The sequence below is a fragment of the Juglans regia genome, chromosome 5 (genome assembly GCF_001411555.2).
Source record: "Juglans regia cultivar Chandler chromosome 5, Walnut 2.0, whole genome shotgun sequence".
Lineage (NCBI taxonomy): Eukaryota > Viridiplantae > Streptophyta > Magnoliopsida > Fagales > Juglandaceae > Juglans > Juglans regia.
The window spans coordinates 12,717,946-12,862,124 of NC_049905.1; the positions used below are offsets into that span (position 1 = coordinate 12,717,946).

Genomic DNA, 144,179 nt, shown 5'->3' on the forward strand with positions numbered 1-144,179 from the left:
AATAGAGTGTAACGCCCTATCCCCGAGGGTCCGGAGAGTTAACTCATGTCACTTAAAAATCATTTTCCTTCCACATAGTACATACTCTAATTTTTCTCTATCGCACAAAATACTCATATATTTACATCAATTACTCCAGAATAACTATTCTAAGACAAGACAAAGTCTTAATATAAACATCAATCTCCCAACAAATCACATCATCAGAGCACAACAAGCTTACTGAATGAAAATCCTCAATACCCATATAAACCTTCTATGCTTAAACCATCATTCTTAACTCTTCTCACCCATGCTCCATATCGTTGATCCTCAACTGAAACATTCAAATCATCTCAAAAATATTGTGGAGATAAGGGTTGAGTTATCAACAACTCAGTAGGCAGAGAACATATACTAGTATGTAAACATGAGTTTTTTCAGAAAGTTCAGTATGCAAAAACAAAAACATTTTTTTTTTTTATGCAGATCTCAGAAAAACTTGTTATCAGAAAATCAGAGCGACTTTTCAATATTTCATACTCAAAATCAATAATTCATATTTAAGGATCCATTTCATATTCAAAAACGCTTTGGCATAACATAACTGAACATCTTCATCTTATCATATCATATCATATACCATGTTTAACCCCCGTGGTAGGGTTGTGCTATCCCCGGTGGCCAAACCAGACAGTATCATGTGGTGAACTTCCTCTTTTTCAATCTCGGAACCCGAGTGTGCACACAAGAAAGAACACGTAAAAAGACCACTTTGTTTCCAAAGTGGGTGCACTCATATCATATCATATCATGGTGGTACCAACCATATCACGTGAACTAGTATCATCATCTCAGAACCATATTTAGAAAAGATAAGTATGCCAAAGTTTTATCATGTCCATATCATATCAAAACACGTGCGAAACATATTCATATCATTTCCATTTGATAAAAAACAGATCCAAATCATTTCATATCACATGCATAAAAATCTCAATGATATCATATTCGCTCTTTTGCATATTTCAGAAACATGTCAAATATTGCTCATGTCTGCACATTTCATATTAAAAATATTTCTTTTCTCTTTCATACGTATTTCATGAGGGAATGCGAAACATATACTGAGGTTGTTTTTCAGTTTTTCTTTTTAAAACAACATGCACATTTTTAAAACCAACCTCAGTTCATTTCTTTTTTTTTTATTTTTTATTTTATTTTATTTTATTTTATTTTATGCAAATCTAGCATAGGAACCCCACTTACCTGGACAACTTAGCTTTTCAGAATTTTTCTCAAAATGTCGAGTCGACTATAAATCGTCACATATAAAAATAATCACATAATTTCCGTAAGTTTTCAATCAATCAAGAATTTTGATATTTAAGCCTAACCTTCTAAAATAACCTATTTTAATTCCTCTAAACTTAAAACCCTCATAATTCCAAAATATATCATCACTTCCTAAAATCACCAATATCCACCATAACAACGTCAAACTCAAAGCACTGATATTTAACCCCAAAACAGCCAACAAATCTCATAGCATAAACCAATAACACAAAAACTCCATCATCCAATCTAACCGACCCCCTTACTCCTCGGACTCAGTTCGGCACAACCAACCAATTAACAATAAATATGAGTTAGCGTAGAAATATATTTAAATCTCAAAAGTTCTTTGGAAAAATACTTACAATGCTATAATATAATTTTTGAAAGATCACGGAGGTGCTAGAAGCGGCAATGCAACAACAAAACAGTGCCAAATGCACTGTGGCCGTGGGTCTCAAAAACCCACTTTTGAACGGGTGCAAACGAAGACCCAAGATTAATAGGGTAGGGCTTAGGGATGTTGGTGAAGCTAGTGGTAGTGGTGGTTGGCAGTGGGTGGCGGCGCAAATGGTGGTTGAAGTAAAAAAAATATCCAAAATGGAAATGGAGTTGAATGTGCTTCACCGGTGACGGATCGGAGTTGGGGTTGGGTCCATTGGGTTTCTAGGGGGTCGAGGATGAAGTGGTGAAGAGATGGTGGCCGGAGGAGGCACGACGGCGGCACTGGAGTGAAGATGACGCCGCGGCTTGGTGTGGTGCGTAGGGGCTAACGGCGGCGCGAGGAGGGCTGAGGTTGGTGGGGTGAAGTCGCCGGTGGCTGGGGGAGCTAGTGGGCTGGGTGGTGTTGATCACCGCCGGCGCACGGCGGTGGGTTGGGTGGATGAAGGAATTGCATGGGGGAGAGGGGGGGTAGCGCGCGGGAGAGGAAAGAGAGAGAGGAGAAAAAGAAATGGAGGGAAAAAGAAAAAGAGGAAGAAAAGAAAAAGAGGAAAAAGAAAAATGAAGGGAAAGAAATGAGGTCTAAACCTCACATCTTGGGTCACAAAAATTATCCAACGGAAACGATTTCGAAACAGCAAGTTAAATAAAATAATTCAAACGTAGTGATTAAATAAAAATAAAATAATTAAATCCAATAATAAACTAATTTAAAATAAAGAGCAATTTAAATAATGAACAATATTTAATAACAAGAAAACACATTGAATTAACAATTAAAAATCTTAAAATAATATAACGTAAATCATCTGAAATTTAAAATAAGAAAGTTCATAATCTTAATAAATGCAATAATTTACTTAGTCAAAATACATGTGAATACGGGGTATCACACAGAGCATCACCACAAATCTGGTTGGTCACCATCGTGCGACGGGAAAATTATTTGGCTAGCCACAGAATCCACCGGTTGTTACCTTTCCGTCAGCCTCGAGCCGCCCCAGTTCCACCTTGTCCCTCGCGGTGTGCTTTAGCCGAACACTTGCACTGCTTCTCCGTCTTTGTTTTTTTCCTCTTTCGCTGTGTGCACTTATTGTTTTACATCTTTCTCTCTCTCGCTCGTCCAGTGCATAGTCGCCAAGTTCACCACCTTCCATCGCACCCTGCGCCGTCGCACGCAGCTCCTCCCTTCTCGATGAGTACCTCGCACCCCTATCCTCGCCGACTGTTGCACCGAAATCGCATGAAGCATTTTCTTTAAAGTCTGCGCAAACTTAGTTTTTGCAAAGTATTTGGATATGGATTTACAGTTTTGCCCTTATTATTGGATGGTTTCAATTTGAAATTTTTGTTTATATTAAATCTGTTTTTACATGGTTTATGCGGGAAGTATAAGAAATTTTGTAGAAAATAAATAGGATTTCCAAATTGTACTAATGGTAGCATATTATTTTTACAGTAAGTGTGAAATTTTATTTTGAACATTTCAATTATGATTACAGAAAATCACTTAAGTATTTTAACATGTTATTAAGTAAAGTTTTATTTTAAGAGTAAACAATATTGGAGTAATGTCGTTTTTACACTTTAGATATGATTTAGTCTATTTAAAGATAGTTATGGTTTATTTTAAAATATTTTTGGGATAATTATATTATCTAGTATTAAACTTTATAGTTTGTTTTCAATAATAAATAAGTCTGACTTTTAAACGTTTTGGTCAAAGTTATTAAATCAATGTTGATGATTTTAGAAAGTGATGATTTGCAATTTTAGGTTTTGAGGAATTAAATAGGTTATTTTAGAAGCTTAGGATTAAATATCGAAATACGTGATTAATTAAAAATTTACGAGAATTACGTGATTATTTTATAGGTGATGAATAATTATTATTCGACAGTTTTTAGGAAAATTCTGAAAAAAGCTAAGAAGTTCAAGTAAGCGGGGTTCATATGCTAGACTTTGCATTAAAATAAAATGAGCTGAGATTGATTTTGAAAATATACATATTTGGTGGAAAATAAATTTGAACTACCTCAGTTATTTATTCTGCATTAGTCATGAGACTTTTGTTTTAGAAGAAAGTATTTTCTGTCATGATTGGTGTAGACATGAGCTTATTTTTGACATTCTGTTTCTGAACTTTGAAAAAGAGAGTGAATATGAAATTTTGTGCATAAATAATGTTTTGATATGATTTTGTTCTGTTCTGAAAATTTTCTGTACTCTAATATGATCTGATGTGATTTTTGAAAATCTCTGGCATAACATTTTGTTTCTGTTCCGTTCTGACCTCACCACGGGTGTAAAACTGTGGCCTCTATTTGGGTTTGTACCAACTTTTCTATTTCTGGTGCACCCACTTTGGAAACAAAGTGGTTTTCTACGTGTTCTTTCCTATGTGCACATCCGGGGCTCCGAGAATGAATAAGGGGAAGATTCACATTCTGTTTCTGCTCTGTTAGCTTCCGGGATTTGCACAACCCTACCATGGGGGTTAAACATGGTATTTGTTCTGATATGATAAGATAATATGTGATGTTTCAATTTATGCTATGCCAAAGGGATTTTGATTATGAATATTTTTGAACTTTCACTTTGATATTTTTGATAACATGTTTTTACGCTACATTTTGAAAACATTATTCTGATTCTGCATTCTGAAAGAAAATATTTTTGTTCTGCATTCCAAACTCTGTAAATGCTCATGTTTACACACTAGTACATGTCCTCTACTTACTGAGTTGTTGATAACTCACCCCTTATCTCCATATATTTTTCAGATGATTTTGAATAGTCCAGCTAAGGATCAGGATTATGGAGCATCGATGAGATGATTATTTAAGCATAGTGGATTACTCATAGAAGATTTTTGAGAATTGGTAGATTGTATTAAGAGATTTTGTAGTATTTTGATGACTTTATATTTTGAAGTCTATAAATACATTGATGAATTGTGAGTTTTAAGTTATAGGAAGTAACTCTTCGATCCTTGTAGGATCAGGGCGTTAGAGTTGGTATCAGAGCCAAGTTTGAATTATGCATACTATAAATCTTGGAGGTTTAGATATCTGTGGGATTAGGAAGAAATTTCAGATTTGAGGTTTAGAATTTTTAAAGAATAAAAGATGGTTTTGTGGATAGTTAAGGTTTTAGATTTTGCAGACTTTATGATTGAGTTTTGGGATTTTGAGGTTTAGGGTTTTTAGATCCAGCACGCTACTTTGGGGGACTATAGGAGATAATCTTTATAAGATTAATTTAAGGATTATAATTTTTTTTTTTTTTTGAGGTTTAGATTCTAAAGACGTACGGGAGTTTAGAGCGATGTCGGGTTTACAATTATAGATGGTAGGAAGAACTATATGAGTTGGTTAAAGATATGACTAAGAAGGGTTAAAACAAGTTCAAGATTTTATCAATTCATTTATTTATTTCTAACTTGTTTTTAAATATTTTAGCTGGTAATTATAGTTTGTTTATACATATTTTGTTTTCTTTCTCTAGAACGTTTAACTGAGTTTAAGATCTGAGGATGGTTGCTCGTCGTCGAGTTCGAAACTTTGGAGAGTTGAGGTTTAGATGTTGTACATACTTTAAAAGTGATTTTGATGAGATTTAAGGTCGTAGAATTCTGCGGGCTCCAGGATATGATTTTTGATGATATGTATGGTTTTAGCACTAGCGAACCTATGGAATGAGTTCTACAAAATCTGAGGTTTTGGATTTTGCATATTTTTTTTAAGGAAATGATTTTATATGACATTTGATATTTTAATTCCAGTAGGCGTACTCGATGGATTGTTGGAAATAATTTTAATAGGTTTTAAGGTTTAGATTTTTGGTTGACTTCGTGGAACGAATTTTGATTAGGAAATGGAGGTTTAGATTTGTGATATTGATGTTTTAGAGGCTACACTCATATTGGTATAATTTCTGAATTTGACTCTGGTGATGTAACACCCCGTATTTTAGTGTAATTTTTACTGAAGGATTTTTATTATTTATTCAAAAATTTATTCTCTTATTTTAAAATTGGTTGGATTTTTAGTGAGTTATTTCTATGATTTTAATTTGGTGAAAATTATTTTTATGTGCTTTCTTAATATTTATTTATTGTTATGTATTTAAATTGTTTTTAATATTTAAATTAATTACTGGGTGATTTAATTATTTCAAATTGACTTTACCATTACGTTTAAATTATTTTATTTAATTTGTGGTTTTAAAATCGTTTCCGTTGGATCATTTTCGTGACCCAAGTTATGAGGATTGGACCTCATTTCTTTTCCCCTATTTTTCTTTTCCTCCTTTTCTTTTCTTTCTTTTCTTTTTCTTCCCATTTCTCCTTCTTCCCGCGCGAGCTGCTTCTCCCTCTCTCCCGTGCGTTTTTCGTCCACCCCCACCCACTGCCGCCGCGCCGCCGTGGTCGACACCGCCCCCTCCATTCTTCCCCTGCCGCCGGCGACCACCCCACCAACCTCACTTCCATCCGAGCCACCGTTAGCCCGTACGCACCCTTTAAGCCGCGGCACCATTCGCTCGCGCGCCGCCGTCGCGCCACCATTGGCCACCATCTTCCTACCACTTCATCCCCGACCTCTTGGCAACCCTTTGGACCCAACCCCGGCTCCGATCCGTCACCGGTGAAGCACAACCAAGTCCATCTCCGATTTCGGCATTTTTGGCCTAAAACCACCCTTGCGCCGTCATCCACGGCAAACCACCACCACCATTGGCTTCACCGACCTCTCTAGGCCCTACCCTATCATTTTGGGGTCTTCGTTTGTCTCCGTTGAAAAGTGGGTATTTGTGACCCACGGCCACAGTGTATTTTACACTGTGGTGTTGCTCAGACGTCGCCTTTTTCAGCTTCGTGATCCTCCGGAAATTATCTTATAGCGCTGTAAGTATTTCTCCAAAGAGTTCTCATGAATTTTATGTATTTTTGCACTAACGCATTTCACTGTATTTTTTGGCATGCCGGACTGAGTCCGAGGAGTACGGGGGTCGGATGGATTTGTGATTGGAGTTGTTGGTTTGATTGGATTGGATTGGTTATTGGTTATTGAGGAATGTGGATTTGTGTTGGTACATGTGCATATCATTATTTCATGCATGATCATGTTTGTAAAGGAAAACTGGGTTTTCGTGTATTGCATTCATGTTCATGTGTTTATGAAAACTGGGTTTTCATGTGAGAATGGAATTTGGGTGCGTGCGTATCACGACCCCAAGCCGAGATGGGGCATTATCTCGGTGGAGCTCCTCTGGTTACTCGGGAGCGGAATAAACTGAGTAACGTCCCCTGGATTGTCGCTGGGCGACAATGGGATCGGACGAGAGATTCGTGCCGACTCCGTGGTCCTTCTGCTGGCGGGGACTAGAGGATGTCTGGCCATGTACGCGCTGGGCGCGGAACTGGGCATCGCTCGTTGCGTAGTGGGTGCTCGGCCATGAACGCGCTGGGCGCGGAACTGGGCATCGCTACGAAGCCAGGACGTGCGGATGGTCCCTAGGGGAGGCCATGGTGCATAGGGTATTGACGGATTAAATGGACTATTTTCTGGGAAAATAGTGTGAGTTGGATTTTGTGTAAATCATTTTCTGGGAAAATGTTTTACGGATTATTTTTGGGCCAAATGGAGATTTTTGGCGTGTGTTGGAAAATTATCATTTTCGGGGAAAATGATATTTTGAGGAAAATGCATATTTCTTCATATGCATGCATGTTAGTTGTATTAAATGCATTTTATTCCTGAGATTATTTTTGGGTTATACTTACCTGCGGTACCATTCTGTGGTAACGCAGATTTTGATGCAGATGAGGAGGAGGAGGGTGAGCCTGAGGAGACGGCTCCGCCCGAGGAGTGATCTGGGATCACTAGCTTGTTATTTATTTTACCCTTTGTATTTTTTGGGACATGTGTTAACTTTATTTTGGATGACTGTATAACTGCTTTTAAAACTTTACTGATGTTTACTTGTATTTAAATTCTGGTACTTAGTTGACTAATCCGCTGCGTTGTTGTTGTACACCGTTGCATGTACACACACTTGGCACTTTCGTTGGGATGTGTGACCGTGTTGTCATCATCCCGGCGTCTCGATTCCCGTGTTTTCCTTACATGGGGGTCGGGGGCGCCACAGGTGGTATCAGAGCAGTTCGGCTCTGGGTAAAACCACATGTCCCATAGGTGCAGTACCAGAAAGTTTTAAAAGTTGTGATTTGAAAATTATTTAATTTAAAGTTTGTGGTTTTTATTGGTTTTATTTAGTTATTGTATATTACTTGTTTGTTTATTTATTTTATTGATTTATTTATGTTATGTTATTTTATTGTTTTAATCATTTTATTGTGAGCTACTTCATTGGTTTTATGCATTTTGTCGTATGCTATTTTATGTATGAAATTTTATTTGTTATGATTTGATTTTGTTTTGTTTTGTTTTGTTCGGAATTGAAAAGCGGGTTAAGGATTACGCAATGACAGGAAGATAGTATGACTGAGAAGGCCATTCTTAGGCTTGAATATTTGATGTAGTAGGCTTGAACTCTTGGTGATTGGTTTGTTTTAATATCGAGGCTCGAACATCATGGTCAGGGTGAACTTTTTGGAGTAGGAATTCGAATTGCTGTTAAGGAGGGGAATAATTTTAAATTGCTTAGGATAATTAAGGTCTTAGGTTCTGTAGGATTTATGTAATGAGTTTTTGGGGCAGGAGGTTGTAAGTTCAACAAATTTCAAGGTTAGATTTATGATAAGTTCATCTGAGGTTTGAGGCTTCATAGTTTTTAGGAAATAAGTTATGAGATTTAAGGTAGTAGGTTCAACAAGCAATTAAAGGATTACTTAGATTAGAAGTTTTCGATCTTGCCGACCTTGATAAGCAATTTGATAACATTTGGGGTTTTAGAATTTACAAGTTTGATAGGGTGAATGTTTTAGATTTGAGGTCATCGATTTTAAGGATTTCGGAAAATGATTTTATTTTGTTTAAGGTTTTAGAATTACAAAGTTGAAGGACTGAATTAAAATAGGATTGATGAGAGTTGAGTTACTGATATGAGAATTTTTTTTTAGGATAATTTCTTTGGAGACTGAAGGGAATTATCTAGTTCGTGTATTTTATGAGGATTGAGGATGTTGATCTAATTCGAAAGATTATTGCTTTTAGCTCGATGTTTCAGTGATAGGTTGAGGATTTAATCTGTATCAATTTTAAGGATAATAGATGGTGCAGATTTAGGAAATGATTCTTGTTCATTTCGAGGATATAGGTCTAGTGATGGAAATGGTAATGATGATCATCTGCACGTTTGGAGGATTATTGGTTTTGGCTAAGGGTGCGTGACATTGATGTATAGGAGTGGTGAGTGGTTATGGATTTCGGAGAGTATAAGTCCTAGTCTCATTTTGGTTTGGAGGAAGAGACTTTGGTAGGTGTTGAAGAGGAGTCAACACAATAGTGGTAATTTAAGAGTCCTTGGCTTGGAGTTTTTGGTGAGTTGATCGAAGTGTGCAGTTGAAGTGGGTTACTCAATGAAGCATGGTTGGGAATAGTTATTGTGATTATCTTCAGGAATTAATTGTGACTTGAGTTCACCTAGGAATTTAAATTTTTGAGGTTATACTTTCTTTTGGGAATTGAGCATTCACTTGGTTGAATTAAGGACATTGTTATTTAACCGGAAGAGAGATTGTTGGGACATCATGTATGGTGTATGATAAGATCTTCGAAGTTGAACCTTAGGTATCAACAGTGGATAAGATGATCAAGTATGCGGTTAATAAAGTATTAGGATCCTTGGGTGCTTTGCAATGACTTTTGGTGGATTGAAGATTGAGCAGTATGGTTTGCCTTGAGGTTTAATAGTGATGTACTATTGAAGGAACTAGCTGTGTTAATGCTAGCTTGTAGGAGTAGAGATAAGTGGGTGAGTTACCAAGAAGGTTTTGATGATGTTTTGGTGTAGTCTATGGTGGTTCGTAGATGAGGTGGATGTATTTTGGGTTGAGATTGCTTATTTTCAAATTGGGAAGCTGAGGTTGTTTGAGTTTGGGTTTCTGTCAATGATCATGGATGTATTTTATGGTATTGATTTTGATTAAGGCTGCGAGAGTTAATTGAGGAATTTGAGTTATAATTCGTGGTTTTTGGAAAGGGAGTATTTTTCTACCAAGATGTGATAAGAGTTTTTGGTCAATAGGAATGGAGCCACCTTGTACTTGATGGTGTTAGTTTCATGAGGACATAAGTTTTATGCATGTGGCGAATATCAGAGTGCGCAGCAGGAGCGTGGTATTTTTGGTTGTAGTCAGGAGTTCAGATTGTGCTGATTTTGGGGAATTAGTGGTGACTTGAATTTTGACAAGATACTTGTAATTGAAGTTTAATAATTTAGTTGTGCAATTTGTTATTGATGGTTAGCTTTGGAAGTGGCTATTAGGTTACCAAAAGTAGAATTCAATGGAGGTTTAGAAGTTGTAGCATAGGTGTTGATTTGGAGTTGGCGGCAATAGTTTTTGCTCTTAAGATTTGGCGGCATTATCTGTATGGTGAAGCCTGTGAAGTTTTTACTGATCACAAGAGCTTGAAGCATCTGTTTACTCAGAAGAATCTCAATATGAGACAGAGACGGTGGTTAGAGTTGATTAGCGACTATCAATGTGAGATCGAGTATCATCCAGGAAAGGCGAATTTAGTCGCTGATGCTTTGAGTAGGAAATCTCAACAAGTGGATGAAGCAGAGTCATCGGATTTGGACTCTCTCCTTTGTGGAATGAGGAGGCTTCTTATCGAGAGTTCACAGCAAGAGGAATTGTTATCGTCAGTCTTGGATGTCCGAGTAGTGGATTTTGAAGAATTGAAGACTCTTCAAAGAAGGGATCCTACATTGTTAGCTATCAGGAAAAGAGTCAGGAAGTCTAGAGGACCCTTGAATTACAGTTTGGATAAGGATGGTATTCTTCAGTTTCGGGATCGTAGAGTGATTCCCCGAGATTCTGAATTTAAAGAGTGGATTTTGGCAGAAGCCCATGCGGCTCCTTATTCAGTTCATCCAGGAAGCACGAAGATGTATCGAGATTTAAAGAGGAATTTCTGGTGGGAAGGAATGAAGTTGGACATCGCTTTGTTTATTGAGAAATGTGACACGTGTCGTCGAGAAAAGGCTGAGCATCAAAGACCTGCTGGTAGACTTCAACCTCTCCCTATTCCTGAGTGGAAGTGGGATGATATTTCTATGGATTTTGTTGTGGGTTTACCGAGGACTCCTAGTGGGAAGAACTCAATTTGGGTGATTGTTGATCGGTTGACCAAGAGTGCCCATTTCTTGCCTGTTAATAATACTGACTCTTTGGGTAAGTTGACTCTATTATATGTCAAGGAGATAGTGCGTTTGCATGGAGTACCCAAGAGTATCGTGTCAAATCGGGACCCGCGGTTTACGTCCCATTTTTGGAAGAGCTTGCAGGCAGCTTTAGGCACTAAGTTGAAGTTTAGTTCTGCGTATCACCCTCAAACAGACGGTCAATCAGAGCGTACTATTCAGACTCTGGAGGATATGTTGCGGTCTTGTGTCACAGAATTTCAAGGAAGTTGGGAGAATCATCTACCGCTTATTGAATTCTCTTATAATAACAGTTTTCATTCCTCCATTCAGATGGCCCCGTATGAAGCTTTGTATGGAAGGAAGTGTAGATCGCCCTTGTGTTGGGATGAAGTCGGCGAGAGCAAATTGTTTGGGCCTGAGATAATTCAAGAAATGAAGGATCAAGTTCAGTTTATAAGGGACTAAAATGGCGGAAGAGCAAAGTTGCCAGAAGAGTTACACAGATATAAGCAGAAGAGACTTATCCTTCGAAGTAAGTGATTGGGTTTATCTTAAAGTCTCTCTTATGAAAGGCTTTAAGCGCTTTGGTAAGAAAGGAAAGTTTAGTCCAAGATATGTTGGCCATTTTCAGATCGTAGAGAAGGTTGGGCTTGTTGCTTATAGAGTGGCCTTGCTGGACTATTTTGGGCGGTATGTTCTAAGTATGCTCTCGGTTGAATCTTGTTCCTGTCTTAGTTTAATGTTTGACCTTGCTAATTTCGAGGACGAAATTTTTTTTAAGGGGGGGAGGATGTAACTCCCCGTATTTTAGTGTAATTTTTACTGAAGGATTTTTATTATTTATTCAAAAATTTATTCTCTTATTTTAAAATTGGTTGGATTTTTAGTGAGTTATTTCTATGATTTTAATTTGGTGAAAATTATTTTTATGTGCTTTCTTAATATTTATTTATTGTTATGTATTTAAATTGCTTTTAATATTTAAATTAATTACTGGGTGATTTAATTATTTCAAATTGACTTTACTATTACATTTAAATTATTTTATTTAATTTGTGGTTTTAAAATCGTTTCCGTTGGATCATTTTCGTGACCCAAGTTATGAGGATTGGACCTCATTTCTTTTCCCCTATTTTTCTTTTCCTCCTTTTCTTTTCTTTCTTTTCTTTTTCTTCTCCCAGTATTTTCCTTCCCCGGCGCGAAGCCCAGCCCCCTCCCTCTCTCTTCCCTCCATTTCTTTCTCTTCCACCCAGCGCCGCCGTGCGCCTCCCGTGACCAACACAGCCCCTTCCGTTCCCCTCCCCATCGGCCGGCGACCCTTCCCCGTGAATCTCAGCCCCTATCTCGCCGCCATTAGCCTCCACGCGCAACACCCTGCCGTGGCTTCATTTCCTTCGCGCGCTGCCGTCGCGCCACCATTGGCCACCATCTTCCTACCACTTCATCCCCGACCTCTTGGCAACCCAATGGACCCAACCCCGGCTCCGATCCATCACCGGTGAAGCACAACCAAGTCCATCTCCGATTTCGGCATTTTTGGCCTAAAACCACCCTTTGCGCCGTCATCCACGGCAAACCACCACCACCATTGGCTTCACCGACCTCTCTAGGCCCTACTCTATCATTTTGGGGTCTTCGTTTGTCTCCGTTGAAAAGTGGGTATTTGTGACCCACGGCCACAGTGTATTTTACACTGTGGTGTTGCTCAGACGTCGCCTTTTTCAGCTTCGTGATCCTTCGAAAATTGCTTTATTGCACTGTAAGTATTTCTCCAAAGAGTTCTCATGAATTTTATGTATTTTTGCACTAACGCATTTCACTGTATTTTTTGGCATGCCGGACTGAGTCCGAGGAGTACGGGGGTCGGATGGATTTGTGATTGGAGTTGTTGGTTTGATTGGATTGGATTGGGTATTGGTTATTGAGGAATGTGGATTTGTGTTGGTACATGTGCATATCATTATTTCATGCATGATCATGTTTGTAAAGGAAAACTGGGTTTTCGTGTATTGCATTCATGTTCATGTGTTTATGAAAACTGGGTTTTCATGCGAATGATTTGTTGGGTGCGTGTGTATCACGACCCCAAGCCGAGATGGGGCATTATCTCGGTGGAGCTCCTCTGGTTACTCGGGAGCGGAATAAACTGAGTAACGTCCCCTGGATTGTCGCTGGGCGACAATGGGATCGGACGAGAGATTCGTGCCGACTCCGTGGTCCTTCTGCTGGAGGGGACTAGAGGATGTCTGGCCATGTACGCGCTGGGCGCGGAACTGGGCATCGCTCGTTGCGTAGTGGGTGCTCGGCCATGTACGCGCTGGGCGCGGAACTGGGCATCGCTACGAAGCCAGGATATGCGGATGGTCCCTAGGGGAGGCCATGGTGCATAGGGTATTGACGGATTAAATGGACTATTTTCTGGGAAAATAGCGTGTGTTGGATTTTGTGTAATTCATTTTCTGGGAAAATGTTTTACGGATTATTTTTGGGCCAAATGGGATTTTTGGCATGTGTTGAAAAATTATCATTTTCGGGGAAAATGATGTTTTAAGGAAAATGCATATTTCTTCATATGCATACATGTTGGTGGCATTAATGCATTTTTATATTCCTGAGTATATTTTTTGGGTTATACTTACCTGCGGTACCATTTTGTGGTAACGCAGATTTTGATGCAGATGAGGAGGAGGAGGGCGAGCCTGAGGAGACGGCTCCGCCCGAGGAGTGATCTGGGATCACTGGTTATTGTTATCTTATTTTACCCTTTGTATTTTTGGGACATGTGTTAACTTTATTTTGGATACTGTATAACTGCTTTTAAAACTTTACTGATGTTTACTTGTATTTAAATTCTGGTACATAGTTGACTAATCCGCTGCGTTGTTGTTGTACACCGTTGCATGTACACACACTTGGCACTTTCGTTGGGATGTGTGACCGTGTTGTCATCATCCCGGCGTCTCGATTCTCGTGTTTTCCTTACATGGGGGTCGGGGGCGCCACAGGTGAGTTAAAAATGTATGAACTGGGTAAATGTGGGGTTTAGCTAATTTTAGAGCTTCGTGAGTGAGTTACAATGTGTTTATGACTTCAAGTTGTAAGAGTGCACAGTCGAAGCGTGGTGTTGGTGATATTATAGCTTGAGAGTTTATTTCATTATTTGTATGAGGTTCATGGATTTATGTGGAGGGTTAAAAATTAGTTTAGGTTTTTAATTATATTATTGAGGTTTTTATATTAGGTGGAGAATTTGAAATTTATTATTTGGTCGTTAATTGCATTATTGAGGGTTATATTTTAGACTTGAAATGGCAGTGTGCGCGAACGTGTATGGCTAGGGAAAATATGAGAGATTACGATCGATAATATTGGAGGATTAGAATTTGGAATATTAGGTTCGACAATATGATTGACTTTTGGGGTACGCATGGAACATTTGTAGTGGATAAATATTTAGGCTTTGCTTATGGTACTAGCAAATTTCGAGGAATAAATTTTTTTTAAGGGGGGAGAATGTAACACCCGGACCCAGTCAAGCTCATTTTATTTATTTATTTGTATTTTTTTTACATGTTAACTTTCCTGCATGTTTTTTTTTTCCATTTATTTTCCACCCCTAGAATTTTCCTTACGTCCACGACATGCATGTTCTAGCACGTCTCTTGTTTTTTTTTTTTTTTTTTTTTGGGTTTTGCCATCCAAGTCTCCCTCCTCTAGGGTTTTCTTCATGTTCAATCACCTAGAGAGAGTATATATATATATATATATATATGAAGAAAGCTCACGCCCTGCCCTCCCATGCGAAATCGTAGCCCAACAATTCCTCCTCTTTGCAAACAGCGCACCACCCTCTAGCTCAATCTCGACCCACGCCGTCCTAGCATCACCGCAGCCTGTCCTCACCCATTCGGAAAACACCATGCCAACCTAATAGGAAGCCTCTGCCTTCCTACTCCGCTTAACGTGCACCGTGTTGCATGCCGCGTGAAGCCATCGCAGCCACCTTCCCGACGAACCTGGTCTACACCTCCATAAGCCGCCGTGAACCCACACGGAACCACCGCTGGCCATCACCGAAAAATAAGAGAGCCCCTGTTTCTCCTCTCAAAAATAGAGCATCACCACAAATCCGGTTGGTCACCACCGTACGACGGGAAAATTATCGGGCTAGCCACAGAATTCGTCGGTTGTCACCTTCCCGTCAGCCTCGAGCCGCCTTAGTTCCGCCTTGTCCCTCGCTGTGAGCTTTTGCCGAACACTTGCACAGCTTCTCCGTCTTTGTCACCACCTTCCATCGCACCCTACGCCGTCGCACGCACCTCCTTCCTTCTCAGTGAGTACCTCGCGCCCCTGTCCTTGCCGATTGTTGCACCGAAATTGCATGAAGCGTTTTCTTTAAAGTCTACGTAAACTTAGGTTTTGCAAAGTATTTGGATATGGATTTACAATTTTGCCCTTATTATTGGATGGTTTCAATTTGAAATTTTTGTTTATATTAAATCTGTTTTTACATGGTTTATGCATGAAGTATAAGAAATTTTGCAGAAAATAAATAGGATTTCCAAATTGTACTAATGGTAGCATATTATTTTTACAGTAAGTGTGAAATTTTATTTTGAACATTTGAATTATGATTACAGAAAATCACTCAAGTATTTTAACATGTTATGAAGTAAAGTTTTATTTTAAGAGTAAACAATATTGGAGTAATGTCGTTTTTACACTTTAGATATGATTTAGTCTATTTAAAGATAGTTATGGTTTATTTTAAAATATTTTTGGGATAATTATATTATCTAGTATTAAACTTTATAGTTTGTTTTCAATGATAAATAAGTCTGACGTTTAAATGTTTTGGTCAAAGTTATTAAATCAATGTTGATGATTTTAGAAAGTGATGATTTGTAATTTTAGATTTTGAGGAATTAAATAGGTTATTTTAGAAGCTTAGGATTAAATATCGAAATACGTGATTAATTGAAAATTTACTAGAATTACGTGATTATTTTATAGTGACGAATAATTATTGTTCGACATTTTTGAGAAAAATTTCGAAAAAAGCTAAGAAGTTCAGGTAAGCGGGGTTCCTATGCTAGACTTTGCATTAAAATAAAATGAGCTGAGATTGATTTTTGGAAAATATACATATTTGGTTGAAAATAAATTTGAACTACCTAAGTTATTTGTTCTGCATTACTCATGAGACTTTTGTTTTAGAAGAAATTATTTTCTATCATGACTGGTATAGACATGAGTTTATTTTTGACATTCTGTTTCTGAACTTTGAAAAAGAGAGCGAATATGAAATTTTGTGCATAAATTATATTTTGATATGATTTTGTTCTGTTCTGAAGATTTTCTGTACTTTGATATGATCTGATGTGATTTTTGAAAACCTCTGGCATAACATTCTGTTTCTGTTTCTGTTCCATTTTGACCTCACCACGGGTGTAAAACTGTGGTCTCTGTTCGGGTTGGTACCAACTTTTCTGTTTCTGGTGCACCCAGTTTGGAAACAAAGTGGTTTTCTGCATGGTCTTTCCTATGTGCACACTCGGGGCTCCGAGAATGAATAATGGGAAGATTCACATTTTGTTTCTACTCGGTTAGCTACCGGGGTTTGCACAACCCTACCACGGGGGTTAAAAATGGAATTTGTTTTGATATGATAAGATAAGATGTGATGTTTCAGTTTATGCTATGCCAAAAGGATTTTGATTATGAATATTTTCGAACTTTCGCTCTGATATTTTTGATAACATGTTCTGATGCTGCATTTTGAAAACATTATTCTGATTCTGCATTCTGAAAGAAAATATTTTTGTTCTGCATTCCGAACTCTGTAAATGCTCATGTTTACACACTAGTATATGTCCTTTACTTATTGAGTTGTTGATAACTCACCCCTAATCTCCATATATTTTTCAGATGATTTTGAATAGTTCAGATAAGGATTAGGATTACGAAACATTGATGAGATGATTATTTAAGCATAGTGGATTACTCATAGAAGATTTTTGAGATTGGCGGGTTGTATTAAGAGATTTTGTAGTATTCTGATGACTTTATATTTTGGAGTCTGTAAATACATTGATGAATTGTGAGTTTTAAGTTATAGGGAGTAACTCTTCGATCCCTGCGGGATCAGGGCGTTACATATTTGATGTATATGTCATGTGAACTTGTTGGTTGTTCGGTTTTATCTGATTATTTGTGACATTGATGTTTCTTCCATGTGTTATGATCTTTTGTTAACATGACTATTTCATGTATGAATAGAATGGTCTATGGAATGTGATCATGTTATGAAAATGGAATAAGAATCCATGTTAGGGTTCGGATTGCACAATGTTTATTGTATGTGAATGTTTGTTACTTGAGAATGGGACTAAGTTCAAGAAAATGTTTGTCTATGACCACTAGAGTGTTTCGGCCACCCATGAGTATTCATTATTAAAGGTTTTGCTTAACACATTAGGAGATTCTAAGTCCATGAAAATTGATTGGAATGCATACTTTCAAATTTAAAGATCTCGGCTATTACTATGGATGAGGTATGATCATTTGGTGATTTAAGTTTAATGAGCTAAGAATGATTCTTGGATATACTAGGGCTTACATGTTTCGGCTTCTACATGAAAATTATTGAATGATTGCTTCTTGATTGATAGTCATTAATGATGGGAACCAAAGTGAGCCTAGACTTAAAGTTCCTTTGCACGTTCCAGATAAGCTAATTACAAGGTCAAGAGCCAATAAGATCAAGAAGGTAAGGCAAGGATTGATGCAATCCACTTGGGACGAGTTTAGCAAGCACCCAACATTCAAGATGGGCTTGAAGGATGAGGATCCAGTTTTGATTCATTTGATAAGCTATGGAAGAGGGCAACAACATGACTTGAAGGCTTTCAACTTGTTTAATTCATTTAAATGACTTATTTTATTAGTTTAGAATAATTGAGTTTATTATGGGAAGGACTTAAGGGGGTCTATTCAAGGGCATGTTAGAAAATTTATTATTTTGTTAAACTAGGGTTTTAAGAAGTACTGTAGCGAACTAGGGTTTCAAAAGTACTATAGCCGAGTTACTGTAGCGTCGTACTGTACCTGTTGCACTATTCACTCATGGGTATTTTTGGAAGATGGGGCTTTATTTTGGCTAGGGTTTTTAATTAGGTTTTGGTTTAAATACTCTTTGTTGCCTCATTTTAAGAACTTTTTATGAAATTTGATGAATTTATTCATTGTGAGTTGAGTTTTACTCATCTTGTTTTTTATTGAACTTTTGAACTTATCAAAGTAAATCACAACCTTTGTGGCGTTCCTCCTTGTAATCTGGGTTCTTGAGATAGGTTCTTCAACTGGTCTAGGTTTTAATATAATCTAGATTCTTGAAATGAGTTCTCATCGGGTCTAGATTCTCCATCCATTGACTTGATTTTGACTTTCTTGATTGTGTTTTCAAATTGATTGTAGGTTCAAAGGATTCCATTCATGAGGGTTCATATCAAGTGGTGTCCCATCCAAAGACTCCTTCCCTATCTCATCATTTGATTGTGTTGGAAACACAATGGGATTCCCTTTTGGACAAGTGGCACCTCCTTCCTTAAAATTGAAGCCTATTTCCTCTTTTCCCCCTTCATTTCATGTCTTAGTTCAATGAATCTTGTGGCTAAAAGGTCTTTGTCAAGCTAGCAATCTTCCTCAATCTCCAACATGTGTGCATGTGTGCCAAGCGGCATGTGAGGAGTGTGTGTGTTTGTACATGGGCTGCCAAAACTTCCGTCTCTTCCCTAGAAAAATCTTCCTTCACCAAACTTTTGGACAAGCATGTAATTGGTCCAAATTTGCACAAACTCCCTTGCCCTAGCCGTCCATCTCAAGGTGTCTTCCCACCAAGATTTTCCTTTTGGAAGCCCTAGGCGTGTAGGCCTTCCTTCCCAAGCTTGATTTTGCCCCTTCCGAAGACAAAACTTTTTACCTACTTTTTGCATGTGTGACATATGGCAAAAACCAAATCTTCCTTCCCCCATGGTTGCTGTGCAAGGCCTCTTGGCCTTTCCTAGGCTCTACTTTTCCATTGCCTCATCAGTCTCCTTCTAAAATCTCTTTCCCATAGTGACAAGTGTCACAAAGCTTCTTCCTACAAATAAACCTCCTTGCATGCATGACACATGGCAAGAATATAGTTGATCTCCTATGGTAGGCGTGTAAGACCAAATCCTAGATCCTTCTTACCTTTCTACCCTCATTTGTATCTAGATTCATCAAGTCCTAGACATAGCTCTATTGGATGACAAGTAGCATACAAGAACTTGAGTTGGGCATGAGCCCTAGTTCCATTGGGCTTCAAACCCTTATTTCTTATGAAGGCTGAAACTCTCATGGGCTGTTTTTAAAAAAATGTTTACACAAAAAGCCTAGAAAGTCTTGGTCGTCATAGCCTCCCCCCCTTAGAAAAAAATTTTGTCATCGAAATCGGTACCATAGTCTCACTAAGATTTTACTAGGGGAAGTTAATCAATCCTCCTTATTACCTCTTGCACTGGCGGCTGTAGACTCCTCATATGATGATGGTTGTGGTACTTCGCCTTCTTCGTTTGTCGTCGAATCTTGCGAGAAATAGAATATCATGTCAAGTCATCATAATACATGTTCACTCACATTTCATTTAACCTATGCGCAATCTCGAGCTTAGTATCTTCGATAGGTTGTCTTTATTCACGGTAATGAATACAATCAACAGATGTATATGAGGTTTCAAAAGGCTCATATCTAGAAGCACGAGCTTCAGCGACACGACTGGATTCTGCTTCATGGTTAAGTCTGAGAAGACGTAACCTATTAGCATCTCTCCATACCAACGGGTCATGTGGGGGTTGACGCTCTTCATGTGGTAGAGCTCTCCTTAGAACGATATTGTTTTGAAACTCTGTGTCTAAAATATGAATGCGATGACGTTCAAATCTTTTCATTTGCTACCAATGAGCTCTCATCATTTGATCCCTCCTTATTTGTCGATTCTAGTGACTATGTTCACATCTTGCCCTAATTTGTGCTACCAAAGATACAGACATGCGAGGGGTATTCCTATTACGAGCCCTGCCCTGTTCATGGGTATGGTAGGTGCACATATCATTACTAAAATTCACAGATAATGCAGAAAGAGTAACACACAAGAAAACAAGATACAAACAATCAATTGCTCAAAAAGTGAAATTCATGAATACAGAAGTTCTAAGTTACAAAACAATGAGGATATTTAGTCCTCATCGAATCTTCTCTTTCCCACATCGCTTCTTGAAAAGCTGGGTTATTCCAAAGAACCTTCACTAACGACACATTTCGGTTTCTTAGTTTTTGTCCTTTGCTATCCACGTCTGTATAGGCCATTCCTCATAAGACAAATTCGGCTGAAGTCGTATGCTACCAACTTCCATCACTACAGGTTGTCTTTCACCAAAAATCTGCTTTAAATACGATACATGAAAGACATTATGCACTCATTGCATCTTAGCTGGTAGATCCAAAGGATATGCGACTGCACCGACTCTTTCCATAACTTCGAACGGTCCTACATACCTGGGACTCAATTTTCCTTTCTTTCTGAACCGTGTAACTCCTTTCATAGGTTATATCTTGATGTACACCTAGTCTTTCACATTAAACTCTAAGTTCCTTCGTCGCTTGTCAGCATAACTCTTTTGACGGCTTTGAGTTGCTTTTATCCTTTTTCGGATCAATTCTACTTGCTTTCGTACATCCTGTAAGTATTCTGGACCTAGCAACTTCCTTTCACCTACTTCATCCCAATACAACGGAGATCTACACTTTCTTCCATACAATGTTTCGTAAGGTGTCATCTGTGTATTGTAGCCTGAAAGCTATTATTGTAAGAAAATTCTATCAATGGCAAATGGCTTTCCTAGTTGCCACTCAACTCCATTTTTTTAAGCACGTAGCATATATTCCAATGTCTGAATAGTTCGCTCTGTCTATCCGTCTGTCTATGGATGACAGGCACTACTAAACCTTAGATTCGTGCCCAACATTTTCAGTAAACTTTGTCAAAAACGCAAAGTGAACCGCGTGTCTCTACTAGTTGTTGGTCATCACAACTGGTGTAGACATGAGCAACATTTTGACGTGCTATTTCTGAAATGTGCAAAAGAGCCAATATGAAATCTATAAATTTTTTACATGTTATATGAAGATGCTTTGAATCCATTTTGATTATGTGAAAATAATATGAAAATGTTCAGTAGAGGTTTGATATGATATGGCATCTGAAAAATCTTTAGCATGACTTTCAGATTCTGTTCTAATTCTATATCTGATTCAGTTTATGGTTCTGATACGATGGTTTTGATTCTATTATATGGTTGCTACCAACATCTCTGATATGAGTGCACCCAGTTTGGAAACAAAGTGATTTTTCTCCGTGTTCTTTCCTGTGTCCACACTCGAGACTCCGAGAATGAATTACGGGAATATTCATATTCTAATATTGTTTGGTTTGGCTATTGGGGATAGCACAATCCTACCACGGGGGTTAAATATGGTATATGATATAATATAGTGATATGATATGATACGATACGATACGATATGATATGATAAGATGAATATGTTCGGTCATGTTATGCCAAAGGGTCTTTGAACTTGAACAATTGATTTTGAATATGAACAGTTTGAAAGGTTGCTCTGATTTTCTGATAACATGTTTTGAGATCTGCTGATTGAAACTGAAATGCTTTGTTTCTGCATTCTGAACTCTTTGAAAAGGCTTATGATTACATACTAGTATATGTTCTCTGCTTACTAAGTTGTCGATAACTCACCCCTTATCTCACAATATTTTTAGATGTTTTCATGTTTTAGCTAAGGATCAAGAATAGAAAGCATGGGTAAGGCTATGTGAGCATAATGGATTGAGCACAAAAAGGATGCCATGGTTATTGGAGAATTGTATTTTGCAAATTTGTTGTGTTCTAATGACATGGTATATGCTGAGAGTTTAACGTTTATATTAAGAATTTGTGGTGATCCTAGTTAATTATTTGGAGTAGTTGAGTTAATACAATGAGATCTACGTGTAATTGAGATGTTGGGGACTTTATCTATACTGTGAGATATGATTTTAAGTGACAGGAAGTAACTCTCTGACACATCTAGGACCGGGGCGTTACACTAGATCCTTTATTTTTATGCAATAGATCTTCAAATAACATAACCATATATCTAAATTCAAGTCCTAACTTGATCTAAGCATTTGATCTTGCATATCATGGCAAAAATTTCATCAAAATATAAGATCAAACCTGAGAACTTCTAGATTGAGCTTAAAACAAACTCTTGCATATTTATCATTATTTCAACAAAGATATAAACCATAAATCTTCAAAAATAAGATCTTAATCCATAGATCAAAGCCTCAAGATCAACATATATGAAAATCAAAGTCATAGGATCAAGTTCCTAGAACCAAAATCATAAACTAAGCCAAAATAGAAACTATTTTGAGCCAATATGTTTCTAACACTTTGAAGATGATGCAAAAATCTTTTATAAAAATCCAAACATGCTTGAATCATACCAAAAACTTTCATATAAACCTGTTAACACTTCATCCTATCAAAAGATATATCCATAATTTCATAAAAATTTCACAAAACAATCAAAGTTCATCACAACCTCAAAATTTGTCAACACCGAACCTTTCAACCAAAAGCACTAACTTTCATAAATCAAACCTCCAATAAAAATTATCCAATACACACCCAAGTAAACTAGACTCAATATTAAACAAAATAAAATAGGACTGAGCCAAAGAAAATAACTTACAAAGTGATAAGTGTTATTGTTATTTGATTTTTATCACTCTTTTATTTATGAAAATGTCATTTTCCCTTCAATACTATTGATTTTATTTTATTTCTACATATTTTTATTTATTTTCTTGGATTTGAAGGAATGAGAATATTTAGTGTAAAAGGAGAGCATTTTGGTACAAAAAGAGAGATTACGGATCTAAACCGATGAGAGACAGCAATATCTGAAGAGAGCCGATGAGATTTAGGGGAGGAGTCTTGTCCCGTGGGCAGCAAAGAGATTTTTGGGCGAGAAGACTTACCTCTCGGTAGGCGAGGAAACTCACAACTAGAAGGCATGAAGACTTGGCAACAAAACTCTAGGCGGTTAGATTGAGTGACTAGTCTAAACGACCAATTTAAAAAATCAAAGTAAACGACATCGTGGGCAACAACTAGAAAATGCGAGAGGAGTCTTTCATCCCTGGCGGGAGTCTTTCCACTTGGTAGGCGAGGAAAGGGTCGTGTGGTCTTTGTGACCTCCACGCCAGTTCATCTGTAACCGTCTCGCCAATTATATTCAGCACACACATCATCTACCCGATGGGACCCTTTTAGTTCTGCAATCAATCTATTGGCGACCAAATCCTCCTGAACTCCGCAATTCAAGCCGCATATCACTAAATCTTCCATTTTACATCATTTTGATATTCTTGGGATAATTTCCTTTATGTTAGCATCTATCTTTAGACACTATTTTCCAGATTTTTAGGTTAGATTGTAGCTGCATGTATTTTGTTTTCGGATTTGAGTTTTGACATTTATTTAATCCCATCTTGTGGGATGAATAGGGAGTCTTGGTTCTTAATCTTAGTCTTAGTTTTAGTCTTGGTCTGAGTTAGAGAGTTCAGAATCAGAGTCTAGAGTTTTTATGTTTTATAGTCTGAGTTTGAGTTTAGAGTTCCAGAATTTATTCTTTAAGTGTTCTTTCGAGAAGGCGGAACTGGAGGGCAGAGGTGAGAGCCGCATGCTTCATCGATCGACTTCAACGAAGAACACCGGTTTTATTCTTTTTCTTTTTAATTCCATTATGAACTAATTCTATTTTTTAGAACTTTGAAGTAGCCGAGCATTGAACACACAGTTTATATTATAATTTATTTTATTTTCAATATTTCCATAATTGAGTGTTTATTCCTTATTCTTATTGCTTACAATTTTCTAGCTAACTATTGTTTGAACTTTTGGATTGCAATGAGACCAAGAGGTGATTTGTGATTAAAGCTCTAGGATTAAACACCATTCGTTGAGCGAAAGTTGAGATGTTTTACCATGACTAGTGTGATTTTCAAGAAAAATTCAAAGAACTTAATGAGTCTCCAATTAGTTAAATTCACATAGAGATATGAAGTTATTAGTTGGAGGTATTTTTTGTATTGTTCGAGAGAAAATATTGAATAGTTAACGGATTTTTATCATTAACTTAAGATAATTGAGATTTTATAACAAGGAAGAATAAATTGTGTGGGATTTGAAGGTGAAGTCAAACGCTCTAAATCTATTCTTATTATTTTTAAAATCTTAATTTTAATGTTATTTTCTTTAGTTTAATTTAGATAAACCATTCTTCAAATTTCGATTTTCCAAATAGTAATTAATTTAGTCAATTTCAATATTCAATAGCATAATTATTCCCTATAGGTTCGATATCCATTTTCTTTAAAACACTTTACTACTTGTTACGATTTTGTTCAGTTGTAGATATATTTTTATGCTAACACAAAGCTTAGAATGAAGAATACAAAAATTGCCCATAATTTCTCTCTTGCACTCTCTCGATTTGATCTAGGAGAAAGGGATGAAATGTGCTTAGTGTGGAGGAGAAAAGCAAGGGGCATGAGGTATAAGGAAGGGTTGACATGGGTGGGTGAGTGACGGACCAAGTGATGGGAGGTAGGCTTGTGCAAGTGGAGGAGAAAGGGCTGAAGTGAGGTTGTCATGTTGCTGCTGCTAGCCGAGTGGGTGGGATGGGTGACTTTTTGACTTTCCATTAAAATACTATTTGGGGCTAGTCATGAGGTGGCATGACAATGGTATGACGTTGTAAGGAGGAGGAAGCTTGGGCCAAGTGGTAGTTTTGGTGGGACTAAATGGGCTAACCAAAATGCATCTAGCTTGTAGTCATAGTTGGTTCAAATGCAATCTCTCTTGGTCAAATGAAATTAACAAGATGTAAGGGAGTGGGTGAGGATGTAAGAGTGTGTAATTTAGTGGTTAATTGTATGTGGAAGTGATTTAACAAAATATTCTTACGAGACTAATGGTGCAATTCATTTAATAAAATAAAATTATAAGTGCCTTAATTAAATAGAAAGGCAATCCCATATATTATTCACCCGAAAAAATTGAAACTTATTATTGCACTATAAAATCCTAAATTATCATGAGTCTAATGGTACAATTAATTTCATAAAATTATACTCATAAATGCCTTAATTAAATAGAAAGACAATTTTATCACTATAGTGGATCGGGATCTGACTATGCTAAAGGACTAAAACTTATTTGATCTCTCGATTTGTAAAATCCGTTCGATGTCTCACGACATTTCTTTTTTTGATCGGTAAGGTCTCACAACATTTCTAAGATCCAAAAAAAATCATCTATTGAAATTCTTTCGGGTTGTTACACAATGTTGACTGAAAGAGACCTGTTGTCACTAGGACAAGATTAGTGCATGGTTGTGCCATGCTTAAATTACTCCATTCAACTAATATATATATATAGGGGCTTAGCAAATATATATATATATATATATATATATATAAACACACATATATATATATATCTGTATGTATATATGTAACGACCCGTTCTCGGAGGTTCAGAGAGATAACTCTTATTACTTAATATCAACTCCAATATCACAACTATAAAATCCAACTCCATAAAATATTAATTTATTTGCTCAACCCAAATATCCATGTTCCTTCATAGAGACAACAAATAAATTCTCAGTAACATAAATTAAAAACTCCCAAAGACTCAAAATTATCCTTAACTCAACACATCAAAATATCCAAAAATAATCAATTTACTTATTATGACTCTCAAATAAGTATTTGTACCCTCAGACACTTATTCTTCTACTATCATCACACCTTGCTAAAACTTCATACTCTTATTCTTCAATTGAACTATTAAAATTATCTGAAAAATGTTTAGAGATAAGGGGTGAGTTATCAACAACTCAGTAGACAAATAACATATACTAGTGTGTAAACATGAGCATTTACAGAGATCATAGTGCAGAACAAAACATTTCCATTTTCAGAGTGTGGAAGCAGAACATGTTATCAAAATATTAGAGCGAAGATTCAGAAATAATTTCATTCAAAAATATTATTTGGCATAGCATAAATGATCATCATCATCATTAGAACATCATATCAAAATAGAGGCCATGTATAACCCTTGTGGTAGGGTTGTGCCTCTGCGGATAACCAAGCAGAACATAAATCTCTCTATCATCAAGGTGTGCACTCAAAACAGAGACCACTACTATAACCCGTGGCAGGGCCGTATCCACTATTATAACTCATGGTTGGGTCGTATCCACTATTATTACCCGTGGTTGGGTCGTATCTACTATTATAACCCATGGTTAGGCCATATGCCACTATTATCACTCGTGGCAGGGCCGTAACTACACAGAGTGGAAACAGAATCAAATTCAGAATCAGAGTCATGCTAAAGGTTTTCAAAAATCACATCTTATCCAAATAGAGTACTGAACAAAATCATATCATTTTCATAATCAAAGCAGATCCAAAGCATATTTACATAATTATGCACAAATTTTCATATTCACTTTTTTTGCATAGGTCAGAAATATAATGCCAAAAATAAGTTCATGTCTATACCAGTCATGATAAAAATGCTTTCTCTTTCATCAGAGTTCAATGAGTAATGATGAAGAAATAACTGAGGTTATTTTCACATTTCTTTTCAAAACATATAATGCACATTTTCATAAATCAACCTCAGTTCATTTTTATTTTATGGAAAGTCTAGTATAGGAACCCCGCTTACTTGAACTTCTTAGCTTATCAAAATTTCTCCACATCAGTACTGAACGAAAATCAATCATCACCTATAAAATTGCCATGTAACTCCCATAAATTTTCAATCGAACACGTATTTCAATATTTCAACCTGAAATGTCTATTTTAATTCCTCAAAAGCCTAAACTTCTCTTAACCTTAAAATATAACATCACTTTCTAAAATCATCAATGTTCATTTAATAACTCCAACTTATTTATTATAGAAGTTCAACTATACAATATAAACTTAGATAACATAATTATATTAAAATCTATGTAAATATAGCAAAAATACCATTTAATTAAAATAGACTTAATTAGTCTCTCTTTTAAGAGTTAAAAAAATAAAAAAAGTCTTGCACTACATTGTACTTCTAAGAAATATATTAAAAATATAATAATACTAATACCATATTACAAATCTTTATTATTATCTTTATAAAATCATGTATTTTCTTAAGTAAAATTAAACCAAGACCATTTATTAAAAACATAACTCATTTAAACCAAGCCCAAAATAACTAGAATAATTTCTATAAAAGTGAAATCTGGCCCATAATATTTGTAAAACACATAACCATATGAAATAAGTTCAACACCAGTGGGCCTTAATGGCAAACTTGTAATATCGTAAATCATGTTTTTTTTTTTTTTTGGTTTTTTGTTTTTGTTTTCCTTCTTCTTCTTGTAGCAGCTTTGCACAAACCAGAACTTTCACCATTTTAATAATGCTACGAAGACTCACCCAAAGAAAGAAAATTGCGACGGACGAAGAGCTGGGGGGTGGTGAATAGTGATCGCAACAGAGCACTGCGAGAGAGGGAGAGAGTAACATGGTGAGAGAGTAAAACGTGAGGGAGATAGAGAGTAAGCCTAGAGAGATTGATATGGAGGTGCTATCGATGGCTTACAGATAGGTATGCGGCGAAAAAGGAGCAATGGCAGTGATTTCTGTGGGGCCTCAACGTGATGGAGCTCTAGGTGGAGGGTGGGTGCAGTCGTTCAAGGTGGGAGCAACACTTCCTTGGTTTCAGGTGTGCAAAAATAGAGCACAACAGTCTAGATTTTCCTTTCGGTGGCTACGCATGGAGGCGTGGGAAACTTTATAGAGAATGTTGGCACTTTGGGGTGGTTTGTGGGGGTGCAGTAGGCCTTTAAGGCAGCAAAGTAGAGGAAGTGTTGCTTCACTACAACTCAGGCGGTGGCACTCTAGCTTAGGTTGAAGATGATCACTACGTGCTTGAGGGGTTGTGCCATGTGCATGAAGTGTGTAACGCATATATATAGAAAGAAACTGATAAAAAACCCTAAAGAAACAAATGGTAGAAAAATTGCCGTAAATGTATATCTCCTATGCAAGTAGCTGTCGTGAATGTCATAGAGATAGGAACGTGCATGCCGTAGAAAAAACTGACGTCAAGTGTGACCCTAGTTGAGGGAGGCTCTCCGTGCGTGAGATAATGCCTAAATAGCCTACGAAAAAAAATAGGAAAATACGTGTATAGTGTAATCTCACGGCTTGGGCTTTAGGGCTCGTTTCAAAGTATTAAGGCTTTGACTTAGTAGTCTAATTCGTTCTATAACTAAGTCGAGCTGGATACTAAAAAAAAAATCCCACTTATCCATAAAAAAATATTAACCGAAAAATAATCTAAATATCAAGCCCAATAAAAGTCAATATTTCATCAATACAAATTATTCGTTAAAATCCAAGTGGACTTTTCATCCATATTAAAAAAAAAAAATCGAACGCGAGTTTCATGCTAGGCCCGGGTGTTACAATATACACAAAGGGGCTCCATATATTTAAATTGAAAAATGAAATGATACAATGGCAGTGTAAATCACAAATCTATGACCCAAACTCAAAAATATTTATTTTAGACACAAGCAAAAGAAGGCAAGATTTTGGAGTTAATGCTGTCATTTCATGTGTTTGATTATCAAGAAAAAGCAAAGCCAAACAGCAACCTTGTTAAAATTGCAAGTCACAGGAGTAGCTCATGAAGATGAATCCACCAACTCCTGAAAAGAACCACACAAGAATCCCACTAGATGGAGCCATAGTGTGCTGCCTGTTTCACACGGTGGAATATTTGAGCTCAAAATTGAAGTAGTTTAACTTTCGAGTAACCGATAGACTGTGATTTCTTGCTGCTTGAAATACCTCCGATCTTCTTCGTCCACAAAAACAAGATTCAAGTAGTATTTCACACTAAATTTGTTGTTGATGTTGCGATATGTCGGTGTCAGTTCATATGGACTGAGGAAAAGTCTGATTGGAATAGATTCTCCTGCAAGAGCATTGGTTGATTCACCCAATAATTAAAAACAAACTAGAGTTGCATGGTATGATAGAAGAAGCATGGTATAGAAATTGACTGGTGCAAGAAGAATTGACTAAGGCCCATCACTGTGTTAAAGACCTAACTATTGATCCAAAAACCCTAGGACTATTGGATACTAATTTGATTAAGCCTTTAACCCTTGGGATCATAAAATTCCACCACGCTTCCGAATCCGACGTCTATGGTGGCCCACTCTATCGACATTGACCCGGTGGTAGCTCTTTCCCTTTTGGCGGCTTTACTTATCTATCAGTATTTAATGACTTAACACCATGCCTATACATAGTACTAAGACATTTTAATCAAGCCTATAGGTCGTCCCCTCCGTGACTTGAACTCGTGACGTAGTCCCTATTCTGATACCAATTGTTAAAGACCCAACCATGATCCAAAATCCCTAGGACTATTGGATACTAATTTGGTTAAGCTTTTAACCCTTAGGATCATAACACACTGACCAAGTTACGGAATCACATTGAAATTATATAAGACATGTAAGTTAAAGACAGGTCATATCAAGGAACGACCTCAACATGGAAGGGCATAAGGGGAAATGATCTTCTATATTTGTGAATTATCACTGCTTTTCAATTTGCACAATAAACTATCAAAACTGACAATAGGCACCCTATGTTAATAAATTTTGACAATTTACACCCTTGGTTAAGACTTCGGTAAAAAAATAAAAATTTCAGAAGAGTTGTACCGGACAGAAATTATACTTTATGATATGTACACTACGAAACTGCGCACCTCTAACAGGAGCACCATCCATCAACTCGAATTTCGCAAGGGTCTCTGTTTCAACATATGTATTGGGCCCCGATCCAGTTGACTCCCGACGCCTAATCTCGAGCTCCATATTTTTAATCTTGATTCTCACCAAAAGAAAATATATTTTGCCAATGATGACATCCTTTAGGTGATACCTTCAAAATGTTTGAGGTTCAATACGAAAATAATCTTCAATTCCTTTCTGCGGGGAAAGTTAAAACCAACCGCCACTTTACAGTGACTTTTACTGGTACTTACTTGCTTTTACCATACTCAAACTCAATGTGTAGACAATCCTCGATTCCAACCTCCATCTGCATGATAACATCAATATAAACAAACCAAGCAATAAGGCAACACAATGATTCCATTTTTTTTTTAAAGGTTTGCGTTAAGATGCAGATAATTACATCTTTTGACAAATTCCCTAACAAAGCACTGAATTCCACAGCATAAAAATGCAGACATCGGAAGGAGTGATTATGAAAGCAAGAAAGTAATCAAGAATCAGAATAAGCATTTGTAATATCCAAAAGATTAGATGGATTCAACTCCGCTTGTTGGGTTAAGCATCATCCACTTGTAACAAGTAAATATCAACAGTGTCAGGAAATTTGAGAATACTGGAGCAGGAAGGAGCTCACGTCAACCATGTATATAACGCAAGAAGCCGATGCATTAAGAAAAGAACCACCATTCTAAACTTAATGCTGTTAATGAATAAGAACTCACACCAACCATCTATATAGTGTAAGCAACCAATTCATGCAAAATTATCATCATTCTAACCTTGATGCTGTTATTGATTGATGGAGACGGTGTGTAGTTGCGAACCTGATGCAGGTAAAAAAAAATCATTCAAAACATAATAATTAAAAAGAGAACTTTTTGTAATATTCTTATATCTGAAAATTTAAAGATATTCTTCTTTCAATCTACTACTATAGCAATTCAGCAAAAGATTAGCATCTACAGGAGGTTTAAGAAAGGAGATGAGGTGACTAAAACATTATTTGGGCTATCTGTTTCATTGATACATAATTAAATTATTTCCTCCTAGATTATCATCTGTCCATAAAGCAATTAGACACTACCCATTTTACATTATACACACAAATACACCCCCCTAAATATCTTGAACACATTTTCAATTCTGACCATTAGGCACTAACAGCACAAACATTTTCTAGCACTGTTGACATTTTAATTCGCTGCCCTACACTAACCATATTTTATGCAGAATATTCAATTTAAATAGAAACCTTGTACCTGTCAGTCCTCTAACATGGCAACTCATGTCAAACGTGCTTGGGCTTGCCCCAAATTCTAACACTTTTTTTCCCATTTACATTAACAAGTTCCGTAGTTAATGCTATTAGATCACCGCAACAATGAAGATGAGTACATACACCCACACCAGGCACAGTGAAGCTGGGTAAGTTGATAGCGACCTAGCAACAGTGCTTTCCCATTTTTAAACCACTTGATGCAGAGTCAGGCTCCTGTTGGACTACGCAGAGTATAATGTTTAAAGCATTATAAGCATTAGAATACTTCCTTTCAAGGTTTAAGTTACAGCTGCAATGTGGCAATGCATTAGAACCGTTTCTAGTCAACAATGTCACACCGACCTCACCTGCAATACCAATCAATCACAATGATGTTCCTTTTCCTTCGATTATTTGTTGAGGGAATCTTTCCTAGAGAGGCTATCCAAACAAAAAGCATGGCTCTCGAAGGCACCAATGTCCACCAAATGCTCTTCCTACGAAGGAGCAGTTATCTAAATAAGCTTGTCTTCCTCTCTTCACAACTTGGAGGAATACAGCAAATTAAGCAATGCAGTAAAGGCATTTACCTCCCAGTTGGATAAAGCTTACATTCTACTAAGGGAAGCCACTAGATATCTCCAAATGGTCCACCATAGAAGCATCTTTAACAAGAGCAACACCATACACATTGAGGGAAACTTCCTTCAGAGCCCTGTCTTCATTCACACCACAATTCATGCCAGAAACTAACCCTAAAGCCATATCCCACCTCAAATACAATATGGCGGAACCTTTTTTTATGCTTTTCCATGAACCACTCCCTGAGGCCCTAGAACCTTGTTAGAATACCATCCACTCCACTGGCATCCATATTTAGAATCTACTACATCCCTCCACAAAGCCTCTCTCTTTCTGATAGTGCCAAAGCCACTCTCCCAAGAGTGCACTTTTAAACAAGAGCAAATTCCAAACTCCCACTCTGCCCTCAGAGATTGGAGAACATACTTTTGGACCAGCTTACGAGATAGAATTTGACCTCTTCTTCTAACCCACAACAGAGAAAGTTTCATTGTAGATTGTCTAGATTGTTAGCCATACTACAAGTCGGAAAGGAGACATAATACATGGGTAGATTAGAAATAGTGCTCTTAATAACAATAAATTTCAATCCCCCTTAGATAAACACATCATCTTTCAACCAGTCAACCGATGCTCGATCGTCTCGATAATCACATCCCAAATAGCCTTAACCTTGAAAGTGGCTCCCAAAGGAAAACCCAAGTACCTAGATAATAGGACACCTTATACCCTAGAATACCAGCAAGGTATATTGTTTCTAGATTAACCCTCAACCCTGAAACTACTTCAAGGCATAAGCATTGTAATGACTCAAAGAAGGACCAATCTACATCTGGGCCCATACTCTAAAAGTACTTGCCATCATTATAATTGGATCCTCTTGAAAGCAGTATAAAGGGCTTGAACTTCTCCCTGCCAAGCAATGTAGGATCCTCATTCACCAACTTCCTATACATAATCTGAGATATTACAATCTCTCCTCTTAAATTTTCAGTGTCCTTGTCGGGAAATTCCATCATAGGTGGCACAGCTCAAGTCCAACATTTTTTTGGGATTAGTTTTGATACCATTTGAAACGACTCAAGGAAGACCTAAGCCACATACAGGCACATATTCCAAAAGGACTAGTCAATATCAGAATTGGAACCCGTTTAAAGCATTATAAAGGACTAAAGCAATGTGGGATTCCCATTCACAGACTTCCTATACATAATTCAAGGTATTACAGGAATAAAGAACACAAACAGAGAAGGTGATTTAGGTTTGGCCCCACAGAACAACAGAGTATCATTGGCAGACATAACATGTGTTAAATTAAGGACTGCAAAATTCCTAGATCCCAAAGAGAAACCAGAGAGAAAACCTCTTCAGTGGAGTATAAAAGTGCACTGTAAAGATACACTTCTCAATCAAAGATCGTCATTTTCCCCCAAAAGTGCATTTCTTTAGTAAGTATAAACGGAACTCCGAATTGATATGATCATAGGCCTTCTCAATATCTACTGTTTAGAACACTCTAGGCTCTCCACATCTTAGCCTACTATCCAAGCTATTGCTCTCTCAAGCCAAACAAAATGAGTATGTGGAGATAAAGAGAGCTGCAGGAATAATAGTCTCAGGGATTGAACACGTGTAATAATATTGTGTCAATGCTTTAACCACTCACTAAAAGTAGAGCGCAATGACTAAATACGTAGTAAAAGTGGTAAAATCTCCATATTATGATAGACAACACAGTTATTCAATATATCGTTTTTAGATACATGAACAAGTTACCACAAAATCCTGGCACTCCACAATGTTGCTGATATAATTTCGACCAATTGTCACTTTCAAAATATACCTGCAAGATTGTAAGAAACATAAGAGGGGTAAGTTCTTTTTTTATTTCATTTTATTTTCAATTATTAAATATAATGAACTATATCGAAGAAAGGAATATGGAATATGCAGTAAACGTACAAATTGCATTACAATCTGAAACCCACAAGGGCAATGAAACCAGAAAATGATTAACTAGTGGCTACCTAAAGTATTCATCCAATATATATTTAACTGATTCCAATCCAACTCAACCCACCTTCAAGTAACTCCTTCACAATCTTCTCAATTTCTGAAAAAATGGATATCTATATGGCCTTATGGCCTTACAGAAAGAGGAATTGCCCCTTCCTTCAAATTAATCTGATGATCTCTACTTCTGTTTGGAGGAAGCCCTCTTGGTTCTTCAAAGACTTTAGTATACTGCTGTAGCACAGTTTCCACCTTTTGATCAATGTCTTCCACTGATTCATCATATTTATTTTGCACAATCTGCAAGAACATGCCCTTTCTCTCCACTGTTGTTAACTGGCAGATTTGAACATCTTGAACAATCTCAGAACCACTAGGATTCAAGCCTTTTAAATTCACTGACTTATCACCATCTTTAAAGGACATAGTAAGGAAATTAAAATCCCACAATACAGGCCCCAAAGTGTTAAATACCCAAGTCGATGGATGCTTGTAATGGATGAAGATGGAATGTAGAAGATGATTGCTGTAGTAATAAACAGAATGCACGGAAGGTGTTTGATGAAAATACCATGAGAGATTTGAATTGCTACGGGAGTACTTTGAGGGCTCCCAACCTCCTTACAATGTAATTCTTACAATCAGATTCTTCAATGCCATTCCTCTCCACTCACTTTTCTCTTTATGCTTACAATTTCTCTCACTTGTAACTAACTCTCCCAATTGATAAACTAACCTTACTGACTATGAAATTGCAAATGACAGACACAGGTTTTAACCTCAACCTTGACTCCAACGCACCGTTTGAAGTTACTAACTTAAACGGTGCGTTTAACATTTATTAAACGCAGCAACTAAAACATAAAACGCACTCACCCCCTGATTAATTCGAAACGCACGCACACTGCCCCCCATTCCACTTGAAACGCACACACACTTCACGATTTCTCTTCCAACGCACGCCACCGACTCAGTCTTCAGGATCGCACTACGCACCGTTTCCCTTTCACCTCTTTACGTCGTCGTTCCGAGTTAAACTTCAACACTTAATCACTTCAGCCTTTGTTTCTTACTTCCAGTTCGACGCTCCTTAGTTCTTAGCTCTAGGGTTCTTCGCTCCTTGTCCCGAATCCATCCGCCGGTTCATGACACAAAGTCCTCAACCACTGCATACCCAGTACAACATCACAACCACCCAATGGCAACAAGAAAAAATCTGTCACAAATTGATTTCCTTGCACCTTAAGATCCAGCCCTTCCACCATTCCTTCACTACTCATTCTGTCACCATTAGCCACACGAACTTCAATCAACTGATCATTACCAATCTTCAAGCCTGCCTTCTTGGCTATTAAAGGATCAAGGAAGTTATGAGTACTTCCTGTATCCACTAATATCACCACAGAACAACCATGTGCCAATCCACTCAACCTCATAGTCCTTGGACTTAGAGCTCCAGCTATTGCATGTAAAGAAATCTCAGGAGTTTCCTCATTCTTATTCCCACAATCTCCACTTACTAACACTTCTTGAGTCAATTCTTCCACTTCATACTCACTGTTATCAAACAGATCCATTCCCTCCAAAAGGTAAATTTTAGCTTTCTTACAATGGTGATTAGGATTCCACTTTTCATCACAAAAGTAGAACAACCCTTTTTCTCTTCTCTCTTTCATCTCTAAGGGACTAACTCTTTTAATAGTAAAAGAGCTTTTGAAATTATTGCCTTTGTAATTCTGGACAGCAGCTTGTCCAGTAACTTGCTTATTGACATTAACAGCAGTATTAGAGCCTCCCGGTGAAAAAGGCACAAATGGAATATGATTACCCCTTCCTCCACTATTGCCACGGAGACTTGTGACATATTCCTCCTGAATCTTGGCCAAACCAAATGCTGAACTCAAACTATTAGGATGCAACATACGAATTGGCAACCTAATCTCATCTTTGAGTCCACTAAGAAAGCAACTCAATTTATAACTTTCAGACAGCCCTCTCAATCTATTTGACAGCACTTCAAATTGAGACTTATAAACTAAAACTGTGGAAGTTTGCCTCAATCTAGTAATTGCCTCCATAGGATCATCATAAGAGGAACTACCAAATCGAATTTGTAAAGCTTCTGTGAAAGAATCCCAAGAACGAAAAATACCTGTTTCTTCAGCATCTTGAAACCATACCAAAGCACTCCCTTCCATATAAAACGAAGCCATCCAAATCTTCTGTGCTTCTGGCATAGGATTCAAAGCAAAATAGTGATTTGCTTTACAAATCCAACCCGTTGGATTTTCCCCATCAAACCTAGGGAAATCCAGTTTAATCGACCTGAACTGCATTCCACTATTGAGAGCAGAGTTGTCATTACAATCTTCATGGCCTTTCACATGACCATTTCGAGATCCACTTCTGCCTCCTTTTACTGCCTCCAGCAGCAAATCCATCTTTGAACTCAACTCATCCAACACTCCTTGATGATCTTCCACCCTTTTTTCCTGCTGTTCTTGGTTTTGCTTCAACCCAAGAATCATTTTTCTAAATCTTTAAAACGTGTGCCTTCCGCCATAACCCCAAAAAAGAACTGCTCTGATGCCACTTTGTTATGAACCCAGTTATAGAATTGCAGCAGAATTGTGAAACAAGAGAAGTAAGAAAGAATATGATGCAAGATGATAGAAGAAAGAATAGAACTCTGGTTTTCGAGGAACCAGTACCTCCAAGAATGCAGAAATTGCATAAAACTCTTCAATGAATATTTCATTACTTCCGTATCCTTTTTATACATGTAAAGCTAAACTAATTCTGTTAAATCTGGTATTTCTGTTACAATAAGGGCATCACAGTAATTTCTCACTTAATGACCACGTGCTCCTCACATGTACAATTAAAGCCTCTTACGCTACTTCAACTTCCAACTCCTTTCTTCATTTTGCTTCAACACCCTTTACAGATGCAGTAAAATAATGGTCTACAGGCTATCCACTCCTCGCGCACATCACTCAATTACACCAATGCATCTTTTTCTCAGATTTTTCATAATAAGAATCTTCTTGAGAGATATTATCCAAGCAAAAATGCAGCTCTTGGAGATACCTTAGTCGTATTCTATTCCAAGGAAAGGGGGCATTATTATGAAAAAATAATGAAATTATTATTTTCTTGAATAGGCACATACACAATGAAGGTGATTTGAGTTTGTCCAACAAAACAACTGGGCATCGTCACCATGCAAAACATATGATAGATTGTTTCCAGAAGTCATGCCCCGACTAAAAAACCAGAGAGAAACCCCCAATCAACAGCCACAGATAACATTCTACTGAGCACTTCCATGACTATGACAAAAGGCTTAGGAGACAACAGATATCCCTGTTGCGGGCCCCGTTAGCTCTTAAAGAAACAGGAAGGAGTTCCATTCACTAAGACAGAAAAACATAAGGCAGAGATACAATGCTGAATCCACAATTGCCATTTTTCTCCAAAATCACATCTCCTTTAGAAATATAATAGAACTCCAAACTGACGTGATTATAGGCCTTCTCTTTGTCTACTTTATACAACACCCCCGGATCTTTGGATCTAAATCTACTATCTAGACTTTCATTAGCAATAATGATTCGGTTTAGGATTTTTCTCTCAAGCATTTTGAGGCTTTGAAATGAGCCATTATTTTCCCCATTGGGCAAAACAATGGATCACCAACAGGCTCATTCTAGCCGAACAAGTTTTTTTTTTATATAGATAGAAAAACATTTCCCAACTATTTAAAGATAGCCGAACAATTTCCCAACTATTGTTTTGTAGCCAAACAATTCCCAACTATTTAAAGATAGAATTTACAATAATGTTTATTACATAAGCAAAAAGTAATCTCAATTTTACCGTCATACTATTGCAAAGCCACAAACTTGCATGGCAACAGAAATTCAGGTCATCCTTCTTCATTTGAATCAGCAATAAATTATATGTGAGGCCATGTCCGAAAAATTGTAGTTTGGTAAGGGGTTTGTAACAGAAGTGGTAGTTTGATGTACCTTCCCCTAAGACATAACAAGTGGCACAAACCAGATGCTACCAAGAGGAAGAAGAGATGGTTGATTGACAATTCTGAGATCTTTGAAAATGCAACTTAAATTAAAAATCCACCATACTTTCACAGGTAAGATGGTAGAATGGACCAAAAAATCTTGTGAATCATCTACTTCCCAATCATTTATTTTGGGGAGAGAGAGAGAGAGAGAGATGCAAACCAAGGAACTGGACATGCTGATCATACAAGTGGGAATGGAGCTGAATTTGCACAAGACCCTTTGTCACTTCCTAGTGGCCCAATTACAAGACTTAGAACCAAACGTTTCAAGGAAGCAATTGAAGAGGCTAATTAGCATGCAGAAATGTGACCAGCATGGTCTGACCATTAAAGGGCGTGAATTTGTTGAGTTTCAAGGATATTAAATAGGAGAATGAACTTGGTCTTGGCTGGGTATGTTAAATACATTGAATTTAGTCATTTTTGGCTGCCTCTAGAAGTCCAAGAGACCTAAAAAACGTGGGGACTTGTTTATGTTAATATTTGTGTTGCTTTTAAAGCTGTAGTTATGACTTTACCTATTCTTGGAGGGTTGTTCCAAGTATATAGATGGACATTACGAATTTTAATAGCAGATTTGGTCTTCAAAAAATTATTATCATTGTGAGGTCATGTGTTCCTCTTGGTTCTTAAAATAACTCTTGAACTTATCAAGTTAATCTTGTAGCGTTCAAACACCAAACTTATCACCTTGATTCTTGAGAGATTCTTATGATTTCTTGGTGTGGCCTTTCAATCCTTCGTAGCCTTGGTTCTCATCTAGTTGGGTGACGGGTCAAGGCTCAACAAATCTTGTCTATACGATCTTGGGGTTCCAAGCCATCATTGTTATCGGGTTTCATCACAATTGTTGGTGGAGTTCATATCATTTTGGTATCATAGTGAAAAAGAAAGAGAGAGGATTTCGGCCATAGGCAAGAGAGGAAAAATTCAATTACATTGCAAAAAAAAGTGAGATCAAGAGAGCATTATTTTCACACCAGCCTCTTATTGTACTCATGTACAAGGAGGCTCTTTTATGTACTAATGATCTCGTCGGTGCTTTGCCGAACGATATTGTTTCTCTTTTGTAGGAGTTTGAAGATGTCCTTCCCGAAGAGGTACCTTATGGTTTACCACCAATCCGAGGGACTAAACATCAAATTGATTTCATACCTGGTGCATCAATTCCAAACCGACCTGCTTATAGGAGTAATCCTGAGGAGACCAAGGAACTTCAGAGGCAAGTAGGTGAATTATTGGAGAAGGAGTATGTGCATGAAAGCATGAGTCCTTGTGCGGTTCCGGTGCTATTAGTTCCTAAGAAAGATGGAACATGGAGGATGTGTGTTGACTGCCGAGCCATCAACAACATAACGGTAAAGTATCGTCATCCCATTCCTAGATTAGATGATATGCTGGATGAATTGCATGGTTCATGTGTCTTTACAAAAATTGATCTTAAGAGTGGATATCATCAGATTAGGATGAAAGAAGATGATGAATGAAAAACTGCTTTTAAGACTAAATATGGTTTGTATGAGTGGTTAGTGATGCCTTTCAGTTTAACTAATGCTCCGAGTACATTTATGCGTTTGATGAACCATGTTTTACAAGCATTTATTGGCAGATTTGTAGTTGTGTATTTTGATGATATCCTAATCTATAGCAAAAATTTGAAAGAACATGTAATGCATTTGAAATCTGTTTTGGAAATTCTAAGGAAAGAAAGGTTGTTTGCTAACCTCAAGAAGTGCACCTTTTGCATGGATAAACTTGTGTTTCTTGGTTTTGTTGTTAGTAAGAGAGGAATTGAGGTGGACGAGGAAAAGATGAAGGCAATCTAAAAGTGGCCAACGCCTACAACAATCAGCCAAGTGAGGAGTTTCCACAGCTTAGCTAGCTTCTATAGACGGTTTGTGCGTGATTTTAGTAGCTTAGCCGCCCCTCTTACTGAAGTCATCAAGAAAAATGTGCCGTTTAAGTGGGGGAAAGAACAAGAAAATGAATTTAGTCTGATCAAAGAAAAGTTAACTAATGCACCTTTGCTTGTTTTGCCTAACTTTGCTAAAACTTTTGAAATTGAGTGTGATGCTTCAGGAATAGGTATTAGAGCTGCTTTGATGCAAGAAGGCCGTCCAATTGCTTATTTCAGTGAAAAGTTGAGTGGGGCAGCCCTAAATTACCCCACTTATGATAAGGAGATGTATGCCTTGGTGAGGGCTTTGGAAAATTGGCAACACTACCTATGGCCAAATGAATTTGTGATTCACACAGATCATGAATCTTTGAAGCATTTGAGAGGACAACAAAGATTGAACAAATGCCATGCCAAGTGGGTGGAATTCATTGAAACATTTCCTTATGTGATCAGATACAAGCAAGGTAAGGAAAATGTGGTGGCTAATGCATTGTCCCGAAGGTATGCTTTACTTTCCATTTTAGATACAAAAATTGATGTAGGATAGAAATGAGAATAGAAATAGAAGTTGAATCATAGCAAATAGAGAAGAAAGAACCAGAAGGAGAAGAGAAGAAGAACCAGAAGGAGAAGAGAAGAAGCTGAAAGCAATAGAAATGGAGATTGGAAGGAGGTGGCTGCGCAAGCACACAATTCTTAATTCTTCAACAACTACCCTTCAATATTTCGTTACAAGTATTTAAATAGGAAAATAACAAAACCCAAGTAAACCTTAAAAAGGTTATGGGCTAAAGCCCAAGCCCAAGCCTATTAAAATAAAGAAAACATAAGTAAAATAATCAAAATAACAGTAATAAAAAGATATCCTCATCAACTCTCCCGGGGTGGGAAAAACTCGACTCCGTCGAGTGAACAAAACACAATAAGGCTGCAATCAATCACCCAACCATAAGCTAAGTGGTTGAGCAAGCTTCTTCCAACGTCCATAAACACGAATGAGAGGAGGCCTGAATCTGGTATCCCCATCAACGCTCTCGGAACGGGTGGACGGTGATCCGGGCAGGAGAAGATCTGGCTGACTCTGATAGAGCTCCAATAAATTTGAATCAAGCTGCTGAAGTGTCTCTCTGGGATCTACCCAGCGAACAAGGAAATGCTGAACCTCTCCATCATTGGTCAATACCATCTGTTCATCTAAAATAGCATCAATTTTATCTTTGTGTGCTGTGATAGATGGTATTGGAGTAGGAATAACGAAAGGGTCAAGGTCAAGGTCAAGGTCAAGGTTCACAAATGGAGGTAGAAAAAGATCATTGGAGGAATTGAAATGGCCTTTGTAAGCAACTAAGTCCTCAGCATTGAAAGTAGAGTGGCAATCAAAATGTGATGGAAGATCAATAACATAGGCATTTGGATCAACATGCTTTAAAATTTTAAAAGAACCAGCACTACGTGCTTGCAATTTTGGAACGGATCCAGGTGGACGCCGTTTCAATCTAATTCGGATCACAACATAATCCTCAATACACAAATCAACTCGAAGTTTATATGATGCATTACTGGCTTCATGTTGTTTATTGATCTCAATATGCGAATCATGAAAATGTTGTACAAATGCCTTAACTGATGCAGACACACTAGCATGTAGGGACATGAGAATAGGATCTAAAAGCTTCCTAGGGTTATAACCATGAACGACTTCAAAGGGACCCATGCCTAAAGACCGATTCACAGAAATGTTACATGCAAAGTGAGTGGTAGGGAGGATCAAAACCCAATCCCGAAGATTGTCCTGGACCTCCATAACAACCACAACAAACACAACATAGTTACCCACATGTGTATGCTCACACTCCGTAGGGCTAATGATATTCAGTCCTTTTCGTTCCACAATTGTTTTTGCTTGTTGTGAACCAACAGGTTTTGGAGGTAACGGATTAAGGTGAATCTTCTTCCCATTAAACACAAAGGAACATGAATTGGATCGACCATGGATGGTTACATCCAAGTCAAACAACCAAGGTCAACCAAGAATGATATGACCGACATCCATAGGAATGACGTCACACCATATATGATCCTTATACTCTAGGAACTGGATGGGCACCAAACAACGCTCTTTTATAGCTATGGAAGAAGCATCGACCCAAGAGACACTATACGGCTGAGGGTGAAGAACTGGCTTCAACCCAAGACGTGACACAGTAGCCACAGAAACCGCATTAATGCAACTACCACTATCCACAATGATTTTACAACCCTTATCATTGATTTTGATAAAAGTATGGAAAATGGCATGACGATGCCAATCATCAGTATCTTTGGACTGGGTAAGGGTACAACGAACAACACTTAACCGGAATGTGTCGAGAACAAAGGGCATAGAACCTAGACCCACAGGGAGGGTCCGAATGCAACCTAAGAAGGCATCTTCATCATCACCTAAATCACCAAACTCCTCAAGCTTAGGCTCATAGACTTGATCTTCTAACGATTCATCAACTGTACCCTCATGTTCCTCAATGACTAGGGTTCGACTAGGACAATTGGAAGAAATGTGGCCAAAACCCTTACATTTGAAGCACTACAAGCGGGAGGAAGTCCTTGGAATTTCAGGACTTTTACCCTTATTTTCCCATGCGGGGGAAACATTAGATGGTGGAGGTCCTAAGAGAGACTTAGAGGAAAGGGTGGGCGCTGGGGTGATGGAAGGGCGGTTGTCACCACGCCTTCCATACGGAGTCCTCATAACCGACTCATAGTCTCGGACTAAAGAGTAAGCATGGTCAAGTGTAGTGACACCCCGAAGGACAAGCTCGCGCCTAAGATCATCTTTTAAGCCTTGTCTAAACCTACTCAAAGTCATGGCCTCATCCTCAACTACATGACATCTCATTCGTAACTCATCGAATTGAGTAACGTACTCAGTCACTGGCCGATTGCCTTGTGTGAGGGCATTCCATTGGTCCAATAAATTACCCCTATAAGATTGGGGTAAGTACTTCTCTTGAAGGCGGCGCTTCATTTCTTCCCAACTCCTAACAGGAAACGCATGACGCCTCTCAAGAAGATCCTCTAAACTTTCCCAAAAGAGTTGGGCAGTACCAATTAATTTCAAGCTAGCGAATTCAACTCTCCGATCCTCAGGAACCCCATACCAAGTAAAGAAACGATCCATATCCTTAATCCATTGAGTAAAAACTCGAGGATCTAAACAAACATCAAAAGTAGGGGCATCTAACTTGATGTTTCTAAATAAGCGCTCTTCATGACGAGTAGGAGACTGAGTACCCTGACGGTAATAGTCTCGTCCTCGCTCACGATCATAATCCCTACCCCCACGATCATGTCTGACATGTTGTCGATCACCTCGTCGACGACGATAGCATCTATTTTGGGACACTTCAGAGTTGTCAGACGAATGAGGGAGTTCCTCAAAATTGTTCAACCTAGCAGCTAGGTCCCTGTTCTCCTCACGAGTAGCAGCCATCTCAGTTTGGACAGTCGCTAATTGAGTTTGTACATGTTGCTGGTTATTGGCTAGTTGAGCTAATTGTCGAGTGAGGGCATCAAATTGGGAAGGATCCATGGTAAAGGTACTGGAACTAGAGGTGACAAGACGACCACTACGCAACTGCATGCAATGCAACACCCACTAAATGAAGTGAAATGGAGATCAATGAACAACAAATGCAAGCAATGAAAATATCAACCTGAGCAATATTTTTTTTTTTTTGGGATTACGTAAATCCAAATACGGCAAGCAACTAATGCTGATATTTAAAATGACAAAGCAAAGACCAAATACCAATCAAGAAAATTCAATCACATAGGATTTTTTTTTTTTTTAATAAATAATGAAAAGACGAAGAACAAAGGTATGGCCTTATGAAGATGAGAGAATGGGAATAAAATTAACCACGGAAACTAAATCAACAAAGGAGATCCAACCAAGTGGGTCTGGAAAATTTATTACAGGTAGCACAGCACAGAGAAAACAATTGATACAATTTTAAAAATAAACCGATTGTATAAAACCAAATAAAGAGATAGTAAAACTCCCCTTTTGCTCGTGTTGATAGCTGTGCGCAGTCGGCTAGCTTCGTTTGCTGGCACCTGGTTTCTGGTTATCTCTGCACTGGGGTTGAGAGGAGAAAACGAGGGAGAAGTAGACGTCTGCCTCAGGTCTAGTGGTTTCGGCGAAGTCTGCCTCTGGTCTGATGGTTCGGCGAGGTCTGTTTTTGCACCTGTTGTCTCTGGGTATCTCGGCACTGGGTGTTTCGGGAGAGACCGAGGGGTGGTATCTCGGCATTGGGTGAGACGGAGGTAAGGAGAGGCAGTGACAGCAGTACTCACGGAACCGAGACCGAAAGATTTACGGTGAAGAGATGCAGCGAGACCGAGATGATGAGATGGACAGAGGTACCGAGACAGAGTGTGGTTTGTTTCATCGGGATGGTCTGCTCAGGAGGTGCGGCGGTTTCACTTGGTTGTGTTTTGGCTTGGATCGAAGGGAACTCAGGTGGGTGGGTTTTCGGCGCTGGTTTTCGGAGGAAGGAGATGAAACGAATAGTGCTGGGTGTTTTGTCAGCGTGGTTCGGTATTGTTTGAGAAAACAATAGAACCGGCTCTGATACCAATATGATGTAGGATAGAAATGAGAATAGAAATAGAAGTTGAATCATAGCAAATAGAGAAGAAAGAACCAGAAGGAGAAGAGAAGAAGCCGAAAGCAATAGAAATGGAGATTGGAAGGAGGCGGCTGCGCAAGCACACAATTCTTAATTCTTCAACAACTACCCTTCAATATTTCGTTACAAGTATTTAAATAGGAAAATAACAAAACCCAAGTAAACCTTAAAAAGGTTATGGGCTAAAGCCCAAGCCCAAGCCTATTAAAATAAAGAAAACATAAGTAAAATAATCAAAATAACAGTAATAAAAAGATGTCCTCATCAAAAATGCTTGGCTTTGAATACATTAAGGATTTTTACGCTCAAGATTCTGATTTTGGTGATGTCTTCAATGCATGTGAAAAATTGGCGTTTGGTAAGTTTTATAGGCATGATGGATTTTTGTTTCGGGAAAATAAACTGTGCGCCTGTGTTCTTTGCGTGAATTGCTTGTGAGAGAAGCTCATGGTGGTGGTTTGATGGGACATTTTGGCATAGCTAAGACTTTAGGAATTTTGCATGATCATTTTTTTTTGGCCTCATATGAAACGTGATGTGGAAAAAATCTGTGAGAAGTGTATCATGAGTAAACAGGTTAAGTCTAAGTTGAAACCTCATGGTTTGTACACCCCTTTACCAATACCTAGTGAACCTTGGACTGATATTTCTATGGATTTTGTTTTCGGTTTACCTAGGACTAAGAGGGGGAGAGATTCAGTTTTTGTGGTGGTAGATAGATTTTCCAAGATGGCATACTTCATTGCATGTCATAAAACTGATGATGCATCACATATAGCTGATTTTTTCTTCAAAGAAATTGTTAGATTACATGGTATGCCTAGGACCATTGTTTCTGATAGAGATGCGAAGTTTTTGAGTTACTTTTGGAAGACTTTGTGGGGAAAGTTGGGAACTAAGTTGTTGTTTTCTACTACTTGTCATCTACAAACGGATGGTCAAACTGAAGTAGTGAATAGAACTTTGTCTTCTTTGTTGCGTGCTATCATTAAAAAGAATTTGAAAACGTGGGAAGATTGTTTGCCACATGTTGAATTTGCTTACAATAGAAGTATAGATTCTGCAACTAAGTTTTCACCATTTGAAATTGTTTATGGCTTTAACCCATTGTCACCTTTGGATTTAACTTCTTTACCTTTAAGTGAACGTGTGAACTTAGATGGCAAAAAGAAGGCAGAATTTGTAAGATGATTCATGAAAAGGCACGGCTGAACATTGAAAGGAGGACTAAACAATATCTCCAGCAAGCCAACAAGGGACGCAAGAAGGTAGTGTTTGAACCAGGAGATTGGGTTTGGTTACACTTAAGGAACAACCGTTTCCCAGAGAAACGGCTTCAAAACTCCTACCTCGGGGTGACGGACCATTTCAAGTAGTGGAACGCATCAATGATAATGCCTACAAGCTTGACGTAACAGGTGAGTATGGTGTCAGTGCAAGTTTTAATGTTACTGATTTGTCTCCTTTTGATGTAGATGATAATTTGAGGACAAATCCTTCCTTCTCAAGCGAGGGAGAATGATGCAAATCAGGAGCTGGACATGCTGATCATACAAGTGGGAATGGAGCTGAATTTGCACAAGACCCTTTGTCACTTCCTAGTGGCCCAATTACAAGACTTAGAGCCAAACGTTTCAAAGAAGCACTAAATGGGCTAATCCAAGAGAATTGGGCTGATTATAAAAAGACCAAGATGGGCTCAAATAATAATCAAGGCTTAGTCCATGTCATCAAAGCAATTGAAGAGGCTAATTAGCATGCAGAAACGTGACCAGCATGGTCTGACCATTAAAGGGCGTGAATTTGTTGAGTTTCAAGGATATTAAATAGGAGAATGAACTTGGTCTTGACTGGGTATGTTAAATACATTGAATTTAGTCATTTAGTTATTTTTGGCTGCCTCTAGAAGTCCAAGAAACCTAAAAAACGTGGGGACTTGTTTATGTTAATATTTGTATTGCTTTTAAAGCTGTAGTTATGACTTTTCCTATTCTTGGAGGGTTGTTCCAAGTATATAGATGGACATTACGAATTTTAATAGCAGATTTGATCTTCAGAAAATTATTATCATTGTGAGGTCTTGTGTTCCTCTTGGTTCTTAAAAGAACTCTTGTACTTATCAAGTTAATCTTGTGGCATTCAAACACCAAACTTATCACCTTGATTCTTGAGAGATTCTTAGGATTTCTTGGTGTGGCGTTTCAATCCTTCGTAGCCTTGGTTCTCATCTAGTTGGGTGACGGGTCAAGGCTCAACAAATCTTGTCTATACGATCTTGGGGTTCCAAGCCATCATTGTTATCGGGTTTTATCACAGTTGTTGGTGGAGTTCATATCAAAGAGAGAGAGAGAGAGAGAATGTTCTCAAGGAAAACATATAAGCTCTATATATGGCATTAAAAATAGAAGTTGGATGACAGCATACCTTAGCCTAACATTGATTCCATTGTATGATTCATGTGGCATCTCAACAGTAGAAAATTCAAATTGGTATGTTTTCCTTTCATATAATTCACCAGGGACATCAAGTTCACGCACTGCAAATGAAATAAGGGGAGTCAGGGATATTTGGCAGACAAGAAACTAACTGGTTAATAGAAAAAGGACAATAATAGCACCTAAAAGGTGTTGTAAAAAGGAAAAAGAAATTTCCAATGAAGAATTCAAGTAAGAGATGATTATTTTGCTGGAAACAAAATCAATGAAAACTGATTGGAAAATTAAATTTATAGGTTGCCAGTTAAAATGATGGCAAGTGTGATATGAAACAATTCAATTATTGATCTCTTTATTTTTTTCAGAAATAGAAGTTTCACTACACTCACCAAGAGATGTAAAATCATAAAAATTTCCTCTGTCAAAATATAGCTCTGCAACAAAGGAAAACAAAACAGATGAGGTAAGAATACTGTCAGGCCATGTATAATGGGATAGCCCTCCAATGACCAAAACTACTGCACATGATAAACAAAGTCTGTCGTACATTGATTCCAAACAAACCTTAAGTGTAAACTGCAACACTAAAATGCTTCATATAAAATGGAACACCACTAAGGGGGAATTAATCTGAACCAGGTTAAAAGATATACTCTTGACGCCATCGTCATCCCATTAAGATTGAGTGCCATATTAACCTTGCTGCATCCTAGATATAACCTCCCTGATCTTCCAAGCTTTTTACCTTCTAGAGAACAATCAGAATCAAGCTTTCCAATCTTTGTGTCCTTAGAATAATTACATTCAGAAATAAAACCTTAACTGATCTATTAAGTTAACTGACGTAGTAGTGGATGAGTTTGTGCAAACAGAAATTAGCAGAATAATGAAAGTAACTTGGCTAACATGAAGAATACTTGGTGTTGGAGAAAATTAATCATTGAAGTAGCCCTGCTGGCTCCAGGGGGTATGCGTATCTCGCGCATTTGCAAATTTAGGGTTTCCATTTGTGATTTAAATTATCTAAACGTTAGTTCAATCTTCACAAAGAAGATTTATTTGGGATGCAATTTCTGCTTTCTTATTAAGACACATATAACACAGCCTCATTGTCAATGCATGTCTTTTGTATAAATTCTTGTTCATAAAGCAGTTCTCCAAAATGCAACTAATAACTTGATGTTGGGACTTCATCAGACCTTAAATTCATAAGATTTAGTGCAAACATCATAGATGCTTCTGGATGTTGGGACTTCTTTTTCGATTATAGGTGTTAATGCAAACAGATGACTGCATGTTTTGTTTTTCACAGATAAACGGTTCTGAGAAGCTCAGAAATCTTAGAGGTTTCTTCAATGGTCACAGGGTGCATAGAAGAGGATATTCTGACTAATATTTGGAACATGATATTTTATTGAGACAGCCCTAGGTTTTGGCTCAATGCCAATATTTGGCAGGTTAAACTCTGTATTCGCGTTAATTGTGGGCTTTGTTTTGTAGTGGATGACAGAATTTCAGATATGATCATTTCTCCAGTGCCTGGGGAAGGGTATAGATGTTATTAGTAATAACTTCAAGTTGAATGGATACCATGACAATGCAAGGAAAGAAAAATTATTCTGAACCTTTTCAAAACTTTCAGTCCATTATTCTCTGAAGAAATTCTTACAACAAATAATAAATATTTCTACAGTGCTTAATAAAACATCTTTGCAATGCTTTTATGATTTATCTGATAAACACAGATTGCAAGAGCTCAGAATAATTCAGCACATGCCAAACATTGCTTTACCCCAAAATCTGTGTTACTACCAATAGCACACTTCTAATTTTGTGCTTGATATAAAAGAACTCTGACTAATCAAATGCAACCACATAAAAATGCCCTTCTCAATGTTAGAAACAAACATAAAACAGAAGGCTCAAAGCAAAGAAAGCAAACCTATTTGGCCAAGGAGCTCAATTTTAACACCATTATGTTCAAATTTCTTCCCTTGAGTTGGTTCTACAAGAACCTGAGATAACAATAGCAAGAGTTAGCTCCCAATTAATGCTTGCAGTAGGTAATATTACGCAAATTGGAAAGATAATAATCAATGATACCTCCCCAATGATGTTTTCTTGACTTTGGAAGAGAGGAACCATGACAGTTTGGCCATTGTCCTTCTTCAACGGAACCTAAGGAAAAAATAAAAGATTATATTCTTGAAAGTAAAACTCCATTAAAGTTCTTCTGAGTGAAATAGGTCTAGTTTCTTCTTTTGTTTTTATTATTGCGCTTACACCTCATTTGCCTCCATTAGCCCCGAAAAAACATATCATGAAAAGTTACTTAGATTACCGTTCTCAGGATACTGATCCTGGACCCAAACCAGCAATCCAAATCTGAATCTACTTCAGAACCTTGCCCACTTTTAGTTGTGAAACCATTAAAAACCTGAACCAATTTTAAACCTTTATTTTGATGTGGTTGCATTTGATTAATCAAATGAGTTTTATCCTCTGCATGTACAAACTTTTTCTAGTTGTTTCACCATATTTTATTTTATTTTTATAAGTAAAAATATTATATATATATATATATATATATAAATATATATATCAATAGGAGTAACCAAGTATATTGGACAAATACAAGAAAACACCTAGCCCATACTAGAGAGCTCCTAATGACCCAAAAAGCCCATGAAAAACTACCCAAAATACACCAAGCCCGAATTGGAATAAAACACACCTCCTCAACCCCAACCCCTTGTTTCCCATAAGACTAATACTCCACCCGAAACTCTCTCTACGAGAACGTCTTCATAATACCCTCCCTAATGTCTTCCCTCAACTTGAGCTATCACCCTTAGCGTTGTAGTTGATTGCCCAAGAAAGACGCTTTAACTCTCTGCTTTTCTTAAAACTTGATTTGGTTTCAAGCGAGTGGCTCGCCTCAATCACAATGAGTAGTACTTTAAATTGGTCTTCACATCCTCCATGTGAGAGCCTCACGATATGCTGAATCTCGTTAACCTTATGTAGAACCCAATCCGATGGTGAACCCGCTATATTGTTTATCAGAAGGAGAGAAACCAGGGGGACAACATTATCCCCAAACACAGTACCCAACTACACTCCCAACCCTAGACATTCCTCCTCACAAGGCACCAACGACAAACCCATAATTTCCTCCCCTCCATATCTTGCATTCAAATCCCGAACCTCCTCAACAGCTATATGGTTGTTGTTTGTTGTTTGTTGTCCATTGTTGCTGTCACCATTAAAGGTTTCTCCCCTCCATCGATGAGGACATTGCTTGTATGTGCTCCACCCCTTGACTATCCTTTATGTGCCACTTTGTCACACCCTATTGCTCCCTCAGGAGGCATAGAACAAGTAGGGGAAGCACTACCTTCTGTTACCCCATTTTCATCTTCTAAAAGAGGCTCGTCCGTTTCATCCAAAGTACTCAAGACCCTGGAAGGACCCCCCATCTTCAACTGAAAGTGAACCTTGGGAAAAAGTATCAACCTCATTAGCAACTGGTAACTGAAGGCAATCAAATGACAAGCTACCAATGTCCTGAGTGACACCGGTGTGAACAGTGATGCCAACGTCCAACGACCCTATCTATGACGTCGTCGAAACTCCTTTTGCCGGCGCACTTGAGGCCTTTAAACCTGTAGGATCTACCCCCCCGCCCCCCCTCCGTCCGTTTTCGACCCACCACCCAAGCCCACGACTAGGTCCAGCCCCTTATCCACTTTAATCATGAGATCACTCACATACTCCATAACTCCCATCAATTGAGCTTTGACAGCCCACAAGACCCCCTCCACTCCTCTCAATGTCACCTGACAGTCTTTGTCTCCTACAAGTGTCTTATCCTTTCCTTCTACCGTGGAGCTATTATCAGTTGGACTACCCGCCAATGACCTCAACACCGAAGCGTACGAGGCATCTTTGACCGAGGAAGGCCTTCCCATTGTCTTTCCATAAACAAACTCCCCTCTGTTTGCATGTTTCAGAATAGTGGCTTTGGACCCAGTAACGCTTCGAATGGACTGCAAAAAACGTTTCCATCCAATGCCATTTACGCCTTCTGGAATCACCAACAAGCCTTTCCTCCTTCCATTCCAGAATTTTGAGAGTTGCAGAAAGCTGCCCCTTGCATTAATAAGATGTTGAATGATGAGAACTCCATTACCTATCCTTAGCTCCCTGAAGAATCCTTCATGACAATTGAGTTCTTTTTTTTTTTTTTTTGATAAGTAAGATAAGTATTATTAACAAAAAGGCAACAACTGCCAGTTACAAAAATGTATGCCCTATTTACAAAGGCATGTTAGAAACTAGGAAATCATGAAGTTCCATGCCATTAAAGTCCACAGCAATGGCCCAAGTACAAAGAGTCCTAAAAAAGAAAATTTTTAGTTCTTCCATCGATCTCTCCTTGTCTTCAAACGTCCTCTCATTTCGCTCTTGCCATAGGCACCACATGATACAAATAGGAATCATCTTCCAAATCTCTTTGATTTGATGCACACCTCGAATAAATGTCCAACACGCCAATATATCCACCACGGATTCCGGCATAACCCAAGCAAGATCCATCCTTTGGAATACCTCATTCCAGAGCGCCCTAGCTACCTCACAATGCAAGAGTAAATGATTTACCGCCTCACCTCCTCCTTTACACATACAATACCAGTCTACGATAATTATCCTCTTCTTTCTCAGATTATCTGTAGTAAGAATCTTGCCTAATGCCGCTGTCCACACAAAGAAAGAAGCTTTTGGAGGGGCCTTGTGTCGCCAGAGCCTTTTCCAGGGAAACTGTGCCCCTGGCGCTTGTGTAAGGACCTTATAATAGGACCAAACAGTGAAAACCCCTTTTCCTGCAGGAATCCACCAGAGGCTATCCTCATGCTGGGTATTAGGATTAAAAGAGTATAGATAACTATAAAATTCTGCAAAAATCTCCATCTCCCAATCCTGTGCCGCTCGGTTGAAATTAATATTCCAGTGGATACTCCTTTCTGAAATTCCCATGACCTCCGCCACTGTAGCTTCTTTGGCACTTGCTATCTGGAAAAGAATAGGAAACAACTCTTTTAGGGCACTGTTACCACACCATGTATCCTTCCAAAATCTGATCCTGGCACCTGACCCCACCTGAAATCTCGTGTGTCGATAAAAACCCTCCCACCCTTTTCTAATATACTTCCACAGCCCCCTTCCATGTGTCCCTCTAACTTCTCTAGTACACCAACCTTCCCTTAAACCACCATATTTATTTTCTATCACAATTCTCCATAGGGCTTCTGGCTCCTTGGTATATCTCCACAACCATTTACCAAGTAACGCCCGATTAAACAGCCGCATATTTCTGATACCCAAACTACCATTGGAGATAGGATGGCATAACTTCTCCCATTTGACCAGATGAAATTTAAACTCGTCTCCCATTCCACCCCACAGAAAATCTCTCTGTAACTTCTCAAGACGCCTCGCCACACTTGCCGGAATAGGGAATAAAGATAAGAAATAAGTAGGTAGATTAGAAAGTGTGCTTTTAATCAAAGTAATCCGACCCCCTTTTGTCAAGTACATTCTCTTCCACCCTGCCAGTTTCCTTTCTATTTTTTCAATTACTGTGTCCCAAATCGAGCTTGCCCTCGGAGCTATACCCAAAGGTAATCCCAGGTAAGTCATAGGAAGAGACTTTATCTTACAACCCAACGTGTCAGCCAACTCCCTAATATTCTGAACCTCTCCAATCGGTACCATCTCAGATTTATCATAGTTCACTTTTAGACCAGACACTGCTTCAAAACACAGTAGACATGCCTTTACAGCCCGCACCTGGTCCCGATCAGCTTCGCACATAATAAGCGTATCATCTGCAAACAACAAGTGAGAAATGGTAGTAATGTCCCTGGTTGGAGAACCAATTTGGAAACCCCTAACAAAACCATTAGCCGACAAGGCCGAGATCATCCTGCTTAGAGCCTCCATCACAATCACAAAAAGTAAAGGAGATAACGGATCCCCTTGCCTCAGCCCACGAGAACTCTGAAAGAAGCCCTCAGGGCTGCCATTGATCAAAACAGAAAACCGTACTGTAGAGATACACCACCTAATCCATGACCTCCACCTTTCACCAAAACCACATCTACTCAAAAGATGTAAGAGGAAATCCCAATTAACATGGTCATACGCCTTTTCCATATCCAACTTGCACATAATACCTGAGTTTCCCTCCTTCATTCTGCTATCCAAACATTCATTGGCAATTAGAACCGCATCGAGGATCTGTCTTCCTTTAACAAAGGCATTTTGAGGCTTAGTCACAACTTTTCCTAGAACCTCACTTAAGCGATTTGCAAGCACTTTTGAGATAATCTTGTACACTCCATTCACTAAGCTGATAGGCCGAAAATCCGAGATCTCAATAGCCCCGGCCTTTTTAGGGATCAATGCAAGAAACGTGGAATTAAGACTTTTCTCAAATTTTCCAAACGAGAACAACTCCTGAAACACCTTCATAAGATCTTCTTTAATCACCTCCCAGCATTCTTGGAAGAAACCCATAGAGAAACCATCCGGTCCGGGAGCCTTGTCTTTTACCATTTTTCTTACTACATTAAGAACCTCTTCCTCATCAAAAGCCCTCTCCATCCTGACCACATCCCCTGGTTCAATAATGTTAAACACCAACCCATCAAGAGTAGGCCTCCACCCCTCCTGTTCAGTAAGTATCTTTTCAAAAAAATCAACCACATGTTCTTTGATAACCTCTTCTTCTCTACGCTCCACCCCCTCAATTTTCAACACCTCAATGTTATTGTTTCTTCTGTGCGAGTTTGCAATACTATGAAAATACCTCGTGCTCCGATCCCCTTCCTGTAACCATAATGCTCTTGACTTTTGGCGCCAAGACATTTCCTCCTGCAATATTATCCTCTCAAGATCTACGCCCAACAAAGTTTTCTGTGCTTGTTCTTCTTCAGTAAGAGGCCCCCCTCCTGTAGTCTTTCTAACTCCTGTATTTCCATCCACTTGGTGTTTTTGTTCTCCTCCACATTACCAAAAGACTGTTTATTCCATATTCTTAGATCTCTTTTTAAAACTTTCAGCTTATTTGCTAAAATAAAGCTGGGTGTACCCTCAAACTAATAAGAAATCCACCACTGTTTGACCCTCTCCACAAAACCTTCTGATTTCAACCACATATTCTCAAACTTAAAATACCGTCTACTACTCTGAATACCTCCACAATCCAGTAAGATAGGCCAATGATCCGAGGTTAACCGGCCCAACCACTTTTGCCATACGTCTGGATACTGGCTTTCCCACTCTGGTGAAATCAGGAACTGATCCAAACGAGTCCATGTATTATTATTAGACTATGTAGCAAGGCCCCCTGCTAGTAGCAGATCTATCAGGTTTAGGTCAAAGATGCACTCTGAGAACTCCAAATTTGCTGGCCTCAATCTTCTATTTCCAAAACTTTCACTTTGGAATCGAGCAACGTTAAAATCACCCCCAATACACCAAGGGAGTTCCCACCAGCAATGAACCCCAGCAAGCTCTTCCCATAATAATCTTCTATCCACGTCTAAATTGGGCCCATAAACCCCTGCAAAAGCCCACAAGAAACCATCCGCCACACTTCTAAAAGAGCATGCTACCATATAATTCCCTATATAGTCCTCTACTTTCTCCACCACCCGCCTATCCCATAACAATATTATTCCTCCCGAAGCCCCTGAAGAAGCCAAATACACCCAATCTACATAATTATTACTCCATATACTCCTCACAATCCTCCTATTGATTAACTTCAGCTTTGTTTCTTGTAAACAAACGATGTCCGCTTTCCACTCACGAAGTAAGTGTCGAATTCGAGTACGCTTTTCTACCTCATTAAGACCGCGGACATTCCAAGACACAATTTTTGGCTTCATTTATGAACAAACGTCCCCTTCCCTTTTACCCTACTCCTACTAGGACTACCCTCCGAATTCATCGACCACATCAACCTTTTGAGCTCCCTATTTTGCTTCAAGTCCCCCTTTTTTTTCTGCTGATTCCCAACTTCCATAGCAGTTAACAATGCTATGAACTGCTCTTCATACCCCTCGCAACTAATCCCCACAAAATGTTGAATCTCTTTCACCTTATGTAATACCCAGTCTGAAGCTTGATTTGGAAAACAATAGTTCAATGGGATAGGATTGCTACTCTGGAAATTCTGAAAATCCTCCCCCACAGAAAAATCCTCTAAACCCAACTGATCACACGCCTCAGAGAGGGCTAAATCATCCTCCACCGAGTGCATGAAATCCTCGGACTCCTCATCCCCAACCTCCGACTCGGAAACCTCTAAGGGTCTGACAGATAGCTTCGTCGGAACCACCCCCGTGCCTTCCAAAGAAGTCGGTAAAGTCTGGGTCGCATACTCCCGGATTTCGAGCTCCTTTTGTGCACAGAACACCTATGACGCCTCGTCGGCGGCCTCGTCGGCGATCTCTTCAGCTGTCGTCGGCGGTTTCTGTGCTACCTCCGCCATCGGAAGGCTTTCCGGCACGAAAACTGGGCTGGGTGTCGCGCCGCTGAGATTCACGCGTTTCTGGGCAGGATCTTCACACTCGGATCCTTGCCCGCCCGTTTGTAACTCGGGCTGACCCGGCTGGGAGGGCCCAGCCCCTGCAGAAACCGAGCCTCGCTGGTTGGGCCGAGTCTGCCCATTTATTTTCCTCCAAACGGCCCGCCCCTTAAGTTTATTCTGGTGGGCTTGATTCCGGGTTTTACTAGGCCCAGCCCCTTCACCCATATCTCCAACCCGCCCCACTTTTCTTCTTAAATCTTCCACGTCTTCTGCTTTCTTTATCCCCTCGACAAAGGACACGATATCAGCCATATCTCTCTGCAAATACCGTAGCTGGCCTTGCATCTCTATCAGTAGCCTTCGCACTTCCCACGCCTCCTGACACGCCGCGGATCTCCTGCCATGGGTATGGTTCGGGATTGCGTCTCGGCTCCACTCCCTTTGTCTCCTGTCAGAGTTTGTCCCTCCATTTTCCTGTTTCCTCCTAGCTATCGGCAACGACGAAGATAAGGCCTCCTTATACGTCCGTGACTGAACTGCCTTCTTCCCGTTGTTCACCTGAGCTCCTCCATTGACATGGACTTCTCTACCACTTTCAACCAAAGCCTCCCTCATTTTCCTCCAACCCCACCCCTTATTTCCTTCTGGAAAGCACAAAACATTTCTCCTCCCCCCCTGGTTATATTCAGACACTTCAAGATATCTTCCTCTAAAATTTGCGCATCGTTGGGCAATAAGACTGCAGTAGCCATCTCTAGTTGCTGAATACACCTCCTTCTTCCCCTCTCTTAAACTTTCCTCTAACACCTTCCTCAGCCAATGTAATGATGCTATTCCTAGGATCACTGAATGATCCATCTTCCAGTTTCTCTCGGTAACTCTCACTGATCCACCACTCCCTTTTGACAGAATAAATCTTTTGGATTCAATAACCACTTCTATGGGATAACCCATATTGAAATGAAGCAGTTAACACCACAAGATTTATTTCACCATTAACAGAGAAACTATCGACGAAGAAGCGTGACAGTTGAGTTCTAAACAATCCTCTATCCCCTTAGCCACCTACGAAGCTATCGTCCCACCTAGACACATGAACTTAGACATCCTTTTATTATGTTCAGAGATACGAAAACTATTTCCTCCCTCTTTCGTAAAAACGAAAGTTTTTTATTCCACCTTCAACCACCTCTCACCTTCCATCTAAGATGAATTCACATCGTGCGTCGTCATCATCTGATCCCAAATCACAAGAACATCTCGCAAGATCATCTCGCTTCGTCATCTCAAGGAAAAGGATGTTATACGAAAACAAAAAGCAGATCAAAATAGGTACTGCACCAGATCTACGCCGACGAAAATGCAAATCAAAATCCCAGTTGTCAGAGGGGGACCGTCGTCGGAGGGCCCTCAATCAAGTCGTCGGAGCCCATCGGTCTTGTCTGTGGCGGTGGTGGTGGCGGAGGCACAGGTTCGACGGTCGATGTCGCCTCTGAGAAAGAAAGAGAGAGAATCTTGCGAAGGTCCAGGTCGTTGGAGGGAGGACCTACACCGAACGGCCCTCAGCGAAGTCGCCGGGGCTCATCAGCCTAGTCCTTGCCAGTGGTGAGGTGTCACCCACCGGTCTAGGGTGGGTTAAGGGTGGCGGCGGGTTTGGGTGCCTTAGGGTTTTCTCTCTCCGTCCTCTTGAAAATATTTTCTATGAGTATTTTATTTTATTCTTCACCATATTTTATACACCCACACAAGATAAAAATCATTTTTTATATTCAACCAGCACAAGATTAAACCTTTCTCTTTTGATTTTCAAGCCTTCCAAATGTTTGAAAACAATCTCTCTAGCCATCTTAGATAGGTATAATTTGTACACGCACGGAGAATTGAGCCCTTGAACTCATCCACTACCCCTTGTTTACCATGAGAGGAGATATCATTTTGTCAGAGGATAATAGGCATAATCATGCTAAAGGGAAGAAATTCCAATCTGAAGAAAAGAATCAACATGAGCAAGGGAATGATATGGTTAAAAAACACGAGCGAGAACTAAGAGCTAAAGCTTTTCATCTGCCAATTGAGAGGCCGCAAGCAATGGATTAACCACTGGACTGCATTAATATGACATTCAATGTTTTGGAAAGAAGCTTGAATTGTTGTCATGCCTGAGCCCATGAAGCTCCAAAATCTGGAGTAAGCTTTCAAATTTAGGACCGTGGATCAACTATTTTCTACCCATTAATTTTTTATTAAATGTTTACTAAGTTTATAAGTTAATTGAATCTGATTTTTGAGCTAGCAGATTGTATTTTTGGTGTAAACTTGCCATAAAAGGCAAGTTTTCCATAGATGTCCTAGATAGATTAGGACTTCTTAATCTGTCAAAGATAGCTTGCACTAACCAAAAACCTTAAATATCGTAGTCCTCTAAGGCAGCCAGCATCTAGGAGTATTTTAGGATTCTCTAGCTTGATGACAGGAAGCTAGCTAGAAATCTCCATGAAAAAGTTGCCACTGCCAGTTTTATAAATAAAACCACATGATGACCATGCCTTTATTTCTTTACCATCAATGAATTTTTCCTTTTCCAAGTTTTCCCATAAAGTACCTTGGCCTTCTCTTGGGAGCCTCCTTCAAAGCTAAGACTAACCGGGATGATGTGAATGAGAAGATCAAGTGCAGGTTGGCAGATTGGAAGAGCACTCTCTCCAATATGCCCACCTACTTCCTTTCCCTATTCCCTCTTCCAGCTAGCATGGAAAATCGTACTGAGAAGCTCCAATGTGATTTTCTGTGGAGTGGATTAGGTTAAGATTTCAAATTTCACCTAGTTAATTGGGGAAAGTTAACTCCTCAATCTCAGGTAGTGGGCTGGGGGTTCAAAATTTAAGGGTATTCAATCAGGCACTTTTAGGGAAATGGTTGGGGCGCTTTCATCAAGAGAGAGGGATGCATTGTAGAAAGCTGTGATTGGTTCTAGGTATGGTGGAGCATGGTGGGTGGTATTCCAATGAGGTACAAGAAGTATATGAAGTGGGGTCATAGAAGAATATAAGAAGAGGATGGGGTTTTATATCAACAAACCAGATTTGTGGTAGGTGATGGTTCCAAGATCAGATTCTGGCATGATATATGATGCGGAGATAGTGCCCCTAAAGACACTTTCCCAGTGGTCTATAGGATTACCCGCGAGCAGGAGAACTCGATGGCTGGATTATTGGAAATTTCAGGAGGTTGTCCACAGCAGAATGTCAGTTTTCTCAGGGCGGCTAATGATTGGGAAATTGGTGTCTTGTCTGACTTCTTTGACCTGCTATACTCTACGGGAGTTAGTGAAGAATGAGTCAATAAGATGTTTTGGACTCCTAGTAAAGCAACAACTCATTGTCCACTCGTTCTATGAGGACATCTCTAGTCAAAACAACATTTTCCAAGGGGGAGTATTTGGAGGAATAAGGTGCCTCTTAAGGCTGCTTTCTTCATTTGGACAGCTTCCTTAAGAAAATATGGATTGTAGTAATAGACTAATGATGTGTAGGAAACTTGGAGAGACAATGGACCATCCGTTTCTTCATTGTGAGGTGGCTAAGGCCTTGTGAGTTGATTTTTTCAGCAGAGGGGCTAGCATGGGTTATGCCTAAGAGGGTGGCCGATCTCCTTGCCAACTTGAAAGGTCTAAATGGCATCCCGCAAATCATAGTAGTATAGAAGATGGTCTCCATATGCCTACAGTAGTGCATTTGGAGGGAAAGGAACGACATGAACTTTAAAGGCAACGGATGCTCATTGGGTCAACTAAAAATTTTTTCCTTCAATACTTTACTAGTTTGGGAATCGCTATAGACTTCAGCGGACTCAAGTTTCATGAATCTATTTCTAGATCTTGATTAGGTGTTTTCTCTTGTACATGCTTTGTGTACTTGGGCTATGCCTATTTTTCAATCCTATTAATAAAATTTCTTTTACATATATAAAAAAGTATCATGATGAGGTAACGCCCTTTTCATTTGGTACCCAACTTATCCATCCCAATTCCATGAAAGAGGGTGAATGTAAAGATTTCAAGTGCATGCTTCCATTATGTGATGGAATTAGTAACACTATGGTAAGTGTGAAAGAAATGTAGGGAAAGAAAAGAAAAGAAAGGAAAGGAAACAAGATGAAAGAAAAAGGAAACAGACAGGAGAAGAAATGAAAATGTGATTGTATGAATGAATGTGATGAATTTTAATGTTTTTCTTGGCCTTATGACTGTTGAGGATTAATGGGGTACCAAAAGATGAGAGGCAGATTGCAAGCCATCTTGTATACTCAGCCAGGAATGGCCGGTCAGAGTGTACCTAGTTTATCGAGTGATGACAATCTCCATGACTAGGTTCCACTTGTGGCCACAGACATGGAACCACGATCTTTGAGATTGTAGATCGTCAATCCTTACACACAAGGCATAAATTTGTGTTGGCCAACTAGAGATAAAAGGAAAACGGTCTGTGATTTGAATGTTCTATAAGTGTATGCATGCCATATAAAAATGAAAACTTATTTATCATCTCATTTATTGCATGATGCATTTGCTTACTAAACATTCAACTCACTTAATCTTTGTTTTAAACCTCCCAGGTATTGAAGGGATCGACAATGAGCCAGAAGCTTGTCTTAGCACATGGAGAACATGACTCAGTTTTAACTATTAGAGAGTTTCATTCGCAATGTCTATTATATCATTCAGAAGGGATTTCACTATTGCTTAAGTTTATTAATAAAATTTTCAGTTCCATTTTAATTGTTAGTGGAATTCTCTTATAACTTGGTTTATGCAATATAAACATTAATAGCCTCTATAACTCTAAAGGAAGAATGTTACAATTTTTACCTTTAAATATAAATCCTTCAAAGAAAAGAGTGTTACAATTGTACTGCCCCAATATTTACTTTCGATACTTTAGTATCGAGTTAGAACATTTTTGCCTATTTTAGAGGATATTTGAGAAACGGAAAAGAAATTATTTTTTAACACAGGAAAAATTAAAAAAACTCACCATATTTGACTAAATAAATAATCTCCCGCAACGTTCGGTGATGGTGAAAGGTCAGTGGGTTTTCTAGAAAATATCTAGGTCGTAGTTTATAATTTCAGAACCAGAAGAGAGATTTAAGAAATCTATGATAATAACCAACTTGATTAATCAATCATCTATTTCTGAAACAAAACAGTATTGAGTTATTTATAAGCTTGATTCGAACCAAGTGGAAGAGACCCAGGACACAAATTATGAAATGATCTTGTTATTCCTCAAAAATTAAACAAAGCATGCTAAGAAAAAATAAAGAACAAAAACAATGGTGCAGTTCTTCTTCTTCTTTTTTTAAGGAGAAAAAATTGAAGTGCAATTGTCTCCGTAATTGATGGAGCACAATGGACTTTGTACACCCTATTATTAGTAACTGCTGAAAAGTTGGTGGCAAACCTTTCCAAAGTGTTGTAGAAATATATGTCATAGCTTGTGCGATACCCCATACTGAGTGATAACTGTAGGTGTGGATGATGTTTGGATTTTTCAAAACTCCATGGACATGTAGAACCACATTACTTGGGAATGAGAAGTTCTTGCTCTTTACAATGGGGGCTCCAATTGTACCATTGACTAGTCTTTTTGACATATAGGCCCAGATGTGGCTTGCCCCCTCCCTAGGGGCGTTACAACTTGGGTACTAAATAATCTTCTACACAAAGGTTATTTCTAACATGCATATCTTCTTCTTTTTTATAGAAAGATTGCCATATCATTGAAAATAGCTTACAAAATGTTCTTCTTATCAAGCCAAATAGCTTGGGATACAAAAGATGGTATAAAATCACACCACATTTCAGTGTCTAAAACATTTGAATCATGCCAAGCCAATTGGTGAGCAGCTTCATTCCCCATCCTGTTAACGTGTAATACCCTAGCCTCGTGGAAACCATTCAATAGTCTTCGAATATCTTGCATTATAAACCCTAGAGTAGTGCTTTTTTGGTTCTGCCTGTGGTTATTTATGAGTCCCAAAGTGCTTTTGTCCCTGGAAGACAAATCACTAACAATATTCTTATTGCTTATGAGCTCATACACTTTCTTAGAAATAAGAGAAGTAGTAAGAAAGGTTTTATGTCTCTTAAGTTAAATATGAGCAAGGCGTATGATAGAGTAGAGTAGGATTTTTTGGAGAAGATTATGTCTGCCCTTGGTTTTGCTCCTAATCTAATTAGCATCATAATGAAGTGTGTGAGAACAGTAACCTTTTCAGTGCTTGTGAATGGGAATCCTAAAGGCCCAATTATTCCTAGTAGAGAGTTGAGACAAGGAGATCTTTTATCTCCTTATTTGTTTCTTTTGCGCACTAAAGGACTAATCAATTTATAAAGAACAATGTTGGTAATGAAGTAGTGGAAGGCATCAGAATTTGTTGAGGAGCTCCTCGAGTGAATCATCTATTGTTTGCTGATGATAGAGTGATTTTCTGTAAGACTGATGTTGATACAAATGTCAAAATACAACTACTGTTGCATAAGTACGAGAAAGCTTCAGGGCAAAGTATTAATCATGAAAAAACCTTTGTGGTTTTTAGTAGAAATGTGAAGGAGGATTTGAAAGCTGAGATCATGGCTCTTTGGGGTGGAAGCCATACTCAACAATATGAGAAGTATTTGGGCCTCCCACCTATGGTGGGAAAATCTAAGCATCGTGCCTTTTCTGGGATTAAACAGAGACTTTGGCAGAAACTTCAGGTTTGGAAGGGTAATCTCTTGTCTCAAGGGGGTAGGGAAGTGCTTATTAAAGTGGTGGCTATGTCTATCCCAACATATGCTATGAGCTGTTTTAAGTTTCCAGCTTCTTTGTGCCATGAGTTGGAGAGGATAATGGCTCAGTTCTAGAGGGGAAAGAGATCTGAGGAAAACAAAATACACTAGGTTAGCTGGGAGAAATTGTGTGATTCGAAGTATAGAGGGGGTTTAGGTTTCAAAAACTTAAGGCTCTTCAATATGGCTCTTCTTACTAAACAGGGGTGAAGAATTCTACCAAATGAAGACTCTTTCTTGCATAAATTTTATAAGGCTAGGTACTTTCCTAATACAACATTATTTGAGGCTAAAGTGGGTTATAACTCTTCCTATGCTTGGAAAGGTATATGGGAAGCTTTAACCTTCCTGAAGAAAGGTTGTATGTGGAGAGTGGGTGATGGCAAATCTGTGAAAGTGTTTAAAGACTCATGGATACCAGGCCTTCGTGTTGAGCAACTCCTTGAACCAATTCAGGTGCAAGATTGGGATTTAAAACTCAACTCTCTGATTGATGATGATACTCAGTGGTGGAATGTGGAAAGGGTGAGAGCTCTATTCAATTCAAATATAGCAGTAAAGATTTTGAAGATAAGAGTTTGTACCAGTTCAAATGATGCATTGTTCTGGTCTCAGGAGAAGAATGGTCTTTATTCAGTTAGAAGTGCCTACAAGTATTCCCAGCAGTTATCAGCTTAATAGGTGGGTGAAAGTTCTATGGAGAGAAGAAACAGATCCTTTTGGAAATGTTTATGGCAGCTGAAATTACCTAATAAATGAAGATTTTTGCATGGAGAGCATGTAGAGACAGCCTGCCAACTTTTCATAATTTAAAAAAGAAACATGTTATGGTGGAAGATAAGTGTGCTTTCTGCTTACAACAACAAGAAGATCCTGCACATGCTTTGTTTTATTGTTCTGATGTTAGACATCATTGGTCAGTCCATCTTCCTGTGATGCACAATACAGATTTAGGTTTGTCTTTATGGGATTTAGCAAACCCTGTGAAGGATAAAGGTTCAAAGGAAGCTTTGACAACTTTTGTTTCTATTGCCTGGGGCTTATGGAATCGAAGGAACAAATTTATTTATGAGCAAGTTTCCCATAATCCTAGATATGTGATTAATTATGCTTTGTCATTGCAGCAAGAATATAAAAATGTTCAAGTCATTGATGCTGATAGTAAGGAGATCAGAAAGGTATGCTGCAGGAACCCTCCCCCATCTGGTTTTTTGAAGCTAAATGTGGATGGAGCTATGTTTTTTTTATCAACAAAAAGCTGGTGTGGGTGTGATTCTCAAAGATCATATAGGTGAGGTACTTGTTGCTTGCAACAAAGTGGAGGTAGAGGTGATATCTTCTGATTTTATTGATGGTATAGCTATGTTAAGAGGCTGCAGTTTTGTGCTCAATGGGGTGTCCCGAGATTGATGTTGGAAAGTGATTGCCTAGTTTTAGTCTAACATGTATATCTGTAATACCCAAGATTGTGTGATTGTGATTGGTATAGGAAGGTAATGAATGCGACCCCACATTGTTTGGGAGAGAGAAGTTCAAGCCATTTATAATAAACTCCAATTATAACCTTGACAAATCATTTTTGAGTATCAATGCAAATGTAGCTTGACCTTGAGCCTTCCTTGGGTTATTAAACTATCGCACACATATTCCTTCTTCATACTATATCACATCATTACAAAGAGTTTCAATGCATGTTCTTGGTTATTATGGACTCGAAAGCCACCAACAGGTCTATTGTACATGGAGAAAAGATTGCACAATGTTGATAAGTTAATGAAATACCTGTTTGCGAGTTCTTGCGTCAGCAAATGAGATTGAAACATTACATGGTGGCTTGAAAGCTCCAACTAGGAAATCCTGAAAACAAGCGATTATTTCAGGGCTCTAATCCAGATGTCTCAATCAAGATGCTATAGAAATCATACATCTAGCTCTTGAAAAATATTACCATGATCTTCAGGTCGAATGCTGTAGTTACACTTTGTCATACATGAGCACCTAGTGATAGAAACAATCTCAAATTCCGATTCTGGTTGAACTTGAACAGTTAAGAATAACATGAAGAGGAAAAAAATGGAGAACAATGAAAGAAAGGAAAAAGTATATCAAACACCACCCAAAAATTTTCCATGGTCGAATTTAAAAGTAGACTCTTGAAATACTTAGGTGGTTATCAAGAAGAATGAAGAAATCTGTTTTTATGGGATTTTTTTTTTTCCATGCGCGTATGTCAAGGCTATCTTCGAAGGAAAGTACCTGGGGAAGCGTTGCACAAGTGAAAAGCAAATAGATTACAATTCGCAATGCAAATAGATGAGAAGGTTTTCCGATTGCTTGCCGCTTCGACTCCTTCTCAGTCGAGCTTCTTCCCAGTCTGTCGGTCTTGGGTTCCTTGTCCGTTCCGTTCCTTTCTTGATTCTTCAACAAACTGTCAACGGGTCCACTTTCTACGTATAGCTGCTCGGTCACGTCTAGTTCTGTTTCAGAAAGTTACCCCGTTTCGGCAGCAAAATTATTTCATTTCATTTTATCAATATAATTTCATTTTATCATTATAATTTTATTTTAATTTTTATATAATATAAATAATTTAATTTTTTAAAATTTTAAAATAATAATAATATTAAAAAAATAATATTCTAATAATATTTTGTTCAATTTTTAAATTTCATCTCAATTCAATATTCAAACAACACTTTATTCTTTTTTAACACTTATACTTTTTTAGTAAAGATAGACGTGACAATATTTCTTTTCGAATAATATTATATATAATTATAGAATGTACAAGTAATATACAATCGTTTTGAAAAAGAGTATGATCATAATTAAAAAATATAGTTTTTTTATATAAATTTCATATTAATTCACTTTTTTTAAACAGATTATGCAGCGCTTACACACTCTACGATTGCAGATATTATTTCTCTATTTTTTAATATATAGAGAAATTCTATAAAAAAATCTTACACCTCATATCTCTATCTACTTAATATGTGATTTATCATATTTATTATTCTATTTAAATATATATTTAACTATTAAGATAGAAAGATAAAAATGACAAATCACACTTTAATTAAGTAGAAGTATATGGTGTAAGATTTTCAAGTAGAATTTTTCATTTTTTTAAAATTATCAATAAATTATTCACAAAAAAAAATGGAAAAACTACTCTATAAATTTGGAAAACCCTAATTTATCCTTTCACTGAGTTATTTCTCTTGCCAAGAACAAAAAGGAAGCTTCCTACATCAACTATAGACTGTTGTGGAAATTTACGTGAACAGAAATAAAACATTATAAATATATAAACTTGTGTTATCTCTCTTTAAATCAAAATCATGGAATATGAACGAAAACCTCTATATGATCTTGATGCCTTCAGTGTATGATCTTCTTTTGACAATGCAATGAGTATAATGGAATTGGTTGAAGGTTTTGAAAGCTTGACCCATTATATTTTTCTTGAAAAGAAAACTAAATATTAAAATAGTCTAACGTCTCGTTTGTTTTTATAAAAATAATATTAAAAAAATATATTCTAACAATATTTTATTCAATTCATAACTTTAATCTCAATTTATTTTATCTCATCTCATATGTCAAAACAAATGAGACTTGAGCCCTTTCTTTTCAATAAATTTATACCTATACTCTAATTTCAAACCAAGTACTACTTGCTTACACATAACACATATGGAAAATGAAGGAAAAAATAAAATAATATTTTAAAACAAGCATTTTTAAAAAAATATAATCATAAGCAAAATTAAAAATAAAATAAAAAGCCTTAAAGGGGGTCAGGTATTGCCTAAAATTACCCAGGCCATGTTTGGGAACTAGATGCTGCCTAGGTCAAGTCACCAGGGCTTTTAAAAAAGAATAATTTTACATACAATCATAAAGTACGTAAACGCTACGTAATTGTTTTGAAAAAGAGTGGGGTCTATTATTAAAAAATTAATTTTTTTATATGAGTCTTATGTTTTATTCATTTTTTTCAAAACGATTACCTGGCTGTTGTACAATTTACGGTAGCAAATATCTTTCCTATTTAAAAAAAGGAAAATGTTTTTTGAATTTCCTATGCATAATATTTTGTGGTAATTACATTTTTAACGCATTTTACTAATAAAACATTAAGATTATCAAAATTGAAAAATAGACATTCAAGAGTTCAAGATTAGAGTATAAAGACCAATCTATCCAAAATACAAACCTAAATGTTTGACCAAAGAGTAATGCTACTATCCCTAATTTATATGATTCATTTTGCTCCCTTGACATGCATGTGGCTTAATAAAAAAATTTTAAAAATATATAATCAAAATAAAATGGTGCTAAAAAATATAAAATGATGAAAATTAAAATTTTAAATTCCCTATACCCTTTTTGTTTTAAAATTTTAAAATTTTTTTAATAAGCGACATGACACCAGATAGTGGTGTTAGCTCATGAGGACAAAATGAGTTGTATAACTTAGGGACATAATAGCATTACTCTTGATCGTGTGTGTATATATATATATATATATATATATATATATACGAGTAATACTAGATACAAGTTTTAAATAGACAAGTCTCATACAAGTCTTTTGTAAAAAAAGTGGGTCTCACTGATAAAGAATAATTTTTTTTATACTTTTTTAAAGAGTGGTCTACTTTTTACAAGGACTTGTATGAGACTTGTTTATTTGGAGTTTGTACAAATCATTTATATATATATATATAAATATATATCTATCTTATGGTGCGATAACATTGTTGCAATATATCTTATTGCAAATCCTTTATTTCATTCTTAAACTAAGCACATTGTCATTGATTACCACTTCGTTCATGACCTAGTTTATTCCCGCAACCTTGTAGTTCGTTTCATCTCTTCCAAGGACTAGGTTGCAAATATGTTTACCAAACCTTTACCATCGTCACAATTTGCAACTCTTCATACCAATCTCTGTAACGCCCCGACCCCGAGGGTCTGGAGAGTTAACTCATAACACCTGAAAAACAACTCTAACAAGACTAGAGTACTTCCAAATTCAAGAATATATCCATTTTATCAAACCTCAAATCGAACGTAAATACTTCAATTAAATAAATCAAATAAACTCATTTATCCAATATTCAATCCAACAACCCAAATAAAATCAACTCTTCTTCATGTCTCAAATAACAACTAGGAATAATAAAACATTAACATAGTCTCCATAAACCGTCTAAATCCATTGAAGTAAACTTAAGAAAGATAAATAACCTCTAACACCAACACTAATATCATGAGATACCCAACAATAAATCAATGCTAATCTTCTCCATAGACTTTAATACTGATCCTCAGCCGAACCATCAATGTCATCTGAAATATTATGGAGATAAGGGGGGTGAGTTATCAACAACTCAGTAAGCAGAGAACATATACCAGTGTATAAACATGAGCATTTACAGAAATCAGAATGCAGAACAAAACATTTTCATTTTCAGAGTGCGGAATCAGAACATGTTATTAAAATATCAGAGCGAAGATTTAGAAGTAATTTCATTCAAAATATTCTTTGGCATAGCATAAATGATCATCGTCATCATCAAAACATCATATCAGAACAGAGGCCATGTATAACCCCCGTGGTAGGGTTGTGCATCTGCGGATAGCCAAGCAGAACATAAGACACTCTGTCACCAAGGTGTGCACTCAAAACAGAGACCACTACTATAACCCGTGGCAGGGCCGTATCCACTATTATTACCCGTGGTTGGGCCGTATCCACTATTATAACCCGTGGTTGGGCCGTATCCACTATTATTACCCGTGGTTGGGCCGTATGCCACTATTATCACCCGTGGCAGGGCCGTAACTGAACGGAACAGAAACAGAATCAAATTCAGAATCAGAGAGTCATGCCAAAGGTTTTCAGAAACCACGTCTTTTCCAAACAGTGTACTGAACAAAATTTTTCGGAACAGAACAAAATCATATCACCACATAATTTATGCACAAATTTCATATTCGCTCTCATTTTCAAAGTTCAAAAATAAAATATAAAAAATAAGCTCATGTTTACACCAGTCATGACAGAAAATACGTTATTCTTAAACAGAATCTCATGAGTAATGCAGAACCAATATCTGAGGTTGTTTTCAAATTTCTTTTCATAGCAGAACATGCACATTTTCCAAAAAGGACCTCAGTTCATTTTATTTAATGCAAAGTCTAGCATAGGAACCCCGCTTACCTGAACTTCTTAGCTTTTTCGAAAATTCCTCAAAACGTCGGACAATAATTAATCGTCACCTATAAAATAATCAAGCAATTCCCGTAAATTCTCAATCAACCACGCATTTCGTATTTGAACCTAAGAACCTATTTAAATCCTCAAAACCTAGAATCCTAAAAATTCCTATAATACCACTATTATCTAAAAATAAAACACCGTTTACTCTTAAAATAAACATTTACTTAATAACATGCTAAAATACTTAAACGATTTAAGGTACGTACAAGTGACAATTTCGTTAATTAATAATAAACAAAAAGCTTTAATCGTAATTTAAAAGTTTAAAATAAAATTTCACAATTACTAAAATAATTTACTATCAAAGTACAGTTTGAAAATCCTATTTATTGTATGCAAACTTTTCTTGTACCACCCGTAAAAACCACATAAAAACAGACCAAACATAACAACTTGAACACACTCTAAAACTAAGGGTGAAACCGTAATTCAATTTCAAATACCATGCAAAAATGTAAGATACGGAAACTGCAACTGTGAAATCACGTAGACTCGGTGCAAACACCGTAAGGACAGGGGCGCGAGGCACTCACCGCCCAGGGAGGAGCTGCGCGCGACGCGGCGAAGAAGGTCACGGTGGTGAGGCACTGAGAGAGAGAGAGAAACACGGTGAGAGAGAGGGACAAAATTCATGCAATAGAGATGGTACACGGCGTGTGCATGGAGGTGTTACCGAGAGAGAGGGTGGTGGTTTGAGTCGGCGGCAGCGCAGCAAGGTGGTGCAGGGCGTAGCTAGCAAGACCAGGTTATGGCTGTTTCCGTCGAGGACAGTGGCTGAACGCGTGCCTGGGAAGGAGGGTCTGGCAAGGAAGTACTCTGTTTCTTGATGCCAAAAACAGAGCAGTCCTGGCTTCCTTCGAGGTTCAGATGCGCGACGTGAGGCTGCCGGTGGAGACTTGCTGTGGTTGGTCCTACCTCAGGCTAGTGTTTTCCGTCGTGTGAGGGGCCAGTCGTGCGGTTGCAGCGTGGGAAGGCTTGGCCGAGAGAGTGGTTCACGGTGGTCTGGCTTACGGTTTCGCGTGGGAAGGCAGTGGCGCGAGCTTTCTTCGTAAGCATATAAATAGACGATTGATTCATGAAAAGAAAACCCTAGACGAAAACCCAACGGATACGGAACGCGCATGAGGGACGTGTGTGTGCAAGCATGCCGTGAACGAAAACGTGCGTGTATGCATGCTGTGCGACGAAGAAAAAAATAAAAAATAAAAGCCGTGCGAAAAATTAAAATAGACAGAAAGAGAGAATAAAAAAAAAATGAAACATGCGGGAAAAATAAAATAAACGGCCAAGAACTCCAAATTAAAAGAAAACAAAAACGCTACTCAAAATTGTAAAATAAGAACTTAAATAAACAATCAAGTTATAAAAGAAAAAAAAAATAAGTAAAAAAAAAATCTAAAGTCCAACAATACCAATATTGGGTCCGGGTGTTACAATCTCGCTATTAGTGAGCTGTCACTTCGACTATATATGGAGGCGTATTACACTAGAAAACTCAACCAAAGATAATCAATGATGCTACTCTGCACCTTTGGTGTTGCGGCAATTAGTATCGTAGCCAATGCTGGCCACGTCTCCTACACTAGGGTGGTCTGAAGAAGTGCAACAAGTGATCGGTTGCATGCAGTGCAACATGCACCCTCAACACCGAGCACTACAGCACGTAGACGTTGCCCCTATGTGTTACACACCCAAAAATGTGTTGCGAAGCATTGTGCGAAGTGAGTTGCATGCGTCATAACGGTCGCTATAACAACAAGCACTACTACCATAGTTGGCAGAGCTTCTATTGCCACATGCTCTACTGCAGATGGGCTCTGCATAGAACAAGAAACATCTCTACTTTGCCCAGAGCAGTGCACATCACGCAGGTGCTGCGAGTGAGCTTTGCCGTGCACAGAGCGATGTCGTTGCTTCACGTAGGCAAGTTCACGAAGGAGGATACGTGCAACAGCTTGCTCTCAAGTTTGGGGTGACATTGCTCTGTTTCAGTGTAGAAAAACAGAGGAGGAGGAGGCTTGCATGTGGTGGTGCGTGCGCTGGAAGACTGTCTGTGGGAGGCGTGAAGTGGTTGTCCTCCGCTTGGATGCTGGTGGCAAAGATACGGCTTGGCAGCGGCATGTGGTTGTGCAAATGGGCCGTTGGTTGTCGTCATGTGCATGGTGCAGTAATGTCATGGGTGTGGAAGTCGTGAAACATTGGAGGTTTTCTTTCGTGATTTTGTGGGTCCTGTTGCTGGCTATGGAAGAGCACACATCGATTCTTACGTATGATGGTGCGTCTGTTATGGATGTTTGCAGCAGGCAGTATATCGTGGTGTTACAGGGTGGCAACGGTGAGATTCACAGAGAAGAGAAGAGAGGGAGAGGGAGAAGGAGAATATTGGATGCGAAGTGGGCGCATGTTTGAAACGAGATGTGAGTAGTGGATAAAGAAAAATAAACTGACGGAGAAGATCAAAGAGAGAGAGTATTTACAAGGTAAAGTTTATGTGAGAACCTGAAATGACATCGAAGGCGCATAGGAGAGGAAAATAAAAGGATGAGGGAGAGCCGTTGTTGAGAGAAATTAGGACGTGGATAATAGGGAAGAAAATTGTCGAGGACATCGTCTGGTGGGGGAGAGAAGAGAGGTAGAAAAATGAAATAATAAAAAAATAATGAAGAAGATAAAATAATAGTAATAATAATAAAATAAACAAATAAAATAAGAGTGTACATAGTACACATAAATAGAGCGTTTTCCTTGGCAACGGAGCTTCTCTATGGGCTGGGATTAAGACTGGGCCGGGTGTTACATTTTATTTCAGCATTTAAATCGAAGCAGTTCAGCTGCAGGCAATCAAGAGTGAAGAATCTTCGAGAAATTAAATGACGTGATATTATGCCATGTCAATAGATATATATTAAAAAAAAAAAGAAATTGACTAGAAGGCATCTTCGCTTTCGTGAAACTGAGAGTAGCCGTTGTCTTTGTGAAAACAAATCATATAAAAGTTCTACTTTTTCTTCGTAAAAAATCAAGCCAAACATATAAAACCAGAAAGAGCATGCCACACATTGCCTCTCCCATATTGATTGGGTCATCCCCCTCTAATGGAACCTGCTATGTGCACTTACATCCTCTACATTCATTGTAAGTGCAGGATGGTGTTGTGGATCCCATCATCAATGTCCTTGAGTGCCTCATCATCATTCTTTCACTACCAGCCTAAAGGCTCCGAAAGGTATAAAGTAAGAGTTCAGCATAAAAGGTTTCAAAGGCTCACAAATTTACTCCCGGTAGCAGTTGTTTTGGAGCAAACCGTGTGGGTCTTCCAACTTTCTACAGATGGATCAAACCGAGTGGGTCTTCCAACTTGCAAGTAGATCTTGCGATGTTGTGATGTACACAAATGCTAAACAATCGGATATTTGCGATGTGCAGAAGAGACAAATGTAGAGGGAGAATGAGAGGAAGAAGATGGTAGATTTTTTTTTTTTTTGAAAGAGACAAAGGTCACATGTCAATGAGTGACTCATTCCCAATTTTATTAAAAAAAATCTCACTTGTGGCGAAGAAAAACCGTGGTAACAATCCGAACATTTGAGATTTACAAATATTCAATAAGAAAACATCTCAAATATCAAACCAAGATACACCAATAAACCAAAACCAAATAACAAGGCCTAAAAATTAAGAACGAACATTAGGCAATCCAATTTTTCCAGTCTCAAAGACCCTTTAAGAAAATTTGGACAATCATCAACATTATTTCAGGTAGACGTGCACCCCTCTACCCCTAGCTTAGCAAGATAATCTGCCGACAAATTTTCTTTACAATAAATATGTTTGATAAAGAGAGAGAGGGAACAAAATGAAGAAGAAATGTAGAAAACAAAAAAAGTTTTCATCAAAAAGAGCGTCGGTTACATGGGAGGTTCCCAGCGTGGTTGTAAGTAGAGTTTCTCTAATTTAAAAAAACGTGAATCTAAAACATTGGATATTGCTTGACAGTAATTGTCCCGAAACATGTTATTGGTGGTGGTTTGTCTATTTATGATATATTTGGTGCGATATCCTCTGACCATGACCGTCATTTGGGTTGGAAAGACAATTTGGAGGGTGGGATGCTCAAAAAATGGAATGAGATTCTGCCTAACAAAGGCATTAGAATCATCAATCGATATGATGCATCGACATTGTGTGGTCGGCTTGAAATAGAACCAGATGCCCTTTGTTGTTGGAAACATCGAGAGCCTTTAAGTACATAACTTGACGGATCTGCTTGCATTTGCCACACAAACAAAATCCCAGATTTTTCCATTTCCTCTTGCTGTTTTCTTTTGCTAATCTCCTCACTTGCCAAGTCCCTTCCATAAAAGAAATGGCAAGTCAAGTACTCACCCAAGATCAGATCACCCAGTTCAATGAGGTCTTCAACCTTTTCGATAAGGATGGCAATGGTCTCCTTTCTTAGATCCCTCTCTGACGTTTTTCGTATTTTCTTCATATATTTATGGCCTTGTTTCATTATTTGTTCATAATCTAAGTTTTGTATTTTATGATGAATATATTTATTATCGCTATGGAATTGGTTTTTCAAGAAAATTGCAAACATCACCCCTCCTTACACATGTACTTATAATGGAAGATTTATAGTGGTCTTACATCTCTTACTTTTGTGGTTTTCCAAGAACTGCTCCAGGTTGCATCACTACTGGAGAGCTTGGGAGCGTTATGCGGTCACTGGGGCAAAACCCAACTGAGGCAGAGCTTTTGGATATGATCAAGGAGGTTGATAATGATGGTAGTGGTACCATCGACAAACCTGAATTCCTTAAGTTGATGGCAAGGAAGACGATGGACTCTAATTTCGAGAAGGAGCTCAAAACGGCTTTCAAAATGTTCGACAATGATCAAAATGGCTTCATTTCCGCAGCTGAGCTCCGTCGTGTCATGAAAAATCTTGGTCGTGATAAGCTGACAGATGAGGAAATTAATGAGATGATTCTTGAGGCTGATTGCGATGGCGATAACCTGATCAACTTTGATGAGTTTGTCAAAGTCATGATAGCCAAGTGAGTACCAATCAACTAAAATAAAAATTGGAAAGCAGAAAAACATAAAAATATTTGTGACATTTTTCCTTAGTACCTTCAACTTTGTTTGCCTAGTCTCTTGTTGCTTAGGCTGTTGTGTCTTCTAACTACACATTTGGTAATTTGTTTCTGCCCTTGGTGTCATGAACCTAAGAACTATTGGATGACTATATATGATGTTTTTTCTTATGTTCGTTTAAATTTGTTGAGAGTGTAGGTTATCTTATTTTTCATTGATCAATGTTTTAACTACAAAAATATTTTATAAAGATAAACTCGCAAACTTACATGACTTGAACACTTCTATTTTTTTTATACCATGTGAAATCATCACTTATTCCAAAAATTTAAGCTAATGGAAAGATGTAGATTTTCTTATTTGTATTATATTATTAACACTCCTCCTCACATGTGAGCTAATCTCTTCCTCAATGAGTAGGCCCAACACATAGAATATTTAATTAAATGGATAGTGTATAGTCAATACTCGAACTCAGGACCCCTGCTCTGATACTATGTGAAATAATCACCTATTCTAAAAGTTTAAGCTGACGAAAAAATGTAGATTTTATTATTTGTAATTGTATTATATTCTTAACAAGTATTGTGTTTGATCAAACCATGACATTTCGGTTACATGATTATTGCCCTGAAAGATGGAATGGGATTCGACGTAATAGAGGCATTAGAATCAGAATAAATGTGTGGCCTGCTAAAGGATGTGGGAAAAAAGAAAAGAACCCAACATGGATGCCTTGATTATTTGCCAAAGATGGCGAACAAATCTAGAGTGATGGGGAATCTATCCTTGTTGAAACAAATCAATGTGGACTCTAAAGAGAACTTTATGCAGATTGTTTGGGTTATTTCTCTTCGTGCTGTATTCTTTTGTATGCACACATTTTCTACTCTTATATTACTTTAAGAGTAATGCTAGAGCCACCGTTGGTGGCTCCCGTTGGAAGCCACTGCTGGCTCTAGCATGTGTTTTTTGATGTATTTTTTTTACAGTTATTTTTTATAGAAAATTTTTTAATACTTTTAAATATTTAAAAAAAATAAAATAAATTTATAATATTATTTAAAAACACTTCCTTAATCATGAAGTAAAAAAAATTATTTTTTTATTTTACTTCGTGATTAAGGAAGTATTTTTTAATAATTTTTTTTACTTCATGATTAAGGAAATATTTTTTAATAATATTATAATATTTTTTTTAAATATTTAAAATTGTTAAAAAAATATATATAAAAATAATTGTAAAAAAAACATATCAAAAAACACATGATAGAGCTAGCGATGACTCCCAGCGGGAGCCACCAACTCTATCATTTTCCTTGCTTTAATATCAATATTTTTTCTGTGCTTTGACCTCTTAAGTTATATAATTTTTAGAGAAATACTTTAGACCTAAACATATATCATAAAAATAAAACTACAAACTGGCATGACTTGATGTGGTATGTTTGATTATAAAACTAATTTTATTGTAAAGTAGATATAATATATCATATAAAGTCATGTCAATTTATAAATTTATTTTTATTCGATCTCTTTGTGGCATTGCGTTTGGTGAGCTGGCCGTAAATATACATGGGAGTGATGAGTTTATTTATTTCTTTTTTTGGTTGAATTATTCTGACCACAATTTTAATCAGATTTCCTGCTTTTCAGCCAAAGTTTTAATCAGAATTTGACCACATTTCCTGGACTTGACCATGCGTGCTTGTATGTTCATTGGCATATCATATAAGTAGGAGTACTAGCTATTCTTCTTGAATTCTCTGCCTTATAAAGGTTAATGCAAATCAAACTTCTATTGAATTGAAACCATGGAACAGTTCAATATTAGAGTGATCTTCTTTTTTAGAGTGATCTTGTTTGTGCCCTTTTGGTTGGGTTTTATGTACCAAATTACTAATATCTCTACTTGAATTTGATAGAAGAGGAAGGTCGGGAGATGAAGAGAGAAATGGCTCAGCCAACAGACACTCAAAGGCCAGAAAGAAAGGCCATCGTTTCTGCTGTATTCTTTAGGTGCGACCAAACTTATATATATATGGTCGTGCTTGCTTCATGTTGTCATCCAAATAACTACTCTAGTATCTTATAATAAAGTCCTAAAGTTCTGAATACTTGGATTTTGCTTTCGTTTTTAGTTCAACTATACATGGGAAAGTGAAGAAACATTCTAGGAAAGTTTAGGAAGATATACATATTATATATATGCACACACATACACGTATGTATGCATGCATGGATTACAGTTGGCGCTAAAGTGCTACATGCTCGATCCGTACCCCAAATGCTCTGTCTCAGTTGCCTTTATGAAGCAAATTAAGTGTTGGTAACAAAGTTGCAAATAGGAATGTAATCGATCTAGTTCGAGTCGATTCTTTGGGTTATCGAGTAAGTTTGACTCAAATAACTCAAGCTTAAATTGGGAGCTAGCTCGCTGAGCTAAGCTCAAGCTAGCTGGCCGTCAAATACGAACTCAAGACAAGTCGAGTTATTTATTGATATTTACCCTTGCTTTTTAATGAGTCCGAACTAGCCAAGTCAAGTTATTATTTGAGTTTTGCTTGTACGTACCCTTTTAAAATTTTTTATTATTTATTTTTGAATGAATTGAATAATTAAAAATATAAAATTACAAAAAAGCTATTAAATTTAATGAGATTTTACAACTAATATATAAACCCTATATTGAATTATAAGATTATAAAATTTTATGAAAACATTTTTTATGGTTCCTACATTGTAGTATATGAAACTCCTAAATCCCACATACTAACTATTATATGTATTCAATTAATGCTACTATAATTTAAGCACTTAAGTACTTAAACGTATAAATATTATGGACTATATTCAATATATTGGCGCGAATGGCAAGTAACTGGGTTACATACTACATGTTTAATTATAAACGTTATTATACTTATATTATTCAATTTTAATATGTATAGAGGCATATATATATATATAAGAATAGTAATATATAGAAATATAATTATATATTCGATGATGTATGGATGAGCTCTAATCGAGTCGAGCAAATGAGCCAAGTCGAACACAAACAAGCAAGCCTTAACGAATCTTAATCAAGTCGAGTCAGGTTTAATCTAGTATGTGTCATAAATACTAATCAAGCGAATTTATGCTTTTCATGATCAATTTTTTTATGAGGTGAGCTTGGTTCGAGTTTAGCAGAGTGAATATCGGGTGAACAATCGTATGAAGTGATTCATTTACAGCTCTAAATACAAATCTTAAAGAATAAAGCAATGAACTCTATATGAGAAGATCACATTTACTCTATACAACCAAAGATAATAATACTATAGTTCTAAACCAAAAGCTTCAAGAACAAATATTGTAAATTGTGAAAGTGTCATCTTAGGAATGTTTAAATATAATTAAGACCATATTAGAGGCTTTAAGGATAAGAATTCAAAGACGAATATAAGTATTATTCTTTCTTGTTCGACAGCCTCATTCATGAAATGAACCTAATTTTGAAGTTGAAAAAAAATACGAGTCTACAGCTCAGCGAGTGAACTGTAATCAACTAATCTAGGTGATTGTAAGACCCTTTTATTCCCTCTATAGTCTAAATAAATAATTCATATGTATATCTAAACAAATTGTCAGAGCTTACCTTAGCAATAACTTCAGTGCTCTAATTGAAGTCAATGCATCTAGAGACTAGAGGCATTAGATTTTGCTAGATCAATCAGTACTTTAATCAGTCAAATTCCAATAGTATAATCTCTACATGATAATTAAATGCTTGAATTAATATGGTAACTTTCATATCATTTTATAAGAATATTTACACGTCTTTGAAATAGTCATTCTTTCCATTTTTTTTAAGGAGTAACTATTCCACTTCATGTTGAAGAATGATTCTTCTCGTTAAATGGCTATTTCTTATCCTAAAAAGAACACCAAACAAAAAGATAGTCATTCGTGTAGAATGGCTATATATTCCTTTCCGGCACCCTATTTCGCGAACCAAACATGTCGGCCTATCATCTTGGACAATTTTTTTTTTTTATAATCATATTTGGACATTTACCTTGACGAAAAATGGTTCCACTTTATTTAATACATATTGATATCAATGATCTAATCTAAAATAAAAATAGAAACTCAAAACAAAATCCTTCCAAAGTTATTAGGTAAAGCTCTGGCCTAGTATGGTTCGCTAAGGGCTGGTTTGGTTATATATGTTGAAGAAAATTGTGAGGATATAGTAATATGAAAAAATAAGTGCGACTTTGAGGCTTATAGAACACTATTTTTAAGGTAATAATTGTCCTCACTCGAAAGAGTTTCCTACCGGGTTACAAGCAATTTACCTCCAGAATACAACAAAGTCACAACTACAGATAGCAATTTTGAAGTTTTTCTTTTAGAGTTTCTCTACAAAATTGTGTGAGACTGAAAGTATGGGAGAATGGAATGAATAAATTCGTGGGTCTCATCCCCTGTTTATAGAGAATGAAGTGACACCATGTATAAGATCACAACTCTTAACTTGTGACTTTTCAACTGGTAGTTACTGGTTTAAAGGTCATGGTGTTTCACTTATAAACCAAAGTGTATGTGCCTAGCTTAGTGGTCATGCCTCCCTTGGGGAAGGGAGGGCTGGGCACCCAAATTTTATGACTCTTTAGCCCATGTTCAAGGCTTGACCGGCCCAAGTATTGTGTTTGTCCAAGTCCAACACTTCACAAAATAAAACAAATTGCACTTGTGGAGTTTTGAACACCTACCATTTCATTTGAAATGATATACCATTACTACTAAACCAATGCATCTATTTGAGATAGTGGTTCACGTAAATAAATAATAACCCACATTCAATAAATTCACATATTTAATATCATAATCTATAATAAATATAACAATCCCCCACTTAGATTGTGATATTAAATTTTCAGTCAAATATTGATATTCTCATGCATACAAGAAGGTATCTCTCGACTTAAATCTTCAATTAGTGTAAGTATCTTAAATTCTTAACAAAGTCAATGGTGGCCTAGGTTTAAACCAATACTTTATACATTAAGAACGGAAATACCACACACATGATTCTATCTAATTTTAGCGAGATAACTCACCAATTATTTGAACTAATACATCTGCTTCATCCTGACATTCATGAACATTTACAAAAGTAAACCTTAAACGTTTGCTAGAAGTTGTCCCCATCTCTTATGTTCACATAGGTAAAGTTCTTTTTGTGTCTCTGTTACTTCAGACACTTACACAACTATTGAACTTCATTAAGAGTATAATACTCATCATACATTTAGCGTAATAGACAGCACTGACCATCCTGGAAGGGTTTCTCACATTAAATTTTAGTGCTATCTCAGCCACGTAACTGTAGCTTGTTATTACCCACTAAACCTTAGGCTATTTATTAATAGTATAAGGTTAGGTTCTTATTACAGGTGACTTTTTAAAAGAAAGGTTTCAAACTCGTTCCACTAGATGTATTATTCATCATATATCTTGAGACTCCATTTGTGAAAGGATTTGCCAAATTTTTACTTGACCCCACATATACAATAATGATAATACCATCACTTATTAATTGTTTGACATATTCATATCTAAAGCTAATATGTCTAAAATTTCCATTATAGACCTTACTATAAGCCCTAGACATAGTAGCTTCACTATCACAGTACAAAGAAATGATTGATATCAGTTGTGGCCACAACTTTATGTGAAATAACAAATACCATTCTGCCTCTTTGCCCACTGTTGCCAATGCTACAAATTCAGATTCCATCGTAGAATGTGAAATACATGTCTGTTTCTTAGAAGTCCACGAAACAACTCCACTACCAAGGGTGAAAACCCAACCAGACATAGTCTTATTATCACTTGCACTAGTAATCTAACTAGCATCATAATACCCTTCCAGTACAACAGGAAAATTGGTATAAAATAGTTCTAACATACTAGTTCTTTTAAGGTACTTAAGGACTCTACCAATTGCTTTCCAATGTTCCGTACTAGGATTACCCATATATCTAAAAAGTTTACATAGTGCAAAGGAAATATCTGGTCTAGTGAAATGCATTGTATACATTAAACTATCAATTGCACTAGCATATTCTAACTGAGCAACCGCTCTCCCAGCATTCTCAGTTAATTTAAATGAAGATCAATCATATAGGGTATTTGCTTCTTTAATTCCGAAGTGTTGAAATTTAAGAAGCATTTTCTCAACATAATGAAATTGACATAAAGCATAACCCCTACCACGTTTCTTTACTTTGACACATAAAATAGTGTCAACTTCATTAAGATCCTTCATTTTGAACTTTGAAGATAAATACTTCTTAGTTTCAAATATTCCTTCCATATTTGTTCCAAATATAAGCAGGTTATCCACATAAAGACATATTATAACACCATAACAATCCGTGAATTTAGAATAAATACACTTATTAGCATTATTATACCTAAATCCATGAGATAAAATTACCGAATCAAATTTCTCATGCCATTGTTTTGGTGATTCTTTAATCCATACAATGACTTAATTAATTTGCAAATTTTATTTTCTTTCCCATGCATAACAAATCTTTCTGATTTTTCCATGTACACCTCTTCATCCAATTAACCATTTAGAAAAGTAGTTTTAACATCTATTTGGTTTACAAATAAGTTATATATTGAAGCTAGTACTATAAGCACTCTAATGGATGTAAATCTAGCCACTAGAGAATACGTATCAAAAAAGTCTATGCCCTATTTTTGTTTAAAACCTTTGTCTACTAATCTGGCCTTAAAAGTTTGAAGAGACCCATCTGTATTATATTTTCTCCTAAATATCCATTTACAACCAATAGGATTTGATCTAGGAGGCAAGTCTACTAAAACCCAAGTATTGTTTGATAATATTGAGTCCATTTCATCATTTATTGCCTTTTTTCAAAATGCAACATCTCTAGAAGTCATAGATTCTTTAAATGTTTTTGGATCTTCTTCTATATTTAATAGAATGTGTATCTTATTTAAAACACCATCTCTATTTCCTTCCAAAAGGAAAACAATAGCCTGAGATGACACAAAATCTGAATCCAAGCTTTTCTCTTTTCTGACTCTTTGACTTCTCCTCGGTTCAATCAATATGTCAGGAATTATACAATTTCTTTTCCGACTCAAGTCAGACTCTGGTGTTGAGTAAGATCTGATACTGTTTTAAAGTCATTATAGAATATATCTTCAATAAACTCTAAATCCTTTGATTCTACTATGACGTTAGAATCCAAATCCAAAAGTCTATATGCTTTTGAATTCTTAGCATATCCTATAAAACACTCTTGATTGCCTTTGAATCATTAATTTTGTTCTTTTTGGGGTCCGAAATTCTAAAAAATGCTAAACAACCTCATACCTTTAGGTATTTCAGACTTAGTTTTCTATATTTCCACAATTCATATGGTGAAATTTTGAATTTTATAGAAGGTATTCTATTATGCAAATAACATGTTGTAAGCAATGCCTCTCCCCACAAATTAAAAGACAATTTTGCATTCAAAATCATAGCATTTAACATATCAACTAGTGTCCTATTTGTTCTTTCTGCTAAACCATTTTGTTGTAGGGTATAGGGTGCACTAGTTTGATATATTATGCCATTCTCCTTGCAGTACAAAGGAAATTCAGTAGGAAAATATTTACCACTTCTGTCACTACCAACTGTAATGCCCCGGTCCCGCAGGGGTCGAAGAGTTACTCCTTATAACTTAAAACTCACAATTCATCAATGTATTTATAGACTCCAAAATATGAAGTTATCATAATACTACAAAATCTCTTAATAAAATCTGCTACTTCTCAGAAATCTTCTATGAGTAATCCACTATGCTTAAATAATCATCTCACTGATGCTCCATATTCCTGATCCTTAGCTAGAATATTCAAAATCATCTGAAAAATAATTGGAGATAAGGGGTGAGTTATCAACAACTCAGTAAGCAGAAGACATATACTAGTGTGTAAACATGAGCATTTACAGAGTTCAGAATGCAGAACAAAATATATTTTCTTTCAGAATGCAGAATCAGAATATTGTTTTCAAAATGCAGCGTTAGAACATGTTATAAAAAATATCAGAGCGAAAGTTCGAAAATATTCATAATCAAAATCCTTTTGGCATAGCAGAAACATCACATCACATTTTATCTTATCATATAAGAACAGATACCATGTTTAACCCCCATGATAGGGTTGTGCAAACCCCGGTAGCTAACCAAGCAGAAACAGAATGTGAATCTTCCCCTTATTCATTCTCGAAGCCCCGAGTGTGCACATAGGAAAGACCACGCAGAAAACCACTTTGTTTCCAAAATAAGTGCACTAGAAACAGAAAAGTTCGTACCAACCCGAACAGAGGCCATAGTTTTACACCCGTGGTAAGGTCAGAACGGAACAAAAACAGAAACAGAATGTTATGCCAGAGGTTTTCATAAATCACATCAGATCATATTAGAGTACAAAAAATCTTCAGAACAGAACAAAATCATATCAAAACATAATTTATGCACAAAATTTCATATTCGCTCTTTTTTCGAAGTTCAGAAACAGAATGTAAAAAATAAGCTCATGTCTATACCAGTCATGACAGAAAATAATTTCTTCTTAAACAGAATCTCATGAGTAATGCAGAACAAATAACTGAGGTAGTTCAAATTTCTTTTCAAAACAAAACATGCACATTTTCCAAAAATGACGTCAGTTCATTTTATTTAATGCAAAGTCTAGTACAGGAACCCCGCTTACCTGGACTTTTTAGCTTTTCAGAATTTTCCTCAAAATGTCGAACAATTAACAATCGTCACCTCTAAAATAATCAAGTATTTCCCGTAAATTTCCAATCAACCACTTATTTCGATATTTAATCCTAAACTTATAAAATAACCTATTTAATTCCTCAAAACCTAAAATTCTCATAATTTCCAAAATACCCTCATTTTCCAAAAACCATCAATATTCACTTAAATGAATTTGTACCGAATAAGAATTTAATCAAGTAAGTATTAAAATAAATATAAAACTCAATAAAAACTAATATTTAAAATATTTAAAATACCAGCAACATTTTATAAATAAAAATAATACATTGGTTACAAAAATTTCCATAAAACAAGTCATGAAAAACTCCTCTCTTAAAAAATTAGGTTTACTTCCTTTAATTAAAAATATTATTAAAATACAAATATAATATTTATTGAAACTTAAAGCAAAACTCATTTAAACATAAACCCCAAAAATAAAACTTCTCACCCAAAAACATTAGGTTAAACCTACCTTCCATATATATATATATATATATATATATATATATATATATATATATATATATATATATATATATATTAGGTCAAAACTAGTAAGTACCCAACCTAGGTTAAAACTTTCCATATATATAATCTATATATAAAGTATGTATATATAACTTATAAGCATAAACCAAACAATCAAACACACAGGATTAGCACACGCGGCGGTAGGAACTTACCCAAGGGAAAACGAGGCTCGCGTCGAGGGTGAGGTGCGACGGGGCTGGTTGGAGGGACTGCAGTGGCGTGGTGGAGCTTCCGTTGAGCAGCACTGGGCACGAGAGAAAGAGAGGGAGAGGTGAGCGAGAGAGGGCGGGGAGAAAGGAGGGAGTAATTGAGGGAGGTACTCCCCGTGAGGGGGGTGCTACGACTAGGGTGGCCTGAGGGTGTTCAGCGCCCTTATCCGCGTGGGTGGCGACAACTTGGAGTGGCTAGTGCGGTGCGGTGTAGTGGTCCAGTGGGTGGACCTCTGTTTTGGGTGGCTAAAAACAGGAGAATAAACTGCTGGATTTTCGGTTAGAGGGGTGGCTCGTGGTAGACTTAACCATGGTGGTTTTCGTGAGGTGGGGTCACAACGTGGTGGGGCTCTCGGTGGAGGGTATTGCAGCGGTTTATGGTGGCTGAAAGTTGCTCTATTTTTTGATACAAAAACAGAGGAAATTGAAGCTTGCAGTAGAGGTTACGGGACGCTAGGTGACAGCTTCGTGTGGCTGGGTAGTTGTCGCAGTGGCTCAAGGTAGGCGGAACAGATCCTCTGTTTCGGGAGTGAGGAATAGAGGTTTTTGCGAGATGGCTAATGGTGGATTTTGACGTGCGTGGGTGAGTCTCTCGTCGTGCGAAACTTGGGCTCGGCGTCTCACGTGGTTCAACCCGTGGTGATGATCTTCCTTTGCTGGTCGTGGGTGGTGCACTGCATAAGCGCAAGGTGGGGGCGGCTGAGTATCCTCCGTGGAGCCACTCTCGGTACGTGGTGTAGGTTGCGGCTTACGGTTTCTACAAGGTGGTGGTCACGTCGTATGGCAAACGGACAGAGGACTCATGTGGCAGTTCCATGGTGGTCCCGTGGTTGACACAAAGAGATGCAGCTGCTGGGCTTCATGCGACGTGCAACGCTGGAGGATGAGGGAAGGAGGGACGTGATCGAAACAGACGATGGTTTGTGGATGGAGCTTCTGTGCGTGAGTGGGTGGAGACTGCCGTGGGAGTTTTTGCAGCAGCTAAAGGTTTTGTAAACTAACATGCAGGTGTGTATGTATATATATGTATTTATTGGCAATGGAGAAACCCTAGAGAAAAGGGAGTAACGTGCATGTGGATGGAAAAGAGTCGTGCGGGTGAGGAACTGTTCATAAACCGAAAGGTTTTTTTTTCCAAGGTTAAAATAAAAAGCCAAGATCTCCAAATAAAAAGAAAATCACTACTCAAGTCCGTAATATAAAAACCTAAAATATCAAGCTCAAATAAATAATAAATAAAATCCATAGTCAAACTATACAAATTTTGGATCCGGGTGTTACAAAGTATCTTAATTTTCTTTTCCTTTTGATTTTCAACAACAGACTTATAAGATTTGAACATATTGAAGGCCTCATCTTACTTTTCATTAAGTATACATACGTATATCTTGAGTAATTATCAATAAAAGTAATAAAGTATATTTTGCCTCCTCTAGTTAAAACACCATTTAATTCACAAATATCAGAACGCATAAGTTCTAATAATTGTTTATTTCGGTCTGATTTAGGAAAAAGTTTCTTTGTCATTTTTACTTGAATGCAAATTTCACATTTAGCACCATGTCTATGATTATATGGAATTAAACTATGTTTAGACATAAATTTTAAATATTTAAAATTTAAATGTGCTAAACAATTATGCCACAAAGTAGAAGACTCAACAATATAAGCAGAATCAAAACTTGTTTTATTAATACTTAGTTTATATATCCTATCACAAGAGTACCATTTTTTCAACAAACACTCACCCTTTCGAAAGAGTTACATTATTAGACTCGATTATGTTCTTGACACCCTTCTTACAAAACAAATTTGCAGATATAAGATTTTTCTTTATTTTTGAGACATGAAGAACATTAACAAGAATAAGTTTATTCCCAGAAGTGAACTGAAGTTCCACAGTTCCTTTTTCCACAACTTTTGTAGAGTCGTGATTTCCCATTAGTACTATATATTCATCTGCTGTATCTTCATAATTTTTGAATTGACATCTCTGATTGCATACCTGAACGGTAACGCCTGAATCATACCACTAATCAGATGACTTGGTTGTTGTAGCCATATTTAACTTTGTAATCATGCTAATGTGCATTTCAGAGACCATTGCCACAATTTCTGAAGTCTTATTTTCGATCAGATTTGCACTATTGGAATTGCCACGTTCTTTCTTGTATTTCTTCTTGTACCTTCATTCACGCTTAAAGTGCCATTTTTTTCCGCAATTGTAACAAGTTTTTTTTTTCTTGGACTTGTCACTATTGTTGGAAAAGTCATTATATTTTCTCTTGTTTCCTCCAAAATTACCTTGAAACGTAATTTTCTCATCAACAAAGTTCATTTTAGAGCCATTTTAAGAAAATAATTTCTTATCACAAATTCGATCTTCCTATTCAATTCGTAAATGTTTTTGAATTTACTTTATAGTGAAATTTTCTGTTGTGTGCATAAGTTTCTTTCTATAATTATTCCAACTTAGAGGAAGTTTGTCAATAATAGTCCCAACTTGCAAAGGTTTAGAAACTTCAACATTAAAATCTCAAAATTTATTCACCAAAACTTACAATTCATGGATTTGATCCATCAAAGAAGTATTATCATTCATTGTAAATTCAAAGTACTTCATAATAAGGAATTTATCCGTACCTTGTTTTTCAGTTCTATATTTTAATTCCAATGCCTCCCAAATCTCTTTTGGTGACTTGATTGATGTAAACAAGTCGTAAAGACAATCAGAAAGTGTATTTAGAATGTGTCCTTTACATACCAATTCATCTTCTTCGCGCTTTTTGCGTTTTGCCTTGATTTGATCATTAGCATCAGATTTGGGTTATGGAAGTACTGGCAAGTATATGAAATCTTCAATGTAATAAGAATGAACCTCAACTTGTCCTTCCAGCGATTAAAATTCGTTCCATCAAACCTATCTAGTTTGACAAAGTCTTGATTCATCATCTTGAAAGTCGTCATATCAGATTCTGATCCCATTGCGATTATCACTTTAAAAATGTTGAATAAAATTGTGCAGATACAATAATATGAAAAAATAAGTGCGACTTTGATGCGTGTAGAACACTATATTTAAGGTGATAATTGCCTCCACTTGAAAGGGTTTGCTATCGAGTTACAAACAATTTACCTCCAGGATACAACAAAGTCACCAACTGTAAATAATAATTTTGAAGTTTTTCCTTTAGAGTTTTTCTACAAAATTGTGTGGTTGACTGAAAATATGGGAGAATGAAATAAATAAATTCGTGGCACCATGCATAAGATCACAACTCTTAACTTGTGACTTTTCAACTAGCAATTACTGGTTTAAAAGTCATGATGTTTCACATATAGACCAAAGAGTATGTGCCTAGCCTAGTGGTCAACAACTGCTTGCCTTGGGGAAGGCACTAGTTTGAATCTCCATAAGTGCATTTTCAATTATTGTGACTCTTTGGCCCACGTGTAAGGCTTGGCCGGCCCAAGCCTCATGTCTGTCCAAGTTTAACACTTCACAAAATAAATCAAATTGCACTTGTAGAGTTTTGAACTCATACCCTTTCATTTGAGACAACACACTATTACCACTAAACCAATGCATATATTTGAAATAATAGTTCACGTAAATAAATAATAACTCACATTCAATAAGTTCACATATTTAATATCACAATCTATAATAAATATAACAAAATAAAACTAAACTATCTTATCTCATATAATCATTATAATTTTTTCAGACTCTCACATAAAATATAATAAACAATTTAACATTTTCAAATATCAAAATAAAAATAATATTAAAATAATTATATTATAATAATATTTTATATATTCAACTTTTTACAAAATATCTGATATCATCTCATCTAAATTACGTAACCAAACGAAGCCTAAGAGAAATTTATTCAATATGAATTATCACAAGCTAAAGTGGATTACCAACTTGCAGGTCATATTCATCTTGATCAAACGAAAAAATAAATTAAAATTTGCATATAACTACGAAATATAAACGGAAATTCACTAGCTAAAGTCGCACAGAATCACTCCGTACGTCAGGGCAAACAACTCCACTTTCTACACCCTAATGAATAAAATAACAGAGTAAATTTCATCGCAAAATTATGCATAAGTTGCTCGTAAATCTTACAAGATGAACAAAAGATGAAAAAGAGAAATTTTGAATAAACATATTATAAAGTTCAAAAATTATTTGAATATTTTTGTTTTAAAGTTTGAAATTTTTTTTATTAATTTTTGTGTTTTGTTTTGATAATAATTAGGTCATTATTAGATGAAAAAGTTGAAAATATAAAATTAAAAAGTGTTTTATATTTGAGTGACATTTGAGAAAGAAATTTTAAGAAATTTTAAAAATTTCATGTCTCATATCTCTGTGTCCAAACGTCCCCCAGCCTTACGATATAAGAGTGAACAAAATGCTATACTAATTAACTTCATTTCTAAAATCATTTAGGAGCCAGACAAAAGATTTCATATAGTTAAAATAAAATATACTTCGCTAAAACTAAAGATAGTCAACGGAAGCTCTTTTTAAACTTGTTTAGTGCTTAACTAAATAATTTATTAATAATTAAAATTATATATATGATAAACTAAACCTCTGTCTTTTTCCCTTGGCCAAGTCGTGTCTTACAACATCATCCTCACATTGCTTATTACCTAGATCAGTGGTTGAAACATTTAAAATATTACTTGAGTCGAATACTTGGTAAGAACCATACCACACTGTAAAGACAATAAGCAAGTAGGTTTTCAGTTGTAAAACCGCATTTAGATCCGTGTATTCAGTCACATTAATCATTGATAATATTCTTGTAGCCTATGAAACACTTCATACTATGAACTCTCGAATGTAGGATCAGTCAGACTATATGTGTCACAACCCCGCCCCAAATCCTATGACTGGGACGTGGTCGCGACTATTTATCTGTTCTTTCCTTATCATTATTAGTACTATATCATTATGCATTTTTTTTTCTACGAAGGTAATAAGGGATATGCGTGAACGTGTCATGCATGTACCCTGCACATCTAGTTTAAAAGAAACACCTGATAGACGACCTGTTCAAGATTCTAATTAAAGGACTCTCAGAGTCCATTATCCATTCATCAAACATAACTAGTTCTAAATAAGTGGGAACTCAGTCCCCACAACACATACAAAAAGACATTTAACCTTCTTATGTGGGGTTACCATCACCTCACCATAGAAGTTACACCATTACCATCACCCCATCATAGTATTTACATCATGCCCAAAGGCATATTGTCTTAACGTCAAGCCAACAAAATGTCCCAACATGGGACCCATCATGAAAACGTAAAAACATAACCATTATCCTCAAAAGTCAAACCAACAGGGAACTCTAAGCATCGGCCCTTCCCTCTTTAGCAGTACCCAGCTCCACAGCCTCATCATTCTTACCCGGACGTTTAAAACATAAACACAAAGTGAGTCTAATACTCAGTAAGCAGTACACTATACCGTTAACTTATTAATCACATAATCTTTTCTTTTGAAAACATGCATACATAAACATTTGCTAATTCTTGACAATGCTTTCATACATAAACAGTTTAAAGAATGACTATACTTTCATGCATAACTGTACTTTTATGCATAACTGTACCTTTCATGCTTAACTGTACTTTTCATGCATAACTGTACTTTCATGCTTAACTGTTCATTTCATGTGTAACAATACTTTTCATGCATAACTGTACCTTTCATGCATAACTGTACATTTCATGCTTAACAGTACTTTTCATGCATAAACATTCCTAAGAAATAACTTTACTTTATGTTTCACTTTCTTGGGCCAGTACACACTATTACGCCCCGTGTGTTGGGGTTAGCGGTCCTTTAGATCCGGATTCTACCCGAGGCCACAGGTTGAGAATCCCTTTCATGGGGGGCAGCACTGAGTGCACTATCAGTACTACTTACCCGGCATTGCAATCTGCCCATTCTTTAGTACCATTTCATTCATATGGCCGTTACGTACGTTCATGCTTTCATTTCTTTTCTTTCATTTCTTTTCAGTCAAACATTTTCATTATCTTTCCTTAGTCCAAATGCATATGCTTTTCTTTAAAAAAAGTGTTTCATGTCATGTTACATATAGGTAAGGCATAGCTATTTAAGAGAGAGCATGCATAAAAGTTTCATGATGTATTACCTTACATACACACAATTGTAATCAATAGGGTGCTTAACATGGGCTACCAAAAAAGGCTTGTACATAATATATATACATTTATTCTTTCATAAGAGAACATGTAAAGAGAGAAAGATTCTTTCATAAGAGAGCTTTGTGTGTAAGGAGCATGGTCATAGCTACTTACCTCGGGGCTTTACAAGTAGGTTCCTTGAATCTTGAAATTAAACTCCTATTCACTGAAATGAGATAAACATATTAATATTCACTCTACCTTAACCTTACTATCCATCACCCCTACGCTCTCACTTAAATTCCTTAACCCATGGCACTAAATCAACCCTTAGTACCTTCATTCCAATATTTAAGAAAAGCCATGAAAGTATGAAGCTTGCTTGCTGTCCCTCTTTAAAGGCTATTATTTTCTACACAAGGGATAGGTAGGAGTCATGAGTTAAAATGTATAGGATGGTAGGGGTTTATTTATGTATGGTAAGAAACAAGGAGGTATTACCAAATCTGAAATCTTTATAAAAAGGGCATTTTGACAACTTGTAACATCATGTGGAAAGTGAATCTAACAAAAGGCCAATGCCCACAAGAGAGTTGGCTGTTGTCACTTGTTCTTTAAGGATTTCTCATACTAAGGTTTATCTTTGATTAAACAAAATGGTGTGAAGTTGAACAAGGGTAAAGTGGACTGGTTTAGGCTCCCAAAACAGAACATATTTTCAGAATTTCTGTAGTACATGGACAGCTAGCAATCTCAGTACATTCATGGTCTTAAATATCTCTTACTTAACCAAATCTCAACCATACAATTAAATAATACAAGAGTAGTAGAAAACTTAAGAAAACCTCATATATTTTCTAAAAACAGTACCAATAAAAAGATACAACTCTTGGCAACTTAAGAATTCCTAAGGTAAGCTTACTAGTTTAATTAAAAGTCTTAGTGGCTTACTTAGGCCATGAATCTTAGGAAAAATTATAAACTTTAACTCCATAAAATTAACACGTAAAGACCTGACTTTAACAAAATTAAAACATGGCTTAAGCTTTGATAAAACACAAGGATGAACTACTATTTTTGCTTTGTGCAACACATGGTTGGAACCCCAAAAATAAAGCCTAAATACACACACGTCTGGAACCATAAAACAGAACATACACACACGGCTGGAACACCAAAACAGAGCAAAGCATATCTCACAAAACACCTTCATTCCTCTATTCGGCTACCACCTAACTAGAGCAGCTAATAGAGGGAACAAATGAGAATTAAACCCAGAAATTACTACACAACAATCGGTTCACACAGAATTCTGAAAACCCAAAATCACAAGAAGATCTCATGGAAGGTATATTACATGCTTGGGTCTCTTTTGAAGCCACAGAAGTACACAGCAACAAGAAGAGGAAAAGAAAATCCGAAGGATTTAAGGCTGGAACACAACAGAAAAATTTCTTAAAAATAAACCCTAGATTAAACCCATAAATCTAAGGTTCCAAACCAAAGATTAGAGCCATAGAATTCATTTATGAGGTTGATTTCCTTGAAGAATTTCGATGGGAAACTTAGGTTTACAAATGAGAGAGATTGGCTTGAAGAAATGAGAGAGATCGCGTGGCTTGGGGGAAACCGGAGGGTTTCTCATGTGAAGAAAGGAGACTTGAGAAAATCTTCTCTCTCTTTGCTTGCCTTAGGACCGACGGGTGAAGGGAAAAAGGAAGGAATTCACTTGCTTGCTTAGGAAGTCGAGGGATACAAGGGGAAAGGGGACTACTGACTTGTCTTGTAAGCTGTCGTATAGGAGAAGGAAATGATATTTAATTAGCTTCTGAAGGAAGCTATGAGTAAGAGGATTTACTCGGCTTCTTGAGGAAGCTTCGAGTAGAGGGAGAAAGTCAATAATTTCAACTCAACTTGTCCCATGAGTTAAGGAACGGACGGTGGAGATTAAAAGAATTTGGACCATTTCTTGAGTAAATAAAATTTACAAGGTTGAAGGAAAATATTATAAGATCATAAAAATCATATCCTTAATTTATTTAATAACCCACATAAAAATAAAAATACACCCATCTTAAAATAAATTAATAATAAGTCTTGATCTCAAAATATTTAACTTAAAAATATTTAATAGAGGACACAAGGACCTACGTAGTAGGATTCGGGCATTACAACTCTCCCCTTCTTAAAAATAATCTCGTCCTCGAGATTGACGTACCTTAAAGAAAAAGGGTGGGATATTTATCCCTCATGTCGTCCTCGTGCTCCCACGTCGCCTCTTGTTCTGTGTGGTGGTTCCATAGTACTTTGACCCTCGGGATTGTTTTGTTGCGAAGTACTCGAACCTCCCGATCCAAAATTAGAACCGGCATTTCCTCATATGAGAAGTCTTTATGCACCTGGAGAGGCGCATAATCTAGCACATGGGTAGGGTCGTGCACATATTTCTGGAGCATTGAGACATGGAAAACATCATGCATAGCTGAAAACTGTGGAGGTAGTGCAAGCCGATAAGCTGCTGCTCCAATCTTTTCAAGAATCTCGAACGAGCCAATATATCTTGGGGTTAACTTGCCCTTCTTGTCGAATCTCATCATTCCCTTCATTGGAGCCACCCGTAGGAATACCTTGTCTCCTACCTCAAAGTGTAGCTCCTTTCTTCTTCGATTGGCATATTTCTTTTGCCTGTCTTGAGCCAAAGCAAGCCTTTTTCTGATGATAGCCACCTTCTCTTGCATATTTTGAACTAAGTCAGGGCCCAACATTCTTTTCTCACCAATCTCGTCCCAATAAAGGGGCGATCTACATTTGCGCCCATACAAAAATTCGTGTGGTGCTGCGTTAATGCTCTCCTGGTGGCTATTATTATAGGCGAACTCAATTAGTGGCAAGTATTTATCTAGCCTTCTTTAAAATCCAAGATACATGCCCTTAACATATCTTCAAGAATCTGAATTGTTCTCTTGGATTGGCCATCCGTCTGAGGGTGAAAGGCAGTGCTATAAGTCAATTCTATTCCCAAGCTCCTTTGCACACTCCTCCAAAAAGCTGAGGTAAACTGCGAGTCCCTATCTGATATTATCTTGGATGGAACTCCGTGCAACCTGACTATCTCTTTGACGTACAACTCCACCAATTTATTCATTGAGTAGGTCATCTGGACTGGTACAAAATGGACTGACTTTGATAATCTGTCGACGATCACCCACACTGAATCTTATCCTCCCTGGGCTTTAGGAAATCCCGTTACAAAATCCATGCTGATTTCATCCCATGGCCAAACTAGAATTGGCAATGGTTGCAATGTTCCCTAGGGCCTTTGATGCTCAGCCTTAACCTGTTGGCATGTAAGTCATTGAGCTACAAAGTTGGCACATCTCATTTCATCCCAGGCCACCAATAGTGTCGTCGCAAGTCTCGGTACATTTTGGTACTACCTAGATGCACTGTGTATAGAGACCTATGTGCTTCCCTCAGTATTAGGTCTCGTAACTCCTTCTTAGCCGTTACGCATAATCTTCCTCTAAACCGTAGAGATCCATCCTCAGAAACCACAAAGTCGAGGTGCTTCCCTTCTGAGACTTCCGTCTTGATCTTTAGATAGTCAATGTCTTCGCCCTGAGTAGCTTTGATTTAGTCCAATATCGTTGGACCAAGAACTAGGCTACCCAGTCTTGCTTGCACATCCCTCACCATCTTTACTCCCAGCTTTTCCAAATCTAGAATAATAAATTTCTGGGGAGTATACATACTCATAAGAGTACCAGAAGAAGACTTTCGACTGAGGGCATCTACGACTAGGTTGGCCTTGCCCGGGTGGTAATTAATACTGCAGTCATAATCTTTCAATAGCTCCAACCACCTACGCTGCCTCATATTTAATTCCTTATAAGTGAAGAAATATTTTAGGCTCTTGTGGTCCGTATAGATTTCGCAGCGTTCCCCATAAAGGTAGTGTCTCCATGTCTTCAAGGCGAACACCACGGCAGCCAACTCTAAATCATGGGTTGGGTAGTTGTGCTCATACTCCTTAAGTTGACGCGAAGCGTATGCTATAACTCTTCCATGCTGCATAAGAACACATCCCAGCCCTTTGTGTGAGGCATCGCTGTATATTACAAATCCACCAACACTCGAAGGTATAGTGAGAACAGGTGCTGTCACAAGTCTCTCTTTGAGCTCCTGGAAGCTCTTCTCACATTCTGCAGTCCATATAAATTTCTCACCCTGTTTGGTCAACCTCGTTAAAGGAACTGCGATGCGAGAAAACCCCTCAACAAACCTTCGATAATACCCCGCAAGACCGAGGAAGCTTCTGACTTTGGAGACTGTCCTTGGTTTAGGCCATTCTACTATGGCCTCCACTGAGATGCCATCCTTGGACACTATGTGACCAAGGAAGGAAATCTTTTGTAACCAAAACTCACATTTATTAAATTTGGCATACAACTTCTTCCGCAGCACTTGTAAGACAACCTCCAAGTGCTTCGCGTGTAACGCCCCAAACCCGGGTGGCTTGGAGAATTACTACCTATCACTTATAAACATGTCTCCCAACACATCCAAAGAATAATCTCCAAAGACTTCATAAGTGAAATCAATCTCATATCTTCTAAATAATCTCATTACAAACTCCACACAAACTTTAATGCAATAATAATAAATCAAAGGGGTCCACAATCTCCCGACAATAGTAACATACCAAACTGATAAAACCATAGGTCCTACTAAACCCCAAACATATAATTAAAACTCAAAAGCATTAAAACTAAGAACATAAAAAGTCCTTCTTCCAACCACATCTCCTCAGCTTAAACACGTTCACCAATCTAATCCAGGTCCTCATTTGGACTCTCCACATCATCTAAAAAATATTATAATGATAGGGGGTGAGTTATCAACAACTCAGTAAGCAGAAATCATAGCTAGCGTGCAAACATGAGCATTTATAAAGTAGAGTATGCAGAACAAAATATTTTCCAGAGTTATCATGCAGAACAGAACATATTTTCAAAATAACAGAGCGATGGTTTTAAGACAAGTAAAATCCATAGTACTTTGGCACGACATAAACTGAGTATCATCATCAGATCAAAACAGAGCATCAAACAGAGCAGAGATCATGTTTCACCCCCGTGGTAGGGTTGTGCTAATCCCGGTGGCCAAACCAGGCAGAGACAGAGGTGAAATCTTTCCTTTATTCTTCTCGGAGCCCCGAGTGTGCACACAGGAAAGACCACAATAAAACCACTTTGTTTCCAAAGTGGGTGCACTCAGAGACAGAGAAGTTGGTACCAACCCAAACAGAGCATAACAGAGCAGAGCAGAGCAAAGCAGAGACAGAGTCAGATACGAAAACCAGTACACCATGCCAAAGGTTTTCAGATGTTATATCAAAATAATACAGAGTATCAAAACAGAATCAACAGTTTACACACACTGAACACAAAAGCCAGAATATCTTTTCGAATAAATGCACAACTTTTCATATTCTCAATATCGCTCATTTTTCAGATTTCAGAAATCACATGACAGAATTTAGCTCATGTCTACACAATGCATGTCAGAACATATTTTTCTCTTTTTCACACAGATTTCATGAATAATGCAGAATAGTGACCGAGGTTGATCATTGTTTTCACAAGTTCCCAACACAATACAAATTATGCAAGTTTTCATAAAATCAACCTCAGTCTTATTAACTTGTATAAAACCCAGCATAGGAACCCCGCTTACCTGACTCCTGCAACGTATTATCTATACCTTGAAATTGACCTCTATCAATCTCGTCGCCTATTCATAAAAAAAAACATATAAACTAACTATTAAAAGATAATAACACAACCTCCATCTAAATAATTAAAACCCACAATTTAACACACTAAGTCAACTACTTAATAATATTGAACAGCCCGCACTCCCACTCAAGAACCATGTACTAGTCTTTGCTTTTATCCTAAACACTCTCCAAGGCCAACGTCAACTATTAAACAAAATAACAATCTTACCAATGGTCGAAAATACTAACCAACAGCACAAAGAAACACAGTACCTAGTCAACCCGAGTATTAAAAGACAAAAGGCATAACCTCATCTAATTAAAAACAAAAGAAATCCTTCCCACGCTCCAACAATTAAAGACATAAATTTACACCATGAAGAGTATGGTTCACGGCCTCCTTACCCGTTCAACAGAGTTCAAAGCCAAGCCACAACAAGGAGATTAAACACAAAGCGGATAGAAGTGAAACAAAGTGGCTTGTAAGAGAATGAGCGTCAACGTGGGGTTTCGGAGTGGGGAAGAAAACAACAGCACCGCCTGGAACAATTCAATGTCGGAATTGCATAAAACCAGAGAAAATAAAGTACGGGGAAGGCATCGACCTGAGAGCAAAGAGAGAGATTTACCCGAAGACTCACCACGCACAACACCCAGACACACAAACGCAACCCAAACCTCACGGCCAAAACAGAAACTGTAGAAACAGAGGATAAATCAAACCAAATACTAAGGAGCAGAATCTGCACAGTTTCAGTAGATGAAACCGAAACCTAAAGGGATGAGAAGGAAACACTTACCAGTCGAAAAATGGAGGAATGAGAGGTACTGCTCGCTGACTTGCAGAGGAAGAACAGAAACGTAAAAAAAAAAAGGAGAGAAACAGAGATGCAGCAGACGGCAACTCACTGGAATAAGATGCAGCGCAAGAGAGAAACCGAAACAATGAGGAAGTCTAGGGCATGGGATTCGGAACCTCAAAATAATGCCAACAACTGGAAATAAAGATGAAACCGAAAAGAAAAGAGAGACGTGCGCGAGAGAGGTGCGGGAGAAACTGAAACTGAAACAGAAACATGCGGAAAGAAACGGAAGTTGAAAAAGAAAACACTCACCTCAAAAACGACGTCGTTCGGGACTCTCACTAGACACTAAAATGGCTGGGCCATTTTCACGCACTGATCCGGGCCACTGATGAAGAAATTGGGCCTTACATCGCGTGTTCCTCCAGGGTTCTTGAGTAAATGAGAACATCGTCAATAAACACGACCACAAACTGATCAATATATTCTCTAAAGATACGGTTCATCAAGTCCATAAAAGCTACTGGAGCGTTAGTTAATCCGAAGGGCATCACCAGAAATTCATAATGCCCGTATCTCATTCTGAAATCGGTTTTCGGGACATCCTCCGCTTTAATCTTCAGCTAATGGTACCCTGAGCGAAGATCAATCTTTGCAAATACTTGGGATCCTTGAAGTTGATCGAACAAATAATCGATTCGTGGTAAAGGGTATCGATTTTTAATAATCACTCTATTTAGCTCTCTATAGTCAATGCAAAGTCACATCGATCCATCCTTCTTTCTTATAAAGAGAACCGGTGCACCCCATGGTGATATGCTAGGGCGAATAAAGCCCTTCTCCAACAACTCTTGTAATTGATCCTTGAGCTCCACAGGTGCCATCCGGTATGGAGTTTTGGAAATGGGTGCCGTACCCGGGATGAGGTCTATAAAGAACTCAATCTCTCAATCCGGAGGTAAGCTAGGCAGCTCATCCGGAAAGACATCAGGATAATCCTTTACCACTTCAATATTTTGCAATTTAGGCTTGTTTGGTGGTGGTGCTACCAAACTAGCCAGAAATCCTGCGCAACCCTTCTTTAACATAGTGGTGGCCTTCATTGCAGAGATCACCCTTAGCATGGGACGCTTACCCACAACACAGAAACGAAACTTTGACTCGCTTGGTGGTCTAAAGACCACTTCCTTTTTGAAGCATTCCACACTAGCATGGTATCGAGACAACCAATCCATGCCCAAAATCACGTCGAATTCCTCCATGCCGAATAGGATTAAATTGGCAAGGAGGTGCCAACCTCGTATCTCTATCCCGCATCCCTTTAATATAGAACTGCAATTTACGTTTCTCCAAGTGGAGTAGAAACAAACATCACACACTCTAAGGACTCGGGAGTCCTCTCACTTAAACATGGAAACTTACAAGATACGAAGGGATGAGTGGCACCATAATCGCCTAATACTAATGCACAATGGGGAAATAGGGAAAAAACCAATCAGTGAAAGCTTCTTTAAATATTGCCTACAAAATTGGAGTTGTCTCGCTTAATTCTTGCGGAATAAGCCCATGAGTAGACTTCCAACACCCGTTTGCCACGTCAAATAAGTTGTAAGCAGCGAATTCCATCTTCTCTTGTTTCGATCACAAGACTACGCAGAAGATCTTCTCTAGGCGCTCGATCCAGTTGTTAGCATCTGCTTTGCTACACTTGCCACCAAGCACCAGAGGGTGCTGTCTATCGAATAGTTTGAAGGTTGTTGAATGCTTTGTTTGTCTTTGTGTCTCATTTTGTCCATAAATAATGGTTTCTATCAAGCATGCAACTACATTGGTGAGGTCCCTTGTATCTCTGGGAACCTCCTGCTGATTCTCTACACTATGGAACTAGGTCGCCTCCAAACTTCCATCTTTCTTACTATTGCCTATCAGTGCCATACTAAAACACGTATAATAGTAACAATAGCAATGGACTCATATGAAACAAGTATGCATGACTTTCATCATTCTAACATAATTCATGATACTCAATAAGCAAATACCTTTTAGACTTGCTGCGGAGCTTGGCATGCTTTAGAGAGGGGGCTTCAGCCTAGTTATCCCTAAAGTCTACAGGACTTCTTAACCTTTGCTCTGATACCAAGATTTGTCCCATGAGTTAAGGAACGGATGGTGGAGATTAAAAGAATTTGGACCATTTCTTGAGTAAATAAAATTTATAAGGTTGAAGGAAAATATTATTAGATCATAAAAATCATATCCTTAATTTATTTAATAACCCACATAAAAATAAAAATACACCCATCTTAAAATAAATTAATAACAAGTCTTGATCTCAAAATATTTAACTTAAAAATATTTAATAGAGGACGCAAGGACTTACGTAGTAGGATTCGGGTATTACAATATGGCTCTTAAACTTGACATGAACAGGCATATGATTGAGTGAAGTTGAAATTTATGAGCAGTACGGGCTTTGATCCAAGATGGATTTCATTACAAATGAATTGCATCACTTTAGTCTCTTACTCTATTTTGATAAATGGAGAACCACAAAAATCCTTTGTTCCATCAGGAGGTCTCCGGTAGGGAGATCCTCTCTCCCCTATCTTTTCATTATATGTGCAAAAGTTTTGACATTTAAAGATGAAATTTCTCTTTAACCAAGAAAAGGCTAGAGGTAGCATTTCAAGTGTTCCTATCAGAAAGGGACCTATTTGTATCAATCACCTATTTTTTACAGATGATAGTCTTCTCTTTTACAAAACTAATTCCTTGGAGTGTAGTAGAGTTATTTAGATTTGAGAGACCCCTAAAAAAGCTTTAGGTCAAATGTTAAATAAGGAAAGACTTCAATATTTTTTAGTAGGAATACTCCTCTTGATATACAAAGTACCATTCTAAAGATTGTTGGGGTGAAGTCTACTGGATCATATGAGAGGTATTTGGGCTTACCTGCTATTGTTAGAAGATCAAAGGATGTTGCATTTCATTCACTTAATGATAAGACTTGGACTAGAATAAAAAATGGAAAACAAAGTTCTTGTCAGCGGCAGGCAAATAAATTCTTTTGAAAGTTGTTCTCCAAGGATTACCTACTTACACTATGGGGATCTTTCTGCTCCCACCCTTATCAGCACAGACTTAACAAGCCGCTGAAAAAGGTTTTGGTGGGGATACAATGGACACCATTTTAAAATTCAGTGGGTAAGATGGAATCAAGTGGGACTGTCAAAGGAAAAATGAGGGTTGGAGTTCAGAGACTTTAGAAGCTTTAATATTGCCATGTTATCCAAGCAAAGCTGGTGTATGTTACAGAACCCAAATTCCCTTCCTACCAGAGTTTTCAAGCAAAAGTATTTCCAATAGGTTGATTTTATAAATGCCGCTCTGGAATATAGGCCTTATTTTGCATGAAGGAGTATCCTTGCAGGACAACATGTGTTAAAAGGCAGGTCTTGTGTGGAGAATTGGAAATGGTAGGGTTGAACACTGATACTATCGGTGCGGTTTTGGTCCAAAACCGAAAGTCTAAAATCGAAACCGCATCAATAGTTTTTTAGATCTTTGATGCCAACCGAAATCGGTCGACACCGGCTGGAATCTTATGACCGGTGCTGATTGATTTGACGGTCAGTCCGTTGGTGATTAACCCATCCCCAAATTTATATCATAAATTCAACAAAAATCAATTAAAAATTCACAAAAAATTCAAAAATGCATAACAAATCAACTTGAAACTCACCATAAAATCACAAATTAAAAAAAAAAAATTGAACCTTGAGTCGCGGAGACATTGGAGACGACAAAGTGATGAGAGAAGGCCGATTATGCATGGGTTTAATGAACGAAGGGTAGTGGCAATGTCGGGGTCTATGGGTTGGGGGGCAGCGACTTCATTTTTGTTAAAGGGAAATGAGATAAAGAAACTGAGAATCGGGAGGGAGTCGGGACTTGGGAGGGAAGGAGATTGGTAGGAAGAAGAAGAAGAAGAAGAAGAAGAAGAAAAAGGGCGGGAGGAGGTTATTAATCCCTAGTTCCCTAATTCGAAACAACGCTGTTTGGCTTAAATCGACACCATTTCGCCTTATTGTATTTTGTAAACTTCATGTCCAAAACGGAACCGAACTGGCCTATGTTGGTTTTAGCAAATTCCTACCTCCGACTGACCAGTTCTCCATTGGTTCTGGTCGATTTCTGACTTCAACGGCTGGTTCTCATTGGTGATAGCCGGTCCAGTTGGTTCTTGTACACTAGTAGGAAATGGATGGATGGTTAGAATTTGGAAGGATAAGTAGATCCCATGACCCCATCCCGACATGATCCAGACTTCTGTGCACGATATTGGAAATAATGCAAAGGTGGTTGACCTCATAGACTCTTATCTGAAAAGATGGAAGGAAGATCTCTTGCATACCCTTTCTCCCCCCTAGAAGTGGATCTAATAAAGAATATTCCAATTAGTCTTGGTGGAAGAGAGGACCAGAGTTTCTGATATTATACAAATAATAGAATTTTCTCTATGAAGAATACCTATCATCTACATAGGGAACTAATGTCCATAAATGAAGGGGAATTTTCTAATGGGAGATGCAAAATGCGTATTGGAAATCTATATGGAAATTACATGTTCCCAATGATGTGAAAATGTTTATATCGAAAGCTTGTAGAGATGCTCTACCCACTTTCTCAAATCTGTGAAAGTGGAAAGTTTTGGAGGATGCTTTGTGTCCTATTTGTAGAAAGATTTTTGAAACTGTTGGGCATGTATTATGGGATTGTGAGGCCTCTAAAGATGTATAGAGCCAAGGATGCATAAGAATACAGAAGATGAATTTCCACAGTACTTCTTTACTGGATATATGGAGCTAGCTTTTCCAAAATCTGCACCAAGATGAACGAAAGCTGCTAGGGTTTCAATGATGATTTGTTCTAGAAGAAATGATGCTAAATGAAATTACCCAAGTACCCCTGTGTATTTACGCAGCGGAAATATCTACCAATTCACTCAACAAATTTGTTAGATCTCAATCTTGCAATTATTTAATCAAATGAAAATATAAAGTAAATAAATAAATTATATGACATAACGATTGGTATGGAAGAGAAACCCTTTAAAGAACTATTTAAAGGTAAAACCCTACGGGACAGCCAAACTCAGAAAATTTAAAACAAGAAAACCAATATTTAAGTTAATTAAATAATTGAACAATTTTTCATATCCTCAATATCATTTTTTTTTTATTTCAGAGACAGCATGACAAAATTTAGCTCATGTCTACACAATGCATATTAGAAAATATTTTTCCTTTTTCATACAGATTTCATAGTAATGCAAATAAGCGATCGAGGTTGGTTTTTCCCCAGTTCTCATTTCATCACAAAATATGCAAAGTTTTCAGAAAGTCAACTTCAGTCTCAATAATTCGTAAAAGCCTAGTATAGGAACCCCGCTTACTTGGGCTTCTTAGCGTATTCAGGAATTTTCTACAACAGTACTGAACAATTGTCAATCGTCACTTATAAAAATTCATGTAACTTAAGTAAATCTCCAATGAACAGATAAATCTCATATTACACCTGAAGTACCTATTTAATTCCTCAAAAACTTAAAATTTCAATTAATTCAAAAATACCATCACTTCCTAAATTCCTCAATATCCACATAACTTTTAAACTCAGAATATTTCTAAAATTGCATAATAATATTAGTCATAGATACAATTATGTCGTAAAATACATTTTTGGCTTAAAGGCTCATTAAAACAAAACTGATTAGAGTAGAAGGGCAAATATTTCATTTAATAAAAATAGACTAATTAGTATCTCTTTAAAGAGTTCAAAATAAAAATCTTGCACTACTATGTACTTCTAAATAAATATTAATACTAATAATATCTTTCAAATATTTATTTAATTTGTATTTAAAACAAAACTCATACAAAGTAAATTTAGCATATAAAAACGACAACATGATCAACTTATAAATATTCTGTTAAAAGCATCAGCATACTAACTTAGTTTATAAGCCCATACATCTAAGCCCAAAATAGACTGTAACCCACGTAAAACAAAACTCAAGCTTTTAGATTCAATAAACATAATATTAACTAATTTTTCAAAGAAGGCAAAATGGTAAAAACACTTAATATTATTAGAGTAACCGAGATACACAAACATATGTATATTTCCTTCTTAAGAAAACTACCACAAAACAAAAGAAAATCAGGAGATGAGTAGTGGCAGAGACTTACCCAAGGGAAACCAAGAGGCAACAAGCGATGGCTAGAAAATGCACTCACGACAAGCACCAAAAACACCGAGTGAAGCTCATGGCTTTTATGGGCAAAACTATCATAACAAAAAGGGAATAAATCACAAACATGAGCCACAAAATTAGTAAGGAAAGTTTAAGAGAAAGCATAACAATGGAGGCTCATGGACAGACCTGCAAATGGAGAGAAAAATAGATGAAAATATATACTAAAGAGGAAGAGATTTGCACGATTTTACAACAAAAAGGGAAACTGAAAATTAAAGAGATGGAAATGGAAACATTACTAGCCGAAGATGGAGAATGAGTGGTGGCGTTTGCTGACTTGCAGAGGGGAAGAACCATAAATAGGATGGAGAGGAAAAAGGAACGTAGCAGATGGCATCCCAATGAAAAACCGAGGAAAGAAATGACATAAAATGAAGGAGAAAAGGAGAAGCAGCAGCCGCACGGATTGAAGAAAGGGGAATGAAAACTGAAATGGAAAGTTGGAGAGGCAACGGCGCGCAGGAGAAGAAAAGAGAAGAAGAAACCCTATAGGTGGACCAAACGACACCGTTTGGGGGTTTTGGTGGACTGGGTTGAAGGCTCATGGGTTGGGCTAGGAACCAAATGGGCTGGGACCAAAAGAAACTAAAACACACTCAAACAGGCTCAGTCCAAAAATAGAAAATTCCAACAAAAGAAAAAAAGGCACAATAAAAATAAATAAGAGCCAATTAAAACACTACAACTCAATATTAATAAAATAAAGTAATTAAAGTCCCACAATAAAATTATTCATTAAAGCAAAGAGAAATTTAAATGCAAACAATAATTAATATCAAGAAAGAACCTCAAAATAAATTCACAACTTAAAAAATTATTAAATCCAACGAGAAATCCGATAAATTTAAAACAAGAAAACCAATATTTAAGTTAATTAAATAAATCCTTCAATTAAAAAAAAACACTAAAATACGGGATATCACAACTAAAGCTCAATTACAAAACTTTTGTCAATTGACACTCTTACTTGACCAGAAAAATGACCCATTTGTCTTCTACCGCAGTAGCAGCCAGAATCCTGACAAGCATCAAACATTAGCTTTTCTCCTAAAACTCCAGTAGCTGAAATTCGACCAATCAATTCTCCAACATGGAGCATGATCACACTCTTTGAGAGAAACAATATGAAAATTCTCTAAGAAATTTTCTCACTAAAATATGCACTTGAAAGTGCTCAAGAAAATATCTGGATCTGAATCCCTACAGATCCTAAGCAGTAGGATCTTTTAAATAAATAATCTTAAGTAGTTTTAGTTTTAGTAGGACTCCGCTGACAGGGCGAGTCTATCGAGAAGACGTCTCTTGACGGAATGCTTACACCCGCAATAACTCTTCACTACAGTAACAGATTTCAGATCAACTTATTCTCTGTATAAGTGCAGATTCCTTGAGACTCGATTTTTCCACTTATAACTTATCTAAACAACCTCTAATACCTCTTAGATAAACTTAATATTTTTATAGATAAAGTCAATAAATAATTTATATTCATCCAAAATTACCAAGTTAATGATAGGATAAACTCTATCATTTTAGTCACCTAATCCTATACAAACTTATCAACTTAATCACTTAATCCTAACCAAACTTTTACATCTACAATCTCCCTCTTTGGCAAATTGGTGACAAAGTCAACTTGAGGAATGTCTTGCATCTACAATCTCTCCCCCTTTGGCAGATTGGTGACAAATTCAACTTGATGAATGTAGAGTGTACCTGAGACAAAAATAACCAACAAACCAAGATCTTGTGAAGAAAATCTTAATACAGTAATGAGAAGAAATGACATAGAACATTTTTTGAAATTAGTCTCAACAAAATCAAATGTTAGACGTAATCTAAACCAATTAAAATAGTGTTCTAGTCATCATCAATAACCATGTTTAGTACTTAGTTCTCCCCCTCAATATTTCGTTGCTCCCCCTCAAGTATATAGTTCTCTCCCTCACTATTTTGTTGCTCCCCATCAATCTCTCCCTTTTTTTTTAGCAATACACTCACTTCACTTACTCATTCAACTCTCACTCAACTCGTTCAATTCTCCCTCAACAATAGATTTAAATCTTCTCATTTTTGTCGCTAATCTGACAAGACTCATAAGATAATAAATACCACTTATATAAGCCGAGATGAAGATACTAAGAAAGATATGATGAACAACTCCCATGTGTCTCACATTTTCATGGATTAAATGCACCTAATGTATGAGCATAAATGCAAGTAAAATCATGAAAAAATGAATAAAGTAGCTTGGTTGAGACATAAAAATAAACACTTGGTGGGCATTAATTTAAAACCGACATGAATAATCCCATAACCCACCAAAAATCATTCTCAATACATGCACAATATAGATCCATGTAATCATATGTGTAGATGTCTACTTAACCCAACCAAAATCCAAGACTCAATTTCACATAACTAAAATCAACAACCCAATCTCCACAAATATGCGTCGAACCCTAGACTTTGAGAAGGAGAGAGATTTGATTAAGATAGAAACGTTACCGTGATGAAGAATATATTAGAAGTATTTGTTCTGTGTCTTAATCACGAGAAACACAAAACCGATAAGTGTGAAGTGGAATATGGCTAGGCCTTGAGAATGGAGAGTCCCATGTAGCTGGGTGAGTTCCCGCAAGTGAAAAGTAAATAATATCGGGGGTAAGTCCTGGGCATGTACTCGTGTGGGGCTAAAACACTTATGTCACTTAAGTGACTATTGCCATGCATGGGGTACTCGATAGGGTCCCCCAGAGACTAAGAAGCAAAACAGAGACCCACCACGGGAACTTATGTAGCAAATGCAAAAAGAGCTCCCAACACTGACCCATACCTCAATATATTTTATATAAACCAAAGTAAATAAATAATAAACAAAGTTTTTATTTTTATATATATAAACAATGGGGCAATGCCTAGATGCATCTTAGTTTAAACATAGTTTCACTCACAAAAAATCAATAAAGTATACCCTCTTATGTGCAACAATCACCATGGATGTTCACACCTCATAAGATCATCAATGTCAACATTCATGTGAGTGTGTGAGTGAGCAAACTTATATTAAAAAATAACTCTTTATTTCTTTTTCTATTCAATATATTTTTTATAATATTATTCATGAGTATTTTCTTCTTATAGATGCTTTCAAGAGTTTATCACTTACCTCAAAAGTCAAACTTTATGTTAGAACCTAGATACATGAGTATTTCCTCCAAACACTAGTTTGCACAACCCCTTTCATGTCCATTTTTGTTGCTCATCTTTTTCTACAATGATTTGAGTCACGATTCTTTCTATAAGGATTTTAAGGGATAGATCCGTGTATGGTGTTTGTCTTTTTCTGTAATGATATAACATCGACTTTTTCTATATGGATCAACTATTTGTGTTTGGCAAGGGAATATCTCTTTATTATTGTACTAGGTTCAACTAGCATTAGTCAATTCAAGGCATGGACTCCCTCTATGGTGACCATCTCAACAATAAATATGGAACTTAATTATAAGGTATATACACATAAGTTTCTCAAAGTACTTTGTAAATGAACTTTGTTAAGATGACCCAAAGAGTTAGTAGGGGGCGGGGGGTGGAGTTTTCACCCTCGTCCCCCGCCCTTGGGATGTGGGGGCGGGGTGCGGGGTGGATTCCCAATCCGTCCAACCTCCTTCTACTTAAAAAAAAATACTTCATTTTTTTTTATTAAAAAATTATTTCTAAGTGCAATAGTAATTAAAAATACATTTTTAGACCTAAATTATAAATTTAAATTTTGTAAATATGACTATAATTTAAAAAATATGTAATTTTTAAATTTGCTAGTGCATATTTTGTGTAAATTGTAGTGTATTAGTTTTTAAACTATGTAGTTTTTAAATTTGCCAATTCATATTTTGTGAACAAGTCTAACAAATTATAATATATATTTATATATACACAATTTGTAAAATATAAATATATATTTATGTTTATAATATATATGTATATAATATATATATATATAAATGTAAGTGGGGGCGGGTCTGGGTTGGGCCCTCCCCGCCCTCGCTAGGGGCCCTGGATGAGGGGCGGGGGGCCCCGCCCCCGCATGGGAGGAGCGAGGTTGCTCACCCAGCCATGCGGGAGCGGAGAGGAAGCGAGGCGGGGCAGCGGGGATCCCATCACGATCCCAAGCCTCCAGATGTGGATGCAGCTGCTCGTGGCAACATGGATGACTCTGATATGTAGCCACACCCTTCATCAAATGGACTTGCCTCTTGTAATAAATCTGTAGTTAAATTACTAGATGACCCTTCTTCCAACTGAGTTGTAATGTGTCATTTTGTAATTTTAGAAGTAGTTATTCTTAGCTGTACAGAGTAGGGTTTGTTGGTTTATTTTTAGGATAAAGCAACAACATTGTGTAAAGGTTTTTGTATCAATCGAATGCAGTAGCACCTTTTAATCCATTTTGCTCTGCTCTCTTTGCCTTTTCTTGCTATTCTTACAATTCATACGCTAGGTGTATGTTCTGGCTTGAGAAGTACTGTTTTATGTACTGGGATACTCTTGTGATTGTAAAGTTTTTCTTAATTATCCCCGGCCCAAAACATCAAGAAATGGAGAACAGGTTGAAGTGATGATGAATTCAAGAAAATAACAATTAGCATGACGGGCCAGATTAGAATAAAGCATTCGTGTATATTATACCATCAAATAAGATAAATTGATTTAAACATGTTTGTATCATTATTGCACCAAAATGGATAGCACGTGACAGGAAAACAATTCTCTCAGATGATTCATATCATCTATTTGCAATCATGGTGCCAAAATTATGCTAGATTTATAAAAGAGCTACTGGCCGGGGTGTGCCCTACGAACAAAGCAACATGTCCCATGAGTTTGTCTTTCCGAGAAAATGTGGTTCCACACGAACATTGCCATTTCTGATCCCCGCAGTGCTTCTCATGTGTTCGTAGATCAGACAGCACCGAGAACTGTTTGTGGTTGCATCGCTTGCAAACATAAATCTTCGGGCAATGGCTCCTCTTGTAGTGATTCTTCACGCAAACGATGGATTTCAGAGGCTGGAACTTTGCATGCTTTTGATTCCACCTACACCCTTCTTGTGGGCACGAATATTTCGTAGGCAATTCCCTCAAACCTTTTCTGTTGCCCAGCACGCTCCCATTCTTCATGGGGTTGCCTAAAGCTGCAATGGTCTTGTATTCATCTCCGTGAGCCCTCATGTGCATTCTCAGATTAGCGTCTCGCTTGAACCCTTTTCCACAAACTTGGCAATAATGCGTGTACTTAGCCAATATATCAGCAGCTTCTAATTGGATGACATCATATTCCAGCGAAAGCCGTTGTCCGTCTCCAGCCTTTTTGTTCTTTCCCGTGATAACACTCCGGTTTTCATCCTTGTTACTGGAATTGTTGTAGTTTTCATCATTCCACTCAACCATGTAGCCAGAATAGAAACCCTGCTCTCCTTCTTGGATTACGATCCCATCGCGATTGCTTCCGAAGTTTGATTGAGGAAATCGATTTTGTCGACACTGTTGCTGCTGCTGCAATTCATGGTTGCTAGTGCCGGCAGAAGTGAAACCAAGAGCCATTTGTTGGCATATGAACATCATTGACGAGGTGGTCATGATTATTTCTTGGATTACGGTATCCATGCCGACTGCGGCTAAGGACGATGCTAATTCAGTTTCACTATGATTTAGTGAGTTCAGGATGCTAATCAGTGACTCCACCTGAAAAACCTTGTCCTTCAGAATGGAAAAATTGGAGAGGAGAGAGCTTGGGTGAGAATCTGTGCCAGAGTTTACTTCAAGAGAGGAAGAAATAATGTCTTCAGTCATGGAGGATATCTGCAGCAGCCCTTGTGGGACATCCGGGTAGCAAGAAATGGTTGCTGAAAGCATTTTCAAAGTCTTGATGCTACTTTTGCAACCTGCCTTTAACTTGTTTACTCTCTTTTCCTATGATTTCCTTATTTTTGGATCACTTTGCTTTGAAAGATTGTTGTGAGTAAAGGTGATTATATAGGGTAGGCTGTGCACAGTCCTATCATTATAAGTGTAACAAAAACATATCACAGCCTCTGAGAGAGAGATGGAAGTCAACGTGCACTTCAACTAATCCCCCACCAAAAGCCTCCCCCATGAACGTCTTGCCAATTGACACTTGGACAAACCCTCCATAAAGAAAGAGTTAAGGCTATCATCGTGTGATAATAAACAATAATCAATCTATAAATTACCTCCCTCATTATCACTAATTCTACAAATTGTCAACCAAGAATTTCTTACACTAATATTCATGACATCACATATACGTTGCAATTGCATCATCATCATCATGTGTAAGAGATAATAATGGGTAATCTTTTTTTGCGTCAGAATTGTCAATATTTGCGTGAGCTATGAAGTGATCAGACTTATAACCACAGTACTATTCATTTCCTACAAGTGAAGGTTTTAAATAAAATTTAAGGGATCGATCTCGATCGTCGTTTCGAAACAAAAAAAAAATCTATGATTCAGTGAGTTAATATACCATTTGTTGTAAGACTCATTTATTAACAGTAAAAAAATCGAAGTATCAAATAATAATTTTTTAAAGACTTTATGTATAATTTTTAACTACAAAAAATTACTTATTTGTGACCCGCTATATATATATTTCCTGCAAAAATATATAATAAAAAAATAAAAAAAATATTATTTATACTAATTGAAGTACTCTATATATGTTCATCAATTATCATATTTGTACTAATAATTAATTTTTTATCAATTTCATTCCGATAATCTATAAGATTAAGAAATCCATCCTCAATTTTATTTCAAACCTTGTCCCAACGATAATTATAATTGAGAAATTTGCAAGCCTAGTCGATCTTCGAATAAAAGTATTTCAAATAATTTTATTAAAAAGAAATATATAGAAACAAAGAGAACTAGCTAGCATAAGCATGCATGTCTCCAGCTGCTTCTCTTTGGCCACAGGATGTACATATCTTCGAGGAGATGTGCGGCATCTAAACGTACAACGACTGTGATTTATTTTCTTGTGTATTTTTATGTTTTGAATAAAAACGTAAGAATGACATCATAATGATCTTTAGCCCTCCCTGTAGATCATCGTCTCTGCCGGCCAACAGGGATTATGGCGGGCACATGATCAAGGCTGCATATTCCCCTATGGTCTTATGAAAACGACTTGATATTATTTGAATAATTTCTTGGTCGTATTGTATTTAAAATTCTGGTATCAAAAGTCAGGACTTCCAAAACCTGCATGCATATATATAAATATTACGTACTATAATAAGTGAACTTTCTTTCAGTATACACGGTTTATGTTTCCTAAACCACTTGGTCATGCGAGTCACCTTTGTTTTTAGTAGCACGCGCGCGTATTACTCTTTCCAATATTATTATTTCTATAATAAAATTTCAGTCACTTTCAATTGGTTTATGGTATGTGAAAGGGTGGAATGAAGTTTGAGTTGAAAGAAAATAAAGAAAAAAAATAGATTGGGATCGATATCTCAAAACCCGATCTATAGCAGGTTACGTATGTTTGACGTGCAGGATACGTCAGATTTTTCTTAATTTTGTTTTAATTTTACATGGGATTTGTTTTGTTTTTCTATAGAGATCTGGTAAAGGATTAGAATTTTTAGAGATTAAGAAATCAGAAAAATATTCAACCGCCCGTTATGCACCTTCTCTGGGCTCTTTAAGCACCTTCCATCATTTAGAGTCATCACCCTCACTACTTTATACTGCTTGGATAAGAAAGCCTTGAAAAAGGAATTAAGCACTTGCCTCACCTGATTTAAGCCATTGTTGCTTAGCTTGTTGAGCTAGGCGAAACTCCTCCCTCTGTATCCAAGTACTATCCAACTCCACTTCAGGCATTGCTTCAAATCCTTTAATTTTCCAGCTAACCGAACCATACCTAGGCCTCCCCTTTGCATCTCCTAAGAGCCACTAACACAATTCCGAAATTCCGAGTGAGTCGCCTACATTCTTTGGTACTTGAAGCTAGGGAAACCATATTTAGAATTATCCCTCTCCATCCACATGATCATAGGAGAATTGTAACGCCCCGATCCCAAAAGTCTGGAGAGTTAACTCTTAATACCTAAAATTAACTTAAATAATACAACTATAAAATCCAGTAAAATCCCATGAAATATTAATCCATTTAATCAATTCAAATATCTAAGTTCCTCCATGGGGACAATAAAGAAAATCTCAATAACATAAATTAAAAATTCTCCAAAACTCGAAATTATCCTTCACTCATCAAATCAAAATACCCGAAAAATAAAATCTGTTTACTAACTACGACTCTCAAATAAGCACTTGTACCCTCAGACACTTATTCCACTTCAATCATCACACCTTGCTAAAACTTCCTACTCTTATTCTCCAGCTGAACCATCAAAATTATCTGAATATCAGTACTTTGTTTTGATATGATGTGGCATCTGAAAAATCTTTGGCATGACTTTCTGATTCTGTTCTGACTCTGATATGGTGATTTTGATTCTGTTTTGCTCTGATATGTGGTCCTGTCACGGGATATAATAGTGACCTCTGGCCCTGTCACGGGATATAATAGTGACCTATGGCCTTGTCATGGGATACAATAGTGACATCTGGCCCGCCACGGGATATAATAGCGGTTTTCTGTTCTGAGTGCAATCTCTTTGATAACAAGGTGATTTATGTTCTGCTTGGCTTTCCGCTGGATGCACAGCCCTACCACAGGGGTTAAACATGGTCTTTGTTCTGATATGATATGATAAGACGAAGATGTTCAGTCATGTTGTGCCAAAGGAGTCTTTGAATATGAAAAGTTGGTTTCTGAATATGAAATGTTTGAAAAGTCGCTCTGATTTTCTGATAATATGTATATTTTGAGATTTGCATATTGATATTGAAATATTTTGTTTCTGCATTCTAAACTCTGTGAAAATGCTCATGTTTGCACACTAGTATATATCCTCTGCTTACTGAGTTGTTGATAACTCACCTCTTATCTCCATATATTTTTCAGATGATTTTGAATAATCCAGCTAAGGATCAGGATTATGGAGCATCAGTGAGATGATTATTTAAGCATAATGGTTTACTCATAGAAGATTTCTGAGAAGTGGCGGATTTTATCAAGAGATTCTGTAGTATTCTGATGACTTTATATTTTGGAGTCTATAAATACATTGATGAATTGTGAGTTTTAAGTTATAGGGAGTAAGTCTTCGATCCCTGCGGGACCGAGGCGTTGCAGTTGGTATCAAAGCCAGGTTAGAGATTCTGCATACTATAAACCTTGGAGGTTTAGATATCTGTGGGTTTAGGAAGAAATTTCAGATTTGAGATGTAGAAATTCTAGGACTAAGAGATGATTAAATTTGTATTTAAGGTTTTAGAATCTAATAGGCTTTTGGGAATATATTCTAGGAAATTTGAGGTATTAAAGTTTGTAAATTTCAAGAACCGATCTTCATGACGTTTAAGGTCTTAGATCCACTCGATTTTTTAATGGAATGTAGAAAATGATTTTGATAAGATTTAAGGTTTAGATTTTGTAAGTGTAAATAAGCTTGATCAAAAGCTAAGTTTGAAGTTCCGTAGACTCTGATATATGAGGTCTTGAAATTTTGGACTTTAGGAAATAAATTTTTGAAATGGGGTTTAGAATTCTACGAACTACAAGAAATAGATTATTGATTCGTGATTTATAGATTAATTGGTAGTTATTCGCACAATTATTACTTTATTATTTTCTTCCTTTGAAATGTTTAACCAAGGATGAGTCTTCCAGGATGACTGCTCAACGTCGTGTTCGAAATCTTGGGGGCTTGAATGCAGGAAATGAAGAGGACGGATGCACCATAGAGCAGTTAAATTAGATGCACCCTCCCACTTTTGATGGTTGTGGTGACCCGACCTTAGCTGAGGATTGGATCTAGGACATTGAGGAGGTACTTCGTGTCTTGAATTGTACTGACAAATAGAAAGTATTGTACTCCGCCTTCAAGCTGACTGGTGAGGCTAAACGATGGTGGATATTAGAGAGAACCATCAAGGAAGCTGATGGGATGGGAGTGGTTAGTTGGCCCCACTTCAAGCAGATTTTCTTTGACTGTTTCTTTCCAAGATCAATTAGGGACGCTAGGGCCAAGGACTTTTGCCGATTTAGTACAGGGTACTATGACAGTGCACCAGTATGGGCCAGATATATTGAACTATCATGCTTTGCCTTATATCTGATACCCGATGAGGAGAAGAAGACCCGAAAATTTGAGGAGGGACTAGATAACCAGATTTATGAGCGAGTGGTGGCCCTTTAGATCCAGAACTTCTCGGAATTAGTAGATAAGGCCACAATAGTCGAGCGAGGCTACAAGAGAAGTGTTGAACTTCAGGAGCAGAGGAAGGGGCCGACGCCATTGGGGTTTCCCTCGAACGAGAATCAAGGACCATGGAAGAGGATGAAGTTAGTGAGCAACCCAGGCCAGAGACAGGTGCAGGACAATCAATGGAATAACTCCTGCTAGTCATGCAACGTAGTACACTTTGGGGATTGCAGAAGGAGAACTGGACGGTGTTTTCGATGTGGGAAGCATAGCCACCTCGTCAGATATTGTCCAAAGCAACCAGATGGGAGCATGAACCCCAACCCGCCTTAGAGGACTGATTTCACGGCATGAGGCAGGAATAAAAACAAACAACAACCACGGCTCCTCTTTGCACAACGTAAACCACCGTGTGGTAGCCCCACCACTCAGCCTTTGGCAAACCATGAGCCCCACGGCAGAACAACACTAAACCACAAAGTACATGCACTGCCATAGGGATAGTAACCACATCGGTGGGTTGCATGCCCCTCCCACTGTCCAACTTCAGTGCCGTCATCACCACCGCGTGAAGCCCAGCAACCAGTTTTCCTAGTGTCAACCACGGGACCACCGTGGAACAGCCACTGCCTCCACGTCCAGGAAATGCCCAGCAACAGCAGTGCACCGCTGCACAATCCAAGCATAACTCCTTATCGTTCACTGGCTCTCTACGTTCTCGGCTCAACGCTCGTCAACTTTGCACCCATAAACCAGACCACCACTTTTGACACACTCCGGCTCAGCCTCCGTCAACCCTCCACCAAGTCTCAACCGCTGCTAGCCTCTTCAACCTAGCCGTTGCACCGTCCAGAATACACGCTACTCCCATACGAAATCGACGCAACCCGAGCACACTGCAACTCCACGGATCGCAGCTCCACTTCGCCATGCACCACCACCTTATTGCCGAGGACGACCATCTACATAGTGAACCGAAAACTCCCCTATTTTAGCCATCGAAAACAGAGCAACCCAACCCGGTGCACTTGTTGTTCGAAGCCATCACACACGGTGCCAACACTTCCACGTCGTTACCACCTTTTTCTGCCGCGTCCCTTTCGGTAAGCCACCGACAGCACCTCTATGTCACTCTCTCGGCTTACTCTATGTCTTTCATTTCTTTCCTCATTCGTTGGTCTCTCTCTCTCACTCTCTCTAGTCCAGTGCTCCGCCGAGATCACTGCCGTTTGCCTAGCCCCTCGCCTACGTCGCACGTTGCCACTTGATTTCCTCCGCGAGTAAGCCCTGCCGTGCATGTTATGTTGATTTACGTAGGTTTTTTTCGTTAGTTTTCAAAGAATTAAATGAAATTACCGTAATACCCTTCACTACATGTTATATTAATGAGCTTTTAAACTTTTATTATGTATTAGTACAGTCTTATATAATTAGGATTACAGAAAAATCACTTAAGTATTTTAACATATTATTTAAGTAAAGATTTATTTTTAAGAGCAAGTAATATTGGTGTAATGTTGTTATTGTTGTTGTTGTTGTTTTTTTTTTTTTTTTTTTTTTGCATTTTAGATATGATTTAGTCTTTTTAAAAATAGTTATGGTTTATTCCAAAATATTCTGGGATAATTATATTATCTAGTATTAAACTTCGTAAATTGTTTTCAATAATAAATAGGATGTTTATTTTATACTATTGGTAGCAAATTATTTTTATGGTAAGTGTGTAATTTTATTTTGAACATTTAAATTATGATTAAAGCTATTTTTTTTTTATGAAATTTTTACTAGTACCAAAAATCTTATTTCATAGAAATATTTCTTTTAATATTTATGGTCATAGTCGGAGTTAAATTAAGTGGATATTGATGAATTTAGAAAATGTGCCGATATTTTAGGATTATGTGAAGTTAGGTTTTTTTTGAAGAATTAAAATAGGTTATTTTAGCATCTTAGGCTTAAATATTAAAATATGTGTTCGATTGGAAATTTATGAGAATTATGTGGTTATTTTTATAGGTGACGATTAATTATTATTCGATATTTTGAGAAAAATTTCGAAAAAGTTAAGAAGTTCAGGTAAGCGGGGTTCCTATGCTAGACTTTGCATAAAATAAAATAAATTGAGACCCCTTTTTAGAAAATGTGCATGTTTTGTTATGAAAAGAAATATGAAAACAATCTCAGATATTTGTTCTGCATTACTCATGAGATTCTGTTTAAGAAGAAAGTATTTTTTATCACGACTGGTGTAGACATGAGCTTATTTTTAGCATTCTGTTATTGAACTGAGAAAAATGAGTGAATATGAAAATTTGATAAATTTCGTATGTGATGTGAAGATGTTCTGAATCTATTTTGGAAAATGTGAAATGATCTGAATATTAGTACACTGTTTTGATATGATGTGGCATCTGAAAAACCTTTAGCATGACTTTCTGATTCTGTTCTGACTCTGATATGGTGATTTTGATTCTGTTTTACTCTGATATGTGGCCCTGTCATGAGATATAATAGTGACCTATGGCCCTGTCACGGGATATCATAGTGACCTCTGACCCTGTCACGGGATATAATCGTGACCTCTGGCCCTGTCACGGGATACAATAGTGACCTCTGGCCCTGTCATGGAATACAATAGTGACCTCTAGCCCGCCACGGGATATAATAATGGTTTTCTATTCTGAGTGCAATCGCTTTGGTAACATGGCGATTTATGTTCTGCTTGGCTTTCCGCAAGATACACAACCCTACCACATGTGTTAAACATGGTCTTTGTTCTGATATGATGCTTTGATATAATATGATAAGACGAAGATGTTCAGTCATGCTGTGCTAAAGGAATCTTTGAATATGAAAAGTTGGTTTTTGAATATGAAATGTTTGAAAAGTCGTTCTGATTTTCTGATAATATGTATTTTTTGAGATTTGCATATTGATACTGAAATGTTTTATTTCTGCATTCTAAACTCTGTGAAAATGCTCATATTTACACACTAGTATATATCCTCTGCTTACTGAGTTGTTGATAACTCACCCCTTATCTCCATGTATTTTTCAGATGATTTTGAATAATCCAGCTAAGGATCAGGATTATGGAGCATCGGTGAGATGATTATTTAAGTATAGTGGATTACTCATAGAAGATTTCTGAGAAGTGGCGGATTTTATCAAGAGATTATGTAGTATTATAATGACTTTCTATTTTGGAGTTTATAAATACATTGATGAATTGTGAGTTTTAAGTTATAGGGAGTAACTTTTCGATTCCTGCGGGACCGGGGCGTTACAAGAATGGTCTAAATATGTTTGCAGTAAATACTTAAAGGAAGCCTTGGAGCAATGTAGAAGTAGAGAGGAATTAAACATCACCCTATCCAAACGCACCCAACTTCTTGATAGGCCATGCTGTCCGTTGCACAATGATAGCATATTTACCTTCCTGGTTCATATCCAACAATCCAGTGTCATCAATAAAAGAATTGAAATTTGCCATAGCCATTGTAGATCTTGGTCTTCCACCTCTGCCTTTCTCATCATTACAAATTATGTTGAAGTCCCCAAGATCCATCCATGAAACATTTCCTGGGTTGATACTTCGTAGATTATCCCATAAGCTTCTTCTATCAAGTTGTTGACACTTTGCATACACAAAGGAGATAATTAAATGGTTGTCCTCCTCTAGTCTAACCGATAAGGATTGGGAAAAACAATTCAGCGCCGTTAGCTTGACTCCCGGAGCCCATAATAACCAAATCTTGCCACCATTTACCTCATTAGAAATGTTGCCTTCCATACGAAGTTTGACTTTTAACCGAGTCAAATGGCTCTCATTCATAAACAGTTCCACCAATGCAATGATCCTTGGCTTATACATATCAACTAACTTTACCAGTCTACTAAGGCCCCTAAGGTTTGAAAATAAAATTGGCTTAATCATAGGTTGATGCGTAAGGGCTTGCTCTTAGCCCTTGTGGAATTCCTTGGCTTAAACTCTTTATCCTTTCCTAATTGACATTTCGGGTCTTCTTGTTCTGATAGCGAATCAGCCTCCTTTTGAAGGTGGCCGAAGTCAAGTTCGTCCTCTTCACCTTCCGACACAGACGATACATTTGCTAGAGGTTGGTTAGCATAAAATTGTCCAGACCCCTCGCCACAAAGCTGTCTCTCAGACCCCATGCCATCCCCGTCCTGCAGGGGATTTCTTTCCTATGTAGGAATTTCTTCCTGCACTACATGCCTTTCCTGTGCCCTGTCCAAACTGCCATCATAACAAGTATTTTTTTCCTGCATAGAAATTTTTTCATGCATCGGATTTGTCACCATTACCAACTCCTCAGACACATCTTCAATCACAATCAACGTCTTTAGTAGATTGTTGGCTACTTTGTTTTCCAAGCTACCATCATTGGTTACTCAGTTTTCTACTTCCAGAACTTATGGATCCTCCATATCTCTCGAAATCACCTTCCCTCCTAACTCTTAATTCACATTTTCCTCGAGGTTATTTTCTAGGATTTTGGGAACCCATTTTTTCAACACCTTACCTCCTTCCAAGTTTTTTGGATCACCTATCTTCTTAGCATCCACCTATCTTTTACATGTTTTAGATTTGTGGCCCTGCATATGACAAAGACAGCAATAAGCCAGCAACGTTTTGTAGATATTATTTCCTGATACCTACATGAAGATTTCCTTGGGTCACCAATCCAAAAACCCGGAATCAGATCTAGAGCTGCGTCCATCTCTATGCAGACCCTTGCTCCATCCATACGCGTAGCGCAACGCGTGCTGTTATCCCTCCTAAAGTATTTACCAATTGGTAGTACCAGACTCCACAGGAAGGATTTGTTGTAAAAGTTAGGCGATAGTCCAGGGAGGACCACCCAAACTAGAACCATAGATGGCTCTTGTTCCTCTGAGAAATTTGGGTTCCATGTAAAAATCTTGTAAGGCTTTCCTTCTACTTCACAAGTCTCTCTAGAAAAGGCTTTGAAAAAATCGGCTTCAATTGAAAACCGAAGGAGCACATTACGTGGGTGTCGCATGCTTGATACTACTGGTTGTATTTCTAGACCCTTTCGATTTTTTATAACAACACGAATCTTATCCAGTGTACGTCATAGGAGGAGGAACTTCATCACCAAAGAAAATCGAAAAACAATGAGTAGATTTTTCAATCTCTTCTCATGTGAACAAGACACAAGGCGTACCATTAATGATTTTGGGCACACAAATTGACAGTTACACTTCAAGCAGTGGAGCCAGGGATTGTGAGACCATCTCCGCAAAGGAGTGTCATTTTCCAAATGCTGACGAGCCCAGGATGGGCCCAGCAGCTGCCAAATCGCGATAAGACAAAAGAAAACCTAGCAGAGCAAATTTTCCTTTGCCACGTCACCCTATCAAAGCAAATTTTATTTGGAAAGAAAATTTTAAACGAGGGGTGCAACATGAGGACTTCCTAGGAGGTCACTCATCCTAGTACTACTCTCGCCCAAGCACGCTTAACTGCAGAGTTCTGATGGGATCCAGTGCATTATTGCTGGTATGATCGCACACAAGAAATTTTTTTCAATCCATCTGAATGCACTTGAATGTTTTTTATTTTTATTTTTGATGAAATATTTTCACGCCTAGTAATGGGTCGGAAACTCACTCTAGTACCATTTGAATGAAATGATCTTTTCAATCCAATCGAATCCAATAATGTTGCTATCATAATTGCATCTCCTTATCCACTTGTTGCCTCTATAAACTATTTTTGCTCTAACTTGAAATACTGGATCTCCAACTTAGTTATATTTATGTCCTAGTAATTAGTCACCACGGAATAATGAAAGATGAGGGAGTGAGTAGGCTAGCTTGAGGCAAGGTCCAAACTCCTAACCCCTCAAGCAAGGGTTATTTTCTTGTGATGTTCGAAATTTTCGAGCAAGGTGTTAGTTGGACTTGCCTTGCTCGATGATCTTGAACAAGGGTTAAGTTCTTGTACTATTCAGTATTATCGACCAGTGTGCCTGCCAGACTAGACTTGCGATGCTCATAATTACTAAGTAATGTGTTGGTCAGGTTGGAATTGCTGATCACAAGTAAGGTTTTTTCTTGCAATGCTTGAAATTTTCAAACAATATGTCAGTCGAACTGAACTTGCTCAGTGATCCCAAGTAAGTGCTAAATTCTTACGCAATGCGTGGGTCAGACTGCGCAAAGCATGTATGTTCAGGTGAAAATGTTACTGCATTTTTTATATGGGAAAATATAATCCTTAAAATACATATCAATATTAAATGTGACGCCCCCAAACCCTCGCTAGGGATGTAACAAAGATTTGGAGCGTCGGGACATTCAACACAAGGTTACATACCCCCATTCATGATAGTTAATATGCATTGCATCTTAGTATGCAACTAACAGTATGCAATAATCGCAGCGGACAATATGGTGACTTATAAAAATTTATACCAGAATGAACTAAACATCCCAATAATATTAATAACCATAAGTTCAAACTTAAGGATAGTATTTTCTTAATACAAAATACATAATCCAGGTTCCATGGTTAGATCAACTCTTTCATATGCTCTGAAGTATGAAGAGTCAATGATTATGAGTATCAAAATTATATCTAGTCTTCGCTCAAGGTCTAACTCCTCTTCAGCCATCTGTATCCAGCGGTCCATCTTGTTCTTCCTCTACCAGTCCTAAAAACCATTTATTCTTCTGGGAGGAATGATAGTAGGTCCACTTGCAAGTTGATTGTTTATCAGTAAGTTAAACAATCAACTTGCACAAAAATAAGATATGCATGATTAATGATAAACATGAGATACATGCAATGATATGTAGAAGAAAAAAATCTATATTTATCTCCCATCTAGGTTTCTCAACATTTCTCAGAAAAACCTTAATGCACATCTATTTTAGAGAACATTTTTCACTTCTTCGTTTCAAAAACATGATATTTCGAAAAAGAACATTTCATACCTCATTGCATTAAAAAACATAATATTTCATCGTTATTAAAGCCATTATGAACATACATATGGTAGCAACATGGTTTTCCATATGCACATTGAGTATCTGCCGGTGACCGTAGCACAACTCATGTTTACACTACGTCTTTGTCTACAGACATCGTTCTCAATGCATTTGTATCATAACATTTCATCATCATAACATATGCACTCACCATCATTAGGTGTCATATACGACTTCGCTCTGGCATTCTTTAAAAAGAATCCATTCAAAACCCGTTGACGATTCTTTGTCAACCCAAAGCTTACCACTCAATTTTTACTCACTCAAGAGTGGACAAAGAAGTTCCACTAGGTTAATTCCCCATCCTAGCCTTTGGAGTCATGACAAAATTTATTTTTATGTGATGCTTTAAAAATTTATTTCTTGACATGTGCATATGTAGAAAGCTTTAATGTGAAAATGACATTTGTAAATGCAATATGTTAAAATGGTGAGAATTTCACATGTCACGTAAACAATTAATCAAATGCTCAATTATGTATCCTATGATTTTTCAAGCTAAAAATGACATTTATAATATTAATGTGGCGTTATACAAGAATTATAAATAAATTATTTAAGAGTAAGTTAGAAGCTAACTTACAAACTTTCCAAAGGTTTAGAGAATTATTGTGGCTGTAGTAAGAGTTATTCTAAGTTAGGAATTGCATAACTAAGGAATATTTTCATAATCAAAAGGCGTCAAAAATCAATATTTACGAAAATACCCCTATACTTTCCAAAATTTTCACTAAGACCCTAAATCTTCACTATTTGCAATTGAGTCCCAAAATTCACCAAATTTCACAAACCTCGAATTTTGTTTGTTCTAAATCCACATATGACCTTAGAGTTTCAAAAATAAATTAACTACTATGTCAAAATCATCCAACCCGTGGCATGCAACTTGTTGACCATTTTGAAACTTCAAACCTATAGCTTCTTTGCATGCATGTGCAATCCAATTCCATTAAACATTAATCCATAAAACTAATCTTGGAACATGTTTACAACTTAGAAGAAAAATTCCATACGAGTTCATCCCAACACTTAGGCGTTGAATAACACCATATCATCCAAAAACCTTCAAACCATGTGTATGCATGATGTTTCTACCTTCTCTTTGTCAGTGCAAGTTTTAAAGCCTAAAGAAAACATTCATTTAAATGCGTAACATGATAATAATTGGTTCCTAAAGGTTCATGAGGCCATCCTTGAGGATATAAATCATGATATGCGAAGATCAATCTCATAAAAGTGCAAACTGAACACTTAAACAATCAACACAAGATATGGATTTATAACCCTATCATGACAATTTTAGTCAAGACATGTTATGACTAAAATTGCAACCCAGAACAATTTATTCAATCAAAACTCCACATCTGAACCATATGCAACACCTTGAGTAAAACTTTTTATAAATCAATCAAATTCTCATTCTCATGCCATAAATCAAAACCTAACATGTTAATCTAACACCCAACAAGATATAAGACAAGATTACTCACAAAATTCATGGCCCTTAAGCTCTCAAATCTCAACTCACTCCAAGACCTCACTCAAGCTACTCAATTTTCACCCTTTCTAATGCTTTGCTCTCAAGAACACCAAAGGAAAACTAGAGAGAGTTGTGTGAAGAAGTGAGAGATGATGAGAGGTATTTATAGGACTCAAAGGAGGGTAAGAGGCAAGGGGGCGTTGGTTTTGGCTCCAAGGAAATGAATGTGAGTGGTGAAGGTGGGAGGTGGAGTGCTTGAGTGCAAAATGCCAAGGGTGACATCACTTGGTTCAATTCAATAGTGGTCTAAAGTGTCATAATTTTATAATGGAAGAGAGCTAGTATACCTCCATAGGTGCAGGGGCTGCATGATTAAGATGTTTGAAACAAAATTCACAAGACAAGAAAGCCATAGCCTACGGTTTTGAGTTTCCTTCAAAGTTCTCCATATTCTTCAAGCTCCTTTGTCCCATCCTCTTGGTCTGACTTGGGGGCATTATGACCATCATTTGAAGGCTTCTTTAGGTGAGGAAGAGAGGTATGAGTGGCTACCAAGTGATCATGCTTGAGTAGAAAATGAAAGGGGTGAAATGGGTGATGGTTTTTCAAGTGTGCGTCTCTTTGTGCCAATCGGTTGGGCTGCTTTGGAGAGTTAATTGGTCAAGCAAGCACTTGAGTGCTTTGAAGCACTTCTAAGGGACAAAAATACAAGGGTCACATGAGGAGTTGGCTCAAACAAGATCATAAATTTAATTGATATCCAAGGCCACTCGATTTGGTTTCAAGTAGGCTTGTAATGGAATTGGTTTGGTTTCTTGGCTAGGTTTCTCGGAGCCAATTCATCCAATGCTAGAACTGAACTAGGAGGGTTAAGGTGGGGTGTAAATTATAATATTTCCCTTGAGAAAATGGTGTAGAAGGCATGGGCTAGTGGCTAATTTGGGTCAATACACATGAAGGTGCACCTAGGTGCCGATTGGTGGTAACTTGGGCATTGACATGGCTTTGATTCTATTGACATGTGTTGGGTCAAGTCTAAACTTATAAATTAGTCTAAGAACAATTCAAATCAATAATAAAAACCAAAAAATTTGAGATAAAAAAATGTGTGAAATAATTTGAAGAAAAATTAAGTTTAAAATATAGTTTAGAGGTTACTAATCATGTGTAAGATGATTAGTGCTTCTTAACTCAAGTTAGAAGCTTAAACATGGTTAGATAGAAACCTTAGGGGAGCGTGGCATAATTTGGACTTGAGGAAAACCAATAGTATAGTGTATGTAGGCTTCAATTAGAAGTGTAAAAATGGAAGACAAGGCTTTTAGGCTTCAAGGGTTGGGCTTTTATTGGGGCCAAAAGTGCATGCCTTGGGTTTGGGCATTGGAGTGGGTTATTATATGGACCTTATGTTCAGATTTGTGGGGCCTATCCATGAACTCAAAGGCCTACTAGGTTGGGTCCTAATCTATGGGTATTTCCTCAATTGGGCCAAAATCTTAAATCTTACTAAGTTAGGCCTAATGACCTTATGCTTACTAAGTTGGACCTAATATCTTGGGTCTAATAAGTTAGACCCATAGTCTTGTGTCCAATAAGTGAGGCCTAAAATCTTATGTCTTCCAAATTGGGTTTAAGACCTTCATTCTTATTAAGTTAGGCTCAATGGCTTTATGTCCTTTACATTGGGCATATTTCTAGTGTCCTCCAAGAAAAGTTTAAAATTTTATATCTCCCAAGTTGGGTCTAAGCCTTTTTAACATCTTATCCTTAGCCCATCACATCCCTAGTGCATTAGAGCCCTAAAGTCCTATATCCATCAAGTAGGGCCTAAAGTCTTATTACCTCTCCTAAGCCTTTATACCCAGAAAGCTTGGCCCTTAGTAAACCACTCTTTGGATCTTCTCCAAATCCATCAAATATTTAATCCAAATTATTTAGCACATTAATGTGACAACCCTCTAATATGCCATGTGTCATTCTCTTATGGGCCTCTTAGCTTCTTATCCTTAAAATTAATAAAGCATTAAAAATTCTTCAAAATAATATTACTAAACCAATCAAGCTCCAAAATTTTTTTTTCCTCAAAATCAATATTGTACTAGAATCTTCTAATAATTATACTAAACCCAAAGTATACGGTCCTTTTGCCAACTCAAAAATCCAAAATCATTCTTATTCTCAAATTGTCTTACTCTTAATTAACTAGGATTAAGGCAACTAAGGTAAATGCCTAAGGAGCTTTTTAGGCGGGGTGTTACATTAAAACTAACCATTAAGACTGAAAATAATTGAGGAAATTTAATAATTGCTAAATATGATAATGAACTAAACAATGTGAAAGTGTTTTAGAGTTTTTTCGATTATAAAAAATAACTATTAAATCCATGATAGCATAGGTAACAAACCAATGATAGATATGTGAATCAAGACGTGGTTTTTGAACTAGTTAAGTCAAGAGGCATATATACAACTATTGTAAAATTTATTGTTTGTTATTAAGAAAATAGTTAATTTGTTTTACAAAAATGGAATTCACTTTTTTCATAAAAGTGATCTTTCCAACTCATGTATAGTTTTCTTTTACTGCAAGGCTCATGCCTAGGTCTAGCTACATTATTAGTATTTTTGAAGATCATCTTGAAAGTTGAATATTTTGAACTAAAGTAATGAAAATATAAAATAGAAAGGAACAATAATAGAATGTTAGTTTGACATTCTTTAGTACACCAACTCTAATGATTGGACCACGTTTTTGTAGATGTTAAAGGAAAAAATAATTATTAGATGGTCTTATTTCTATATAATTCATAACATATTGTCTTATTCCTAAAAACAATAACACATGACCCTAATCTTAAGCGTGTCATAGCACAAGGGGATGACCAAATTTACCTAAAATTTACCCAAAAGAAGCTTCGGGGTAAAAATATAGAAAAGCTCTATTCATTATCATTTTTCTCATCATCATTTCATCATCCTATGATGTAGAATTAGATGATAGGTTCACAAGTGAAATATAATAAATTATTTTTAATCATCTAATACCACATCATAAGATGATGAGTAGCGTTACTAAAAAATATAATTTAATTCATGAGACAAAAAAATTTAATTAAGGCACAATAGACAATAAAAAACAATGAAAAAAAAAGAGTTACTAATTATCAAAATGAAAACCTTGGTAGTTTTGCCTGTCAAACAAAAAATATTTTAAAACCTCATCGACAAAAAGGTAGCCCATGAAAATTTCAAACACAAACCTTAAGGGACAAAGAGGTACTTTTACCCATCAAAGACATTAGAACCTCAAGGACAAAGAGGTAACTTTGCTCACCAAATACAAACCTCAAGAAGAAAATGGTAATTTCCTTTTGTTCATAAAAAACAAACCTCAAGGACAAAAAGGTGACTTTTCCATCAAACACAAACTACTAACAAGCTTCAAGGACAAAAAAGTAATTTTACTATAATGGGCAAAAATGTAATTTTTCATCAAACACAAATTATTAACAAACCTAAGGAAAACAAATTACATGGACAAAAATGTAATTTTTCTTCAAACAAAATTACAAGCAACAATTAACAATGTTATATAATTAGCTTTTTTTTTTTTTTGGAGAGACGGTGAAAGAATCTTAGACCACATCATTATGGTATACCCTAATGTTACATCTACTTTCTTTATTTATACTACCCTTTTTTTACAAAAAAAAAGGTTTGCATAGAAATGTAGAATATAAATAGAAATGTTAGAATATAAATAGAGAAAAATTCAACAAAACGATCAAAGTAATAAATTTACTAATTGATATGTAAGATCCTCAAAGTGGCAGAGCTTTACTTAGTGTCTACTTGGATTTGGGTTTAGAAGCTTAAAAAGTGCTTTTTGAAGCCTAAAAGCTCTTTTAAATAAAAAAATTATATGGTTGGTAAATTTTTAAAAGGTGCTTTTTAATCACTTAATAAAGCTGAAAGTCCACCTTTAAAAAGGCACCAAATTGAAATTTTTTATTGAAAAGCTTCGACAGATAAATATATTTTAAAATTACCATCATTAATTTTAAAACTGTTTTAGATGCTTGTAATCTCAAACGGTCACATAATCATCAAGGAGCCCATCTTGGGATGGGTTTTGAAGCTCCTTATCCTTGGTTTCAAATTTATAATAAGGTGGCTACCCCTATTAGTTATTAGGGCTAAGCATCGATTGAGTGAGAGTCGGTATCCAGAAAATCCGACTCTCACTCCAACGAAATCGATTGGGGTTGCATTTTGATTTTTTTTCCTGCTTCATATATAATCTATTTTTAAACAAGACTTTACATATAAATAGATCATGTTCTAGAATTTACAAACTGCAGTGCAACAACAATCAGTGACTAGAATTGCTCATCATCAGACATCAGTTCATTGTGAAACTCCTCCACCATTGGATTAAAATTAATTGTGATGAGGTAATTAGATATGAATGTAATAAGATTGGCATTGGTGTCATCATTAGAGAAGATGAGGGTTTTGTTCTTGCTAGTTTAATGCAACCCAAGTTCTATTGTGTTGATCCAGCTATTGCAGAAGCAAAAGATCTACTTACTGTTGCTAATTTTTGTAAAGAGCTAGGTTTGTATTTTTTGCTTTTTGAAGGGGACTCGTGTCAAGTGGTGCAAGCAATGACTGACCTAAGGGAACAAACTGCAGAAAAGCTTCAATGTTTTGTTTTAGATATGCAACAACTAATGACTAACACTACATGGCAAATTCGACATGTCAAGAGGGAACTTAATGGTGTTGCTCACCAATTGGCACAGCAAGCTGATGGAGCATGAATGAATTGATGTTGAATGTGTAGCTGATTGTATTAAGACAATTGTAATGATTGAAGACCATATTCTACGATGAATGCAAATGTTGGTTTTGATGTAAAAAAAAAAAAAAAAACAAAAGATAATTTTTTGTGAGCTTTTAAGTTTCAAGTTTACTCAAAGTATTACAAAACATATATATATATATATATATTTTAAATATGTAAAAACAAAAAATATAACTAAAAATATTTCATATGCTATGCAAACATGAAAAGTAAAAAAAAAAATATTTTAAAAAAATTTAAATATACAATAGGCTCTTTAGACTATTGTTGATATACTATAATTTATATTAGAGTCTCAAACTTCCAAATCAATTAAAAACAATAAAAGGATGGTTCAACCATTTAGCCAAGGCCCAAGCTACCAAGGCTCCGAATAACAACTAACAATAAAAGGATGGATATTGTCATTGGACCATTAGCTATCATGGTCCAATGACAATATCCATCATCCAATTATCCACTACTTAAGAAATTACAAATAAGAAACACAATCAACCACTAAAAAACAAGCCAAATATTGTTTCCAACTAGAACAAACAACCAACAAAAACATAACAACACAAAAATAAATTACAAATATAATAGTGATATTATTATATGTAGTATATACATATAATTTGTTATTAGTATATTAATATTATTCTTTAATAATTATCACATACTAATATAGTATTGAATTTAAATATATAAATTCTAGAGTTTTTACATGATTATATATGATCAATATATAAATAATATATATTTTTATTGTTAGAGGTCAAAGTAGGAGTCAGAGTTGGAGGTTAAAGTCGGAGGCGGCCAGGCGACAAATCTGACTCCGACTTCATTTTATCAGAGCTCCTACTCTAACGGTGTGGAGTCGGAGTCAGCTTTATTAGGTATGCTACTTATTTGCTATAGATGCTTGAGATTGGATCTCTTGTGCTTTAGCTGGCATTTGATCCTATTTTTCATTAAATTACAATAACCAGATAATATAACTTGGAAAGTTTTAGTAATGATTTTGTTTTTAATTTAAGTAAATCGTTAGCTTATGTTTGCTTTGACAAAACTTTGGAAATAAAAAAAAAAATTGATCTTTATTAATATGTTTTCTAAATATTGAGGAAGTCTGGAAGCTCTCGATGTGGCATGAAGAAAGTGGCTGTGCCTCCGTAAGATCAAGGGAACGGTGCTGATGAAGACAGTGTATTAAGGGACTTATGGGGATGATGGATTCTAGAAATAACTATCTTATTTTATTTGTATTAGTCAGTTGTTAGTGTTAAATTTCAATTGGTTGTGCTCAAGGGCTTATTAGTCTTTCAGTATGAGTTTGTTAGAAGACGTCTAGAGCTAGCTATAAATGAACCAATCTGTTTGATAGCCCGGTCGGTATTTGTTTGGTTAAACTTAAATCGAACTTGACTCGTAAGAAATAAAAAAAATTCGTCTGTGAAAGCAAATACCCGCTTGATTAGTAAATGACACATACCCAACAAAACTTGACTCGGCTCGGCTAAGAATGGTTAATGCCCACTCATTAATGCGCGAGTCGACTCGATTAAAGCTCATTCATATATTGATAAATATATACATATACATATATATGTATTAGCTAATAATATAAGCATAACACTTTTATAATTAAATATATAATATATTACCTAATTACTTATGTCTATATATCGAATATACTTCATATCTATATTTTATAATTTGTATAATAATTAGTCGATAAGATTTAATGATTTCATATACTAGTATGTGAGAACCATAAATGAAATAGATATATGCTATCATATTATATGTATATATTAATAATTTCTGTAGGCATATAATATATTGTTATTATGGATAAATATCAACTAGTTAGATATTAATTATTTATAAAATTTTAAAATCTTAAAATTCATTAGAGGTTCTATTTGTTAGTTGTACAAATTCAATATTAGATTTTTATTTTTTTATCTATCTAATTTATTAATTATTAAATCTTATTCAAAAAATAAAAAAAATAAACAATGCGAGCCAAACTCGAGTTAGGAATTTAGTTTACCAAGTTGAGCTCGAACAAAGAATAAATAAAAATCTTGAGCTCGGACTTAAGCTGGAGTTCGAGTATTTTGAGTCGAGCCGAGCTCGGCAAGCCAAATACCAGCTCGGTTTGGCTCAATTACAGTCCAAAAGATGTTTGTGATGACTTCCCATTGGGGAGAGAAATTTTCCTTATGCTTTTGGATAGTTAGTGTAACACCCCGCCTAATTAACCATTAGGATTAACCTTTAAACGCTCTAGATTAATCTTATGATTTTGAGCTTTAAATATTTTCTATATTATTTGGTTAGTTCAATGTTGACAATGAGATTAGTTTAGACCTTAGCACTTAGTATCATTAAGCAAAGGGTTAGAGAAGCAAGCCCATTAGTAATTCTAGTAAGGCCTTTAGGACCTTAGAACATTCATGGACCAAGTCTTAAACCAAGCCCTTAGGGAATTCAAGACTTAGAAGCTAGCCTTGGCCCAAGAGCAAGGAAGGCTTAAGGCCTTTGGACCAAACTTAGTGTAGAATTGACCCATGGCCCAATTAGGCCAAGACAAACCCTTTCAAGCCCATCTTAGTGGATCTTGTGATCTCTTTTTAACCCTAAAAAAATTGGAAATAAGACCCCCACTCATTCAAGACCAAAAGCCCATGATGCCATCAACCCATACTCTTGGCCCTTTTAAGCCCACAAGGCCCAAAGTCATGTTTGAGTTTGTTTCACTATTCAAGTTGAAAGTCCAATACACTACACTATTGGTTTCCTTAAGCCCATATCATACCCCAAGCGCCCAAATTAAGTTTTGAAAGTTGGCTAAGACCATTAATCAGCACACAAAGGGTTAGTGATCTTTAAACCATGCTTTGAATCTTAATTTCATTTTAATCTTTCCTTAACCTTTTGATCTGAAATTTTCTTGATTTATTATTCCATTTCATCATTCTTAGACCTTACTAATACCCTAGATAAACCTCCCCACATGTCATTAGAAGAAATGACATGTCAAAACCCCAAACTACATCAATCGGCACACATGTATGACCTTTGAGTGCATGGACTGTTTTGCCCTTAATCCCAATCTTTTTGTGCCTTTTTCTCAACGGTAATATGGTTCTTAGACACCTCATGAGACCCCTGTAAACCTAGACCAAGCCTTGGACGAAATTGGTTTACAAACCAAACCAAGTAGCCAAACCAATTGCACCATTAGGCTAGTTGAGTGAGAACCGGTTGGGTTGAGTTTTAACCAACCACCTACCATGGTTGAGCCACCAGCCCACACCACCTCCTACACCACCCAATCCCCAAGAGGCCCCATGGCTATCATGAGCAATTTGACTCAGTTTTCCCACCCAAAGTCTTCACAAAACGAAGCATTACAAAATTGTCCAAGAAGAAACCACTTGAACCTGACGTTTACCTTGGGTGGTTTGGTGGACTGTTTCTCATCTAACCTCTGCCCCACGACCTCGCCACCTCTACAGGAGCAATGTAGCCATAGTAGGGAGGAAATAATGGTGGTTTCAGGCCACTATTCCCCCTACACAAGGTGACACAAGCTGATGGAAGCAAGCTGGAAATTCAACTTCTTACACTACCGCCCACTTCCACCAATCACCATGGACCAAGGCCAACATCTCCATCCCCTTGGCCACCTATAAAAACCATGGAATGAGTTTTGGTTGAGTTTAGAAAAGACTATCATGCTTAGTTCAAAACCGGGTCATTAAAGGATGGTTTATGTGTTTAACTGATTTTAAGTAGAAATTTAGTTATGGCATGTCTTAAGTATTCTTTGATATGACTTATCATTGCCTTAGAATAATTATGGGAGGTTTGATTTTTTATTAAAAGCATGTCATAATAGGCTTTAATTTTATCTTGTTTTGATCATTAAAGCATGCATCGGTTTATAGTAAGTTGAAGATGAAAGATTTCTTAGCCATGATTAAGTGTTGGGATGAGTTTAATTATCCAAGAATTAGCCTTTATCATATCATTAAGGACTTTGGTGATTGTTTGTGATTAGAGGAAATTCCAAATGCATGCATTCATAGAGATCAATAGTTGAAAACACACTTAGGCATCAACTAGAGTGGATGCCACGGGTTGGGATTGTTTGAGCTAGTTCTACTTTGATTTTTAAAATTTCAAGGGTATAGATGGTTTTAGAATACCAAAAATATGAGGTCTATAAAGTTTGGTTAATTTTGGAGTTCGTTTGCAATTAGTAAAAAATTAGGCCTTAATAGCAATTTTTGAAAGTCTTGGGATATTTTCGTAAATACCCATTATTGAAGCCTTTGTTTATGAACCCCATCCATAGTAGAATTAATCCTAACTTAGTACAAACTTGATTTCATCTTCTATGACGTTTTTGTGATTACTCAAGAAGTTTGTAAGTTGGTCTCTAACTTATACATTGATATATTATTTATGAATTATTGATAAATGCTCAATTCATGTCATAATTGTCATTTTGAGCATAAAATATCATGTTATATGATACATTGAGTGCATACTTACATGACATGTGATATTTTTCACCAATTTTGCATATTGCATTTAAAAATGTCATTTTCACATGAAATCTTACTACATGCACATGTCATGAAATATTTTTTCAACTTAGCATGAAAAATATTTTTGTCAGAACCACAAAGGCTAGAATGGAGAATTATTCTAGTGGAACTCCTCTGGCAACTCTGGAGTGTTTAAGAATGGAATGATAACTGCTGGGTTGACGAAAAACAGTCAAAAACTTTCGAATGGGTTCTTTTTAAAGAACGTCGTAGTGAAATCAATATGTTATGATACCTAATGTTGGTGGGTGTACACGTTATGATGTTATGTTATATTACGAATGCATTAAGAACGAGTTTGCGGACAACGTAGTCTCAACATAAGTTGTACTATGGTCACCGGCAAGTACTCATAGTGCATATGGGGAACTATGACGATACCACATGTTATGATGTTACGAATTATTTATGAATTGCTAATAATGATGAAATCATGTCTTTTGACGATTGAAGTGAAAATGTTCTCCAAATGAAAATATGTGTCTCCATTTTTCTAAAAATGTTAAGGAATCTGGATGGGAGACACATTTTTCTGCATTTCATATTTATCATTCTTCATGCATAATTTATCTTTGTACAAGTTGATTGTTTAACTTACTGAGATTTCAAGTAAATCTCATCCCTTGAGGAGGAGCCGGACTGGAGAGGAGACTAGATTTGATCCTTATGTATATAGCCAAAGTCATTCATGCTTTAGAACACATGAAGCGGATGATTTGACTTTGATCCTTAGTTGTACTAAGTTTATGCTACAATTTGACTTTGAACTTGATGGTCACTAATGCATTGAGATGTTTTTAGTTATTCTGGCATAAGTTATATTTTCACCCTTATTTCTGTTGCAATTATTGAATACTGCTAGTTGCATATTATGATGCATTGCATATTAATTGTCATGTACGAGAGTATATAACCTTGTGTTGCATGTCCCGATGCTCTAAGTTTTCGTTCCATCCCCCGTACACTTTTTTACTACTATTAATGGAGAAGATCCTAATGGGTGAATTTATAAGGTGAATCAGTTTTTCTCCTTCTATAATACGTTGCCTCAACATAGATTATGCCTAGTATCCTTTCACATGGAGGGAAAGCCTCTCACATGGTTCTAGGACTTTGATGAATCTGGACTGTTAGGGGATTGAGACACATTTATAAAGGCACTACTCATTAGATTTAGACCTAATTGTTATGATGACTTGATGAGAATGCAAAATGTCATATTTTTCTCTCTTAATATCTAGTCTTTCATACTTATTTGGTCCTTAAATATACTCATTATTCTTTTATTTTGATTTAGGATGCAAATGGAGGCGTTAAATGCAAAACAAAGCTAATTGGCGGATTTTGGATAGTTTTGACATCGCTTCGTAATCTAGGCACAACTCTCTCATCTGAGCTCCGATTGAGATGATTCAAGATGCTATGGAACACCAAGAAAAATATCTACAACTTTCATGTTTTGCATTTTGAGAGATACTGGCTTTATCAAGGTCGAAATTGGGTTTGAAGTTGCTGCACCTACATTGTTGACGTTCTGGAACGTTCCTTAGCATGCAATTCAAGTACGTGGATATGATGCGATTTATTTGCGGAAGTTTTCAGATCTAGTGCATGAAATTCCTAGCTGAAAACACTACTTTCCTTGTTATATTATGACTTTATTTTATTTTTAATACTTTCCTTAATTAGTCAGATTTAGATATTGTTATTTGAGGATAATATACTTTTAAGAGATTTTGTAGGCTTCTAATAAGGGGCATGGACGTGAAGGAGGGGGGGAGGGGGAATCATCAGACTAGGGCATCTCTCTTCCCTCTTCTCTAACTTCTCCTTTGAGTTTTCTTCATGGCCCTGTGCGGCTAAACTTTCATAATTGGTCAAAAGAAACGAAAGTCTCAAAATCAATAAAATTGAGAGATCTAATTTGTTTTAGTGTTCAATTTATACTTTGCATATCGAATGTTTTTCTGTACCTATATTCATGATTGTCTCGTTTAATTACTAGGAGGCCTACTAGTTTATTATTCGTTACAATCTACTGTTAGGTTAGATATAAAATCCGTAATTGTTTGATCCCTCTAATTTGTGAAGCAACTAAGATTTAATGATTTGTTGCGTCAAAAATTATTAGATCTTAAGAAGAACGCTCGACAAAATTAAATGCAACTGCTTGTACTTGTATTGTTTAGCTTCATCGATCTCTCTAATTCTTAAGGCTGCTACTAGATTAAACCTTAGCACGCTTGTCTTAGGTTATTAAGTAGTTAAAGTTAATTAGATCGCTTCTTTTCTAATTAACTGCGACTAAGGAGATATAAGAAAATAATTCCAACGGTGAATATTCATAGTATGAATTAATATATACTTTCATCGATAATCAGTTGTAAAATTCCGATGGTGGATGTTGACTTAGACCAAGATTTGTTCTTTTGATTAATTTCAATACTTTAATTTGAATTGTTCCTTAATTGTTTTTCTTAAAATTATTTTCGTTATACTCAAACCCCCTCCATCCTTATTCACGTAGCATAAAACTAGACTAAATACTCTCCGTGGGAACAATCCTTTCTTGCACCGTTACATGTATTTTTAGGAGAATAGGTTTTATTTTTGGTTGCCTGCGACAGCACACCATGACCCTATGGAAGCCCTCACAAAACTTAAACAGATAGGTTCTGTGGAAGATTATAAAACACAGTTTGAGAATCTGTCAAATTGACTCAGGGGCTTATCAGATCATTACAAGTTAATAGGGGTGTAAATATAAACCGGCAAACTGTAAAACCGGTCCGGACCGGACCGGTTGGTCCGGTTTTGAACCTGTCCGGTCTGGAATCGGTTCCTATATTATGAAAACCGGCTGGATCCGGTCCGGTTTCGGTTCCGTAGTTTTAGGGACCAGACTGGACCGGTTGGAAAAAATATATATATATATATATAAATTAATTTTATATATTATACAAAATATTTATATATATAAGTTTTATATATAATATATAATTATATATCATATATGAAATAATTTCATTTTATAATTTATAAATTATAACATGAAATGTTAATCTTAAATATGAACGTTTGTAATTTGTTTGATCATATGTTATTAATATAATTATATATAAGATAATGTTATTATAATTTATAAAATAAAAGTTTAATCTTAAATATGAAAATTTAATTGATCATATGTTTTAAACATAATATATATATTAAATTATTAATAAGATTTTATCATAAGAAGTAACACTTTATTATATTTACATTTAAAAAAAATCGAAAAACCGGACTAGAAATTGGTAAAACAGGAGGTATCGATTTATGAGGGTAACCGCGGCGTAATCGGTTTTGAAAAATGTAAAACTGGTACATACCAGTTTGGTCCTAGATTTTGTCTAAAATTAGATCAAACCGATTACATCCCTACAAATTAAGTTGTTTTCTCAGTGACCTTAGAGACGAGATTCGACTTCTAGTCAGGATGTTTCACCCCCACAACTTACTTATAGCCTATAGTCTAGACAAAATATAAGAAGAGAATGTTGCTCGTACTAAGAAAATCAGCAAATGCAACCCTCCTTATTTCCCAGATCCAGTCCTGCTGAAACTACCCAATAAACTCCCTAACATACCCAAACAAACCATAAACCTATTACAGTCCAAACAATCAACCAATCCCATATGAAGGACATACGAAACAAAGGCCTCTGCTACTATTGTGAAGCCAAATGGTAGCCTGACCATAAATGTAGAAAACCCAAACTCTATTTGATTGAAGAAATCTTTATGAGAATTATGAAGAAGAAAAGGGGCAGGAGGAAGGGGTTGGAAACAAGGAATCTGAGGAGTATGTAGTAAGTCTAGAAGCTCTTAAAGAAAATTCTGAAATCTCCCTACATGCAATAATCGGGTCAATCAACCCTAAAACTATGAAAGTTAGGGCCATTGTGGGTAATTGCTTGTTATTAGTGCTTATCGATACATGGAGTACACATAATATTTTGGATATAGGGGCCTTACAAAGAGTTAAGTTAAATCATGATGGAAGTGATAAAGTGAGGGTACTTAAGGTGGCTAACGGAGCAGTTGTGGATAGTGAGGGCAAGCTAATTGGAGTTAACTTGTCTATACAAGGCCTAGCACTTGAGAAAGCGGCTTATATTCTAAGTTTAGTAGGGTGTGACATGGTTTTTGGGGTGCCTTGGCTCCAAAATTTGGGTACCATACACTAGAACTTTCAGAATTTAACTAGGTCATGCAGGAGAGGAAGTTATCCTTAAGGGGCTTAGCAACTCAAAATTAATCGAAGAAGGCAGTTTATAGCAATAGTACAAAGAGTAAGGGGCTGATTCTGCAGTTGATGGAAGGAAATTAGCTTAACATTGGCAACCGAACCTAGTAGAAATTCAACATCTCCTTCAACAGTTCCAAGATGTATTTTTTGAGCCAAAAACCCTTCCCCCACATAGATCACATGACCATTCCATTATCCTACATTTAGGCACAAAACTCATTTCAGTTAGACCATATAGATATCCCTTCTTCCAAAAAGAGGAGATTGAAAAAATTGTAAAGGAATTGTTGGCTTCTAGACTAATACAACCAAGCCAAAGCCCCTATTCCTCTTTGGTGCTACTAGTAAGGAAGGCTGATGGCTCATGGAGACTTTGTGTTAATTATCGAGCCCTTAAGAACTCCATAGTCAAAGATAAGCATCCTATACCCACAGTGGAAGAACTATTAGATGAATTATGGGGATCAACATTTTTTTCAAAATTGGATTTGCAATCTGGTTACCACCAGATCAGAGTAAGACTCGTAGGACATCCCCAAAACAACCTTACCCATGATGGCCATTATGCATCTTTAGTCATGCCTTTTGGCTTGACTAATGCCCCCTCCACATTCCAAAGTTTAATGAATGTTGTATATAAACCTCATTTACGAAAATTCATCCTTGTATTTTTTTTATGATATTTTAGTTTACAACAAAACTGAGAAGGAGCATCTATAACACCTAAATATGACCTTGGAAACCCTACGACAGCATCAATTTTTTGCTAAAATGTCTAAGTGCAAGTTTGTAAGCCCAAAATTTGCTTACTTGGGGCATTTTATTTCTGCCCAGGGGTCAAAACAGACCCCAAAAAGCTAAAGGCCATGGGGGAGTGGCCACGACCCACTACTTTAAAGTCACTAAGGGGTTTTTTAGACCTCACGGACTACTATTGCAGGTTCATTAAAGCGTACGGAGGTATTGTAGCCCCATTGACAGAACTATTGAGGAAAAGAGATTTCATTGGAACCTTGAAGCAGAGTTGGCATTTGTGAAGTTAAAAGAAGTTGTAATGAACCCCTCGGTGCTAGCTCTTCCAAAATTTTCCTTTCTTTTTTGCATAGAATGCGATGCATCAGGCAGAGCAGTGGGGGTAGTCCTACCACAGCGGGGCCATCCCATTGCTTCTTACAATCAAGCCTTGAAAGGTAGAGTATTACTGATGTCTTCATACGAAAAGTAATTGTTTGCTTTAGTATCAGTTGTACAAAGGTGGAGGCCTTACTTGCTAGGGGCATTTTGTTGAAAAAACTTACCAACAAAGTTTGAAGTTCTTGCTGGACCAGAAAATGGGTACACCGATGCAACAGAGATGGATCTTGAAGCTCTTGGGCTATGACTTCTTGGTGGAGCATAAAATGGGCAAGGATAATAAGGTAGAGGATGCACTATCTCAAAGGTATGAAAAGGAGACTAACCCTACTATTGTTTTGACCATGATATATGTACCTACTATAGAGTTGGTGGAGGAACTTAAATAGCTCTATGCTAGTGATTCTGAAGTTCAGTAGTTACTTTAGAGGCTTAGTAAGGGAGAGCTGAGACCTAATTATAACTGTAGGGATGGGTTTTTGTACTACAAAAGTCGCTTATACATTGCAAATTCTAAGCCCTTCAAACTCAAGCTATTGGTGGCACTTCATAGTAGCCCTATAGGGGGCATTCAAGGTTTGACAAAACCATACACCGTGTAAGAAGGGAATAGGTAAAGGAATTTATTCGAAATTGTTGCCCAATTGTTCCTTTACCTTGGCCTTACACTACATCCACTCTTGCCCAATTGTTCATTAAGCACGTCTTTAAGCTACACAGGTTACCGAATTCTATTGTCTCAGATCGGGACAAATCATTCACTAGCAAGTTTTGGGCAGAGATATTCAAGCAACAATGGGTCAAGCTGTCCTACAGTACAACAGCCTACCATCCTCAAATTGATGACTAGTCTAAGGCTATCAACAAAACCCTAGAGAACTATCTGCGTTGTTTCGTGGGAGATTGCCCCAAAGACTGGTCATAGTTGCAAAGTGATGGTATAACACCACCAAACATGCTTCTATACAACTCACGCCCTAGCTCTATATGGGTACCTCCATCCCAGGTTAGTGAGTTACCTTTCGGGAACCTTGCCAGTGGAGGCTGTTGATCTGTCCCTTCGAGCCCGTGAGCAGATAATACAGTCGCTACGTCAGAACCTACAAAAAACCCAAAGTAGAATGAAGAAATACGTTGATTTAAGGATAAATGAGAGATCTTTCGAAATTGGAGACTGGGTTTATGTCAGACTACAGCCCTATCGGCATAAATCAGTGGCTTGACATAGAAATGTGAAACACTCACCTCAATTTTACAGTCCTTTTCAAGTGGTTGAGAGAATCGGGGAGGTGGCTTACAAGGTCGATCCACCTGCCACTGCTCAAATCCATCTAGTCTTTCACGTTTCCTTGCTGAAGAAAAGGCTTTGTAACTCTATGACTCCACTAACCCAGCTCCCTCCTATGGACTCTCTGAGCATACTAAGTCCTGAACTAGAAGCAGTGTTGGATCGAAGGGTGAGAAAAATAGGGACTTTTGGTAGATGGCAAGGGCAAGGGGATGAAGACACAACTTGGAAAGTTTTTCAGAAGTTGAAAACCACCTACCCACACCTTGTGGACAAGGTGGTCTGAACAAAGGGAATTTTGTTACACATCATAAGAGGGGGATGACATAAAGTCAAAGTCAAGGAGCCAAAGTGAAGAAAGTGGCTATGGAATGGCGTCTGTAGGATCAAGGGAACAATGCTGAAGAAGACAACGTATTAAGGGACATACGGGGATGAAGGATTCTAGAAGCAACTATCTTATTTTTATTTCTAATACTCAGTTAGTAGTGTTAAATTTCTATTGGTTGTGCTCAAGGGCTTTTTAGCCTTTTCGTACGAGTTTGTTAGAAGACGTATGTGATAACTACCCGTTAGGGGAGAGAACTTTTCCTTGTGCTTTTGTATAATCAGAAAATCTCTTCTTCTTCTACCTTGAATTTCTGGAGGACTCTCTCACCCTCGAAGTGAGTTATTTTCCTTGGTTACTATTCGGCTGTTACACGTAGTTGCCATCGTCTGGCCACCACAGCACTGCCGATTCTTTTTTTCTTAAAATACTATAAAATAAATTTATATTTTGAATTTTTTTATATTTATGAAAATTGAGTAAGATTTGCATGTTCGGACATAAGATTAACTTTGACTGAGGTGAGAAGCTTTTTGGTTTGGTCTTTTATCCAAACATGGCTTATTCAAACACAGCATTCACATTCACAGAGCATACCCAGTGAACACTGGAGTCCAGTGAATAGGGTATATCTTAAAACACCACGAGAATCTGCAATCAATATGACAAAAAACATGCAACATTTTGCTCTAGATGAGAAACCGGAGAAAGCAAGCAGCCAATGCCACACAACAGACTGCTCTAAAAACAAGAGTTGCCATTACACGGGTGTCAAACCAACCACACCTGCATAGACAGTACCACAATTAGAAAGAGCAAGACATCGAATAAGCATACTACCATCCCGATTAATGTCGGACCAAGAAGTTTCATATGTTGCATTTGTAAAGGGATATGTTTTTCATGAGATGCAGAAAATATATTGAGATACAATGATGATCTTTTTTTTTTTTTTTTTTTTTTTTAAATGTCGGGAAACTTCTCCAAGGCATCATGACCAGATATTTAATTCCCAAAAGTAGCAGCACTATAGGCTTAAAAGTATTCAGAAAGACTTAAAAGAATTAACCGGGATAATATTTCAGCATATATATATCACATGATATACCCAACTTCCACCTCAAGTTAAAGTCACCCTTCTTTACTAGAACACTGAATTCAGGTTTGAGTCAGATGCGGGTGTGTTTATAATTGTGAGTCTGTCTAAGCAAAATCATGTCATATTGATTTCTTCTGCAAAATCATAAAGCTAAAATTTCAAAAAAGAAAAACTTTCCATCTGGATCTGCAGATGAAAACATATTCCACAATCATGTCACATTGACACAAGCACTTTTCACATCTTGCAGTGCTCCTGTGACATGGCCTACCATTCTCAAACACTCCAAAATTTGATTCCTATGTAATTATTGGCTTGAAAAATAATATCCATCTACTAACCTTGTAAAAAAGGCTTCATCTACATTTACAGAGAATTCTCGCTGCTAATGTTTCTCATCTATAACACCAGTATGGTTTATTTTCCTCAAGTAAAAAACGTTCATTAAAAAGCACAAAAGGCGACATGGGTTGTATATAAAAAAGACACCTATATAGAAAGCAAAAACAATACAAGAAAACCTAGATGATTTATAATCAACATCTATCCCACCAGTATGTTTATCGGAAGAAGCATCATCTAAGGGTATAAACTATATTATCAAAATGATGATTTATAACGTCACACATCGGTCAACACACAATAATAGCAATGCATAAAACCTTGATTTTATCCGTTGGTCAAAAGCATCGACAGTATTTTCCCACTGACACAACAAGGTACACATTATGCTTTGAGTTGCATTTTTTCAAATGTTCAGAAATGAACAATACAGGGTATTGTAGTAATCCTAAAAACGGATGACACATTCTTATAGGAATAATGAAAATTTAGAATCAACATCAAAATTAGCATTGGTTCCTGCTCTCTATTTTTGCTCCCTTCTTTCCTTGGGAATCTTGAGAATAAGGATTTTAATTTGCAGCTAATATCTTCCTCAGATGGTAACTACTATCTTCCTTTAGAAATTCATCTCATAATTTACTTTTGGTGACATTCAGAAATCCGTGAGAACCATATATATGGCACATAAAAGATCTGCTAGTTTTTAAGAAATATCTAGACTCAACTGTCTGAAAATTTGCAAAAGCATGCCAGAAGGAAGTCGAACTAACCATGCTGAATTCACAAGTTTGTCATGTACTACCATGACACTGTTACATTTAACTTTCCATGTAAATTGGCTTAACTCTCATGATCTCATTTCTACGACCAGGCAAAACCATAGGAGAAGTTGTTTATACATTTTACAGGAAAAGTGGAAACTAGGTTGGTTTAGTATAATACACAAGAAACTAGACACTGTTTTCAAACGCTAATTATTTGCATTTCCATTAAAAAATTGCTAGTATCTTGTGGTTCATAAATATCCAGGATTCCTTAAGAGTGTTCCAGCAGGTGATAATTGCAGGCCACTGGTGAGAATTTAGAGCCTTACTAGTGCTATATTGATTTCTGTGCGCGCCTTTGCCATGCATTTAAAATTGATTCAAAACATTGTGATGTTTGAAATAATATGAGGAATCATCGGGCATAGAATTCTTCATCATCACTTAATAAAGGAAAGAACTCTTTTTTCAAAAGTAAAAAACTTTTATTAAGAATTAAAAAAATATATATCTTCATACTTGTAAATGACATTATCCTTTGACCAACCCATAGCCTGAGGAGTCACTTTGATCTCATGCTATGAATTCAAGTAGACTCCTATTACAAAGCTCACAAATTTAGCTAAAGGGAATGCTAATGTGACTTATTCATAATCTTAAATATCTAAAATTCCAGAAGACTTTATTCCCTCCCTCCCTCCTAGCCTGAGGAATCAAAGACATTTCATGCTAATGTGTGAATGGGACTCGTGCATAATTATGAAACACCCAAGATTTAAGGAGACTTGACTCCCTCGTGCATAAGTATTTAATTGTGTGAATGGGACTCGTGCATAATAATGTAAACACCCAAATTTCCAAAGAATTTATTTTCTCCCTGCTGCCCTTCCATTAATTTACCTATACTAATGCGTGAATAGGAATTATGCATATTTATTAAACAAACAAGATTTCAGAAGACTTGACTCCCTCCCACTCTCTCTTAGATATTGTCATCCATAAGTGGATATGCAAGGAAAGAAAAGGTGAGTGTGACAACAAAAGAAAATCCTTATATTTCACATACCACATGCCAATCTTCCACCTGCATTGCCAGTGGTCAGACTAAGTTCATGTCCACCTGCAGATGTATAATCAAACGAGAGTGTGAAAAATGCTATAAAGAAATATATATATATATATATATATAAGCAAATACTATGGAGTTCAAGGTAGTGCTGGACACTGTACTTTAACTATTTAAGAGGACATTCTACCTGCCATTTGCTGAACAAACACTACTTTAAACTGAGCTATACGACACAAATGGTTGTGGCATTTTTTAAGATAGAGGATCACTTATAGATGTGGGTAGTTTCCATAAGACATGGAGTCTCTCAGTCAATGGTCTACAATATTGGTTAGCAGACCTTATGGAAGTAGCCTTTGGGAAGAAAGCATAGAACAGGATGCGAGAGATTATCTGGATTTCTTAAATTTGTTGCTTGAAACAGTAGAATAGCTTTCCTATTCAGAACAATGTGTGGAGTAGGGATGCTACTTTAAAAGATCTATATTTCGGTGATATCTGAAGATGGGAGAATATGTTCGTGAAATGAAAAGTACTCATGCTTTTCGGGAATAGGGATTACAATCTGTATGGATCACTATATTATAACCTCCCATAAAGAACAGGGGAGGCTAGATTTTATTTTTAATCTTAAGTGCAATGGCCAATATGATCTCTCTTCCTTCTATACGTTTTAAGATAGTCTGACCATTTTTTGTTTCCTAGGCAGGACATTTTGGGCAGCAAAGTCCCTAAGAAAGTAACTTCTTCACCAAGAAATACACTTCGTAAAAAATTTTTAACAGTGATAAATCTCATCAAAAGGGATATTATAATTGATATGGTGTTGGATCTTAGAATTAATCAATGTCGCTGTCATTGTTCATATGGTTGCATTTAGACCTTATTAGCTTGATATTAATAAAGGAATAAAGGCTTGGGTATGTGCTGTCCAGCAACATGTTTTGTAATCTAGAAATTTGTGGTTTTATCATTAGTGAGAATGATTTTTTTCACATGTCCAGGGGCAGTCCAGGTTTCATTATAGGTGACAAATTTAATGCAAGACCCATTCAAGGCTTTAGATAAGGTATAAATTCCTCTTATGAAAGATTGTGCTGATTTTAAGAAGTTCAATGGGATCACTTTTTGCATGGGAATTGACATATTCTATTGATCTTGAATTAGGTTTCGGGATACCATTTGCAAAGCATTGTGGTTATTATTTTTTACTAGCAAACAAGTGGCTCTTTAATGGGTTTGTTGTTAAAAACTGATTGCTCTTTCTTGAAATTGTGCACTTTGGACTTGTTTTTTTTTTTTTTTTTTTAATAAGGAATCAGGAAATAGGCATTTACGCACTTTGGACTTCTATTTCAATCTTAAATAAAATTTGTTTATGTGCACATTTTTAATGCTATTTTTGTACTACTTTTGAGAATTGTGCAAATTTTGTAATGGTTGAAATAGTTTGGGAAATGCTTTATGATATTCACGTGGTTTATGAACTTTGGAAGTCAAATGTAAGCACGTTATCTATCTTGAGCTGATGATATGAATGTGTTTGTGATATGTTTGACACCCCTTGTGGCATGATGTCTTCGTGGCATGACATCTTTGTGGTATATTGGTGGTTTCCCTATTATCATGTGGCCTAGAATAATGTGTTTGGTTGAAAAATGTTGTTTGAGATTAATTTTTTATTGCTCATATTATTTTTTGATTGGGAATTTATTCTTATGCATATAGTCTAGAAAATTGCCAGCTCCCCCACCATCATTAATTTGCTACTTACTAAGCACATGGCAGCTCACCATTTTATATCCATATTTTTGTTTTTTTAAGTAAACGATTATATTGATATTTTTGTTTTAAAGGAGTAGAAAGTTCTTTCTCATGAGGTTTTCAAAGACTTTGTATTGGCCTTGGCTACAGTTGATTGAGGTCAGAAGCCTTGTGACAGGGTGATCATCAGTTTGTATTTTGTTATGTTACGAAGATAACTTTTGATTGTATAGAGTTTTAGCCATAGTCGTATTTTCAGTTTCGATAAATTTTATTGGACTACATGTCATGTAAATACTCAAATTTTAGATTCTTTGACTAAACCTTGTTCGTTGGTAGTTTTGGGTTCAGGGAAATACATATATGTCTAAAGTCTAGAGGTGAATTGGCGGATGCTTGCTTTTGGCTGCATCCAATTTTTCTTTTCCTTCTCATTTAGGTTCCATGATCAGATGAAGTTTCCGTGTATTATTTAATTAAACCTTTTGGCACATGTCCTATACTCAAAATCTGTACTTTGTGTAATAATAACAATTGTTGTAAGTAAGAAAATGTTATTACTACTTATTGAAAAAAGAATCCTTGATAATGCCCTTCATCTATACTTATTTTTGTGATAAGTGAGGTTAAAGTAGTATGATCATGTGGACTAATACGTACTTTCTTCTCCTTCTCAAGTCTCCCCTCCCCAAATAGTCACTCTCATTGCAAATTCAGCATCCAGTCAAGATCATTATACGGGTCAAAATTGCAAATTGCATGTACTGAATAATGAATGAAGACTTACCCTTTCCAAGGTCATCCTCAAGTTCATGGACCACTAAGGCTCTTCCGATGACTGCATTAGGGCCACTTAATGGTATCTGCATATTTTTCCCAGATTGTATATTTAAATACTATAAAGAACAGCAATCACAGATAGAACTATAAAATGATTCCAAATCCAAACCAACATGGTCAAACCCAAGTACATTAAGGACAACCACAAAGTCTCACTCAATTAATATGGAATTGAGCATCACCTGGCCATCCACAATTGTTGCCTCTGCCACCCCTGTATTTACCATAAGTAATGAAACAATGAATCGAATGGAAATAAAAAGATCAAAGAATATTAAAAG

At 36.9% G+C, this 144,179-nt stretch overlaps 5 protein-coding genes and 1 non-coding gene across 8 annotated transcripts in view; 1 reads left to right on the forward strand and 5 right to left on the reverse strand.

Moving 5' to 3' along the window:
* Nucleotides 1–28,782: 28,782 nt before the first annotated feature.
* On the reverse strand, nt 28,783–64,979 carry LOC109006950 (vacuolar protein sorting-associated protein 26A-like). Of its 3 annotated transcripts, none has more exons than XM_035690479.1 (12): nt 64,792–64,979; nt 64,484–64,533; nt 64,318–64,392; nt 49,208–49,282; nt 49,047–49,119; nt 47,494–47,538; nt 47,094–47,205; nt 33,755–33,821; nt 30,918–30,962; nt 30,387–30,442; nt 30,108–30,283; nt 28,783–29,300 (listed from the first exon to the last, which is right to left on the reverse strand). In XM_035690479.1, exons 2-12 carry the CDS (start codon nt 64,484–64,486, stop codon nt 29,125–29,127), a joined length of 903 nt encoding a protein of 300 aa, XP_035546372.1. In that variant the 5' UTR covers nt 64,487–64,533; nt 64,792–64,979; the 3' UTR covers nt 28,783–29,124. The 3 variants fall into 3 exon arrangements, with proteins under 3 accessions (XP_035546372.1, XP_035546373.1, XP_035546374.1); XM_035690480.1 differs by having other exon boundaries at nt 64,484–64,564; XM_035690481.1 differs by lacking the exons at nt 64,484–64,533; nt 64,792–64,979 and adding exons at nt 63,120–63,182; nt 63,284–63,333.
* An 8,107-nt stretch (nt 64,980–73,086) lies between these two features.
* Nucleotides 73,087–76,050, forward strand: LOC109006949 (calmodulin-2/4-like). The gene is made up of 3 exons (XM_018986400.2): nt 73,087–73,278; nt 73,521–73,893; nt 75,859–76,050. The coding sequence occupies exons 1-3, from the start codon at nt 73,200–73,202 to the stop codon at nt 75,950–75,952; spliced, it is 546 nt and encodes a 181-aa protein (XP_018841945.2). The 5' UTR covers nt 73,087–73,199; the 3' UTR covers nt 75,953–76,050.
* Nucleotides 76,051–91,930: 15,880 nt separating this feature from the next.
* LOC109006946 lies at nt 91,931–92,449 on the reverse strand. The gene has a single exon (XM_018986396.2). The coding sequence runs from the start codon at nt 92,447–92,449 to the stop codon at nt 91,931–91,933; it is 519 nt and encodes a 172-aa protein (XP_018841941.2).
* A 14,980-nt stretch (nt 92,450–107,429) lies between these two features.
* LOC109006945 (protein SENSITIVE TO PROTON RHIZOTOXICITY 2-like) lies at nt 107,430–108,530 on the reverse strand. The gene has a single exon (XM_018986395.1). The coding sequence runs from the start codon at nt 108,528–108,530 to the stop codon at nt 107,430–107,432; it is 1,101 nt and encodes a 366-aa protein (XP_018841940.1).
* Nucleotides 108,531–118,424: 9,894 nt separating this feature from the next.
* Nucleotides 118,425–118,543, reverse strand: LOC118348536. Its single transcript, XR_004801615.1, has one exon. It is a non-coding gene; the product is annotated as a 5S ribosomal RNA (ribosomal RNA).
* A 19,975-nt stretch (nt 118,544–138,518) lies between these two features.
* LOC109006947 (superoxide dismutase [Cu-Zn], chloroplastic) overlaps nt 138,519–144,179 on the reverse strand; it is a 7,095-nt gene continuing 1,434 nt past the window's right edge. The window contains exons 5-8 of the mRNA XM_035690482.1: nt 144,081–144,112; nt 143,846–143,921; nt 141,292–141,345; nt 138,519–138,803 (exon numbers count right to left, since the gene is read on the reverse strand). Of these exons, the coding sequence (XP_035546375.1) occupies nt 138,778–138,803; nt 141,292–141,345; nt 143,846–143,921; nt 144,081–144,112 (188 nt within the window). The 3' untranslated portion in view covers nt 138,519–138,777. The remainder of the gene's footprint in view (nt 138,804–141,291; nt 141,346–143,845; nt 143,922–144,080; nt 144,113–144,179) is intronic.

Excerpts from the sequence above, each read along its gene's own strand:
- LOC109006950 (XM_035690479.1), bottom strand. Across the intron at positions 30,443-30,917 it reads CAATCAATAACAGCATCAAG|ATGGAGGTTGGAATCGAGGA; the intron begins GTTAGAATGATG and ends GTTATCATGCAG. Across the intron at positions 29,301-30,107 it reads GGATGGTGCTCCTGTTAGAG|GAGAATCTATTCCAATCAGA; the intron begins GTGCGCAGTTTC and ends ATGCTCTTGCAG.
- LOC109006949 (XM_018986400.2), top strand. The coding sequence starts at position 73,200 with ATGGCAAGTCAAGTACTCACCCAAGATCAGATCACCCAGTTCAATGAG. Across the intron at positions 73,279-73,520 it reads TTTCGATAAGGATGGCAATG|GTTGCATCACTACTGGAGAG; the intron begins GTCTCCTTTCTT and ends GAACTGCTCCAG. Across the intron at positions 73,894-75,858 it reads GTCAAAGTCATGATAGCCAA|AAGAGGAAGGTCGGGAGATG; the intron begins GTGAGTACCAAT and ends TGAATTTGATAG.
- LOC109006946 (XM_018986396.2), bottom strand. The coding sequence starts at position 92,449 with ATGCAAGAGAAGGTGGCTATCATCAGAAAAAGGCTTGCTTTGGCTCAA.
- LOC109006945 (XM_018986395.1), bottom strand. The coding sequence starts at position 108,530 with ATGCTTTCAGCAACCATTTCTTGCTACCCGGATGTCCCACAAGGGCTG.